The sequence below is a fragment of the Triticum aestivum genome, chromosome 4B (assembly GCF_018294505.1).
Source record: "Triticum aestivum cultivar Chinese Spring chromosome 4B, IWGSC CS RefSeq v2.1, whole genome shotgun sequence".
Classification (NCBI taxonomy): domain Eukaryota; kingdom Viridiplantae; phylum Streptophyta; class Magnoliopsida; order Poales; family Poaceae; genus Triticum; species Triticum aestivum.
Window position 1 is genome coordinate 560,204,059 of NC_057804.1, and position 144,179 is coordinate 560,348,237.

The following is a 144,179-nucleotide window of genomic DNA, read 5'->3' on the forward strand; positions in this document are numbered from 1 at the left end:
GCCGTATTTTCTTTCTTGCACCCTGGCCGCTGTACATACGTGTACATGTGACGTGCGCGCCTCTACTACGACACGTGCACGCCTCTACATCCACCAGTATATATGTATGTACACGTTCGCGACCAAAATGACAACGCTATGTACGCTTCGACCAGGTGGGTCCCGACTGTCAGGCACTTCCTTGCGTGCGAAGATGTAGCTGGTGGGTCCCAGCAGTCAGGGGGGCGAATCATTTTGTTTTTTTGCCCAGACGCACTTCCTTGCATGCGAAGGTGTAGCTGGTGGGTCCCAGCAGTCAGGGGGAAAATGTTTTTTTCGTGAAATACAATGGCCTGTCTGGTGGGTCCCTGCTGTTAGGTGGAGGAATAATTATTTTGCACGTAATAAGGAGGCACTTCCTTGCTGTGACCGTGGACCCAGCTGTCAGTGTCTCCATGCATAGTACTCTTCCGATGGAAGTCGGTCGTTGACAACATTGACCACGCCACGCCGAGAGCAACACAATGGTGGACGACGGCAAGGCCTAGGAAGGGGACGACATGGGGCCAGGGAAGACACAGCAGTTGATGCCCACACGAAGAGGAGTACCACTACAAGAAATATGTCAACTTGTGACCTTGACTATTGGTCACTGAAAGGTCATGGTTTTTCATTTGCGACCTTTTTGTGACAAAAAAGAGAAGGTCAAAAGCTGGCGGTCATTAACTGACTATAGCGACCTTCTCTGTGAGAAGGTCGTAGACGTTTACGACCAAAATATGCCTACTGTTTCGTTTTGGTCACTAGCAACCTCCGCAGGCCACGTATGCATCTAGAGTGGCAAGCTGATGTGGCACAAGATTCAACCCAGTCCGATTTGGCGTTTTAATGGGCCGAGCCCAACAATTCGGCCTTTTTATATATTTTTTCTGTCAATTTTTTATCGGCTTCATGGGCCAGCCCCAACAATTCAGCCTTGTTAGTTTTTGAGGCCCTCAAGCTTTTTGCAGTCCATTTCTTTCTTCTGTAAGACTTTTCATTTCATTTTTGAAATTGTTCGATGCTTGTTGGTATGTGGCCTGTTTCAGCCCAATTATTTGTCCTATTTCGCCCAAGCAGACTTTAGCCCAATCACACACATACATCCAACATTATTTCATTCAAATTAGGAAAACTCCCAGGTTTACATAACACAAAAAAATATCTCCCAGGTTTACATAACACAAAAAATCATCTCAGGAATACATTTCCTTACACAGGAATATACAATAAGAAAATGATGGCACATCTGCTACTATCATAAGAACACAATGTACTTTTTTTAACGGAATAGTACAATGGATTTCATTGCTCTCTCTTATGCGACATGCTCCAACTGCCACAATTTTCCATCCTACAATGAGAGAGATATAACATTAGTGGAGCAAACTGTTGTCCAGGCACGTTAGTTTTATGAGAAAACTGATCCATGGAGCAAGACCAGAACACATTCTGCGCAACTTTGGATAACACAATTTGGATTAAACAACAGATTATGCTTAGCTAACTTAGAAACAAGTACTGCCTATGATGCATGTCTATCTATGTGCATTGCATTTTACTTTGTTCAAAAGTAGAAGCTACATGTCCATTTTTCCAGGTCTGAAGCTACAAATCTAAAAGATAAAGTATAAGTTAACTGAATTGTGTTTTTTAGATAATAACTGAATAGTGTGCAGTAGAATGAATAGGGAGCTGTAAATTACTAAATGTTGCCACACTAGAATGTTATCCAGAAAGAATGATACGAGGCAGGCGGTGTCCATTACCGACGATCTTGCCGAGGTGCATGGAGATGGAGTTGAGCTGGGCCAGAGGTCTTCCAGGCATATGTTGTTCACCTGATCACCACCTCCCTGCATGCCACACACACACACACTGCAAGTTAGATTACATACAGACAGATTGTGTTTCTAATGCCCAGCCGCCATAGGCCGTTGTTAGTCAGCAACTAACACAACATAATTAACAGCCAACTAAAGTTTAATACAAGATCTTTTCATAGTTGGCATGCATCAATACAGGAATCTACAATGTTGGATAAGGTGATAAAGAAAAACAGAAATAGTGGAGTTGGAAACATATGCAGCATAATGACTATACAGCAGTGGGTATGCAGAAAAAATGGGTATGTAGCTGGTTCATCAGCTCATCATATACTTGTACAAAACAAATATGGATACAACTATACAGCAGTTGGGGGCACATACTTGTATGAAATCAAACAGTAGCTTTTTAACAACAATGATTACCATTTAAAATGAGATGTCATAGGTTCTGGCTCAAGGTTTGTAACATGTCAGGTTGATGCATTAATCTAGCATAAGCACATTAGAAACCACACTTATAATGCAGATTATACAATACAACCTAACACGATATGGAACAAACTACAACCTAGGAAAATTAAAGCCATAACATTGTCTAATCTGTCTATCTTATTTCTACTACCACATCAGGAATAAAGCAGATCAACATATCAATACTGTTATCTACAAACACAATTATTGTGCAGTGCAGGCGACATCAACACCAAGTGGAACTCACTTGAGGCGCACATGGCATCTAGCACCAATTTACAGCAAGCACGTACCTTTGCGGGAAGCTCCCTAGTAGCCGCGAGCAGAAGGAGAAGGCTTGGTGCCTTAGCGTGGTCGTAGTCATAGGCGTCCCTGCCACCGCAAGCCCCTCCGCCGCCTGCTCGCCCTCCTGTCGGCGCCGACGCCACCAGCCCGTTCACCGCTGGGAGGCAGAACGCTGCCGACTGCCCAGACCCTGCCCACGGAGACGCCATCTGACCCCGCATCAGCGACGGGTGGCGCGGCAGCGGAGGAAGCAGGTGGTACCCGTCGCGCACCACGCTCACCTCCACCGGAATGCCATGCTTTTGCAGCCCGCGTCCTCGGTCCTGGATGTCGACTCCCGTGGACGCATCGCGGACCGCGCCGACCGTCGGCGCCAGCTTCGGGTCGCCACCGTGGGGCGGAGGAGTGGCGCTGACAGAGAGAGAGCAGCCGGAGCGACACCCAGCAGTCCGCTCTCTGGGCGCCGAGTCACCACCCCGCGATCTGGACCACAACATCTCTGCTGCTACCCTAAACCCACCCTGGAACTCTCTGTGGGTGGTTGGTTGGTTCAGAGTGGATAAGGCTAGGGGAGAACGGGAGGGAGGGAGGAGCTCGATCTCGTCTATGGTGAGGGTCGTTGATGGTGGGCGGCGGCGGATCGAGATCTGAGGGAGGGAGAGGGTGACTTGGAGATGGGGATCTGGGATCGAGGGGTGCGGGAGAGGGTGGAGCAGCGGCGCTTGGGGGGTGGGGGCCGAGCTCCACCGGAGGGAGGTGGGGATGGAGGCCGGGGGCTCTGACTTGGATTGGATCTGGGCGGCGCCGACGATTGGGAGAAGGGGGCTAGGGTTTTGTGGTGGACGAGGATGAGAGGGATACGGGGTGATTCGGGAGGGGGTGAGAGTGACGAGGGGGGTGTGGGCTGCCGTTGGATCCGGGCGCATCCGACGGTGCTTAAGCCATGATCCGCGTGAGCTGATTTTAGACCAATCAGAACAGAGTATCCCCTTTGATGATGTTAAGACCATTTAAATTGGTCATAATCGACTGAAAATAAGATTTTGAATCATGTCTGTTATTTGACTACCTAAGGAATTTATAAAAATATGGAAATAAAAAACCTTCTCATTGTGTCACCAAATGTGAACTACTTTTCAGTAAAAATAACAGACTTGGAATATTGTTAATATCATTAAAAAAGTGTTCTAAGATATGAGTTTTTTGTAAGAGAATCATTTTTCGAGTGTCCAAAATGATATTTTTATAAAGAACCTAGCAAATATTTGTTGCAAATTTGGAGCACATCAATTTTATAATTCACAATCATAGCACATGTGGAGCACATCAAATACTTTTTCAAGCTTATATAGTTTTGTTTTTCTATTTGTTTCTCTTGTGTTTTCGCACAAGGGTGCATTTTGGAATGGCATAGTTTGTTCAAATGATCTCATATTGTGCAAAAGGGTGCATCTTGGAATGACAAACAATATTGCCTAAGGAAATTTTCATTTTCTTTGGACGAAAAATCAATTTTCCATTTTTCGAGTGCCCAAAAGGAGGTTTTTTTGTGACGGACCTCCCAAATAATTGTTGCAAAATTGGACCAAATTATTTTTATAAAATACTAGGCCATAATTAATGCACAATTGACCAAATGGTTCGGTGAAAAAAGTTTCGATCCACCTCTGGTGAAAAAGACAAATTGCCGTCGATTCAGTTGAAAACGGGTCAAATTTGAACTGTAGTTGCCTTGTAGTTTGCTCTTTATTTTTTCCAAAAATCTTTTCTATGTACAAAAGTATCTATTTAATAAGAGAAACACTAAAAAATCCAAGATTCAACCACTAGCTAGGAACGGTCATACCCGTCGTTTTGACCGCATTTTGAAACGGGTATAAAAAAATAAAATAAAAATCAAAAAATTGGAAAACCTTCGCATTGTGTCATTATATGTGACCAAGTTTCCAGGAAAAATAACAAACTTGTAATACGGTAATTATTTTAAAAAAGTGTTCTCAGAAATGAGCTATCATGCGTGAAGATTCATGGCTTTCAAGCCAAATGATCAATCTTATGGCCACATTCATGGCATAGTTTGTTCAAATGATCTCATATTGTGCACGAGGGTGCATCTTGGAATTCCAAACAATGTTGCCTAAGGAAGTTTTCATTTTCTTTGCACGGAAAATTCATTTTTCATTTTCCGAGTGCCCAAAAGGAGGGTTTTTTGTGAAGGACCTCCCAAATAATTGTTGCAAAATTGGACCTAATCAATTTTATAGAATACTAGGCCATATATAATGCACAATTGACCAAATGGTTGGGTGAAAAAAGTTTCGATCCACCTCTGGTGAAAAAGACAAATTGCTGTCGATTCAGTTGGAAACGGGTCAAATTTGAACTGTAGCTGCCTCATAGTTTGCTCTTTATTTTTTCCAAAAATAATTTCAAGGTACATAAGTATCTATTTAATCATGGAAATGCCAAAAAATTTCCAAGATTCAACAACTAGCTAGGAATGGTCAAGCCCGCCGTTTTGACCACATTTTGAAACGGGCATAAAAAATTCAAAACAAATAAAAAATTGGAAAACCTTCGCATTGTGTCATTATATGTGACCAAGTTTCCAGGAAAAATAATAAACTTGTAATACAGTAATTATTTTAAAAAAGTGAACTCAGAAATGAGCTATCATGCGTGAAGATTCATGGCTTTCAAGCCAAATGATCAATCTTATGGCCACATTCATGGCATAGTTTGTTCAAATGATCTCATATTGTGCACGAGGGTGCATCTTAGAATTCCAAACAATGTTGCCTAAGGAAATTTTCATTTTCTTTGCACGGAAAATTCATTTTTCATTTTCCGAGTGCCCAAAAGGAGGTTTTTTTGTGAAGGACCTCCCAAATAATTGTTGCAAAATTGGACCTAATCAATTTTATAAAATACTAGGCCATATATAATGCACAATTGACCAAATGGTTGGGTGAAAAAAGTTTTGATCCACCTCTGGTGAAAAAGACAAATTGCCGTCGATTTAGTTGGAAACGGGTCAAATTTGAACTGTAGCTGCCTCATAGTTTGCTCTTTATTTTTTCCAAAAATCATTTCTAGGTACATAAGTATCTATTTAATCATAGAAACACCAAAAAAATTCCAAGATTCAACCACTAGCTAGGAATGGTCAAGCCCGCCGTTTTGACCGCATTTTGAAATGGGCATAAAAAAATCAAAAAAATAAAAAAATTGGAAAACCTTCGCATTGTGTCATTATATGTGACCAAGTTTCCAGGAAAAATAATAAAATTGTAATACGGTAATTATTTTAAAAAAGTGTTCTCAGAAATGAGCTATCATGCGTGAAGATTCATGGCTTTCAAGCCAAATGATCAATCTTATGGCCACATTCATGGCATAGTTTGTTCAAATGATCTCATATTGTGCACGAGGGTGCATCTTGGAATTCCAAACAATGTTGCCTAAGGAAGTTTTCATTTTCTTTGCACGGAAAATTCATTTTTCATTTTCCGAGTGCCCAAAAGGAGGGTTTTTTGTGAAGGAACTACCAAATAATTGTTGCAAAATTGGACCTAATCAATTTTATAAAATACTAGGCCATATATAATGCACAATTGAAAAAATGGTTGGGTGTCAAATTTTTTGATCCACCTCTGGTGAAAAAGACAAATTCCCGTCGATTCAGTTGGAAGCGGGTCAAATTTGAACTGCAGCTGCCTCATAGTTTGCTCTTTATTTTTTCCAAAAATCATTTCTAGGTAAATAAGTATCTATTTAATCAGAAATACATGGTTTGATGGCGAGACATCGAGGTTTGGACGGTGGCAGAGGGCCCCAACTCTAGAGCGCGTAAGCTCGCATGCCCATCGCGTGGTCACCGTGTGACCGTGGCGTTGCCATGTGTTCTGGACGGCCTAGGCATGTCTAGTGGGTTGGGCACACCCCAGGTAGGTGCTAAGAAGAAAATCACAACATAAGATTCTCACGAGGAGACCGATCGATGCTCAAACATGAATAAGCAGCCAAGTGTTTGATTTGCGGTACGGGAAATGCACATGGCTAATAGGCGCGAGTTTTGGCTGAGGATGATCAGTTACTAGGAAGACCGTCTTCACAAATTTTCACCTCAAAAGGAGGAGCCTAGGTGGTACTTGCTTTACAAAGTACCACACTGGACATAAATACGAATGTTGAAGTTGGGCTCAAAATAATGAATGGATTGAGCTGGCATTTGGCAGAGGATGGTTATTTGGGCATAGGAAAGCACTGTAGAAAATGGATACCATTTGGACATGCCAAAGTGGTACTTCCTTCACAAAGTGCTGCTCTGAACAAAATAGGAAAATGAATATTTTCGAATTATTTTTGAACTAGGCAAGGAATGTTTTTGACATATTTGATGAAGATATGATCCAAAACATTTATGAGAATTTTTTGGGAATTTTTGGAATAACAGAAATATAGGTTGCTTCACAACCTAGGGCAAAAACTACCACATGGACATGACACATAGGCAAAACTGATGAGATGGCGCCTAGTCATCACAGCCCACCACAATCAACAAGGCTATGACCATCTATATTGGTCATTAACAACTGGAAATAAGGCAGCGAACTAGCACTGTTTGCTTTGTGACCATTTCGTGTAAGGAAATTATGACCTTTCTGACCAAAATGGTCGCAATGGTTTAGGGTTTGGAGCCCCCCAAACAGCTTTTGACCAATTGGTCTGAAATGGTCATAGATCTATGACCAATTCTTCCAGGGTCACTGACAGAAGGTCACTAGTTGACATATTTCTTGTAGTGCATGATGGTTCACTAGTTCGGCTGCGGTGTGAGACTGCTGTCGCCGCAGAATAACAGGGGGTGTGGGTGAGTAGAGGGATGGCCTGGCTAGCGGTGGGAGTAGTAGGGGGTGGTGAGGCCTCCGCGGCATCACAACCGGCCATGGGAGGCAGGAGCACGCGGCACGACCGGCGCTGGTTTGGGCGGCTGGAGCAAGAAGACCAGAGGTTGAAGAAGCACTACGGCCATTGGATGAACATCGTACGGTAACAGGAGCTAGAATCGTTCATATTGACTAAATTGACAAAGCCCTCCGTCCCCTTCAACTTGGTAGGCCCACAAGTCAGCCTCCCACTATGCTGGGTTCCAGCTGGCAGGGGGGTGTTCATTTTTTTTGTGGGTAATAAGGAGGCACATCCTTGCGTGCGAAGATAGCTGGTGGGTCCGACATGTCAGCGGGGGGCACGTTTTTTTTGCGAAATACAGAGGCCCTTCCGGTCGGTCCCAGATGTCAGGTGGAGGAATCATTATTTTGCGTGTAATAAGGAGGCATTTCCTTGTGTGCGACCGTGGACCCAACTGTCAGCGTTTCCACGCACAGTCTACTTTCGATGGTGTCGTTCATTGACCACGTTGACCACGCCGTGCCGAGCGCATCTAAGGTGGTGGACGACGGCGAGGCCCCGGACAACAACGAGCCGGAGATGGGAAGACGCGGGAGTAGAGTCGCAGATGGAGAGGTGTACGAGGGTTAACTGGTTCTAGTGCGGTGTGGTTCGGTAGTCGGTGGAGAAGAACAGGAGGTGTGGAGGGGTGGAGGGATGGCCTGGCCAATGGTGGAGTAGCGCTTCATAGTGAAGCGTGCTAAGCAGAGCTGCTAGCAGCAGGAGGCGAGAGGTGGTCCCGGCGGTGCCGGAGGAAGAAGACGAGAGATTGAAGATGGATGCCAGTCGTTGGATGTAAATCCAACGGCTAACATGTCAGAATCTTTTGTTGACTAAATTGACAACGACTTGCGTTGGCTTCGACCTATTGGCCCACATTTCAGCCTCCAAAAATGTGGCACGTATTCAACCCATTTTTTCAGAATTTACAGTGTTTTTTTGCGCGATAGAATTTACAGTCAATTTGATCTTTTTTTGAATTACAGTCATTAGCTGGGCTGGGTGAACAAATAAGGTAGCGTCCATGCGGCCCATTTATTTTATTTCCTATAAAATTACAGGCCATTTGCACGTTCTCGAAATACACGATTTTGTTGGGCTGATTCTAATTATAATGTTGTGTTGGGCTAGCAATGTTATCAAAAAATAAAAAGGGGTTGAGCATTATGTTATAAATATATTTATATAATAAGTGATATTATTACATTCGTCCTTAAATCTTACCAAGCTTTTGTACACAATCACTAGGATTTTCGTGCCAAAACAATCCAAGATTTTATTTGTTAAGAAATTATTTTTATAAGTTAATAAGATGTGGGATATTGTTTTCTTACATATATAAGTATCTGTTAAATATATAATGACAATAAAAATAATATATAATAACATATAAAATAATTTAAATATATATAATATAGATAGAAGGGAAACATAAGTTGGACCTGGCGTTCCTATTCTTATATAGAAAAATAGAACAGACCTCTGCGTTTTCTTCAAAAAAATACATAAATTGGGCTGCCAAAAATAAAACCTCGGATGGGAGGTCCATAGGCCGGTCGATACATGACGGCCCTAAGAAAATACAAACAGGCCTATGGACCTCCCATCCGAGGTCGTGGGCTGCGCATGTTAAAAATGAAGCCTAGACGGGGCAACCCAAAACCACGTCCAACACTTGCCAAAACTTCGTCCCTCGTTTTCTCTGTGTTTCGCACACTCAACATTGTGTGGGCATTTTGATTGTGCATCATATGAAGATGTGCTATGCATGAATGTTGATCAACATGATGTTAACTGGCTGGTAGTTCCATTTTCAACCATGAATAAAACTTCCAACATGATGTTAACCCTGTTTGAAAAGGCCGTGTTAATATAAATGCTCTGCCTCTGAAAGTTGCAGTTTCTTATCTGAAACTGAACTTGCAGTTTCTTATCTAAAACTAAAACTTGCAGTTTCTTCTCTGAGAATCGCATTGTCTGCACTTTTATACTCCTATGAAACTACATTTTTTAAGTGCTAAAAATAGATCTCTAGAATTCATAAAATACTTCATATGCTCAATACTGCAAATCTGAAATTCAAAAGACATTCATATCGGAAAGTACTCTCAAAATACACAACACAAAACACAATTCCCAACCTGCAAATACTGACAACCCTAAGCTCCTCCTGACAATCCACAACCTGCCCGACTATTGGGCTGGGGGGGGGCAGCCCCCTCCTATTCCTCGGCGGCAGACAGCCGCCCTGTGAGACGATGTGAACGGCGAGGGAGACGATGGCGGGGAAGCGTTGTCGGGCCAACTGCTTTTCTCCTCTTGCAATTGGGTTCGGTCGACGAAGACTCCATTGGCTCGCTCTGGAAGGACACCCTCACAAACGGCACCCTGTAGATGCTCGATCCTTCAATCTATGGTGGATGCTCCATCTGGGATTGATACTCCCACCACCGCTCCCTCACGATCGGATTCGGTGAATCTGTTTGCTCCATGGCCCAGAGGAGCAGCTCTATGTACTCTGACGTGACTCCCTCCGGGAGTATCGCCGCCTTTTTGCTCTGTTGCAGATATTTGGCATGGATGTCGCCGTCGCCACTAGTTGGTCCTTGTTGTCAAACCAAGACTGTATCTCCAACATCCTAGCTAGCTTCACAGGGTCGCCGTATGCAATCCTCACGTATCGGTTGTACTCCTCCATCGATCTACTTCTCCACAGCACCTTCACTCGCCGGCGGTGGTTTTTGAATGGAAGAGGAGAGGAGCAGCGCTAGTTTTGGATTAGAACGGGAGAGGAGCGATGCTGGTTTTGGACTGGAACAGGAGAGGAGGGGCAGTGGCTTTGAAATGGAAGAGGGGAGGAGAGGCGCTGGATTTAGATTGGAACAGGAGAGGAGCAGCGGTGGTTTAAGAGGAGAAGAGCGGAAGAGCGACGCTAGTCTTGGAAGTATTTTTTTGTTGTTTTGCGTATTTTGTGTCAAAATTTGACCACGTACTGTATTTGACAAGCAAAATGTGACTGCATGTCACCAAAAATTGTATCTTTTTGGTTCGTATCTGAATTTACTTTCAAATTATATTATTTTTGCAACATATAACATATATTTTATGTGCGAAAATCATGGTCAATTATGACCTAGAATAAAAGGGAGACTAGTTAATGTGGGGTCGCTTTCTTAATTGAAGGGTAAATTGATTTTGATTTTGATCCAGTCACAGCGCGCCGGCCCTCTCGTCAAATCCTAAATCGCTGCCGCACGCTCCTCTCCCTCTTCTCCATTGCAAAACCACCTCCTCTACTCTCCCTCTTCTCCATTGCAAAACCACCTCCTCTCCTCTCCTCTCCATCATCTCCATTCCAAAACCACCATCTCGCCTCTCCCTCTTCTGATCTTCTCCATTGCAAAACCACCTCCTCTCCTCTCCATCATCTCCATTCCAAAACCACCGTCTCGCCTCTCCCTCTTCTGATCTTCTCCATTGCAAAACCACCTCCTCTCCTCTCCATCATCTCCATTCCAAAACCACCGTCTCGCCTCTCCCTCTTCTCTATTTCAAGACAACCGTCTCTCCTCCCATCTTCCAAAGCTAGCACCGGAGCACTCAGAAGGACATCTATGGAGAGGATGCAGCAGCGAATCAGGTAGATCACCGGCGGTGACCAGGCAAAGTTAGCCAGGTTGAAGGAGATCCTTAGTTGGTTTGACAATGAGTGGGAGATTTCAAGGACGGTGCGGGCCATGTGGCAATGTATGCGAAAGAGCGAGACGACGGCGATGAGGGCGGCGATGTACATGTACTCCTCGGCGACAGTTATGCCGCATTCCTCTGAGTTCATCGAGTATCTCCTCTGGGCGATGGAGCAGACATATTCGCCCGAGGCGATAGTCAGGCGGAGGTGGTGGGCGTACAGGTCAAAGGTCGAGCACCCAAAGGATAACGAATCGATCGAGTATGGTGTGCCGTTCGTGAGGGTGCAAAGCCAGCCGGAGCCACAGGAGTATTCGTTCTCCCACCGCAAGAGGAGGCCGGATGGCGCGACGTCGCTTCCCCGCCATTCTTCATGGTTCCCTCGACGCTCGCCTCTTTTCAACGGTGGCGGTAGGGTTTAAGGTAAGCTTCGCACTAACCTAATCTTCCACCTGCTCATGCTTACAATCAGTGTGACAGCTAATGAAAATCATGCTTACAATCAGTCTCCGAGTACTACGCCAATCACCCTAAAATAGCTCTGGACCTTTGGGTCAAAGTTGTGACATAGTGTACAAATAAAGAAAAATAGATTGGTGCTTCTTTCAGAAAAGAGTACTCCCTAGAAAACTGCCAATATAAGCTACTAGTATTTGGTTAGAGGATTTGCTACCAAGAAAGATCCGTCCACAGAGAGCGCCACACATCCCACTGGTGGTGGTGGATGCCAATGCGTGCATGCAGCAAGGTTGGTGTCGGTAATTTTTACTTGGCACACCTTGCACTCTGCATATATGCCGGTTCCATACGTACATTTGCGCAGTTCCACCAAAATGCAGTTGAATAACCCTGTTTGCACAGATAATGAAAAAGCGTGATTACATTATAGTGGCACTAGTTGATGAAACACACAAAATAAATAGAAGAAAATATTGCAATAGTATCATAGTATGCCATGCTGCGAGGGCGAGATGGGCCCTGCCACGCCTCATACGGAACGCCTCATACTGGACATCGTCCCAAGTCTCCCAGATACACCTTCTGCCAGTGATGAACATCAGTGTACAATGGTAGTACAAGGAGGCGCCTTGAGACATTCAAATCTCTATTTTTGTACATATCAACTAAAATTAAGCACCCCAGTTTGCAGAAACGCTTAAACATTAACAATGGGACTAGTTGATGAAACATACATTAACAAAGAGAAGCACTTTCTTTATCTACATTGGAAATGAAATGATAGAGATGACATTCGCTCTATTACTGTATTATTACTTCATTTTATCAATGACACTAGGGTCGAGCAGGTGGCAAACGAGGTGTATCGTGCGTCGCAAGGATGGAGGCCGGGGGTGCTTAGACTGGGATGCTGAAGGTGGCTCTTTCAGTCACCAACATGGATGATTCAATTCATGGGATCTTTTGGTGCAGTTCACCTAAAATGAAGCAATGTCCCGTGATCTAGCAACTTCTTCTTCAATTTTGTTAAGAAAAGGGTTCCATCCCCGGTTCCATTTCCATCAGAAAATGAAACCCACAGAGCTTCTTCTTCATTAGTTGCAATAAAATTGAGCAACATCAAGGTTGGTTGTGAAGCTCCTGGAATGCTCAACTATAATTTGGATATCATTTGTGCAGTTTGTGCAGTTCAACTAAGATCGAGCGTGAAATGTATATCTCTGTTTGCACAAAAAAGGTGGAAAGGAGGGTGACTAATAAGGGATGAAACATGCATCAAATGAAAAGAAGCATGTTCCTTATCTGATGGCAATCCTACAAGGATAGTAGCAATTTCTAAAGCAGTGGCATTGCTAGATATTAGTGTGGGCATTAGGATTAACTATGACAACCATTAAATACGACATTACTTTGGGCACGGGAGAGTAGGCGGACCAGGACAGTTGCATTTCTAACGAAAAGAACCAACTTATCTTAATGGGAAATTTTAGCAAGACATGTAAAGAAGTGCCATTGATTCATATTACTGGAGGCATTACATTGAAAACAACATTGGTTTAAAGTGTCCTTACTTTTAACAGTGCGACTGCTACATTTTACCAGTGTCATTACATAAGAGTGGCTCGGGGCAACAAACATCAGAACAGGATATCTGGGTTGGTCCCATTTTTGTTCGGTATAGCCACCTTATACTGTGTGAGGCTAGCAAATCTAGTGCTGGACTTACTCTGTTGACTTGTCCCTCAGTCCCCACTTTCTTTCCTTTTCAACCAATAGATCGGGTTTATATTGAGTTTGTACTACGTTTCCCTTTATTTCCCTATTAGACCTAGATACAGTTGGATAGACAGTCTCTGCTACTTTTTGCCCCCATTATTTCCTCTTTCGACCAAGTCCTAGATTCAGGTAACAAATCCTCCCCCACCCCCACCCCCTTTCTTCCTTGTTTGAACCAAGTAGTACTAGATTCGAGTGCATGAACTAGTTTTACCTCTTAAACGTAAAAAAATTAGGTGGTTTTCGAACAACCGATCGATCCTATCTACGAGGGGGCCTGAGAAATAGTAAAATATAAAAATGCAGCGACGTCAGGAGCTCGGGAAGTAGAGCAAGGCCGGTTTCGAAGGAAGTTATACCTAATGGTCGCCGGGATGTCGCTAGGTGGGCGGCGGGAGGCCGGATCTGCCCACACTATGGTAGCGAGGAAGAAGGGGTCGGAGGCCCTCCCTCGCCAGTGGTGCTTGGGAGAGAACAGCAAGGCAGGCTGATCGGGACATGCCCAGCAGTGGGTAAGAGCCGTCATCGAGGACGACCGCGTGAATGTTGCACCTTCTCACCTTCCCCGACGGAGAGGATCCGACTGGATCTGTGACCAGCGGTGAGCAGAGAGAGAGAGAGAGAGAGTGTGTGGCCACCGCTGTCGTGTTTAGATCTAGAGACACTACTAGGGAAAAGCCTAGCAGCAGCGTGGGTTTTGGGCCTCTCAGTAGTGCGGGTATCGGCGCTACTAATAAGGCGCTACAGCTAACGCATAGCAGTAGCGCCTGTTGTCCCATGCTACTGCTATACATGAATAGCTGTAGCGCTCTTTGGAAAAGGGCACTATTGATATTATCTGCAACACTTTTTACAGGGAAGCGCTACTGGTAAGGCGGCGCTACTGCTAAATTTCCCCCCTCGCTACTACTAGCTTTATTATTTTTTCCTGCATATTTGTTTTGTATTTGTTTTGTATTTGAATAGGCTTTATACAATAATATTTAGCATATCATACACATACAAATGTAATCATAGCATATACATACAATTAGTCTCATCAAATCATGTCATCATCATAATCATCATCCAACACAAAGTGGTCTCTCGTCATCAATCTTGAAAATAGCGATACAAGTCTCGATTACTTGCAAATACATCGTCATCCATCTAAACAATGATATACGCGAGAAGAGCTATCACTTTGAGTACATGAGTTCGTATCCCTCTCTCGCATTAGCGTGAACCTAAACTAACTACTGCCTGTCGCTCGGAAACCAGAAACCGGTACACCTGGCCCTGACACTCTGGCCACTTGTCGTATATATACTCCTGGCGTAGCACTTCTTCGCCATCTATGATCTATGCACCTGCATCGTCACATGAGTCGATGATATGCAACATATATAGTTGAGCAACAGAAAGAGACAGACTTGGCAAAAATAGAAACAACATATCATAAGCATAAATAACAAAGTTCATCGTACCCAAAATGCCCTAACTAGAGTGAATTTCCCTAGTCGAGGAGGAGGACGGTTTAATTACATCACAAATAAAATTTCACCGTGCATAACTCAAAGTTTTGTCATACAGAAAGTATGGACTAAACGGACACATTGTCATATATCGACAATCACTCCATCATGTCATGCCATCCATCCATGTCAGGGAGATAGTCCTCGAGCTTAGTGAAAGGCTTCATGTCGAGACGCTGAGAGGCTATCCATGTTCGGACGTCTTCCCGTGACATTTGTCCTTCTCCGTAGAACATCCCTGTTTTTCTGACGACCTCGTTCATGATGATTTGGGCAAGTTCGCGCTGGATGTTATAGAACTCAGCTCGAAGTCGATGATCCTCGATATCTCCTATGTCCTTTGCCCATTGCAGAATATGGGCATCGCCAGATCTAGGTGACATGTGAAGGTTCTGGTGATCCCTTCTGTACTCCAGCATGTGGTGTAGGACATAGAATCCATCATTAAGAGAATCATTCAGTGCTGGATGCAACAGAAGTCGGTCTTATGGATGAAGGCAGCCCTGCCGCCCCTTCTCTTCTTGTCCCTAACCTCTCCACCCCTTGCTTGGTAGTAAAACATAGCACTGTCGAGAACATATTTGATGTGGTTGTAATCCTTTTTGTGAATGTTCTTCTACGAGTCCAAGTAAAGAGCGTGGGAGAATCAAGGGTAGAGGATGATGAGGACGGCGCGCCTGCCGCTGCGCAAAATAAGTACACCTCAAATTAATTAGCCTCCACCGTGCAAATGAATTATTGAAATCGAAGGAAGGATAGCAGCGTGGATGACTTACACGGGATGATAAGGCACGAGAATCGCCTCCTTGTCCTTATTGGCGAGCATGAAACTGACGATGTAATCCCTCGTGTATTCACGCTGCTCTGGACAGACTCCCAAGAAGCCCTCGTGCATCTAGTACGGGTCAGCGACACAGATATGACGTATCTGCTCAACCCCAATGATGTAGTTCATGTGCAAGGCATAAAGGCAGACAAACGTAAAATCCAGCTTCTTCACGTGAAACATGTCGAATATGTAATCGAATCGGACGAAGAACTTATCCGCGGGGAAGCTGTCGACGTACGACATTTGCCGCGGAATGTTAACCACGTAGAGTTGGTATCCTTGATCTTTCGAGGCGATGATGCCTTTCTCTACCCACAACACATCATCATGAAGTCTCCTTAGATAGCCGAATCTGGCCCGTAGCGCTGTTGCAGGTAGGATTGGTTGACCGGGGATATGCCATTTATCCGCATCGGGGATATCTATACGGTCCTGAAGCCGAGGCTGCTGAGGCGGCTGGATCATAGAATCAGCTTTTTTGCCTTTCCTCGCTCTCTTCCTAGACTTCTTTACTACCAGAAGGTCGTCAATAATACGTTGAGACAGTAATTCAGGCACCAACTCCTGACGCTCAAACCTTGAGGAGGCGCCAGTATAGACATACTGTTCAGCGCCATCGTCATCCTCATCCTCATCCATGGCGACGTCATCAGCGACTAATGGAGCCTCCTCCTTACCCCGTCCGCTATCACCCAACCCGACACCCAATGCTAATTGGGTAGGTGGGGTGTTGATGTTCATACCTTGCTGAGGCTGTGTGCTCATGGGTGTGCTCCCGGCCGCCTCCAGACGAAGCAGACTCTTTGGCCACAACAGGACCCAGCCATTGCAACAATCACCAAGCCTCCGCGGGGTCTCGTCGTCATCCCCCACTAGTATTAGAGGAGGCAAATTCTCGTGGCCCGGTTTTGACAGTGGCCACGGAAACCTTGAAGACGTTCGGGGGGATCGGTCGGCTGTGGAACAATGGTTCCTTCGGCTCCATTATCGTCGCCTTCCCCACGTCCACCTTCTGTTCGCCAATGGTGTACAATATGGTGCACGGGGTTTCGTCGGCCTGCAAAGAAAATTCTGCGACGTGAGACATCCGAAAGGCAATGAAAACGGGAGATTATACATTTATATTGAAGGGGGCCGGTGCGACAGATACCGTGAGGGCGTCGAGCTCAGCCAAAGAGGAGGCACCACTGAGCACGTCCGGTGCGGGAGCCGGTGCGGGAGCCGGTGCAGGAGCAGGTGCGGGAGCCGGTGCGGGAGCAGGTACGGGAGCCGGTGCGGGAGCAGGTGCTCCCAAGAAGTCAGCAAGGGGAAAGTCCTCAGCATTCTTTTCTAGATTTTGCCTTGTCCAAGTGAAAACGCCCGTCACCAAGGAAGTAAACATATCTGCAATCGCCTGTTTTGCGGCAGCTACCGCTGTTGCGACTGTCTGAGATGATTTCTTCTCAACCGCAATCTCAACCTTCTTGTTGATGTTTTCTTCAGTTAACCTCCGTCTTTCCTTTCTCTCCTCCATGGTCTCACGGTAGTACTTCTTCCACGTGGCGCCGTCTCCGACACCATGCACGCGTCCATACGACGGTCGAGTATCCACCGGTTGTCGTTTCAATATGTTCAATGCCCGGTTGAATGGAGTGTCCCACTTGGGCCTCTCCAATGCCTCAGACGGCGAGTCGCTTTCGGCCGCAATCCGGTGCTGCTCTCTCTACAAAAGGCACAAGGATCGTTTACAAATATGACCAACGTGTGCAGTCGAATTGATCAGAAACTAAAATTACCAGCAGTCTCATGAACTCCATAATGACCGATGTTGTCTCGTAAACCTTCTTCACTGGGTCCCAATGGTGCCGGGCCCTCAGGACGTCATGCTCCTGCGGGACGGTGAAATCCGCCAAGGGGTCTGGGATGCCCAGACTCGCAGCTTCCGCGTCCTCCTTGGCCCATTTGGACCTCTTTCCGCCGTAACCACGGCTTCCGAGGTGGTGGCTCCCAATGTTCCTCTTTTGAAGCCCCTTCATGTACTTAGACTTTTTTTTGGCAGCTTCGGCCTCGCAAGCCTCCTTGAATATTTGAAACTGCTCTTCCGTGATTGTTGGATTATCCTTTACAATCTCGAAGTAGGGTTCCCCATCGTTGATCTTTGCTTTCACTCGATTTTTCCACGCGGCCAACGCGTCGCTAAACTTGGTCATGGCGTGTTTGTTTATCTTCTTCATTGACGGGTGCTCGTCTGGATCTTCATAATTCTTCTCATTCCGGCCCGGGAACAAGAATATCTGGTGAAACTTCTTTAGGAGAGAGCTCCTCATATTTTCTATCTTCTGTAGTTTCTCATCGTTGATGGTGGAGGTTGTCCGTACGATGTAGCCTATTTGATTGCCGTAGCACGACGCGCTTCCTCGGGCGCCTTTGGCTCAAAATTGCCGTCGTCCACCTCCGTGACCACCAGTCTAGTAGTCCTGAGTTTGTTAGGAACCCGTTGCCTCTTTGCTTTCGGTTCTACACCGGCTCCGCTCCCCGAGGCAGCACCAGTCTCAGCGCCGGTCTCCATGCCGGTCTGAATCTCGGCGCCGGTCTCAGTCTCAGCACCGGTCTGCGTGTCAGTCTTAGTCCCCGATGCCACCGGTGGGCCCAGCAACAACATCGGTTGATCATCGGTAAGGCTAAAAAAATTGTCTGCCGCCCGGTAGACGTCGTCGCAATCACCAGAACCCTGTCCTTCATTGTTGCTAGCCATGTTTCCTATGATTAAATCTAGTCAATTAATTCTAGACCTAATAAAATGAATAATGACATAAAAAAGGACTATTGTTTTGCAGGAATGTTGACTCCTTCCTGGTGCGGCAAATCCCGGGCACTCGATATGTCCTAGTTTGTAGCACAAGTCATGCCGAAATTCACGGAAAATTTTGGCATGACCTTTGCTAAAAAGTGGACAAATCGAGAACCTGAAATTTGCCGGAACAGAAATGAATCAACATTCCGACAAAACATAGGCCACTCATCATCATTCCCTGGAAACAACAAAGCCACTTGGGCACAATCGAACAACTTCAATGAAAAGATATAACATGACCACTTCAATGAAAAATAAAATTTGCCTAAATTCTTTTCCTTAAAAATAGTGGTCTTTTCAAAAATCAAAAACCTTTGCAAAATGACCTCACTAAACACTTCTCTGCCTAGGACAGAACCCAAATTATGTTGATCTAGCTATTCCTCTCTCTCACACAAACACACATTATTATCTCTAACCCTACTCTACCTAGGACAGAACCCAATTAAATTGCAAAGGAACTCCATTTCTCTAACCCTTCTGACCTAATGCTCTAAAATAAAATTTTCCTCAAACCTAGCCAGCCTACTTAACCTAGCTTGTTAATCCAATGAACCTAATTAACCTACCTATTTAACCTAGTTAGTTAAACTAGTTTACCTAGATAATTAACCCTAATTAAACTAGTTAACGCAGCTAGTTCTCTGTCAAAGCCCAAAATAAATTTTTGCACTAATTAACCTAGATAATTAACCTAATTAAACTAGTTAACGTGACTAGTTCTCTGTCAAAGCCCTAACTAAATTTTTGCACTAACCTAGATAATTAACCTAATTAAACTAGTTAACCTAACTACTTCTCTGTCAAAGCCCTAACTAAATTTTTTCCCTAACCTAGATAATTAACCTAATTAAACTAGCTAACCTATGCATGAGAGAGAGAGGAGGGGTGGGGGCTTACAGAGGATGGCTCCGGTGGTGGCGATGGAGGCAGTGGTGGCGAGGGAGGCAGGGGCATCTTCGGTGACGGCGAGGGAGGCAGGGGCGTCTCCGGTGACGGCGAGGGAGGCAGTTGTGGCAAGGAAGGATCTAGTGGCGTCAACGGCGGCTCTGGTGGTGTTGACGAGGCCGCGTGGCTCCGTGGCATTGGGGGCGGCTCTGGTGGCGTCGACGGCGCATGGCTCTGGTGGTGTCGACGTCGGCAGGAGACGGCGGCGAAGTGGGGCGACGGTGAATCGGGGAGACGGCGGCGCGCGGGGTGGGTTGTGGGATTTGGGGGAAGTGGTGGGCGGGGGGAAAAAGTTTTTTGGTTAAGTCAAACTTAGCGGTAGCGCGCTTGGTGAAACGCGCTATAGCTAAGATAGCTATAGCGGTTTTTACAAAACGCGCTGCTGCTATAGCTATGTAATTTTCTTCCATTTTTTAATTTCCTTTTCTGTTTCTATAGCGGGGGTCTAGGACACGCGCTGCAACAATGTTAGCTACAACGCCTCTTACAAACACACGCTGCTACTATGCCTTCCTCCGTTTTTTCGCTTTTTTGTTTATTTTGCTTTACATTTTATTTTTTCCTTTCTCCCTTTTCTATTTCTTTCATTTTCATTTACTTTTCTATTTGTTTTTCATCTTATTTTATTTCCGTTAGTAGTAGCGCTCTTCTTAGGAAACGCGCTGCTACTTATGCCCTAGCGGTAGCGCGTTTCTTCCAAGCCCGCTACTGCTATGCGTAGCCTATCATTCTAGCAATGAATATTAATAGTAGCACTTTTGCCACTACACGCGCTACTGCTAAGATTGTATCTGTAGTGCGGTTTTTCTTCAATCGCTACTGCTATCTAGCACTAGCGCCCTTTTTTGACCCGCGCTTTTGCTAAATTTCTATGTATAAAGATTTCCCTAGTAGTGAGAGATTGCGGACAGTGTGAAGAGAGCAACACTAGCAAGCAAGCGCGGAGGCTCCTACCTATATAGTGGAGTAGTACTAGTTTTATTTTGTCTACTGGAGCCGGCTTGACCTTGTCAATGACTGTCGAGAAGTCTTCATGCACGTGGCCCGGAGGCACAGTTGTTGTCATTTTGATCTGAAGCACCGGATTATAACATATAACACGAAAAAATGCCACACGACAAGAAATCATAACCTCACTGCCCAAAGGAGACAACATGAATCCCGACGGACAAACTAGTCGAGGAACAAAGCTCAAATTAAAGATAAACTCGTAGAAAAGGGGTCCGTCGATAGATGTCCTAATTAACATAGCCGGCTTGACCTAGATGGCAGCCGAGTTGTCACTGTTCGTGCATGTGCCCCCAATGACTAGCCCAACTCAGTAACCCTCGCAGTGATCCGAAGCACATGACACCTAATTTTGCGAGATGACAAGAAACCTTTTTTTAGATTTCTCACCACAACTACAGCCATGTACAACACAGCCTGCACGATATGTAGACGATAGCCAATCTAGGCGTGTCAGTTGGAGTCTGGTCACATGCATGGACGAACTGATCTTCCATGTCTTGTAGGGATCGTCCAGGCACCAACGTAGTACAACACTTCTCTAGTACTATCGCTCGTCTCCCTCTTCTATTAAGTCACCCGACTTGCGGGGCCGGGGAGTGTGCCTATGGTCGGTTCTCAATTGCCGTCCCACATGTGTGTGCAAACGCAATATGACGCACATTCCATTTGGAGAGCAGCGTGCCAGACCGACTGACCGTCTGGGGTGCGACGCGAACGCGATGGGCGTGCTGTATACTCCGTACATGTGTACCGCCGTTTTCTAGACGCTTTGCTCCATGGCGCGGGCGCAATCCATGGATACAAAACCAGTGTAATATATACTATTTAAAAGTCGAGGGCGGGGCTTTTCCTGCACGGTAGGCGGCGGGGCAGTTCCTCCTAGACGGTTCGACAAAGACGCGAGAAGACGAGGGAGTAGGCTGCTGCAAACGTAGGGCTGTGTGATTTGACAGCGAGTTACTGCTGGACAGGTGGGGCCCCGTGTTTTGACTTGCCATTATCATTTTAACTGTGGCGCTACGACCGGCGTGAGTCTCCTGATTCCTGACCACCTCCATACAGGTGCCTCTCCCAATGCTCCACCATGTAGTAGAGGCTGGCTCTTGCATGAGAGCCCACTTCTCCACTTTTTCCTTGCCTCTCTTTCCTCCACATATGCAAAAATGCCATGTAACGCGCACTATTGTACTTACTTGCTCCTAGAGGTGCTTAAGCTTGCCACATAGGCATAAAGTCTAATGTGGCAAGTTAATCAAGAAGAGAGAGACTAGTTTGGTGACCCAAGGAAGAAATGGTGCTAAGCTCGTGTACCTAGGTGAAAAGACAATTTTGAGTCTATAGCTAATAAATGAAGCAAACTTAGCAACACCATTTCATTGGAAGAGGTCACTCCTTGGCAAATGCAATAAATACTAGTACTCCCTGTGTCCCATAATATAAGAACGTTTTTGGCACTACACTAGTGTCAAAAACGTTCTTATATTATGGGACGGGGGAGTATGAAGAAAGAGATAGAGAGAAGTACAAAAAATAAATACACTTATAGCCAACCTTATAGCCAACCTTGTTGTAGTATGAGTGACTAAGTGATGACTATGTATGACATGCCAACATCAGATAGCCTAACGCACCGTATTAAATCTCCAAGGGCACGACCGCGCGAGCTACGCGACGGTCGTGGTAGGCGCGACCATGATACGGGCTGCTGGCAGCCCTTGGATCTGAGATCAAATGGTCGCATGCTAAGTTGCTGAAAATTTGCAGAATAACCCTCCAGGATAGGATATTCACCCATAGGTCTAGAATCACGCCATGCAACCGTTCGATCTCAGATCCAAGGGCTCTCCGAAGCCCGTACCATGGGAGAATGGAAATCCACTACCCTGCCGTTCGCACGCTGGCAGTTCGCTCCTACTCATCCCCGCATGTCCTTCAATACTACGGCGGTCCGCTCCTAGTCGTCCCGTCCATTCACAATACGGCAGTTCCACTAATCCTAACCCTCCTCCCAAATCCATGGCGTCCCAAATCTCCACGATCGACAGTGAGTTCAAGGTTAGAACCATCACCGGTGATGAGTTCGACGTCATCTACACCCGTTCTTCCGCAACGGTGAAAGGATGCCTTTTTCACTTCAGACGCATGTTCGAAGACTCAGATGATGAGTGGGTCGCTGGGCTAGATGTTGAGTACACCGCAGTCCTGGGACGAGAGAAGGATCTAAAGGACGAAGAGAGGAAGAAGCCCGCTGTGATCCAGGTTTGCGTGCATGACTTATGCTTGGTCTACCACATATGCCATGCCGATGTTGAGTGCCAGGATTTGAAGGACTTCCTCAAGAGAAACCTAGTAAAATTCGTTACTATAGACTTTGGTAACTACAAAGAAGTCCTGTGCCGGATAGGCCTCGTTGTAGGCAACACCTTCGACCTCCAAAAGAATCGGCTGGTGTCCTCTCGTTAGCCTTCAATGCTGACCCTGGCAGGAGCCATGGTTCATCCTTCGTACAGTAAACTGGAGAAACCTCCATACACGTTTCATCGTCATGCATGGCAGCGGAATGTACTAGATATAGACCACATCCACTACGCTGCAATGGATGGCTACCTTTGCTTCATTATCTACAAGGGTTGGATGAAGAGCAACAGCCAAGTGTGCGGTTCAAGCAAAGAAGTATCGGTCAAGAGGAAGAGGGACAAGGACGAGGTCGAGGACGTGGACAAGGACTCCGAGTAAGGTGGCAGTGTCGTTGTCACTTTATGGTTAATGAAGGCATTGTTTTGGGGCATAAAATTTCTGAAAGAGGTATTGAAGTTGATAAAGCTAAAGTTGATGCTATTGAAAAGATGTTGTGTCCCAACGACATTAAAGGTATAAGAAGCTTCCTTGGTCATGCCGGTTTTTATAGGAGGTTCATTAAGGACTTTTCTAAAATTGTTAGGACCCCGACTCAATGCCACACCGATCTAGCATGTAACACCTCATATCACTTTGCGGCCTCACGCACGGTATTCCCACGGGTGACGCCTTACATTGCCCGGGACCATTTGCGCCTTTTGGAACACATATATGATAGTGTCGCTAGCATCCATATGACAAGGAGCCCGGGCTGACATGGCTAGTGGCGAACCCAAAGTGGCACTAACTTACAGGGACAGGCATACGTGACCTAGCAATGAACGTGTCGGTCATCAGCGAGTGATTCCGGGATGTAGCAACTGGGCTAGCAGGACTCCGGTAAACCGGGCTGTAGCAGGCTAACAGGACTCCAGTAGTTATCGCGTGACATTTCCCCGTAGAGACAGACACTGGAACGAAGAAGGACACATGCCGGCCAGCCTAAGTGTTCCGGAGCAGTAGCAAGCTACCAGGTGTCGGTGTCAAAACCGGCGGATCTCGGGTAGGGGCTCCCGAATTGTGCGTCTAAGGCTAATGGTAGCAGGAGGCAGGGGACACGATGTTTTACCCAGGTTCGGGCCCTCTCGATGGAGGTAATACCCTACTTCCTGCTTGATTGATCTTGATGATATGAGTATTACAAGAGTTGATCTACCACGAGATCGTAGAGGCTAAACCCTAGAAGCTAGCCTATGATTATGATTGTTGTTGTCCTACTGACTAAACCCTCCGTTTATATAGATACCGAAGGGGGATAGGGTTACACAGAGTCGGTAATAGAGAAGGAAATCTACACATCCGAATATCCAAGCTGCCTTCCATGCAAAGGAGAGTCCCATCCGGACAAGGGACGAAGTCTTCAATATTGTATCTTCATAGTCCAACAGTCCAGCATAAGCATATAGTCCGGCTGTCCGAGGACCCCCTAATCCAGGACTCCCTCAGTAGCCCCTGAACCAGGCTTCAATGACGATGAGTCCGGCGTGCATATTGTCTTCGGCATTGCAAGGCGGGTTCCTTCTCCGAATACTCCATAAGAGATTTAGAACACAAGGATCGTGTCCGGCTCTGCAAAACAAATCCCTCATTCCACTGTAGAGAGAATAATATTCCACAAATCTGATCCGCTGACATCTTTTTGTAGCATGACATCACGCCATGGTTCGGTCATTATTCGAACCGTTTTTCACAACCTGCCACCGCATGTAATGCAAGGCGGTTTTCCTGACACGTGTTGTCGAAGCAGAGATCATGTCCCCTTATTACGGGATTCTCATCAATATGGGTATGGGTAATCCAACCGCGCCATCAATCGTGGCGCTTGAGAAATAAGCGATCTTAACGGGCAAGTGGGGAGGCGCATAGTTTCTACCGCCTTTATAAAGAGATAAGGATTCTCCTCTTCCACCCACGCCTCCTTCCTTCTCGCTCATCCATTCTTGCACGCTCGAGTTCCAGCGCCCTAGTTCTCGCCTTCTCGGCACAGCCAAACATGTCCGGAGCAGGAGGCAAGTGTGTGGCCTCCTCCGTCAAGGAGGAGGACATTACGAAGCTCCGGGCGGCCGGATACTTGGCCGCAGATATTGCGCACCGGCTCCCGGACGCAGGGCAGATCATTCCGACTCCGGGACCCCATGAGAGGTTCCTGTTCCTAGGCCACTTCGTCCGTGGACTGGGATCCCCCCTTCACCCATTTGTCCGCGGGCTCTTGTTCTACTATGGGCTGGATTTTCACAATCTAGCCCCTAACTTCATCCTCAACATCTCGGCGTTTATCGTCATGTGCGAGGCTTTTCTCCGCATCAGGCCCCACTTTGGCATGTGGCTAAAGATCTTCAACGTAAAGCCGAAGATAGTGGTCGGCCAGCAGGCGGAGTGTGGTGACGCCATGGTGGGCAAGATGCCCGGCGTCACCTGGCTCAAAGGCTCCTTTGCGAAGACCGTGAAGGGGTGGCAATCGGGGTGGTTCTACACCACCGAGCCACGCGACGCCAATTGGGTGGCGGCCCCTGAATTCCGATCTGGCATCCCTGTGCGGCTCACTTCCTGGAAGAGGAAGGGCCTAGCCTGGGGCGCATCCGCGGAGCTAACCGGACTCCAGAACTGTGTCAAAATCATGATAACCAAGAATATCAAGCTGGTCAATGTGGTCCAGGTCATGCTATTTCGCCGGATTCTCCCGTGTCAGAGACGGGCATTCAACCTGTGGGAGTTCGACGCGGCCCAACACCAGACACTACAAGAGCTCTTTGACACGACACACAAGGACGTCTGGAAGGTGTTGTTCAAGGCCAGCAAACTTCCTCCTCCTACCTCTGAGGACCGCGGACTCAGCGACAGGCGCCAGGCCAATGCGGTAAGCATTATACATTTCGCAAGATGTGCCTTTCCTAAGTATATTCGCGGAAGAAACTTAGGCCACTGTGCCGATTTAACAGGAATATGTTGTGACGGCGGAGCGGATCGACTGTCCGGTTCCGTTGCCTGAAGACCCAGCAGGCGAACTCCTGACGGAGATGCTGGTTCCGGCACCCTATGAGGTGCCGGAGAAGAAGGCCAAGAAGAAGGCCACGGAGACCAGAAGAAGTTCCCGGCGCAACGTGGTGCCGGACTCATCATTCGAAGACACCGGGGCGCACTCCTCCGACGACAACGAGGAGGAGGAGGAGGAGGAGAAAAACCCTCCCCCCCAAAACGACGGGGAGAAGAAGAGGAAGGCCACCCCTTCTGGGGAGGCCGAAGGGTCCAAGAAGAGACGGACCCTCCCTCCGGACCACTCCACAACCGCCGCCTATAGCGAGGAGGAGTGGCTACCTAGGGCCAAGCCCCTGGCGAAGTCATAAGTATTCATATGCCAGGATACTTCTTACATATTTTAGCTTCATGGCTTCTTATTATGTCAAGATTTGTTTGTGCAGTCCGCCCAAAGCCCATATCGACTTGCCCTCCTCGGATGGGTCCTCGAGCTCGTCGGAGATGAATAGCTATTCGCTCCGGATGGCTTCCACTCCCCGGCCCACGGATGACACCGAGGTGTTATCTCAGAGGATGTCGGGCCAGGAGGAGGTAGTCTTGGAGACGCCTCAAGGTGAGACTCCCGATGGCAGGCTCATGGGGGGAAAGATCCCCATGGATTCGAATGAGGGGGGCCGCAGCATGCTTGGCCCCCAGCCGAATACTGCAGCGGAACCTCCAATGGTTTCGGACTCAGGCAGGCAGCCACCCGCCAAGGGGGGCGAGCTGTCTGTGCCGATCACCTCTGTCCATCCAGAGGCATCGGATAACCTGGTGGAAGCACTCTAGAGCGCTTCCCTTGGTGAAGGACACCGTACTCTTATGAGTACAATGATTGTGAAGGTTCAGTCCGCCAAGAGCGGATTAACCGAGGCCTGCGCCAGCCTCCTGACAGGCTTTGAGGTAAGTAATTTAAATTATGAGAAAGTATCATGGTGTAGACAGTAGCCCTTGATGCTCTGTTTGGTGTTCGGCAAGAGAAGCCGAACAGAGGATCAAATATTATTCCCATGAGTCTAATCATATTACATCTATGTGAATAAATAGGCGTCGCTGCTGGCCGCCGCTGCCGCCACTGCGGAGGTCTCCGGACTGAGGCAGAGCCTGGGGCAGGCCGAAGAAGAGCTCGGCCTCGTGAAGAGGCAGCTCGAGGAGAACAAAGGTAAGCAATACCCCGTCTGAATATTATATATGAAGGAAAAAAATCATGTATGCTAATAGAAGCATGATAAATTTTGCTAGGGGCCACGACCGAGGTGGCGGCCCTTAAGTAGGCGTTGTCCGAGGCTGAAAACAAAGCGGCTGAGGAGCGCACTGAGCGCGAAAAACAAGAGGCGCGAGTTGATGAGGTCCAGCAAGAGCTTTGGGACTTTGTCAAAAAATTCGAGTCCTTGGAGCGTGACTCCAAGACGCAAGAGTCGGAGCTTGCGAAGGCCCGTTAGAGTGCACTAGACGCTAAGGCCGAAGCCCAGAAGGCCCTCCAGGAAATTGAGGTGCCCAAGAAAATAGCTGAGGGTAAGGCTTTCATTATGCAAAGCAAGCATGTGGAGGAGACTTTCCTTTTACTTACCTGAATTCGGAGCTCTCCAGGAGCATTCGCAGATCTGCCGCGCAGCATCTCTGATGCCACAGAGTACTACCGGGCCGAGGAGGGGAGCTCGACGGAGAAGCTGTTTTGGTCCCAGTATATTGGGGCCGAACATCCGATGCTCTTGAGAGACTAGCTAAAGCAACTGGTCGAACTTCACAAGGCGTCCGAACTGGCCATGAAGGGCTTCATAGTCCGGTTGTGGCCTGGTGAGCCCCTGCCCAGCAGCTATTTCGGCTTGGTCAAGCGGGTGGTGAATGCCTGTCCACGGCTTGAAGTCGTCAAGAAGTCCGTCTGCATTGAGGGTGCACGTAGGGCCTTGGCCCATGCGAAGGTGCACTAGGGGAAGATGGACGCCGAGAAGCTGGTGACAGAGGGGCCGCCGAAAGGCAAGGAGCATCGCCACCCCGAACAGTATTATGAAAATGTCATGAAGGGTGCCCGCCTTGTGGCGGATGAATGTACCAAGGACGTAATATTTGAATGAATGTACTCATGTCATCCTATATTATGAAAACTAGTTCATTTGCGCTATGTAATGCTTGTTAATTTAAAATATTACCTTCTGTGCGGCCGTTTTAAAAAATCTTGAGAGTTGGCCAGTCGTCGGCTTCCGCCCCCACGTAACTAGTATTGGGGTGTTCGGTATAAATATGAACAGTCTTTATCCAAGTTTTTGGTCCTTTTAAGGAGGTGTTCAGTGCCACGAACGAGGCAATCGGACTATACGGCTTTATCACCCTCACTTAGCCATAGAAGTCTACAATTTTAAATTTTGGCGAAGCCCCTAGTATCCGGAAAGCCAGACTTGGGGCGCTATACACACCTAAATTGAATGAGGCCGATTCCTCACCTGAAGCGGAAAAAATCTTTAAGGATTTGAGACCTCTCGAACAGCGACCAACTCTTGCCTTATCCTGACAGTCAGTTTTCGGCTTTCTCTACTGAGGTGCTCATCCGTAAGAATCGGGACACAATCATAGTAGTTCTCCCTGCGCTACCTTAGCCGATATAGCAGAACGTAAGGTACCGAAACAAGGGAGCCGGGCAAACCCAACTATTGACCCAAGACATGATTCGGAGCTGATGCATATAGTGATATAAGTTCGGGGTGCTGCACTGTCGAAAGTGTTCGGCCTTGTCTTGCCAGGTTATGGGGTACTAAAGCCCCCTAGCAAACTGGTCGTGCCTAAATGCACGGGTATAATTAATAAGCAGTAAAGAAAAAGGGGCAAATAAACTTAATAGAAAGCTGACGCTGTTGTAGGATCGAGAGTATGTCTAGAGGGGGGGGGGCGGGTGATTAGACTACTTGACCAAATAAAAACTTATCCTTTTCCCAATTTTAGTCTTTGGCAGATTTTAGCTATCTTAGCACAAGTCAAGCAATCATAACACAATTCAAGAAAGCATGCAAAGAGTTTATGAGCAGCAGAAAATAAAGCATGAAACTTGCAAGAATGTAAAGCGAAGGGTTTGGAGAATTCAAACGCAACTGGAGACACGGATGTTTTTGTCGTGGTTCCGATAGGTGGTGCTATCGTACATCCACATTGATGGAGACTTCAACCCACGAAGGGTAACGGTTGCGCGAGTCCACGGAGGGCTCCACCCACGAAGGGTCCACGAAGAAGCAACCTTGTCTATCCCACCATGGCCGTCGCCCACGAAGGACTTGCCTCACTAGCGGTAGATCTTCACAAAGTAGGCGATCTCCTTGCCCTTACAAACTCCTTGGTTCAACTCCACAATCTTGTCGGAGGCTCCCAAGTAACACCTAGCCATTCTAGGAGACACCACTCTCCAAGAAGTAACAAATGGTGTGTTGATGATGAACTCCTTGCTCTTGTGCTTCAAATGATAGTCTCCCCAAAACTTAACTCTCTCTCACAGGATTTGGATTTGGTGGAAAGAATATTTGAGTGGAAAGCAACTTGGGGAAGGCTAGAGATCAAGATTCATATGGTAGGAATGGAATATCTTGGCCTCAACACATGAGTAGGTGGTTCTCTCTTAGAAATAGCAAGTTGGAAGTGTAGGTTCGTTCTGATGGCTCTCTCCACGAATGAAGAGGAGGAGGAGCGGTATATATAGCCTCCACACAAAATCTAACCGTTACACACAACTTACCAAACTCGGTGGGACCGAATTGAGAAACTCGGTCAGACCGATTCAGCAAATCTAGTGACCGTTAGGATTTTTAGTGGGACCGACATGCAACTCGGTAGGACCGATACGGTTAGGGTTAGGGCATAACATAATCTCGGTGAGACCGATTACACAAACTCGGTGGGATCAATTTTGGTAATAAGCTAACCAAAGAGCTGGTCAGGTAAACTCGGTGGGACCGGTTCACTCAATTCGGTGGGACCGAAATGTTACGAAAAGGAAACAGGGAGGTTACATTGCAATCTCGATGGGACCGATCGCTCATCTCGGTGGTACCGAAACGTTACAAAGGGAAACAGAGATTTTACAATCCCATCTCGATGAGACCGAGATCCCTAGTGATGAGACCGATTTGCCTAGGGTTTGTGGTAGTGGCAACGACATCTGAACTCGGTGGCGCCGGATAGAAAGAATCGGTAGGGCCAAGTTTGACTTTTGGTTTAGGTCATATGTGGATGTGGGAAAGTAGTTGAGGGTTTTGGAGCATATCACTAAGCACTATGGAGCAAGAACCTCATTAAGCAACACCTCATCCCTCCTTGATAGTATTGGCTTTTCCTATAGACTCAATGTGATCTTGGATCACTAAAATATAAAATGTAGAGTCTTGAGCTTTGAGCTTGAGCCAATCCTTTTGTCCTTAGTATTTTGAGGGGTCCACTTTTCTCATCCATGCCATGCCAATCATTGAGCTTTTCCTGAAATATTCATCTTGGAATAATGTTAGCTCAATGAGCTATATGTTGTTAGGAATTACCAAAACCACCTAGGGATAGTTGCACTTTCAATCTCCCCCTTTTTGGTAATTGATGATAACATATAGATCAAAGCTTCGACAAATGATAATAGGAGTGAAAAACATTATCGCTTTGAGAAGTATGTGATAAGCAAGAGCTCCCCCTAAATTTGTGCATAGTTTAAGAATTGCTTTGGACTGCAAATGCACAAAGAGTTAGGCTCATGGGTTACTCTTCCATGTCACATACATCTTGGTGGAGCGCTCAAAATGATAATAATTGAATACATGCACTCATCACCAAGCAAAGTGAATGATCATATAGAGATAAAAGGATAATGTCATCCAACAAGCATTAATGTAGCATATGATCAAACACATGATCATCCAAGTATCACACAGACATAAAGTATCTCAAACAAGCAAATAAAGTTCAACCGCCAAAGCAAGAGAGAATAAAAAAGCAATGCTCTCTCTCGAAGCCTATGATCTATACATTTTTCTCCCCCTTTGGCAACAAGTTACCAAAAAGTTCATAGAAAAAGCATAGCACTAAATCGTCTCTCAGGCTTGATCTTCAGGTGGTGGTGTAGAGATGGCTCCTTGGACGAAGACTTTAGTAGATGTGGATGGAGCTGGAGGAGTAGGTGCTGGAGCTGGTTGCACGGGGCTGTAGCTGGTGCAGATGAAGTGGCTCTGGTGTCTGACACTAGCACTGCAGCTGATCTCTGAGCTCTAGGCACTCTGGCAAATGCCTCAGTGGTTGTCTTGCCCTTCCTCTCCTGCATATCATCCTGAAGTTGCTCAACAACAGACTGGATCTCAGTTACCTTCACATCCAAGTCATAGAACTTCTGCTCCATGATCCTCTCCAGGCTCTCCTGGTTTTGAGTCAAGGTGGCCAGCCCCTTCTCAATCCTCAGAGTGGATGCAATCAAGTAGCCAAGCTGATCCTGTTTGCTCTTCAAAAAGTACTGAGATGCCTCTTCCATTGTTGGCATCTTGGTAGCCTTCTCAGTCCTTGCCTTCTCCTTCTTTGCTTGTGCTTGCACAGAAGATGGTTCATCTTCATCCATAACCACTTGGTTGTCCTCAAAGTCTGGATAGATAGGCATGTGATCCTTATCCAACAAGTATGTGCCTGTGCCCATCTTGGAGTTAATCAGCTCCTGGATCTGTGGGGCATACCCACAACTTCTCTTTTGGTCAGCAGCTGTCCTCTTGATAGTTTCAACTATAAGGCTCATGACCAGGATAGTGTTCTGCATTCTCCTTCATGTAGGTCCAGTCCACCCACCTCATGTCACACACTATTGGCTTCTTGTCCAGCAGCACTATCTCATAGAAATCCTGCTGTTCCTTTGTATGGAACCTGTAGTCAACAACAGTTCTCCTGCTGACTGCATAAGGATCAGTCAACCTCCACTGTCTGAGTCCTGCATCCTTTCTCAGCTTCATGTTCTCAGCCACAGGATGGGCATCATTATGATCTGGAATTTTTGGCTTCAATTTTCTCAAGACATGCTCTTCGTCATCTTCCTTTTTAGCAACAGTTTCAGGCGCTGGGGCCTTGTTCTTCTCAGCAGCTACTATGTTCCTGGTATTCCTCTTAGCTGCAGTCTTGGGCTTGGAAGCAGCCTTGGGTGCTTCTTTGGGCTTTGATGAAGCAGCCCCTGACCTGATAGCATCACCCATAAGCTTCTGAGCTTTGGGTGCTTGTGCAGCAACCTCTTCTTCTTCTTCCTCTTCAGAGTCTCTCCTCATAGAGGGATTTCAGAGAACCTTGGCAGTGGTGGTTCTGACTCTCTTTTTCTTCTTGTCCTGGCCAACAACTTCATCTTCTGAATCAATGGTAAACTTCATGGTTTCCCCTGTGGCAACCTTCCTAGGTTTGGAAGTGGGAATCCTTCTTGCAGCTGCCTCTTTGGGTTCAGATTCCAAAGGTACTTGAGTATAGGCTCTGGCTTTAGACATGGGAGTTCTCTTTGCAGGTGCTTTGGTCTTCATACCAGGCTTAGTGGCTGCAGCTGAGCCATATTCTTTCTTGAGCACCTTCTTCTTGGAAGTGGCCTCATCCTTAGTAGCCACATAGTCTTGATCCTCAGATTCTGAGGTTCTCTTCTTTCTGGCCCTGGTGGCAGCTTTGGGTAAATTGCTTGGGGTGCTCCCGCTACCCTCATCAGAGCTGCTAGAGGGACTAGTGCCCTCACTCACTTGAACCTGCTCCTCTGACTTGTTCTGGCTGTCACTCTGATCAGACATATTGCAAACACTGACAACAAACTCTGTGAATAGATATAGATGAGATAGAGTGGATGAGCATCACAAAACACAGAGGCTTTTGCAAAAGAATGAGTCAAGAACTTAATTTTAGTTTTCCACAGAAAGCATTTCGGATCTACCGATTTGTAAACTCGGTGATACCGAAACAGCTTTTGGAACCTAAACTAGTGAACTCGGTCAGACCGAGTCATAGTTCGGTGGCACCGAGACTGCTAGGGTTTCACAAAGTCCTGAACTCGGTCACACCGATTTGCAGTTCTCGGTCAGACCGAGAATCTCATGTGCAATGGCCTTAGCCAAATCGGTGGAACCGAGTTCTACAACTCGGTGGGTCCGAGATGGTTTCGGCGGAAACCTAACCCTAAATTTTCAATTCATCTCTAATCTACGGAGTGTTTTGACTAGATAGGATAGTTTCAATCATGGTAAGATTGATGGCGAACACAATGTGCTAGGAATCAGATGGGGATAGCACAGTGATCGAGTCCATACCCTTGTTCGGCGGTGAACTTGCTACGGCGGCAACGGCGGGGATGATTTCCGTTGACGGCAGTGGAGACCAGCGACTGGAGGCAGCTGGCGACGAGGAGGACGATCCGGAGACCCTAGAGAGGCAGAGTGGGCTAAGCGCGGGCGAAAGAGTTCGGAGAAAATTTCCAAAGTTTTGCCCGTGGGTATATATAGCTCGAGATTCAAAACCTGGATCGACTTAGTGATCTCGGTATGACCGAAATGGAAGAATCGGTCAGACCGAAACGCACACATAAGTTTTTGAAGTTTAAGTCTATGATGAATCGGGGACTCCGAGTGCTCCTCACACAGAGTGGTTCGAATCTGACTTGATCAAATTTTGTGATGTAGCATGAATAGAGTTTGAGATAAGAAAAGCATAGATAGCTAGAGAAGGTTCTTAGGCATTCTTGTCCATCCACTTGGCAAATGGAAAAAGAAAACAATCAATCAAAACAACAAGTTGATGTCCTCGAATGAGTAATATATGCAACCTACATGCGCACACAATAAAATGGCAAATCAAATATGTGGCAAAGCATGCACAACAAATTCTAGCATCTATCAAGCAATTGGCGATGACTAGGTCATCTATATATGAGTATATTGACTTAGGAGACAAATGAGAACATTTGATCATAGGTCATACTCATCGTTTAAGCTCAAGTGGGGTTACCACTTCTACATAATGCATTGATGTGTTCACACCATTAGAGTTGCTTTGACTCAATTCTTAGAGTAAAGCTCCCCCTAGATGTGAGATCCCCCCTAAGAGGGATGAACTAACCTTGGGTTTTGTCGATGATGACTTCATGTAGGTGTTGAAGATGTGGATGCTCAATGTTGATGTAGATCATTTGGAGAAATCCTTTGGAGTGAGTTGCACTTTCAATACCTACACGGATTAGTCCCACAAGGAACAGACAAGGATATCCATAGACATAGAGTGATGCACACACAAGATGATGTCTATGAGAGCATTAGGTTACCTTGTCCCTGTCTTACCAACAAGTAAGGATGGCAATTTTATCCATGGACATGGATATCCATGGATATTCGACCCAAATTGATAGGGTTTGGATATGCTTTTGTGTCCATGGGCGGCACCCAAACCCAACCCGATTGTTCGTGGGTAGAGCATGGATATAATCATGTACCCATGGATATACCCAAACCCGACCCGATAGTATGACTTAATGGGGATAAAATCTGCTATCCCTGCCCCACGTTTACATGTCCCACTGCAATTTTACACTTTTTTAATCTAAAACATGCCTAAGAAATTACACAACCCCCATCGTAACTTTTATAAGTTGATAGTCAATCCCCTCTGTAACATACTCCAACACCCCTTCCCTTATTTTTATCTCCTTCTTAAATGACTCGTCATTCTCATCTGTTAGAAAAGTACTAAATGATCTTAGGTTGTTACTGGATGTTGATTTACCATAAGTGAAGTCTAGCCTGCCATGAGCTGAAGAATGGAAGAGATTATATTAATATTGTCTTAAGTCTTATTTATATGTCTCGAGAGAACCCAATGGATATCCAGTGGATATTCATATCCATCGGATTTGGATATGGACACAATTTTTCACCCATGGATTTTTTCATGGGTGGGCAAAGACCTTCTTCATGGATATGGATATGGATTTGATATTGTTCAACCCGATCCAAACCTGACCCATTGCCATCCTTACCAACAAGAGGGTTTCTGACTCCTTGAACTAGTGCAAGATGTGGAAGTTGATTGCACTTGTTATTGCCAAAATGATATGAGTGAAATATTTTGCCGGAGTCACCCTCAAGAACTCTCTAGTTCTTCTTCTTTGGGATCCACATCATCTTGATGGGAATCCTTGGAGTTGTAGTCATACTTGATGAAGTAGAACTTGACGAAGTCTTGGGAACCCACTTGACCAAGGCCTTAGGAGCTTCTTCAAGTGCATCAATCTCCTCTTGAAGCTTATCCTTGCCTTTTTGCTTGCCGTCTTGTGGTGGAAGATCATCTTGAGCTTGTGTCCCTTTGAAGGAAGTAGGATCATACTTCTCTTGTTGAGGAACAAACTTCATCTTGGGGTATTGATCTTCTTCCCACTCAACTCCATTTGCATTGAACTTTCGTTCAAAACCAACACCTTGGTTCTTCCGGTGCCTTCCTTGCTTGCCTACAATTTCCTCAAATTGCTTACTCCCGGCAAGGCACTTGTATACACCTTTCTCTATAATTCCCTTCAATAGGCTATTTTCTTGCTCAAGTGTAACTTGGCTAAGAGAATCATTAGTGGAATCAAGAGAACTACTAGAAGCAACAACATTGGATTTAGCATGATTATTGTCACTACTAGAGGAAGAATCCTTCTTGTTCTTGTTAATAGACTTGACTTGAGGCTTGTAAGTAGATAAGAGTAAATGCTTGGCAATGTAAGAAGAACTTTTCTTACGAAGATCATCATTGATTGCCTTTAAGAACTCATGCTCTTGCTCAAGGTTGAGCTTTTGAAAGCGTAGCTTCTCATGAGACCTTAAAAGTTCTCGATGATCTTCTAAGATAGTTTCATGAGCTAACTTAAGAGTGTTTAGTTCTTTAGTTAGGAGCTCAATCTTCTCCTTATCATTGTCATTCGTTTTATCTTGATTAGCATGATTAATTGACGTTTCATCATAGTATTCATCACTAGAGTTGTCAACAAGTAAATCATCATCACCTAAGAAGTCATCTTCATCACTATTGAAATCAACATACTCGGGGTGTGTTACCTTTGGGCCTTTAGCCATGAAGCATCTTCCAAGTCCTTCATTTGGTGAATCAAATATGCCGTAGGAGTTGGTTGACACAAGTGCTAGATCGGCAACTCCTTCATCTTGAGTATATTCGGAGTCGGAGTGATAGCTTCTCTCAGAGTGATTCTCGGAGTTGGAGCCGGATACCCATTCACCAACATGAGCTTGATGTCTTCATTTTGTGTAGCTCCTTGATGATTTGTCCTTCCTTTCCGAATCCTTGCTTCTCTGGGATGTTCTTCGTTCATAAGGATCATCTCTACTCCTCCTCTCTCTTGGTGGTGATTCTTCTCTTCTACTTCTCCTCTTGGGTGATTCTTCTCTTCTTTTGTAGGGTGTCGTACACTCATTGGAATAGTGTCCGGTTCTTCCACAATTGTAGCAATTGCGCCCTTGACTAGAAGATCTTTTGTCATTGTAGGACCTTGACTTGGAGCATCTCTCTTTGCTTCTACTCTTGTAGAACTTGTTGAAGTTCTTCACTATTAAGCTCAATTCTTCATTGAAGGTTTGTTTCTCACTTGATGATGTAGGGGCTTCACATGAGGCTTTGTAAGCACCACTTAACTTGTTGTGAAGTTCCTCCTTATCCTTGAGTGACATCTCATGAGGAACAATTCTTCCAATGACTTCCGTTGGATTGAGATCTTTGTAATTGGGCATCATTTGGATCAATGTGCACACGTTATCATATTTTCCATCCAAAGCTCTTAGGATCTTCTTGATGATGAATTTGTTGGTCATCTCTTCACTTCCTAAGCCGGCAATCTCATTTGTGATAAGAGCAAGTGTCGGCGTCAAAACCGGCGGATCTCGGGTAGGGGGTCCCGAACTGTGCGTCTAGGCGGATGGTAACAGGAGACGAGGGACATGATGTTTTTACCCAGGTTCGGGCCCTCTTGATGGAGGTAAAACCCTACGTCCTACTTGATTAATATTGATGATGTGGGTTACAAGAGTAGATGTACCACGAGATGAAGGAGGCTAAACCCTAGAAGCTAGCCTATGGTATGATTGTTGTTCGTCCTATGGACTAAGGCCATCCGGTTTATATAGACACCGGAGAGGGCTAGGGTTACACAGAGTCGGTTACAAAGGTAGGAGATCTACATATCTGTATCGCCAAGCTTGCCTTCCACGCCAAGGAAAGTCCCATCCGGACACGGGACGAAGTCTTCAATCTTGTATCTTCATAGTCTTGGAGTCCGGCCGATGATGATAGTTCGGCTATCCGGACACCCCCTAGTCCGGAACTCCCTCAGTAGCCCCTGAACCAGGCTTCAATGACGACGAGTGCGGCGCACATATTGTCTTCGGCATTGCAAGGTGGGTTCCTCCTCCGAATAATTTATAGAAGATTGTGAACACCAGGATAGTGTCCGGCTCTGCAAAATAATTTCCACATTCCACCGTAGAGAGAATAATATTCACACAAGTTCAATCTGCTGACGTATTTTGTGGCGTAACATCACACCACTACCAAGCCTTCAAATCGTTTTTATTGTACCACTTCAGCGCATTTAGCGAGGTGGTTTCCTTGGGACGTCTTGTCAAAGCAGAGATCGTGTTCCCCTTATTCCGGGATTCCCATCAAGACGGACGTGGGTAACCCAACCGCGCCATTGATTGCGGCGCTTGGGAGATAAGCGAGTTTTATCAGGCCGGTGGGGACGCATGTTTCCGTCCGCCCATATAAGGGGATAAAGATCCAATCCTTTTACCTGTGCCTTCTTCCTCCTTGGCTTATCCATCTCTGCGAACTCGAGCTCTAGCGCCCATGCCCGCACATCTCACCTCAACCTTCTCCAAATATGTCCGGAGCGGGAGGCAAGTGGATGGCCTCCTTCGTCACGGAGGGGCATATCCAGAAGCTGCGCAGCACCGGATACTTGTCCAGCGACATCGCGCATCGGCTCCCCGAAGAGGGAGAGCTCACCCCCACCCCTAGGCCCCATGAGAGGGTAGTATTCCTTCCCCATTTCCTCCGCGGACTGGGCTTCCCACTTCATCCCTTTGTCCGGGGGCTCATGTTCTACTACGGCCTAGATTTCCATGATCTGGCCCCGAATTTTATTCTCAACATCTCGGCGTTTATCGTCGTGTGCGAGGCCTTCCTCTGCATCCAACCCCACTTCGGCTTGTGGCTCAAGACCTTCAGTGTCAAGCCGAAGGTTGTGAAGGGCAGCCAAGTGGAGTGCGGAGGCGCCATGGTGGGCAGGATGTCCCACATTACGTGGCTGGAGGGCACCTTTGTGGAAACCATCAAGGGGTGGCAATCGGGGTGGTTCTACATCACCGAGTCGCGTGATCCCAAATGGGCAGCGGCCCCCGAATTCAGATCCGGCATCCCCACACGGCTCACCTCCTGGAAAGAGAGCGGACGGATTTGGGGCGATCTGGAGGAGCTGACCGGACTCCAAGCCTGCGTCCAAAAGCTGGTGGACAAGAAGCTCAAGCTTGTCAACGTAGTCCAGGTCATGCTCATCCGCCAGATTCTCCCGTGCCAACGACAGGGCTTCAACATGTGGGAGTTCGATCTGGCACAGCACCAGACTTTGAATGGGCTCTTCGACACTACGTACGAAGAGGTCTGGAAGGTGCTGTTCAAGGGCGCCGAGGCTCCCGCATCCGCTACCGAAGATCGCGGATTCAGCTCGCAGCGTCCAGCTGACGAGGTAAGTGATATTGTCCTTTACGGGACGCTTGTTATTCATAGTTTGACTCTATGCGGGATCTAAACTCCCTTTCCTTTGACAGGACTGGCTGAAGAAGGCCGCACAGGCTATCTGGCCGGCCCCATTGCTAGAGGACCCAGCTGACGCCCGCCTAACGGGGCTGCTGGCTCCGGCATCCCATGTGGTGCCGGAGAAGAAGGCCAAGAAGAAGGCCACAGGGACTCGGAAGAGTTCCCGTTTTCAGGTGCTATCGGACGATGAATCCGAGGCCGACTCCTCCCACCAAGGCGAGGAGGAGAAGAAGAAAGCCTCTCCCCCAGCGGGGGGAAGGGAAGAAAACGAAGGCCTCCCCAACAAGGGAGGCCGAAAGGTCCAAGAGGGGAAAGATTCTTCCCCCGGACTGTTCCGCCAATGCCAGTGACGATGACGAGGACTGACCTCCAAGGGCCAAGCCTCTGGCGAGATCGTAAGTATCCAGACTCCCGAATAACTTCAAGGTTTTCGTTTTCCGCCACATTATGTCTTTCTAATGCCGCATACAACCCTGCAGTCCGCCTAAGGATGATCTCCCCACTTCGTCGAGCGGGTCCTTAGGGGCGTCGGATATGGATTCTCTCCCGACTGCCTCCACCCCCCGTGATGCGGACGATGCCGAGGTGGGATCCCAGGAAGGGACCCACCAGGAGGAGAGGGCCCCGGAGGTGTCGCAGGACAACCTCCCGGACTTTGCACCGGACTCAGCCCCGGAACCCATAGTGGCTCCGGAGTCCGGCGGGCGACCCCTTCGTAATAAGGGCAAGACCGCGACGCCGGCTGCCTCCGTCCAACCGGAGGTGCCGGATAATTTGCTGGAGGCGCTCAATGGCACCTCCATCGAAGAGGAACACCGCACTGTTATGAGTGCGGTGATTCAAAAGGTTCAGCTCGCCAAGAGCGGGCTGACCGAAGCCTGCAGCAGCCTTCTAACAGGCTTTGAGGTAAGAATTTCAATATATGTAAAATGGTACCGCATAGACAGTAGCCCCTGATGCTCGGTTCGGTGTTCAGAAAGAAAAGCCGGACTGAGGATCTTTAGAAAGATAAACACAGGAGTCATGAAAATATGTCAATATGGGATTGCAGGCTGTGCTGCTGACCTCTGCCTCACTGACTGCGGAGGTCAAAACTTTGAAGGAAAACCTCGAGCGGTCCGAGAACGAGCTCGGCCATGCCAAGAAGCAGCTCGAGGAAAAAGAAGGTGAGTAATACCTTATGAAAATTGTACCTTACAGAAAAGGATTTGGTTGCAAGAAAAATGACAAGGATAACTGGGGTATTGCAAGGGCCACTAACGAGGTGGCGACCCTGAAGGAGGCGGTGGCCGCGGCTAAACGCAATGTGGCTGCGGAGCGCACCGAGCGAGAGAAACAGGAGGCGCGGGTGGCGGAGGTACAGCAAGAGCTCCAGGATCTCGTGAGGAAACATGAGAGCCTTGAGCGTGACTCGAAGACTCGAGAGTCTGAGCTTGCAACAGCTCTTGAGAGTGCCAAAGCCGCTAAGGCCGAAGCCTACAAGGCCCTCCAGGAGATAGAGGCGGTGAAGAAAATAGCAGCGGGTAAGTTATTTTTCATGCAAAGTAAGCATGTGAGTGTTAATTACCTATCGCTTACCCGAATTCGGAGCTCTCTAGGAGCGTTCGCAGATCTTCCCCGCAGCGTGTCCGATGCTGCCGCATTCTACCGGGCCGAGGAGGGGAGCTCAACGGAGAAGGTCTTCTGGTCTCAGTATGCTGAGGCCGGACATTCGGTGCCCCTTAGCGACCAGCTAAAGCAGCTGGTCGAGCTCCACAAGGCGGCTGAACATGCCATGAAGGGCCTCATAGTTCGGCTGTGGCCTAAGGAGGCCATGCCTGGGAGCTACTTTGGCCTGGTGCGGCGGCTGGTGGACGCATGCCCGTGGGTTGAAGTTATCAAGCACTCCGCCTGTATCGAGGGTGCGCGTCGGGCCCTTGCCCGCGCAAAAGTGCACTGGGGCAAGATGGATGCCCAGAAGCTTGTGACGGACCCCCCACCAGAGGGAAAGGAGCATCGCATGCCCGAGATGTATTATAGGAGTGTGTTGAAGGGCACCCGCACTATTGCGGGTGAGTGCTCCAAAGATGTAATATTTGAGTAGACTCGCATTTTGTTATCCTGTGCGCTGAAAACTTGGTTCATATGCGCTAAGCAACGCTTGTTAATTTAAAATATTACCTTCTGTGCGGCTGTTTATCAAATCTGAGAGATGGCAAGTCGTCAGCTTCAGCCCCCATGCCACGAGTGCTGGGGTGTTCGGGATAAACTCGAGCGCTCTTGTTCCCATTTTTGGGTCCATCGAGGGAGGCGCTGAACACAACGAACAAGGCAACCGGACTTATAATGCTTGAACACTCTCACTTAGCCATAGAATTCTATAATTTTAAATTTCGGCGAAGCCCCTAGTTTTCGGAAGGCCGAATTTGGGGCGCTATCCACGCCTTGGCCGGACAGAATCTGGCTCCCCGTTCGAAGCGGCATAAGTCTTTAGGGACTCGCAAAAAACCTCTCGAACAACGACCAGCTCTCGCCTCATCATGATGGTCAGTTTTAGCTTTCTCCACTGAGGCGTTAACCCAGCTCAACTGGGGTGCAATCGCAGTGGTTCTCCCAGTGCTACCTTAGCCGATAAAACGGAACGTAAGGTACCAAAACATGGGAGCCGGGCAAACCCAACTATTGACCCAAGAACATGATTCGGAGCCGATGCATATAATGCTATAAGTTCGGGGTGCCGCACTTGTGAAAGTGTTCGGACTTATCACACCATAACGCGGGAAACATAAGCCCCTGGTGTATTTAGCCGTACCAAAACGTACGGATGCAACATGTCATAGATGAACATATGTGTAAGAAAGAAATGCAATTAGAAGCAAAAATGTGCTGCACTGCTTTATTCAAATAAAAACTGCTGTAAGTGCAGGACGATACAAGTGGTGCGGTAAGCAAGGGATGGGACTGTTTAACATGTCCCCCTCCAGGGGTAGGCTACGGAATAATGCATAAAACAGATTTAATGCTCAAGATGGAGACCACCTGGATTTTCGTTGTAGCCTTTCTCCTTCCCTGGCTGTTGCATCATGGGTTCGGCATGTCTACTACCAGACAGGGCCTCTGACGAGCGGAGTCCTGTAGGTAAAAAATAAAAGGAAAGGAAAAAGAAACGACACACTTAAGAGCCCCTAGTGCGGTTGAGCCGCAGTCTGGGCTTATCGTGGTCGAGCCCCTTGCCCCGTGCCCATGGTATCTTCAGAGCATAATGGAGTACGTGAAGGGTCTGTCTTAATGTTTTACAGGGGCTGGGGTTGGGGCCGCACTGCTACGCGTGCTCGGAATGTGCCAGGTGGTTGTGTTGTAGGTTACTCCGGGCACGCTTAGCTGTGTCCGGCCGCTTGGCAGCCGGACTCGAGAATTGCCTTAAAAGGCTGCTTTGTACTTCTGCCGCGAGAGCCGCTGTATGTTCCTCCGTTCGGAGGGAGCGTTCAGTGTTTCCGTTGACCGTGATGACTCCTCTAGGGCCTGGCATCTTGAGCTTGAGGTATGCGTAGTGCGGCACCGTGTTGAACTTTGCGAACGCGGTACGTCCGAGCAAGGCATGATAGCCGCTACGGAACGGGACTATGTCGAAGATTAACTCCTCGCTTCGGAAGTTATCCGGGGATCCGAAGACCACTTCCAGTGTAACTGAGCCTGTACAATTGGCTTCTACACCAGGTATGACGCCTTTAAAGGTCGTCTTGGTAGGTTTAATCCTTGAGGGGTCTATGCCCATTTTGCGCACCGTGTCCTGATAAAGCAGGTTTAGGCTGCTACCGCCGTCCATCAGGACTCTGGTGAGATGAAATCCATCGACGATTGTGTCTAGAACCAATGCGGCGAACCCACCATGGCGAATGCTGGTGGGGTGGTCCCTTCAGTCAAAGGTGATCAGGCAAGAGGACCATGGATTGAACTTCGGGGCAACTGGCTCCATCGCGTATACATCCCTGAGTGCACGCTTCCGCTCCCTTTTGGGTATGTGCGTGGCATATATCATGTTCACCGTCCGCACCTGTGGGGGGAAACCCTTCTGTCCTCTATTGTTCGGCGGTCGGGTTTCTTCCTCGTCGTCGCTATGTAGCCCCTTGTCGCTGTTTTCGGCAATTAACTTGCATGCCTGCTTGAACACCAAACAGTCCCTATTGGTGTGGTTAGCTGGCTTTTCAGGGGTGCCATGTATCTGGCACAAGCGGTCGAGAATTCGGTCCAAATTGGACGGACCCTGAGTTGTTCTTTTGAATGGCTTTTTCCGTTGACCAGGTTTAGAGCCTCTGAATCCGGCATTGACTGCCGTATCCTCACTGTTATCGCCGTTAATGCGGCGTTTGTTTTTGTAGCGACGCGACCTGCCACTATGGTCCTTGATATCCGGACTGCCAGAATTTTTGTTGAGGTTGTTGCTGCGTGCTAGCCAGCTGTCCTCACCCGCACAGAAGCGGGTCATGAGTGATGTAAGGGCTGCCATGGATTTCGGCTTTTCCGGTCCCAGGTGCCGGGCAAGCCACTCGTCGCAGATGTTATGCTTGAAGGCCGCGAGGGCCTCGGCATCCGGACAGTCGACGATTTGGTTTTTCTTGGTTAAGAACCGTGTCCAGAATTGTCTGGCTGATTCATATGGCTGCTGAATTATTGTCTGGCTTAGGTCATCTGCATCTGGTGGTCGCACGTACGTGCCTTGGAAGTTATCGAGGAATGCGGCTTCCAGGTCCTCCCAACTCCCGATTGACTCTGCTGGCAAGCTGTTAAGCCAGTGCTGGGCTGGTCCTTTAAGTTTGAGTGGGAGATATTTGATGGCGTGGAGATCGTCTCCGCGGGCCATGTGGATGCGGAGGAGATAATCCTCGATCCAGACCGCGGGGTCTGTTGTGCCATCATAAGATTCAATATTGACGGGTTTAAACCCTTCTGGGATTTGATGATCCATTACCTCATCTGTGAAGCACAGTGGGTGTGCGGCGCCTCTGTACTGGGCGATATCGCGACGGAGCTCAAAAGAGCTTTGTCTGTTGTGTTCGACTGGCCGGACTTACTGTGTCCGGGGTGACGGTGATCGTCATGTATCGTGGGGCGCCCACGTGATCCATAGATCTTTCTTGATTGTCTTGCCTTATCCTCCAATATGTCTCGCAGGTCCGGAGTGTTCCCCTGTGGCCTTGTGCTTTTCGAGCGATGCCGGGGTACGGGTCTAGTGAAGGGTCTTGAGGCCTCTTTGTCGCGACCACGGGGTGGTCAATCAGCCGTATTGTCTCCTGGTGAAGCGGGATCATATGCCTCCACCTCTAATCGGGGGAGCAACTTACATTTGGTGTAGCTTTTGGAGGGGCGTTCGAGTTCATGCTCTTCGGCCATGGGGACTTCGGTCCATCTGTCGGCTAGCAGATCTTGATCAGCTCTAAGCTGCTGCTGCTTTTTCTTGAGGCTGTTTGCCGTGGCCATAAGCCTGCGTTTGAAACGCTCCTGTTCGACGGGATCCTCAGGCACGACGAATTTGTCATCATCGAGGCTTGCCTCGTCTCCGGAGGGAGGCATATAGTCCTCTACCTCTTCTTCGGCCGCTCTCTCATGAGGGCTGGCGTCCCCCTCCTCCTGTGCTGGATCTTGCTGGAGTGGGTTGTCTTCGGCGCTATCCGGTGTAATATTGTCTCGGGTGCCGGAATCTTCATTCTTGCTATGGCGGGATTTAGAGCGGCGCCGCTGACGCCGGCGCTTGGGCTGTTTCTTGGAGGGGTCATCCTCCGCTATTCCTTCGCTGTTCCCATCCTTTGGGATATCCACCATGTATATGTCGTATGAAGAGGTGGCTTTCCAGTGCCCGGTGGGCGCTGGTTCTTGGTCGTCTCCGGCATCGTCGTCCATACCGTCGATGTCCTCAGAGTCGTAATCTAGCATGTCGGTTAGATCGTCGACAGTGGCTACCAAGTGGGTGGTGGGTGGGCTCTGAACTTCTTCGTCGTTCGCATCCCAACCGTCCTGGCCGCAGTCCGGCCAGGCCTCTCCTGATAACGAGAAGTACTATAGCAAACTCAAGATGTCGCCAAAAGGTGAGTGTTGAAAGATGTCCGCCGCGGTGAACTCCATGATCGGCGCCCAATCGGATTCGACTGGAGGGGGCGCGAGAGGTCCGGAGTCCGACACCCCCTAGTCCGGAACTCCCTCAGCAAGCCTAGAGTACATTTCAGCGACACCTTCACCATCCTTCATTTTGAACTTGTCAAGCTGACTTTGAAGCACATCCAACTTGGATTCCTTGACGGAGTCGGTACCTTCATGCATATAAATCAAAGTATCCCAAATTTCTTTTGCATTCTAAAGACGGCTGATTTTTTTGAATTCTTTGGGGCACAATCCATTCAAGAGGATATCACAAGCTTGAGTGTTGTATTGCAACATCTTCAACTCTTCCGAGCTAGCTTCACGGTTCGGTACTCTCCCATCAAAGAATTCACCTTGCAAGCCAATACACACAATAGCCCAATCGGCGGGGTTATTTCTAAGAATATGCATTTTCATCTTATGCTTCCAACTAGCAAAATTAGTACCATCAAAGTAAGGACCTCTACGGTGATAATTTCCCTCGCTAGACGCCATACTCTCCTAGGTTGTGAAACCAAGGCTATGACCACCAAAAGCTATGGAAATGAAAGCAAATGGAGACCAAAGCTCTGATACCACTTGTAGGATCGGAAGTATGTCTGGAGGGGGGGTGATTAGACTACTTGACCAAATAAAAACTTATCCTTTTCCCAATTTTAGTCTTTCGCTGATTTTAGCTACCTTAGCACAAGTCAAGCAATCATAACACAATTCAAGCAAGCATGCAAAGAGTTTATGAGCACCGGAAAGTAAAGCATGTAACTTGCAAGAATGTAAAGGGAAGGGTTTGAAGAATTCAACCGCAATTGGAGACACGGATGTTTTTGTCGTTGTTCCGATAGGTGGTGCTATCGTACATCCACGTTGATGGAGACTTCAAACCACGAAGGGTAACGGTTGCGCGAGTCCACGGAGGGCTCCACCCACGAAGGGTCCACGAAGAAGCAACCTTGTCTATCCCACCATGGCCGTCACCCACGAAAGACTTGCCTCACTAGCGGTAGAACTTCATGAAGTAGGCGATCTCCTTGCCCTTACAAAGTCCTTGGTTCAACTCCACAATCTTGTCGGAGGCTCCCAAGTGACACCTAGCCAATCTAGGAGACACCACTCTCCAAGAAGTAACAAATGGTGTGTTGATGATGAACTCCATGCTCTTGTGCTTCAAATTATAGTCTCCCCAACACTCAACTCTCTCTCACAGGATTTGGATTTGGTGGAAAGAAGATTTGAGTGGAAAGCAACTTGGAGAAGACTAGAGATCAAGATTCATATGGTAGGAATGGAATATCTTGGCCTCAACACATGAGTAGGTGGTTGTCTCTCAGAACTAGTAAGTTGGAAGTGTAGGTTTGTTCTGATGGCTCTCTCCACGAATGAAGAGGAGGTGGAGGGGTATATATAGCCTCTACACAAAATCTAACCGTTACACACAACTTACCAAACTCAGTGGGACTGAATTGAGAAACTCGGTCAGACCGATTCAGCAAATCTAGTGACCGTTAGGATTTTCGGTGGGACCGACATGCAACTCGGTAGGACCGATACGGTTAGGGTTAGGGCATAACATAATCTCGGTGAGACCGATTACACAAACTCGGTGGGACCGATTTTGGTAATAAGCTAACCAGAGAGTTGGTCAGGTAAACTCGATGGGACGGGTTCACTCATTTTGGTGGGACCGAAATGTTACGAAAAGGAAATAGGGAGTTTACATTGCAATCTCGGTGGGACCGATCGCTCATATCAGTGGTACCGAAATGTTACGTAGGGAAACAGAGAGATTACAATCCCATCTTGGTGAGGCCGAGATCCCTATCGGTGAGACCGATTTGCCTAGGGTTTGTGGCAGTGGCTATGACATCTGAACTCAGTGGCGCCGGATAGAAAGAATCGGTAGGGCCGAGTTTGACTTTTGGTTTAGGTCATATGTGGATGTGGGAAAGTAGTTGAGGGTTTTGGAGCATATAGCACTATGGAGCAAGAACCTCATTAAGAAACACCTCATCCCTCCTTGATAGTATTGGCTTTTCCTATAGACTCAATGTGATCTTGGATCACTAAAATATAAAATGTAGAGTCTTGAGCTTTGAGCTTGAGCCAATCCTTTTGTCCTTAGTATTTTGAGGGGTCCACTTTTCTCATCCATGCCATGCCAATCATTGAGCTTTTCCTGAAATATTCATCTTGGAATAATGTTAGCTCAATGAGCTATATGTTGTTAGGAATTACCAAAACCACCTAGGGATAGTTGCACTTTCAATCTCCCCCTTTTTGGTAATTGATGACAACATATAGATCAAAGCTTCGACAAATGATAATAGGAGTGAAAAACATTGTCGCTTTGAGAAGTATGTGATAAGCAAGAGCTCCCCCTAAATTTGTGCATAGTTTAATAATTGCTTTGGACTGCAAATGTACAAAGAGTTAGGCTCATGGGTTACTCTTCCATGTCACATACATCTTCGTGGAGCGCTCAAAATGATAATAATTGAAATCATGCACTCATCACCAAGCAAAGTGAATGATCATATAGAGATAAAAGGATAATGTCATCCAATAAGCATTAATGTAGCATATGATCAAACACATGATCATCCAAGTATCACACAGACATAAAGTATCTCAAACAAGCAAATAAAGTTCAACCACCAAAGCAAGAGAGAATAAAAAGCAACACTCTCTCTCGAAGCCTATGATCTATACATTTTTCTCCCCCTTTGGCAACAAGTTACCAAAAAGTTCATAGAAAATGCATAGCACTAAATCGTCTCTGAGGCTTTATCTTTAGGTGGTGGTGTGGAGATGGCTCCTTGGACGAAGACTTCAGTAGATGTGGATGGAGCTGGAGGAGTAGGTTCTGGAGCTGGTTGCACTGGCGCTGTAGCTGGTGCAAATGAAGTGGCTCTGGTGTCTGTCACTAGCACTGCAGCTGATCTTTGATCTCTAGGCACTCTGGAAAATGCCTCAGTGGTTGTCTTGCCCTTCCTCTCCTGCATATCATCCTGAAGGTTCTCAACAACAGACTGGATCTCAGTTACTTCACATCCAAGTCATAGAACTTCTGCTCCATGATCCTCTCCAAGCTCTCCTGGTTTTGAGTCAAGGTGGCCAACCCCTTCTCAATCCTCAGAGTGGATGCAATCAAGTAGCCAAGCTGATCTTGTTTGCTCTTCAAAAAGTACTGAGATGCCTCTTCCATTGTTGGCATTTGGTAGCCTTCTCAGTCCTTGCCTTCTCCTTCTTTGCTTGTGCTTGCATAGAAGATGGTTCATCTTCATCCATAACTACTTGGTTGTCCTCAAAGTGTAGATAGATAGGCATGTGATCCTTGTCCAACAAGTATGTGCCTGTGCCCATCTTGGAGTTAATCAGCTCCTGGATCTGTGGGGCATACCCACAACTTCTCTTTTGGTCAGCAGTTGTCCTCTTGATAGTTTCAACTATAAGGCTCATGACCTTGAACTTTTGTGGCACATCAAATATGTGTAACAGATTTATTGCATGTCCTCTGATCATGTTGTGATCACCTGAGTTGGGCAATAGAGTGTGCCTGAGGATCCAGTTGATGGTTGGCAGTCCTGACAGAAGCTAATGTACTGATCCAAACTTGTGAGTTTCAACAACAACATGTAGGATCTCCTTGTACATATGTGCCATAGTGTTGTGATCCATCTTCTTCTTGGCATAGACATCCAAGTCATCCTCTTTCTCCTTAGGTGCATTGATCAGATTATCCCATTCTTGAATTGATGATTGGTACCTAGTACCTTCAGACATCCATACTATCCTGCCATCTGGATAGAAGTGTGCTATGGAGTAGAATTGCATTATGAGCTCATCATTCCATTTTGTGAGCTTCTGCCCAACAAAGTCTGCCACTCCACAAGCACTGAAGCTGTCATACACACCAGGATAGTGTTCTTCATTCTCCTTCATGTAGGTCCAGTCCACCCACCTCATGTCACACACTATTGGCTTCTTGTCCAGCAGCACTGTCTCATAGAAATCCTGTTGTTCCTTTGTATGGAACTTGTAGTCAACAATAGTTCTCCTCCTGACTGCATAAGGATCAGTCAACCTCCACTGTCTGAGTCCTGCATCCTTTCTCAGCTTCATGTTCTCAGCCACAGGATGGGCATCATTATGATCTGGAATTTTTGGCTTCAATTTTCTCAACACATGCTCTTCATCATCTTCCACTTTAGCAACAGTTTCAGGCGCTGGGGCCTTGTTCTTCTCAGCAGCTGATATGTTCCTGGTATTCCTCATAGGTGCAGTCTTGGGCTTGGAAGCAGCTTTGGGTGCTTTTTTGGGCTTTGATGAAGCAGCCCCTGACCTGATAGCATCACCCATAAGCTTCTGAGCTTTGGGTGTTGGTGTAGCAACCTCTTCTTCTTCTTCCTCTTCAGAGTCTCTCCTCATAGAGGGATTTCCAAGAACGTTGGCAGTAGTGGTTCTGACTCTCTTTTTCTTCTTGTCCTGGCCAACAACTTCATCTTCTGACTCAATGGTAAACTTCATGGTTTCCCTTGTGGCAACCTTCCTAGGTTTGGAAGTGGGAATCCTTCTTGCAGGTGCCTCTTTTGCTTCAGATTCCAAAGGTACTTGAGTATAGGCTCTGGCTTTAGACATGGGAGTTCTCTTTGCAGGTGCTTTGGTCTTCATACCAGGCTTAGTGGCTGCAGCTGAGCCATATTCTTTCTTGAGCACCTTCTTCTTGGAAGTGGCCTCATCCTCAGTAGCCACATAGTCTTCATCCTCAGATTCTGAGGTTCTCTTCTTTCTGGCCCTGGTGGCAGCTTTGGGTAAGTTGCTTGGGGTGCTCCTGCTACCCTCATCAGAGCCGTGTGACGCCCCCGATTTAATCATACACTAATCATACACGCAAACGTGTACGATCAAGATCAGGGACTCACGAGAAGATATCACAACACAACTCTAAAAATAAAATAAGTCATACAAGCATCATAATACCAGCCAGGGGCCTCGAGGGCTTGAATACAAGTGCTCGATCATAGACGAGTCAGCGGAAGCAACAATATCCGAGTACAGACATAAGTTAAACAAGTTTGCCATAAGATGGCTAGCACAAACTGGGATACAATCAAAAGAGGCGAAGGCCTCCTGCCTGGGATCCTCCTAACTACTCCTAGTCGTCGTCAGCGGGCTGCACGTAGTAGTAGGCACCTCCAGGTAGTAGGAGTCGTCGTCGAAGGTGGCGTCTGGCTCCTGGGCTCCAGCATTTGGTTGTAGCAACCAGGTAGAAGGGAAAGGGGGAAAAGGGGGAGAAAAGCAACCGTGAGTACTCATCCAAAGTACTCGCGAGCAAGGAGCTACACTACATATGCATGGGTATATGTGTAAAGGGCCATATCAATGGACTGAACTACAGAATGCCAGAATAAGAGGGGGATAACTAATCCTGTCGAAGACTACGCTTCTGGCAGCCTCCGTCTTGCAGCATGTAGAAGAGAGTAGATTGAAGTCCTCCAAGTAGCATCGCATAGCATAATCCTACCCGGCGATCCTCTCCTTGTCGCCCTGTTAGAGAGCGATCACCGGGTTGTATCTGGCACTTGGAAGGGTGTGTTTTATTAAGTATCCGGTTCTAGTTGTCATAAGGTCAAGGTACAACTCCAAGCCGTCCTGTTACCGAAGATCACGACTATTCGAATAGATTAACTTCCCTGCAGGGGTGCACCACATAACCCAACACGCTCGATCCCATTTGGCTGGACACACTTTCCTGGGTCATGCCCGACCTCGTAAGATCAACATGTCGCAGCCCCACCTAGGCCTAACAGAGAGGTCAGCACGCCGGTCTAACTCCTATGGCGCAGGGGTCTGGGCCCATCGCCCATTGCACACCTGCACGTTGCATGGGCGGCCGAAAGCAGAACTAGCCCCCTTAATACAAGAGCAGGCTTACGTTCCAATCCGGCGCGCACCGCTCATTCGCTGACGTCTAGAAGGCTTCGGCTGATACCACGACGTCGAGTGCCCATATCTTTCCCACGTAGTTGGTTAGTGCGTATAGGCCAGTGGCCAGACTCAGATCAAATACCAAGATCTCGTTAAGCGTGTTATTATGAAGCAACCGCGAATGCCGACCAGGGCCAGGCCCACCTCTCGCCTAGGTGGTCTCAACCTGCCCTGTAGCTCCGCCACATAGTAACAGTCGGGGGCCGTCGGGAACCCAGGCCCAGCTCTACCGAGATGGAGCCACCTGTCCTTTCAGCCCCCTTATCTGAATCACTTGCGGGTACTCAACGAGCTGACCCGACTTTAGTCACCATCTGTAGTATGTATATATGTATAGTATATACCCGTGATCACCTCCCGAGTGATCACGGCCCAATAGTATAGCAAGGCAGACTGACAAGAATGTAGGGCCAATGATGATAAACTAGCATCCTATACTAAACATTTAGGATTGCGGGTAAGGTGTCAATGACTGTAGCAACAATGACAGGCTATGCATCAGAATAGGATTAACGAGAAGCAGTAACATGCTACACTACTCTAATGCAAGAAGTATAGAGAAGAGCAGGCGATATCTGGTGATCAAGGGGGGGGGGGCTTGCCTGGTTGCTCTGGCAAGAAGGAGGGGTCGTCAACTCCATAGTCGAACTGGGCAGCAGCAGCGTCGGTCTCGTAGTCTACCGGAGAGAAGAGGGGGAAGAAACAATGAATACAATGCAAACAGATGCATAACGATGCATGACAAAGCAATGCGTGATGCTAGGCGTGCCCTAACGCGGTAGTAGGTGGTACCGGCAAAGGGGGGAAACATCCGGGAAAGTATCCTCGGTGTTTCGCGTTTTCGGACAAAGGAACCGGAGGGGGAAAGTTGCGAGTTCGATAGGTTAGGAGTGTGTGGCGGACGAACGGGCTGCGTATCCGGATTTGTCTCGTCGTTCTGAGCAACTTTCATGTAGAAAGTATTTTCATCCGAGTTACAGATTAAAAGATTTGATTTTCTAAAGATTTAAATCATTTTCTGATTTTAATTAGTTATTTAATTCTAACATTATCCAGAATAGTTTCTGCTCATGTCATCATGATGCAATGCTGAGCTCATCGGTCAACAGTGCGGTTGACTGGGTCAAAACTGACCTGTGGGTCCAGTCGGACCCACCTGTCATTGAGACAGAGGTGAAATAGGATTTGTTTTAAACTAATTTGGATTAGTTAAGTGTGGGCCCCATTATTCAGTACCTAATTGGCTCAGATTAATTAGATTAACTAATTTAATTAGCTAAAAAAAAGGGGGGCCACTGGTCAGCTACTGGGACCAGCCCAGTCAGCAAGTTGACCACGGTCAACAGGTCAAAGGGGGCCCTGGGCCCACCAGTCAGTGGCCCAGGCGGTGCCACGTGGACGCCACGTCGGACACCGGCCGGAGACGCGCCGGAGCTGACTCCGGCGAGCCAAACACGGCGGGGCGGCTTGGGAGGGATGCGGGTTTCGCGCCCAGGGGTTCTACTGGGCTGTGGCCGGGCGCGTTCGATGCGGCTCGACGTCGCGCATCGAGTGGTGGTGGCCAGAGGGGTTGGAATGGGCGGAGGCGAGCACTACGAGCTCACCGGCGGCGAGGTGCTCCGGGCGAGCGACAACAATGATGATATGGGGCGGTTTTGGGCAAACCGGAGAGCGGGGCGAGGCCTATGCGGCGTGGGGAATGCAACGGGGTTGAGCCCATGACCAAAAGGTCACCGGAGCCTTGCCGGCGGCGAGCTCCGCGGTGAAGCGTTCAGGCGCTCGTCGGGGACAGCGTTAGGAGGCACGAGGGGGTGTACTGGAGGGTGCTATGTGTCGCGGTGGTGCAGTGAGCATGGTTACGCGGTCGGACGAGAGCCGCACGTGCGGTGACCGCGACGGCGAGCTTGACGGCGGAGCCGTAGCCCAGCAATGGTGATGCGTTGCGCACGACTAGCTATGGCATGGAAATGAAGTAAGGACGGGGAGAAGAAGGGGGTGGAGCTCACAGAGTGGCACACGAAAGGCCCGAGGTGAACGTGAGCGCAGAGACGAGGCGGAATTCGACGCGGTGGAGCTCAGTGTTCGTAGGTTGAAGACGACCTCGTCCACGATGCTGCGACGGTGCGGAGCTCGAATCGACGGTAGGGGACGATGAGGCGGGCGACGAGGGAGCCCGATGACGCGTGGGCGCGGTGCGGGGAGGACGGTGGCCACGGCTACGTGACGGCCATGGCCATGGGAGCGAGCGTGCTCGGGATCGGGCGAGAGGAGAGGGGAGAGGTGGATCTGGGGGAGGGGAGGCGCAGGCACCGAGAGAGAGAGCGGGGTGAGTGGGAGGTGGGATCGAGGAGGCGGGGGTGTGGCAATCTTATCCCCTCCTCGACGCCGGCGAGGGGGTCCGGCGGAAGCACGCCCCTGTTCCGACCCTGGTCGGGGGAACAGAAAAGGGGGAGAGCGACCGGGGGAACGGGCCGGGTCGGCCGGATGGCCAGGTGGGCCGGCCTGGCTGCGAGCTGGGCCGTCTGGTCCAGGGGGGGCCTTTTTTCTGTTTCTATTTTGTATTTTCTTTTATTTATTGCTTTTTCCTTTTCTGTTTTATTTAATTTAGGGCATTTAGGTATTTTATAAAATTGCGTCTTCTACACCATAATTACCTGTGCCATTTTTGGCACAGCCCGAACATTTTTGTTTTAACTTTTGAAAACTTTTATTGTTGACATTAATTTGAATTTGAACCTTGAAAGGGTTTCGAATCATCACGAGTTTAACAACAGTAACCGTGGTGACGTGGCATCATTAGCGTGGGATTACTGTAGCTTAATTATCCGGGCGTCACAATTCTCCTCCACTACAAGAAATCTCGTCTCGAGATTTAGGAGCGGTTATAAGGGGGAAGGGATCTGGTTACGAAATTCTAACGATTCTTCCCGGTGATAGTTGCTCTTCTCGAAGAGGTCATTCCATTACATTCATGTCTCCAGTCCTCTGCTTCAGGTCATCATGATGAAGTCATCGTCCTTCCTTCAGGATCTTCACCGTACTTACAAAAGGGTAAGAAGGGAAAATTCTATATGGATGGATTCTAACAAGATCGAGCATCAGACGGTTAACTCGGGGAAGAAGCACAATTATCGCTCGATTTGAAACTTAATAAGATATCAAGAGCAAAGTAAGAGGGTACCATGAGAAGTTTCAAATGTATAGGCAATCGTTCGATGCCTAATTAGAAGGTGAAAGGGTTTTAGGGCAACGAGAATAGGTATTGCGCCTCATACCAGAATAGATCACTAGATAGGTGGTCCGTGAATTACATACAAAGTCAAGCGCGAGGAACAACCTTGGGAACAGGTGGTGCACAGGAGAGTCAGGTTTCGATCCTGTAGAACTGTAGGTTATGGGCCCACCATGTGGGATAAAAGTAGGAGGAGTGGTGACATCTTGCATGGTCATGATAGCAAGGCATGTCATAGGGTAGCCTGTCGATTATGTCGGCAACAACGTCAGTACCAAGGGCGAGGGACGAAGAGAACCATTTTCCTGCTTGTTGAACGAGGCGGGCCATTAGGCAAAGTTCTCGTCCATCGGTGGCTACCAGAATAGCATCAACAATAGTAACAAGGTCTTGCTGACAGAATTGTACACCGAGGTGTTCACATAAGCAGGAGAATATTACTGCTTAGATCATATAGATCACAAGAAACATTAAACCAACCAATGGAAAGGAAAATATGATTATCAGATTAAACAGAACAATGGAAAGAAAATGTGTTTAAACACATATTTCAGGGGTATATCCTTTCCAAGGACAAACAGAACATGATATCCATGACAGGATACAAAGTAGAAAATCAATTAGGTAAGGGGGAATCTCATGATATTAGCCATACAATGGTGTTTGGATAATTGTTAAAGAAAATTTAGCATGGTGCTTTAAATGTTCTTATTGAAGATCGGAGTACCACAGACATGCTTCGAGATAGCATTGACATGGTCTTCAAGCAAAGGTCGGACTTTGGATACACAAAGGATCCATCAGGATAAACTTATTAAACAAGGCATTCAATTTCCTCATGGAAAAATGGTTAACCTTGTTAAAAAGGAAACTATAACACTAGGTCCTTCGGCCATGTGTGCTAGGAATGACATCACCTTACCGGGTCATAAAAGACCAATGTTATAATTCTTGGAAATATGTTCCAACCATCATATCTGACCGAGGTTCAGATCCGATTGGTGTCAGGATACCTTAGACTCAGGATGCCTGAGAAGAAAAGGTGCAACACAATTGACGAAATGACATTATAAGATTCTCGGGCAATGAACTATGGAAGCGAGTTTCGAAACAAGAGTTCATCATTAATTCAAGGAGAGGTGAGGAGGTGCCTGATTGACTCAGCGACAATTCATTGAGATTATCAAAAGATGGATTTCTACACTTATGTGAACAAGGAGATAACATTTGTCAGATCAAATGATATAAAGAGGTATGCTCGAGGAAAACATACTTAGTTAAACATTGGTTGAAAGGTGCGCTCGAAATATGGGTTGGGTTGCACGACCAATGTTAGAATGGTGATTCAATAATCAATAGTCCAAGAATGAATGGCCGACCATTAACTTCAAAGCAATAGGATTGCTAGAAGGGCAGAATTCAAACAACACCGTTCACTTGTGGGTACCCCAGTTGGAATCAACACGAGGACCGTGAAAGAATGGTGATGGTGAGAAGTATCACTATACCAAGAATTCTCAAGAGGTGGTGAAATTCTCACTACATTCTTGACATAAAAGATGGTAATACTCCAAGGTGAAGAAGAGCAATTGCTGGATAGCAAGGAACTCAAGGTATAACACAAAACACAAACAAGTTGTGTTGGTGGGAAGGCAATAAAGTGGTTGATGATAATAAAATTCATCGAGGGCAAGGATGGTATTTCTCATCATGAATTCAATTGATATCCTAGAAGAGCTCATAAGGTTGATGATGATCACGACACATTTGTCGAGAGATTTCATGAAGATGTAATCAATCAGCGACGACATCAAGTCAAAGGAATGATGAAGTGAAAGGTTATTGGAACCACAGGTATGGCACAAACACGGAATCAAGCTTGCTGTTCAAGGCGTAATGATATGACGAGGAATATCGACGTAAGCTTAGCTCATCGTCGAAAATTGTGCTCCGGGAAGGACCAGGTAGCACGGTTAAAATTTAGCACGATAATGATATAGCCAATCAGGCTAGGAATGACTTGAAGGATTATTAAACTCATAAGCAACGGAAATTACTTAGAGTTATCGTATCGAAGGTCGGAGCGCGGAATCAATTCACTTATCGACGTTCTCGGTTGACGACAACCCAGAACTCGTGGAGTGACTCTGATAGGGAAAGGTATTACTCCAGCACAAATTCATAAGATGTAGTTCAATGGCATGATATCCTCGAGATACCAGGGGAAATACTCGACGACAGACCAAAGTAGTGGTTGGACTGGGGTATTGCTTTGCAGAGGACAAGTGCTTAAACTTGCCCAAGAAATGGGATCAAGGAAGAACATATGGTCGAAACCACGGTTGCAAAAGGCCAGATCCCAGATATAAGATGAACTTATACCAAGGGAATAATTAATTTAGGAGAAGCTTTTAATGATAAGATCTACATCGTGTCCATGGGCATGAACACAAGGTTCAAGGTCGACTCCCACTTCTTCAATGTATAATCTTTCATTCACTTCTCATGTTCGATGAAGCTGTAGCGTTGAAATTTTATCTGGCAAAATACCAGAAGAGTATGACTCGTGAAAACTTTCGAGTTCACACATATTAAGGAAGGCATAGGTTCAACCCATCGGGGCATCATGGAAACATATACCACAAGCTTCAATAGTAAATATCACCAGCTTGAAAGCAGAGCATGGTTGGCCACATCAAGGGATAGGATTTACCAATGGCATTATGTATCAGGGAAAGAACTTCCAAAGTGATTGAACATGAAGGATGTTGTCAGTTAAAATCCAACAAGGATCTGATGGTCCATAACAAAGCTCATGTGAGCACCAGCATTATCAAAGGAAGAAACAATGCAAAGGCATTGGATTATAGAAACAACTGCCTAATTCAAAGCTCAATTGCAAAGGAATTACGATTTCAAATTCAAGGGATCAGAAGCAACGCTCTGATTAAGGATGGATAAGTTGAACAGACTTAGGGTTACAATCGGCGGCAATTTGATTGGTCGAAAACAAGCCCATGTTCAAAATGACGTCTGGGCCAGAAAGATAATTTAAAAGGATCAACTGATGATTGCGTGCATTCGCACTTATGTTGAATCAATAGGATCAAAATGACGGTGTCTAAGGATACTAACGAATATTGCCAGACATATGGAAAGCATCCATAATGCAAGCAGACAAGTATTGCAGAGCAATAAGCTACTGAGGAATTTTGGAGGATAGAATAGTATTTCAATGACCATTGTGAAACACATGAACAACTGGGGATGAGTGGATACTCGATAAGAGCGAGAAATTATCCGTAGGGGTATTCGGGTGGAAAGGAACTGCAAGGCAGTAGGCACAAAGTATTCTCGGATCAATAGAGAGAATTTCAGGGTATCTTCCAATGACAAGATCAACTGGGAACAAAAGTAAGAACGACAAATGTATGTATTTATCCATAGGGATATTTCCGTGGTAGGGAATTGCAAAAGCAATGGACACAAAGTCTCGAGTGAACATCGAAGAGTATCTTCGAAATCTTCTAGTGTAGCCGGCGATCATCTGGACTGAAGGGGCTCTCCGGGAGAAAGTATTATCGAGAACCTAGAGTCCGAGTTAATAAAATCGTTTAACCTGAATAGAAGAGATGTGAGAGTCCCAGAGTATAGGTCGAGGAATAAAAGATCCTACTACCACCGAACGGCGACGTGTGCTCGTAAGACACACAACCATGTTAGTAAAAGTTTTTGCAACGTCTAGACTCGACTTCGACCAAGGAGTTGCAAAGGGGGCTACCTACAGGCAGTTGGCTCTGATACCAACTTGTGACGCCCCCGATTTAATCGTACACTAATCATACACGCAAACATGTACGATCAAGATCAGGGACTCACAGAAAGATATCACAACACAACTCTAAAAATAAAATAAGTCATACAGGCATCATAATACAAGCCAGGGGCCTCGAGGACTCGAATACAAGTGCTCGATCATAGACGAGTCAGCGGAAGCAACAATATCTGAGTACAGACATAAGTTAAACAAGTTTGCCATAAGATGGCTAGCACAAACTGGGATACAATCGAAAGAGGCGCATGCCTCCTGCCTGGGATCCTCCTAACTACTCCTGGTCGTCGTCAGCGGGCTGCACATAGTAGTAGGCACCTCTAGGTAGTAGGAGTCATTGGCGAAGGTGGCGTCTGGCTCGTGGGCTCCAGCATCTGGTTGTGGCAACCAGGTAGAAGGGAAAGGGGGAAAAGGGGGAGAAAAGCAACCGTGAGTACTCATCCAAAGTACTCGCAAGCAAGGAGCTACACTACATATGCATGGGTATACGTGTAAAGGGCCATATCAGTGGACTGAACTGCAGAATGCCAGAATAAGAGGGGGATAACTAATCCTGTCGAAGACTACGCTTCTGGCAGCCTCCGTCTTGCAGCATGTAGAAGAGAGTAGATTGAAGTCCTCCAAGTAGCATCACATAGCATAATCCTACCCGGCGATCCTCTCCTCGTCGCCCTATTAGAGAGCGATCACTGGGTTGTATCTGACACTTAGAAGGGTGTGTTTTATTAAGTATCTGGTTCTAGTTGTTATAAGATCAAGGTACAACTCCAAGCCGTCCTGTTATCGAAGATCACGGCTATTTGAATAGATTAACTTCCCTGCAGGGGTGCACCACATAACCCAACACGCTCGATCCCATTTGGCCGGACACACTTTCCTGGGTCATGCCCGGCCTCGGAAGATCAACACGTCGCAGCCCCACCTAGGCCTAACAGAGAGGTCCGCACGCCGGTCTAACTCCTAAGGCGCAGGGGTCTGGGCCCATCGCCCATTGCACACCTGCATGTTGCGTGGGCGGCCGAAAGCAGAACTAGCCCCCTTAATACAAGAGCAGGCTTACATTCCAATCCAGCGCGCGCCGCTTAGTCGCTGACGTCTAGAAGGCTTTGGCTGATACCACGACATCGAGTGCCCATATCTTTCCCACATAGTTGGTTAGTGCGTATAGGCCAGTGGCCAGACTTAGATCAAATACCAAGATCTCATTAAGTGTGCTATTATGAAGCAACCGTGAACGCCGACCAGGGCCAGGCCCACCTCTCACCTAGGTGGTCTCAACCTGCCCTGTCGCTCCGCCACATAGTAACAGTCGGGGGCCGTCGGGAACCCAGGCCCACCTCTACCGGGATGGAGCCACCTGTCCTTTCAGCCCCCTTATCCGAATCACTTGCGGGTACTCAATGAGCTGACCCGACTTTAGTCACCATCTGTAGTATGTATATATGTATAGTATATACCCGTGATCACCTCCCGAGTGATCACGGCACAATAGTATAGCAAGGCAGACTGACAAGAATGTAGGGCCAATTATGATAAACTAGCATCCTATACTAAGCATTTAGGATTGCGAGTAAGGTATCAATGACTGTAGCAATAATGACAGGCTATACATCAGAATAGGATTAACGGAAAGCAGTAACATGCTACACTACTCTAATGCAAGCAGTATAGAGAAGAATAGGCGATATCTGGTGATCAAGGGGGGGGGGGCTTGCCTGGTTGCTCTGGCAAGAAGGAGGGGTCGTTAACTCCATAGTCGAGCTGGGCGGCAGCAGCGTCGGTCTCGTAGTCTACCGGAGAGAAGAGGGGGAAGAAACAATGAATACAATGCAAACAGATGCATAACGATGCATGACAAAGCAATGCGTGATGCTAGGCGTGCCCTAACGCGGTAGTAGGTGGTACCGGCGAAGGGGGGAAACATCCGGGAAAGTATCCCCAGTGTTTCGCGTTTTTGGACAGAGGAACCGGAGGGGGAAAGTTGCGAGTTAGATATGTTAGGAGTGTGTGGCGGACGAACGGTCCGCGAATCCGGATTCGTCTCGTCGTTCTGAGTAACTTTCATGTAGAAAGTATTTTCATCCGAGTTACGGATTAAAAGATATGATTTTCTAAAGATTTAAATCATTTTCTGATTTTAATTAGTTATTTAATTCTAACATTATCCAGAATAGTGTCTGCTGATGTCAGCATGATGCAATGCTGAGGTCATCGGTCAACAATGCGGTTGACTGGGTCAAAACTGACCTGTGGGTCCAGTGGGACCCACCTGTCATTGAGACAGAGGTGAAATAGGATTTGTTTTAAACTAATTAGGATTAGTTAAGTGTGGGCCCCATTATTCAGTGCCTAATTGGCTCAGATTAATTAGATTAACTAATTTAATTAGCTAAAAAAAGGGGGGCCACTGGTCAGCTGCTGGGACCAGCCCAGTCAGCAAGTTGACCACGGTCAACAGGTCAAAGGGGGCCCTGGGCCGACCAGTCAGTGGCCCAGGCGGTGCCACGTGGATGCCACGTCGGACACTGGCCGGAGATGCGCCAGAGCTGACTCCGGCGAGCCAAACGCGGCGGCGCGGCTTGGGAGGGACGCGGGTTTCGCGCCCAGGGGGTCTGCTGGGCTGTGGCCGGGCATGTTCGACGCGGCTCGGCGTCGCGCGTCGAGCGGTGATGGCCAAAGGGGTTGGAACGGACGGAGGCGAGCGCTACGAGCTCGCCGGCGGCGAGGTGCTCCGGGGGAGCGACAACAACGATGATATGGGGCGATTTTGGGCAAACCGGAGAGTAGGGCGAGGCCTACGCGGCGTGGGGAATGCAACGGGGTTGAGCCCGTGACCAAAAGGTCACTGGAGCCTTGCCGGCGGCGAGCTCCGCGGTGAAGCGTTCGTGCGCTCGTCGGGGGCGGCGTTAGGAGGCACGAGGGGGTGTACTGGAGGGTGCTACGGTGTCGCGGTGGTGCAGTGAGCACGGTTACGCGGTCGGACGAGAGCCGCGTGTGCGGTGACCGCGACGGCGAGCTTGACGGCGGAGCCATAGCGCGGCAATGGTGGTGCGTCGCAGACGACTAGCTATGGCATGGAAATGAAGTAAGGACGGGGAGAAGAAGGGGGTGGAGCTCATAGAGTGGCACACAAAAGGCCCGCGGTGAACGGGAGCACAGAGACGAGGCGGAATCCGACGCGGTGGAGCTCGGTGTTCATAGGTTGAAGATGACCTCGTCCACGACGCTACGACGGCGCGGAGCTCGAATCAATGGTAGGGGACGATGAGGCGGGCGATGAGGGAGCCCGATGATGCGTGGGCGCGGTGCGGGGAGGACGGTGGCCACGGCTACGTGACGGCCACGGCCATGGGAGTGAGCGCGCTCGGGATCGGGCGAGAGGAGAGGGGAGAGGTGGATCTGGGGGAGGCGAGGCGCAGACACCGAGAGAGAGAGCGGGGTGAGTGGGAGGCGGGATCGAGGAGGTGGGGGCGTGGCAATCTTATCCCCTCCTCGACGCCGGCGAGGAGGTCCGGCGGAAGCACGCCCCTGTTCTGACCCTGGTCGGGGGAACAGAAAAGGGGGAGAGCGACCGGGGGAACGGGCCGGGTCGGCCTGATGGCCAGCTAGGCCGGCCTGGCTGCGAGTTGGGCCGTCTGGTCGAGTGGGGGGGGCCTTTTTTCTGTTTCTTTTTTGTATTTTCTTTTATTTATTTCCTTTTCCTTTTCTGTTTTATTTAATTTAGGGCATTTAGGTATTTTATAAAATTGCGTCTTCTACACCATAATTACCTGTGCCATTTTTGGCACTGCCCGGACATTTTTGTTTTAACTTTCGAAAACTTTTATTGTTGACATTAATTTGAATTTGAACCTTGAAAGGGTTTTGAATCATCACGAGTTTAACAACAGTAGCCGTGGTGACGTGGCATCATTAGCGTGGGATTACTGTAGCTTAATTATCCGGGCGTCACAAGCTGCTACAGGGACTAGTGACCTCACTCACTTGAACCTGCTCCTCTGTCTTGTTCTGGCTGTCACTCTGATCAGACATATTGCAAGCACTGACAGCAGACCCTGTGAATAGATATAGGTGAGATAGAGTGGATGAGCATCACAAAATACAGAGGTTTTTTGCAAAAGAATGAGTCAAAAACTTAGTTTTAGTTTTTCACAGAAAGCATTTCGGATCTACCGATTTGTAAACTCGGTGATACCGAAACGGCTTTTGTAACCTAAACTAGTGAACTCGGTCAGACCGAGTCACAGTTCAGTGGCACCGAGACTGCTAGGGTTTCACAAATTCCTGAACTCGGTCACACCGATTTGCAATTCTCGGTCAGACCGAGAATCACATGTGCAATGGCCTTAGCCGAATATGTGGAACCGAGTTCTACAACTCGGTGGGTCCGAGATGGTTTCTGCGGAAACCTAACCCTAAATTTTCAATTCATCTTTAATCTACGGAGTGTTTTGACAAGATAGGATAGTTTCAATCGTGGCAAGATTCATGGCAAACACAATGTGCTACGAATCTGATGGGGATAGCACAGTGATCAAGTTCATACCCTAGTTCGTTGATGGACTCGCTACGACGTCAACGGTGGGGATGATTACCGTTGACGGTGGCGGAGACCAGCGACTGGAGGCAGCTGGTGACGAGGAGGACGATCCGGAGACCCTGGAGGCAGAGCGGGCTAAGAGCGAGCGAAAGAGTTCGGAAAAAATTTCCAAAGTTTTGCCCGTGGGTATATATAGCCCGAGATTGAAAACCTAGATCGACTTAGTGATCTAGGTATGACCGAAATCGAAGAATGGACAGAACCGAAACGCACACAAAAGTTTTGGAAGTTTAAGTGTATGATGAATCGGGGACTCCGAGTGCTCCTCACACATAGTGGTTCGAATCTGACTTGATCAAATTTTGTGATGTAGCATGAATAGAGTTTGAGACAAGAAAAGCATATATAGCTAGAGAAGGTTCTTAGGCATTCTTGTCCATCCACTTGGCAAATGGAAAAAGAAACCAATCAATCAAAACAACAAGTGGATGTCCTCGAATGAGTAACATATGGAACCAACATGCTCACACAATAAAATGGCAAATGAAATATGTGGCAAAGCATGCACAACCAATTCTAGCATCTATCAAGCAATTGGCGATGACTAGGTCATCTATATATGAGTATATTGACTTAGGAGTCAAATGAGAACATTTGATCATAGGTCATACTCATCGTTTAAGCTCAAGTGGGGTTACCACTTTTACATAATGCATTGATGTGTTCACACCATTAGAGTTGCTTTGACTCAATTCTTAGAGTAAAGCTCCCCTAGATGTGAGATCCCCCCTAAGAGGGATGAACTAACCTTGGGTTTTGTCGATGATGACTTCATGTAGGTGTTGAAGATGTGGATGCTCAATGTTGACGTAGATCATTTGTAGAAATCCTTTGGAGTGAGTTGCACTTTCAATACCTACATGGGTTAGTCCCACAAGGAACAGACAAGGATATGCATAGACATAGAGTGATGCACACACAAGATGATATCTATGAGAGCATTAGGTTACCTTGTCCCTGTCTTTCCAATAAGAGGGTTTGTGACTCCTTGAACTAGTGCAAGATGTGGCAGTTGATTGCACTTGTTATTGCCAAAATGATATGAGTGAAATATGTTGGCGGAGTCACCCTCAAGAACTCTCTAGTTCTTCTTTGGGATCCACATCATCTTGATGGGAATCCGTGGAGTTGTAGTCGTACTTGATGAAGTAGAACTTGACGTAGTCTTGGGAACCCACTTGACCAAGGCCTTAGGAGCTTCTTCAAGTGCATCAATCTCCTCTTGAAGCTTATCCTTGCCTTTTTGCTTGTGGTCTTGTGGTGGAAGATCATCTTGAGCTTGTGTCCCTTTGAAGGAAGTAGGATCATACTCTTTTGTTGAGTGAGGGAGTCCCGGACTAGGGGGTGTCCGGATAGCCGAACTATCATCTTCGGCCGGACTCCTGGACTATGAAGATACAAGATTGAAGATTTTGTCACGTGTCCGGATGGAACTTTCCTTAGCGTGGAAGGCAAGCTTGGCGATAGGGATATGTAGATCTCCTACCATTGTAACCGACTCTGTGTAACCCTAACCCTCTTCGGTGCCTATATAAACCGGAGGGTTTTAGTCCGTAGGACGAACAACAATCATACCATAGGCTAGCTTCTAGGGTTTAGCCTCTCTGATCTCGTGGTAGATCTATTCTTGTACTACCCATATCATCAATATCAATCAAGCAGGAGTAGGGTTTTACCTCCATCGAGAGGGCCCGAACCTGGGTAAAAACATCGTGTCCCTTGTCTCCTTTTACCATCCGCCTAGATGCACAGTTCGGGACCCCCTACCCGAGATCCGCCGGTTTTGACACCGACATTGGTGCTTTCATTGAGAGTTCCTCTATGTCGTCATCTTTAGGCCCGATGGCTCCCTCGATCATGAACAACGATGTGGTCCTGGGTGAGACTTTTCTCCCCGGACAGATCTTCGTATTCGGCGGCTTTGCACTGCGGGCCAATTCGCTTGGCCATCTGGAGCAGATTGAAAGCTACACCCCTGGCCATCAAGTCAGATTTGGAAGTTTGAACTACACTACTGACGTCCATTGAGACTTGATCTTCGACGGGTTCGAGCCACAGTCAAGCACGCCGCACTGTCACGATGGGCATGACCTAGCTCTGCCGCCGAACAGTGCCATGGAGGCCGCACTAGTGTCCGCTCTGACCCTTAGCTAAGAGCCGACTGCGCCGATCGAGGATGGGTGGCTGGACACCGCCTCGGGGGCTGCGATCCTTGCGGCGATTGAGCCGAACACCAACCCTGTCCTTTGCGAAGCTCATGACTCCAAGGTGCCGGACTCCTCTTCGGACTCCGAACCCCCCGCGCCCCTGCCAATCGAATCCGATTGGGCGCCGGTCATGGAGTTCACTGCCGCGGACATCTTTCAGCACTCGCCCTTTGGCGACATCCTGAATTCGCTAAAGTTTCTCTCTTTATCAGGAGAGCCCTGGCCGGATTATGGTCAGGAAGGTTGGGATGTGGACGACTAAGAAATTCAAAGCCCACCCACCACCCACTTCGTAGCCACTATCGATGATTTAACCGACATGCTCGACTTGGACTCCGAAGACATCGACGGTATGGACGACGATGCAGGAGACGACAAAGAACCAGTGCCTGCAGGGCACTGGAAGGCCACCTCGTCATACGACATATACATGGTGGACATCCCAAACGATGGGAATGGCGATGGAACAACAGAGGATGACCCCTCCAAGAAACAGCCTAAGCACCGGCTTCAGCGGCGCCGCTCTAAATCCCGCCACAGTAAAAACGGCGATTCCGGCACCAGAGACAATAACACCCCGGACAGTACCGAATACAATCCCCTCCCACAGGATTCAGCATAGGAGGATGGAGAAGCCAGCCCTCAGGAGAGAGCGGCAGGCAGAGAGGTAGAGGACGATAATTACATGCCTCCCTCCAAAGACGAGGCAAGCCTAGACGGCGACGAATTTGTCGTGCCTGAGGATCCCGTTGAACAAGAGCGTTTCAAACGCAGGCTTATGGCCACGGCAAGTAGCCTCAAGAAAAAGCAGCAACAACTTAGAGCTGACCAAGACTTGCTAGCTGACAAATGGACTGAAGTCCTTGCGGCCGAAGAGTATGAACTCGAACGCCCCTCCAAGAGCTACCCAAAACGCAGGCTGCTACCCCGATTAGAGGAGGAAGCACCTAAACCTACATCACCAGCGCATAATACGGCCGACCGGCCACCTCGTGGCCGCGACAGAGAGGCCTCTTGGCCCTACACTCAAGCCGCACCCCGGCGCCGCTCAAAAAATACCAAGGCGCAGGAAAATGCACCAGACCTGCGTGATATACTTGAGGACAAGGCAAGGCAAACAAGATCGATCTATGGATCGCGTGGGCGCCCCACGATACGTGATGATAACCATCACGCCGGATATGGCAATTACGGCCGGGCCGAACACAGTAGACAAAGCTCATTTGAGCTACGTCATGATATAGCCCAATACAGAGGTGCCGCACACCCACTATGCTTCATAGACGAAGTAATGGATCATCAAATCCCTGAGGGTTTCAAACCCGTAAACATTGAATCAGACGATGGCACAACAAATCCTGCGGTCTGGATCGAGGACTATCTCCTTCATATCCACATGGCCCGTGGTGATGATCTACACGCCATCAAATACCTCCCACTCAAGCTTAAAGGACCAGCTCGGCATTGGCTTAACAGCTTGCCAGCAGAGTCAATTGATTGTTGGGAAGACCTGGAAGCCGCATTCCTCGACAACTTCCAGGGCACCTATGTGCGACCACCAGACGCCGATGACCTAAGCCACATAATTCAGCAGCCAGAAGAATCGGCCACACAATTCCGGACACGGTTACTAACCAAGAAAAATTAAATCATCGACTGTCCGGATGCAGAGGCCCTCGCAGCCTTCAAGCATAACATCCGCGACGAGTGGCTTGCCCGGCACCTAGGACAAGAAAAGCTGAAATCCATGGCAGCCCTCACAACACTCATGACCCGCTTCTGCGCGGGAGAGGATAGCTGGCTAGCTCGTAGTAACAACATGACCAAGAGCCCTGGTAATTCAGATACCAAGGACAACAACGGCAGGTCACGTTGCAACAAGCACAAGCGCCGCATTAATGGCGATAATACTGAGGATACGGCAGTCAATGCCAGATTTAGAGGCTCTAAACCCGGTCAGCAGAAAAATCCATTCAAAAGAAATACTCCGGGCCCGTCCAATTGGGACCAAATACTCGATCACTCGTGCCAGATACACGGCACCCCCAAAAACCCAGCCAATCACACCAACAGGGATTGTTGGGTGTTCAAGCAGGCAGGCAACTTAACTGCTGAAAACAATGACAAGGGGCTGCATAGCGATGACGAGGAGGAGACCCGGCCGCCGAACAATAGAGGACAGAAGGGTTCCCCCCCCCACAAGTGCGGACGGTGAACATGATATACGCAACCCACATACCCAAAAGGGAGTGGAAGCATGCACTAAGGGACGTATATGCGATGGAGCCAGTCGCCCCAAAGTTCAATCCGTGGTCCTCCTGTCCGATCACTTTTGATTGAAGGGACCAGCCCACTAGCATCCGCCATGGTGGATTCGCCGCATTGGTTCTAGACCCAATCGTTGATGGATTTCACCTCACTAGAGTCCTGATGGACGGTAGCAGCAGCCTGAACCTGCTTTATCAGGATAGAGTGCGCAAGATGGGCATAGACCCCTCAAGGATTAAACCCACAAAGACGACCTTCAAAGGCGTCATACCAGGTGTAGAGGCCAACTGTACAGGCTCAGTTACACTTGAAGTGGTCTTAGGATCCCCGGATAACTTCCGAAGCGAGGAGTTAATCTCCGACATAGTCCCTTTCCGCAGCGGCTATCACGCACTGCTCGGACGAACCGCATTTGCAAAGTTCTATGCGGTGCCGCACTACACATACCTCAAGCTCAAGATGCCAGGCCCTGGAGGAGTCATTACGGTCTACGGAAACACCGAACGCTTTCTCCGAACGGAGGAGCATACAGCGGCTCTCGCGGCGGAAGCATAGAGCAGCCTCTCAAGGCAATTCTCGAGTCCGCTGTTAAGCGGCCGGACACTGTCAAGCGCGCCCGGAGTAACCTACAGCAAGACTGCCTGGCACGTTCCGAGCACGCGTAGCAATGCGGCCCCAACCCCAGCCCTCGCGAAATTGCGAAACCAGTACTACGCGTACATAATTACGCTCTGGAGATACCATGGGCATAGGGGGAGGAGCACGACCACGGTAGGCCCAAAATGCGACTCAACCGCACCAGGGGCTCCCAATTGTGTCATTCTTCTTTTTTCCTCTTACTTTCAAGACTCCTTTTTCAAGAAGCCCTGTCCGGCAGTAGAATTGCCGAACACACGATGCAACAGCCAGGGAAGCAGAAAGCTATGTCGAGTGTACAGGTGGTCTCTATAACGAGCAGTATACTTGTTTTACATATCATCCCGCAGCATGCACCTGGAGGGCGACATGTCAAATAGTCCCGTCCCTTGCTTATCGCACTATTTGTATCATTCTGCTTTTACCGCAGCTTTTTTAATAAAAATGCACAACTTTTGCCTATTATTGCATTCCTTTTTATTATCTATATATGTTCACTTATGACATGTTGCATCCGTACGCTTTTGGTACGACCAAATACACCAGGGGCTTAAGTACCCCAAAATATGGTGTGATAAGTCCGAACACTTTCACAAGTGCGGCACCTCGGACTTATAGCATTATATGCATCGGCTCCGAGTCATGTCTTGGGTCAATAGTTGGGTTTGCCCGGCTCCCATGTTTTGGTACCTTACATTCCGTTATATTGGCTAAGGTAGCGCTGGGAGAACCACTGCGATTGTGCCCCGGTTGAGCTGGGTTAAGCACCTCAGTGGAGAAAGGTAAAACTGACCGTCATGATAGGGCGAGAGCCGGTCGCTGTTCGAGGGGTTTCTTCGAGTCCCTAAAGACTTATGCCGCTTAGAGCGAGGAGTCGGCTTTGTCCGGCCTAGGCGTGGATAGCGCCCCGAACTCGGTCTTCCGAATACTAGGGGCTTCGCCGAAATTTAAAATCATAGAATTCTATGGCTAAGTGAGAGTGTTCAAGCATTATAGTCTGGTTTCCTTGTTCGTTGCATTGAGCGCCTCCCTCAAAGGACCCAAGAATGGGAAAAAGAGAGCTCAAGTTTATCCCGAACACCCCAGCACTCGTGGCATGGGAGCAGAACCCGATGACTCGCCATCTCTCAAATTTAATAAACGGCCGCACAGAAGGTAATATTTTAAATTCACAAGCATTGCTTAGCGCATATGAACAAGTTTTCAACCGTACAGGATAACAAATGCGAGTTTACTCAAAAATTACATCTTTGGAGCATTCACCCGCTATAAGGCGGGCACCCTTCAGGACACCATGATAATACATCTCGGGCTTGCGATACTCCCTGCCCGGCGGTGGAGCGTCCGTCACAAGCTTCTCAGCGTCCATCTTGCCCCAGTGCACTTTAGCACGGGCAAGGGCCCTACGGGCACCTTCGATGCAGACGGAGCGCTTGACGACTTCAATCCATGGACAAGCGTCCACCAGCCGCCTCACCAACCCGAAGTAGCTCTCAGGCGTGGCTTCCTTAGGCCACAACCGAGCTATGAGGCCCTTCATGGCCTGTTCGGCCACCTTATGGAGCTCGACCAGCTGCTTCAGCTGGTCGCTCAAGGGCACCGGGTGTCCGGCCTCAGCATACTGAGACCAGAACACCTTCTCCATTGAGCTCCCCTCCTCGGCCCGGTAGAAGGCGGCAACATCGGACACACTGCCGGGCAGATCTGCGAATGCTCCTGGAGAGCTCCGGATTCGGGTAAGTAACAAGTAATTCACTTTCACGTGCTTGCTTTGCATGAAGAATGCCTTACCCGCCGCTATCTTCTTTATTGCCTCAATTTCCTGGCGGGCTTTTTGGGCTTCGGCCTTAGCGGCTTTGGCGCTCTCAAGAGCCAAGGCGAGCTCGAACTCTCGAGTCTTCGAGTCACGCTCCAAACTCTCGTGTTTTTCCACGAGAGCCTGGAGCTCTTGCCGCACCTCCGCCACCCGCGCCTCCTACTTCTCTCGCTCGGTGCGTTCCGCGGCCGCATTACTTTCGGCCTTGGACACTGCTTCCTTCAGGGTCGCCACCTCATTCGTGGCCCCTGCAATTCTCACATTATTCCTGTAATTTTTTGCAATCACATCTTTTATATACTTCCATAAGGTATTACTTACCTTCCTTGTCCTCGAGCTGCTTCTTGGCAAGGCCGAGCTCGTTCTCGGACCGCTTGAGGTTCTGCTTCAATGCATTGACCTCCGCAGTCAGTGCAGCAGAGGTCAGCAGCACAGCCTGCATTCCCATATTGACATGCTTATGTTAGACTCCTGCATATATCTTTTTAGATCCTCAGTTCGGCTTTTCTTTCCGAACACCAAACTGAGCATCAGGGGCTACTTTCTATGCGGTAATATTTTTACATATATTAATTACATACCTCAAAGCCTGTTAGAAGGCTAGCACAGGCTTCAGTCAGCCCGCTCTTGGCGGACTGAACTTTCTGGATCACCGCAGTCATAACAGTGCGGTGCTCCTCGTTGATGGAGGCGCTGTTAAGCGCCTCCAGCAAATTATCTGGTGCCTCCAGTTGGACAGAGGTCACCGGTGTCGCAGTATCACCCTTCTTACGAAGGGGCCGCCCGCCAGACTCCGGAATCACTAAAGGTTCCGGTGCGGAGTCTGGCCCAGGGCCAAACTCAGAACCCTTTGGGGGTTGATCCCCCTCGTGGCCAAAGTCCGGGAGGTTGCCTTGTGGCACCTCCGGGACCTCCTCCTCCTGGCTGGGCCCCTTTTGGGACCCCACCTTGGAATCATCCGCAGCGCGAGGAGAGGAGGCGGCCGGAAGTGAAGTGCTATTCATGTCCAACGAAGCCAGGGAGCCGCTCGTTGAAGTGTCGAACCCGTCCTTGGGCGGGCTGCAGGGTTATATTCGGCGTTAGGAGATTCTATGCGACAAACCAAACGCCATGAGTTATTCTGGTGTCCGGGCACTTACGAAGTCGCCAGGGGCTTAGCCCTCGGTGGCCACTCCTCTTCGCCGTCGTCGGCGTTGGTGGAGTAGTCCGGATGAAGGATCCTTCCCTTCTTGAACCCTCCGGCCTCCCTAATTAGGGAGGCCTTCCTTTTATTCTCTCCCCCCGCTGGGGGAGAAGCCTCTTTTTCCTCCTCCTCGCCTTCGCGGGAGGAGTCCGCCGCGGAGTCGTCAGACGATGAGTCCGACAACACCTGGCGCCGGGAACTCTTTCGAGTTTCCGTGGATTTCTTCTTGGCCTTCTTTCCCGGCACCACGTAAGGTGCCGGAACCAGCAGCCCCGTCAATCAGGCATCTGCTAGGTCTTCTGGCAAGGGGGCCAAATAGTTAACCTGCCCGGACTTCTTCTGCCAGGCCTGTCAAAGGTAAGGGAGTTTAGATCCCACATAGAGTCAAACTATGAAAAATAAGTGTCCTGTAAAGGGTAAAATAGCTTACCTCGCCGGCTTGACGCTGCGAGCTGAATCCGCGATCTTCGGCAGCGGATGCGGGAGCCTCGGTGCCCTTGAACAACACCTTCCAGGCATCTTCGTACGTAGTGTCGAAGAGCCTGCTCAAGGTTTGGTGCTGTGCCGGATCAAACTCCCACAAGCTGGAGGCCCGTTGTTGGCACGGGAGGATCCGGCGGATGAGCATGACCTGGACTACGTTGAAAAGCTTGATCTTCTTGTTCACAAGGTTTTGGACGCAGGTTTGGAGTCCGGTCAGCTCCTCTGAATTTCCCCATGTCAGGCCCTTCTCTTTCCAGGAGGTGAGCTGTGTGGGGATGCCAGATCGAAACTCGGGGGCCGCTGCCCATTCAGGGTCACGCGGCTCGGTGATGTAGAACCACCCCGATTGCCACCCTTTGATGGTTTCCATGAAGGAGCCCTCGAGCCATGTAATGTTGGGCATCTTGCCCACCATGGTGCCTCCACACTCCGCCTACTGAACCCCCACTACCTTCGGCTTGACATTGAAGGTCTTCAGCCATAAGCCGAAGTGGGGCTTGATGCGGAGGAAGGCCTCGCATACGATGATGAATGCCGAGATGTTGAGGACGAAATCGGGGCCAGACATGGAAATCCAGGCCGTAGTAGAACACGAGCCCCCGGACAAATGGGTGCAGTGGAAAACCTAGTCCGCGGAGGAAGTGGGTGAGGAACACCACCCTCTCATGGGGCCCGGGGGTGGGGATGAGCTGCCCCTTGTCGGGGAGCCGATGCGCGATGTCGCTGGACAAGTATCCGGCCTTTCGCAACCTCTTGATGTGCCCCTCCGTGACGGAGGAGGCCATCCACTTGCCTCCCGCTCCGGACATGGCTGGGGAAGGTTGAGGCGAGATGTGCGAACTTGGGCGCTGGAGCTCGAGTGCGTGGAAATGGATAAGAAAAGGAGGAAGAAGGCGTAGGTAAAAAGGTGGATCCTTATCCCCTTATATGGACGGACGAAACTATGCGTCCCCACCAGCCTGGTAAAACTCGCTTATCTCCTAAGCGTCGTAATCAATGGCGCGGTTGGGTTACCCACGCCCATATTGATGAGAATCCCGGAATAAGGGGACACAATCTCTGCTTTGACAAGACGTGCCAAGGAAACCGCCTCGCTAAACGCGCTGAGGTGGAACAGTAAAAATGATTCAAATAAAGGCTTGGCCGTGGTGTGATGTCACGCTATGGAATACGTCAGCAGATTGAACTTGTGTAAATATTATTCTCTCTATAGTGGTATGTGGAACTTATTTTGTAGAGCCAGACACTATCCTTTTGTTCAAAATCTTCTATGAAGTATTTGGAGGAGGAACCCGCCTTGCAATGCCGAAGACAATATGCGCGCCGGACTCGTCGTCATTGAAGCCTGGTTCAGGGGCTACTGAGGGAGTCCCGGACTAGGGGGTGTCCAGATAGCCGAACTATCATCTTTGGCCGGACTCCTGGACTATGGAGATACAATATTGAAGACTTCGTCCCGTGTCCGGATGGGACTTTCCTTAGCGTGGAAGGCAAGCTTGGCGATACGGATATGTAGATCTCCTACCATTGTAACCGACTCTGTGTAACCCTAACCCTCTTCGGTGCCTATATAAACCAGAGGGTTTTAGTCCGTAGGACGAACAACAATCATACCATAGGCTTGCTTCTAGGGTTTAGCCTCTCTGATCTCATGGTAGATCTACTCTTGTACTACCCATATCATCAATATCAATCAAGAAGGAGTAGGGTTTTACCCCCATTGAGAGGGCCCGAACCTGGGTAAAAACATCGTGTCCCCTGTCTCCTGTTACCATCCGCCTAGACGCACAGTTCGGGACCCCCTATCCGAGATCCGCCGGTTTTGACACCAACATTGAGGAACAAACTTCGTCTTGGGGTATTGATCTTCTTCCCACTCAACTCCATTTGCATTGAACTTTCGTTCAAAACCAACACCTTGGTTCTTCCGGTGCCTTCCTTGCTTGCGTACAATTTACTCAAATTGCTTACTCCCAGCAATGCTCTTGTAAACACCTTTCTCTATAATTCCCTTCAATAAGCTATTTTCTTGCTCAAGTGTAACTTGGCTAAGAGAATCATTAGTGGAATCAAGAGAACTACTAGAAGCAACAACATTGGATTTAGTATGATTATTGTCACTACTAGAGGAAGAATCCTTCTTGTTCTTGTTAATATACTTGACTTGAGGCATGTAAGTAGATAAGAGTAAACGCTTGGCAATGTAAGAAGAACTTTTCTTACGAAGATCATCATTGATTGCCTTTAAGAACTCATGCTCTTGCTCAAGGTTGAGCTTTTCCGAGCGTAACTTATCATGAGTCCTTAAAAGTTCTCGATGATCTTCTAAGATAGTTTCATGAGCTAACTTAAGAGTGTTTAGTTCTTTAGTTAGGAGCCCAATCTTCTCCTTATCATTGTCATTTGTTTTATCTTGATTAACATGATTAATTGATGTTTCATCATAGTATTCATCACTAGAGTTGTCAACAAGTAAATCATCACCATCTAACAAGTCATCTTCATCACTATTGAAATCAACATACTCGGGGTGTGTTACCTTTGGGCCTTTAGCCATGAAGCATCTTCCAAGTCCTTCATTTGGTGAATCAAATATGTCGTAGGAGTTGGTTGACACAAGTGCTAGACCGGGAACTCCTTCATATTGAGTATATTCAGAGTCGGAGTGATAGCTTCTCTCGGAGTGATTGTAGGAGTCGGAGCCGGATACCCATTCACCAACATGAGCTTGATGTCTTTGTTTTGTGTAGCTCCTTGATGATTTGTCCTTCCTTTCCGAATCCTTGCTTCTCCGGGATGTTCTTCGTTCATAATGATCATCTCTACTCCTCCTCTCTCTTGGTGGTGATTCTTCTCTTCTACTTCTCCTCTTGGGTGATTCTTCTCTTCTTTTGTAGGGTGCCGTACACTCATTGGAATAGTGTCCGGGTCTTCCACAATTGCACTCTCGACTAGAAGAACTTTTGTCATTGTAGGACCTTGACTTGGAGCTTCTCTCTTTGCTTCTACTCTTGTAGAACTTGTTGAAGTTCTTCAGCATTAAGCTCAAATCTTCCTTGAAGGTTTGTTTCTCACTTGATGATGTGGGGGATTCACATGAGGCTTTATAAGCACCACTTGACTTGTTGTGAAGTTCCTCCTTATCCTTGAGTGACATCTCATGAGCAACAATTCTTCCAGTGACTTCTGTTGGCTTGAGATCTTTGTAATTGGGCATCATTTGGATCAATGTGCACATGGTATCATATTTTCCGTCCAAAGCTCTTAGGATCTTCTTGATGATGAACTTGTTGGTCATCTCTTCACTTCCTAAGCCGGCAATCTCATTTGTGATAAGAGCAAGCCTAGAGTACATTTCAGCGACACCTTCACCATCCTTCATTTTGAACTTGTCAAGCTGACTTTGAAGCACATCCAACTTAGATTCCTTGACGGAGTTAGTACCTTCATGCATATCAATCAAAGTATCCCAAATTTCCTTTGCATTCTCAAGACGGCTGATTTTGTTGAATTCTTCGGGGCACAATCTATTGAAGAGGATATCACAAGCTTGAGCGTTGTATTGCAACATCTTCAACTCTTCTGAGCTAGCTTCACGGTTCTGTTCTCTCCCATCAAAGAATTCACCTTGCAAGCCAATGCACACAATAGCCCAAACGGCGGGGTTATGTACAAGAATATGCATTTTCATCTTATGCTTCCAACTAGCAAAATTAGTACCATCAAAGTAAGGACCTCTACGGTGATAATTTCCCTCGTTAGATGCCATACTCTCCTAGGTTGTAAAACCAAGGCTATGACCACCAAAACCTATGGAAATCAAAGCAAATGGAGACCAAAGCTCTGATACCACTTGTAGGATCAAAAGTATGGCTAGAGGGGGGGGGTGATTAGACTACTTGACCAGATAAAAACTTATCCTTTTCCCAATTTTAGTCTTTGGCAGATTTTAGCTATCTTAGCACAAGTCAAGCAATCATAACACAATTCAAGCAAGCATGCAAAGAGTTTATGAGCAGCGGAAAGTAAAGCATGCAACTTGCTAGAATGTAAAGCGAAGGGTTTGGAGAATTCAGACGCAATTGGAGACACGGATGTTTTTGTCGTGGTTCCGATAGGTGGTGCTATCAGACATCCACGTTGATGGAGACTTCAACCCACGAAGGATAACGGTTGTGCGAGTCCACGAAGGGCTCAACCCACGAAGGATCCATGAAGAAGCAACCTTGTCTATCCCACCATGGCCGTCGCCCACAAAGGACTTGCCTCACTAGCGGTAGATCTTCACGAAGTAGGCGATCTCCTTGCCCTTACAAACTCCTTGGTTCAACTCCACAATCTTGTTGGAGGCTCCCAAGTGACACCTAGACAATCTAGGAGACACCACTCTCCAAGAAGTAACAAATGGTGTGTTGATGATGAACTCCCCAACACTCAACTCTCTTTCACAGGATTTGGATTTGGTGGAAAGAAGATTTGAGTGGTAAGCAACTTGGGGAAGGCTAGAGATCAAGATTCATATGGTAGGAATGGAATATCTTGGCCTCAACACATGAGTAGGTGGTCCTCTCTCAGAAATAGCAAGTTGGAAGTGTAGGTTCGTTCTGATGGCTCTCTCCATGAATGAAGAGGAGATGGTGGGTATATATAGCCTCGACACAAAATCTAACCATTACACACAACTTACCAAACTCGGTTGGACCGAATTGAGAAACTCGGTCAGACCGATTCAGCAAATCTAGTGACCGTTAGGATTTTTGGTGGGACCGACATGCAACTCGGTAGGACCGATACGGTTAGGGTTAGGGCATAACGTAATCTCAGTGAAACCGATTACACAAACTCGGTGGGACCAATTTTGGTAATAAGCTAACCAGAGAGTTGGTCAGGTAAACTCTATGGGACCGGTTCGCTCATTTCAGTGGGACCGAAATGTTATGAAAAGGAAACAAGGAGTTTACATTGCAATCTCGGTGGGACCAACCACTCATCTCGGTGGTACCGAAATGTTACGAAGGGAAACAGAGAGATTACAATCCCATCTCGGTAAGACTGAGATCCCTATCGGTGAGACCGATTTTCCTAGGGTTTGTGGCAGTGGCTATGACATCTGAACTCAGTGGCGCCGGATAGAAAGAATCGGTAGGGCCGAGTTTGACTTCCGGTTTAGGTCATATGTGGATGTGGGAAAGTAGTTGAGGGTTTTGGAGCATATCACTAAGCACTATGGAGCAAGAACCTCGTTAAGCAACACCTCATCCCTCCTTGATAGTATTGGCTTTTCCTATAGACTCAATGTGATCTTGGATCACTAAAATATAAAATGTAGAGTCTTGAGCTTTGAGCTTGAGCCAATCCTTTTGTCCTTAGTATTTTAAGGGGTCCACTTTTCTCATCCATGCCATGCCAATCATTGAGCTTTTCCTGAAATATTCATCTTGGAATAATGTTAGCCCAATGAGCTATATGTTGTTAGGAATTACCAAAACCACCTAGGGATAGTTGCACTTTAAGTTGTATATTATTTTCCCTTGTTATTCAAATGATATGTCAAAGATACATGTACGAGTAGTGCGATAAGCAGGATAGGACTGTTTTACACATCCTAACCAGGAGCGGGCTGGATGCGGGTATGTAAAAACATGTATAATGATCGTTATCAGAGACCACCTGAGGATTCCCTCGTACGCCAAAGCTTATTGTCCTCCTGGTGTGTCTGTCCCGCTATGTGTCCGATAGGCGGTCTTTTGGAAGAGCCTACTGAAGATAGGGACCTGAAAGAACAGGGCGTGCCAAAATGTGCGTGTCCTAGGGCGGTCGAACCGCATTGAGGACCGTGTCGTGGTCGTGCCTCCGCCTATGCCCATTGTAAGTGCGTAGTTGTGTAAGCGCGGCATAAATGTCACCGCTTGGTTGGGACTAGGGCGAAGGCCGAATTGCTAGTCGAGCTCTGGTCGTGCTGGACGATCCTGTAGCGGAGTACTCCGGACTTGCTTGGCGGTATCCGGGTTCTTTATCTCCAAATTCGTTGTTTGCCTAAGAAGGCTGTTTTGAACTTCCGCCGCTAGGGCCGCAGTGGGTGCTCCTCCGAATGAAGCGAGCGCTCTGTGTTTCCATTAACTGTAATAACCCTGCGAGGTCCCGGCATTTTGAGCTTGAGATATGCATAATGCGGTACCACATTGAATTTGGCAAATGCGGTTCGTCCGAGCAGTGCATGATAGCCGATGTAGAAGGGGACGATGTCGAAGATTAATTCCTCGCTCCGGAAATTGTCCGGAGATCCGAAGACCACTTCTAGTGTGATTGAGCCCGTGCAACAGGCCTCTACACCAGGTATGACACCCTTGAAAGTGGTTTTTGTGGGCTTTATCCTTGAGGGGTCAATGCCCATTTTGCGCACTGTGTCCTGATATAGCAGGTTCACGCTGCTGCTGCGTCCATGAGGACTCGTGTGAGATGGAATCCATTGCTGATAGGGTCAAGGACTAATGCGGCTGAACCGCCATGACGGATACTGGTAGGGTGGTCCCTGTGATCGGAAGTGATCGAATGATATGTCTCCAACGTATCTATAATTTTTGATTGCTCCATGCTACTTTATCTACTGTTTTGGAATATATTGGGCTTTATTTTCCACTTTTATATTATTTTTGGGACTAACCTATTAACCGGAGGCCCAACCCAGAATTGTTGTTTTTGCCTATTTCAGTGTTCTGAAGAAACGGAATATCAACCGGAGTCCAAACGGAATGAAACCTTCAGGAACATGATTTTCTCACCGAACGTGATCCAGGAGACTTGGACTATACTACAAGAAGTAACAGAGGCGGTCACGAGGGTGGGGGGCGCGCCCCCTGCCTCGTGGCCCCCCTGTTGCTCCACCGACGTACTCCTTCCTCCTATATATACCTATGTATCCCCAAACGATCAGTGGAGGATCCAAAAACCTAATTCCACCACCGCAACCTTCTGTATCCATGAGATCCCATCTTGGGGCCTATTCTGGAGCTCCGCCGGAGGGGGCATCCATCACGGAGGGCTTCTACATCAACACCATAGCCCTTCCGATGAAGTCTGAGTAGTTTACTTCAGAACTTCGGGTCCATAGCTAGTAGCTAGATGGATTCTTCTCTCTTTTTGGATCTCAATACAATGTTCTCCCCCTCTCTCGTGGAGATCTATTCGATGTAATCGTCTTTTTACGGTGTGTTTGTTGAGACCGATGAATTGTGGGTTTATGATCCAACTTATCTATGAATAATATTTGAATCTTCTCTGAATTCTTTTATGTATGATTGAGTTATCTTTGCAAGTCTCTTCGAATTATCCTTTTGGTCTGGCCAACTAGATTGGTAGTTCTTGCAATGGAAGAAGTGCTTAGCTCTGGGTTCAATCTTGCGGTGTCCTTTCCCAGTGACAGAAGGGGCAGTAAGGCACGTATTGTATTGTTGCCATCGAGGATAACAAGATGGTTTTTTTTATCATATTGCATGAATTTATCCCTCTACATGATGTCATCTTGCTTAAGGCGTTACTCTGTTTTTAACTTAATACTCTAGATGCATGCTGGATAGCGGTCGATGAGTGGAGTAATAGTAGTAGATGCAGAATCGTTTGGATCTACTTGTCTTGGACGTGATGCCTATATACATGATCATACCTAGATATACTCATAACTATGCTCAATTCTGTCAATTGCTCAGCAGTAATTTGTTCACCCACCGTAGAATATCTATGCTCTTGAGAGAAGCCTCTAGTGAAACCTATGGCCCCCGGGTCTATTCTCATCATATCAATCTCTATCACTTTATTACTTGCTTTGTTTTTACTTTGCCTTTTATTTTTCACTTTGCATCTACATACTGAAAATACCAAAAATATTATTTATCATCTCTATCAGATCTCACTCTCGTAAGTGACCTGAAGGGATTGACAACCCCTAATCGCGTTGGTGGCGAGGGGCTATCGTTTTGTGTAGGTACGAGGGAGTTGTGCGTGGTCTCCTACTGGATCGTTACCTTGGTTCTCAAAAACTAAGGGAAATACTTACGCTATTTGCTGCATCATCCTCTCCTCTTCGGGGAAATCCAACGCAGTGCTCAAGAGGTAGCAAGAAGAATTTCTGGCGCCGTTGCCGGGGAGGTCTTCGCTCAAGTCAAGACATACCAAGTACCCATCACAAATCCATCTCCCTCGCATTTACATTATTTGCCATTTGCCTCTCGTTTTCCTCTCCCCCACTTCACCCTTGTCGTTTTATTCGCCCTCTCTTTCCCAATCTCCTCCTTTCTTTTTTCTTGCCCTTTCGTTTTCTCGTTTGGTTGGAATAGATGCTTATTTATTGCTAAACAGAGAACCTAAGATCTATGGATCCTCATCCGCTTGCTAATCTTTTTAAGAGATGCAATTATGATGAACACATTGCTAGTGAGTTTTGTGCACTAGATTATCTTTATGATGTTTTGCTTGAAATTTGTGAATCTGAAAATTGTGATGAAGAAATTTATGAAGAGATTCACGATGGCTCCTTGAATAAAAAGCATGATTGCAATGATTTTACAATAAATTCTCTTGATGTCAATTGTGCTAATAATATGCAAAACCCTAAGCTTGGGGATGCTAGTTTTGCTATGTCTACTACTTGTTGCCATGATCATGATTAGGGTGACTCTTCTTATGATTTTGAAAATTTATTTAAGCCCCATGATGAATATGAGATTGATAATAGTGTTTGCAATAATATTGAAAGTGGGTTTGGAAGAGTGCCAACTTTAGATCCCACATATTTGGAGAATGTTCAATCTTATGATATTTTTGATAAAAGTGGGTTTGGAGAGGTCATGACTTTAGTTAATGATAATCCCACTATTTTGCAAGAGTGTCAACTTTACATGCATGTGGATCGTGTTGAGAATATGTTATGTGATAGCTATTTTGTTGAATTTTCTTATGATCCTACATGTAATTATCATGATAAAGGAAATTATGGTTGTAGAAGTTTTCATGTTACTAAATTACCTCTCTTCATGTTGAGATTGGTATCATCTCTTTGTTCTTCCTTGCATATGCTAGTTTTTGCTTGCCTTGATAATTTGTTTGCTTACAAGATGCCTATGCATAGGAAGTATGTTAGACTTAGATGTGTTCGTCACATGTTTCATGATGCTCTCTTTGTGCTTCAATTTTTATCTTTCATGTGATCATCATTAAAATTATCAATGCCTAGCTACAAGGCTTTAAAGAAAAGCGCTTGTTAGGAGACAACCCAATATTTTTCCTTGCTGTTATTTAATATCTTGCATCTACCTTCTGTTTAGATGTGGTTTTATCTTTTAATTAGTGTTTGTGCCAAGTAGAACCTATAGGATAACCTACGATGATAGTTGATTTGATTCTGCTGAAAAACAGAAACTTTGAGCGCACGAATATAATTTTGTTAACTCACAGAAATGTGCTTTTGCATTGATTCTTTTTGCTGATGTTCAATAAATTGTTTTTCCAGGACTTCCTATTTTGGTAGAATTTTTAGAGTTCCAGAAGTTTGCGTTTGTTACAGATTACTACAGACTGTTCTGTTTTTGACAGATTCTGTTTTGCGTGTGTTGTTTGCTTATTTTGATGACTCTATGGCTAGTAAAATAGTTTATAATCCATAGAGAAGTTGGAATACAGTAGGTTTAACACAAATATAAATAAAGAATGAGTTCATTACAGTAATTTGAAGTAGTCTTTTGTTTTCTTTCTCTAACGGAGCTCACGAGATTTCTATTGAGTTTTGTGTTGTGAAGTTTTCAAGTTTTGGGTGAATTCTTTTGATGGATTATGGAAAAAGGAGTGGAAAGAGACTAAGATTGGGGATGCCCATGGCACCCCCAAGATAATCCAAGGACACCAAAAATTCAAAGCTTGGGGATGCCCCAGAAGGCATCCCCTCCTTCGTCTACTTCCATCGGTAATTTACTTGGAGATATATTTTTATTCACCACATGATATGTGTTTTGCTTGGAGCGTCTTGTATCATTTGCGTATTTTTATTGTTAGTTTATCACAATCATCCTTTCTGTACACACCTTTTGAGAGAGCCATACATGAATTGGAATTTGCTAGAATACTCTATGTGCTTCACTTATATCTTTTGAGCTTGATAGTTTTGCTCATAGTGCTTCACTTATATCTTTTGAGCGTGATAATTTTTGCTCTAGTGCTTCACTTAGATCTTTTAGAGCACGGTGGTGGATTTGTTTTAAAGAAACTATTGATCTCTCATGCTTCACTTAGATTATTTTGAGAGTCGTTAATAGCATGGTAATTTGCTTAATATTAATATACTTGGTATTGAAGATATGTGAAACTTTCTTTTGAGTGCGTCGAATACTAAGATAAGTTTGATGCTTAATAATTATTTTGAGATATGAAGATGGTAATATTAGAGTCATGCTAGTTGAGTAGTTGTGAATTTAAAGAATACTTGTGTTGAAGTTTGTGATTCCCGTAGCATGCACGTATGGTTAAAGTTGTGTAGGAAATTTGAAACATGAAGTGTACCTGGCTTGTGCATCCTTATGAGTGGCGGTCGGGGACGAGCGATGGTCTTTTCCTACCAATCTATCCCCCTAGGAGCATGCGCGTAGTACTCGATTTTTGATGACTTCTAAATTTTTGCAATAAGTATATGAGTTCTTTTGACTAATGTTGAGTCCATGGATTATACGCACTCTCACCTTTCCGCCTTTCCTAGCCTCTTCGGTACTGTGCATTGCCCTTTCTCACCTTGAGAGTTGGTGCAAACTTCGCCGGTGCATCCAAACCCTGTGATACGATACGCTCTATCACACATAAACCTCCTTATATCTTCCTCAAAACAGCCACCATACCTACCTATCATGGCATTTCCATAGCCATTCCGAGATATATTGCCATGCAACTTCCATCATCATCATCATGACATACATTACTTTTTTCATATTGCCATTGCATGATCATGTAGTTGACATCGTATTTGTGGCAAAGCCACCATGCATTATTTTTCATACATGTCACTCTTGATTCATTGCACCATCTCGGTATACCGCCGGAGGCATTCATATAGAGTCATATCTTGTTCTAAGTTTCGAGTTGTAATCCTTATGTTGTAATCAATAGAAGTGTGATGATCATCATTATTAGAGCATTGCCCAAACAAAAAAAAGAGAAAGGCCAAAAAAAAAAAAAAGGCCCAAAAAAAGAGGGGCAATGCTACTATCTCTTTTTTCCACACTTGTGCTTCAAAGTAGCACCATGTTCTTCATGTAGTGAGTCTCATATATTGTGCTTCAAAGTAGCACCTTGTTCTTCATGTAGTGAGTCTCATAAGTTGTCTTTTTATACTAGTGGGAATTTTTTTCATTATAGAACTTGGCTTGTATATTCCTACAATGGGCTTCCTCAAATGCCCTAGGTCTTCATGAGCAAGCGAGTTGGATGCACACCCACTAGTTTTCTTTTGTTGAGCGTTCATAGCTCTAGTGCATCCATTGCATGGCAATCCCTACTCCTCATGTTGACATCAATTAATGGGCATCTCCATAGCCCGGTTATTATCCTTTTCAATGTGAGACTTTCTCCTTTGTTGTCTTCTCCACACAATCGCCATCATCATATTCTATTCCACCCGTAGTGTTATATCCATGGCTCACGCTCATATATTGCGTGAAGGTTGAAAAAGTTTGAGATTATTTAAGTATGAAACAATTGCTTGGCTTGTCATCGGGGGTATAGAAGTTGGGAACATCTTTGTGTGACGAAAATGAAGCATAGCCTAACTATATGATTTTGTAGGGATGAACTTTCTTTTGCCATGCTATTTTGAGAAGACATGATTGCTTTGATTAGTATGCTTGAAGTATTATTATTTTTGTGTCAATATGAACTTTGTCTTGAATCTTTCGGATCTGAATATTCATGTCACAATTAAGAAGATTTACATTGAAATTATGCCAAAGTATCACTCCGCATCAAAAATTCTTTTTTATCATTTACCTACTCGAGGACGAGCAGGAATTAAGTTTGGGGATGCCTGATACATCTCCAATGTATCTATAATTTTTGATTGCTCCATGCTACTTTATCTACTGTTTTGGACTATATTGGGCTTTATTTTCCACTTTTATATTATTTTTGGACTAACCTATTAACCAGAGGCCCAACCCAGAATTGTTGTTCTTTTTGCCTATTTCAGTGTTTCGAAGAAACGGAATATCAAACGGAGTCCAAGCGGAATGAAACCTTCGGGAACGTGATTTTCTCACCGAACGTGATCCAGGAGACTTGGACCCTACTCCAAGAAGTAACAGAGGCGGTCATGAGGGTGGGGGGTGCGCCCCCCTAGGGCGCGCCCCCCTGCCTCGTGGCCCCCCTGTTGCTCCACCGACATACTCCTTCCTCCTATATATACCTATGTATCCCCAAACGATCATTGGAGGAGCCAAAAACCTAATTCCACCGCTGCAACCTTCTGTATCCACGAGATCCCATCTTGGGGCCTGTTCCGGAGCTCCACCGGAGGGGGCATCCATCACGGAGGGCTTCTACGTCAACACCATAGCCCCTCCGATGAAGTGTGAGTAGTTTACTTCAGACCTTTGGGTCCATAGCTAGTAGCTAGATGGCTTCTTCTCTCTTTTTGGATCTCAATACAATGTTCTCCCCCTCTCTCGTGGAGATATATTCGATGTAATCTTCTTTTTGCGGTGTGTTTGTTGAGACCGATGAATTCTGGGTTTATGATCCAACTTATCTATGAATAATATTTGAATCTTCTCTGAATTCTTTTATGTATGATTGAGTTATCTTTGCAAGTCTCTTCGAATTATCCTTTTGGTTTGGCCGACTAGGTTGGTAGTTCTTGCAATGGGAGAAGTGCTTAGCTCTGGGTTCAATCTTCTGGTGTCCTTTCCCAGTGACAGAAGGGGCAGCAAGGCACGTATTGTATTGTTGCCATCGAGGATAACAAGATGGGGTTTTTATCATATTGCATGAATTTATCACTCTACATCATGTCATCTTGCTTAAGGTGTTACTCTGTTTTTAACTTAATACTCTAGATGCATGCTGGATAGCGGTCGATGAGTGGAGTAATAGTAGTAGATGCAGAATCGTTTCGATCTACTTGTCTTGGACTTGATGCCTATATACATGATCATACCTAGATATACTCATAACTATGCTCAATTCTGTCAATTGCTCAACAGTAATTTGTCCACCCACCGTAGAATATCTATGCTCTTGAGAGAAGCCTCTAGTGAAACCTATGGCCCCCGGGTCTATTCTCATCATATCAATCTCTATCACTTTATTACTTGCTTTGTTTTTACTTTGCCTTTTACTTTTCACTTTACATCTATATACCAAAAATACCAAAAATATTATTTATCATCTCTATCAGATCTCACTCTCGTAAGTGACCGTGAAGGGATTGACAACCACTAATCGCGTTGGTTGCAAGGAGCTATCGTTTTGTGTAGGTACGAGGGACTTGTGCGTGGTCTCCTACTGGATTGATACCTTGGTTCTCAAAAACTGAGGGAAATACTTACGCTACTTTGCTGCATCACCCTCTCCTCTTTGGGGAAATCCAACGCAGTGCTCAAGATGTAGCATCAGACAAGAGGACCATGGGTTAAATTTTGGGGCGGCTGGCTCCATCGCGTAGACGTCCCTTAGTGCACGCTTCCGTTCCCGCTTGGGGATATGGGTTGCGTATATCATATTCACTATTTTCACCTGGGGAGGGAATTTCTTCTGTCCTCCCGTGTTTGGCGGTCGGGGCTCCTTGTCGTCATCGCTATGCAGCCCCTTTTCCTTGTTCTCAGCATTCAACTTGCCATCCTGTTTAAACACCCAACATTCCCTGTTGGTGTGGTTGACTGGTTTATCAGGGGTGCCGTGAATTTGACATCAGCGATCGAGTATGCGGTCCAAACTGGACGAGCCCGGACTGTTTCTCTTGAATGGCTTTTTCTGCTGTACGGATTTAGAGCCTCTAAATCCGGCATTGACTATTGTGTCTTCGGCGTTGTCGCCATTATTGCGACGTTTGTGTCTATTCCATCGCGGCTTGCTGTTGCTATCCCTGGCGTCTGAATCGCCTGAGTTTTTGGGTGTGATGTTGCTGCGAGCCAGCCAACTGTCCTCGCCCGTGCAGAAGCAGCCATGAGTGTCGTGAGGGCTGCCATGGACTTTGGCTTCTCTTGGCCGAGGTGTCGGGCGAGCCATTCGTCTCGGATGTTATGCTTGAAGGCCGCTAAGGCTTTGACGTCCGGACAGTCGACAATTTGGTTCTTTTTAGTTAGGAACCGAGTCCAGAATTTCCTGGCTGACTCTCCGGGCTGCTGGGTTATGTGACTTGAGTCATCAGCATTCGGTGGTCGTACGTAAGTGCCCTAGGAGTTATCGAGAAATGCGTCTTCCAGATCCTCCCAACTGCCGATGGAGCTTGCTGGCACACTATTAAGCCAATGCCTAGTCGGTCCTTTGAGCTTAAGTGGTAGGTACTTTATGGCATGTAAGTCATCACCGCGAGCCATGTGGATGTGGAGAAGGAAGTCTTCGATCCATACCGCGGGGTCTGTTATGCCATCGTATGATTCAATATTTACGGGTTTAAACCCTTCTGGGAATTCGCGATCCATAACTTCATCGGTGAAACATAGGGAGTGTGTGGTGCCTCTATGCCGGGCTACATCCCGGCGTAGTTCAAATGAGTCTGGTCTATTGTATTCGGCCCGACCGAACTTTAGATTATTGTATCCGGCGTGGTGGTCATCATCACGTCTTGTGGCGCGCCCCCGTGATCCGTAGATCGATCTTGACTGTCCTGCTTTGTTTTCTAGTACTTCTCGCAGGTCCTTTGTGTAGCCCCGGGCCTTGGTATTATCGTTTGATTGGCGGCGGGGTGCGGTCTAGACTTCGAACTGGTACGCCGTTTTGTCTCGACCGCGGGGCGGCCGGTCAGCCGCATCATGCGCTGGTAGTGTGGGCTTTAAAGCCTCCTCCTCGAGTTGAGGTAGCAGCCTGCGCTTTGGGTAGCTTTTGCTAGGGCGTTCGAGTCCGTATTCCTCGGCAGCTAGGACATCAGTCCATCTGTCAGTTAGCAGATCATGATCAGCTTGAAGCTGTTGCTGCTTTTTCTTCAGGCTTTTTGCAGTGGCTATAAGCCGGCATTTGAAGCGCTCCTGCTCGACGGGATCCTCCGGCATGATGAATTCTTTGTTGCTAAGGCTCACTTCATCTTTGAAGAGAGGCATGTAATTATCATCCTCTGATTCTCCATCAGTTGCCTGTTCTTTAGGGCTAGCTTGCCCATCCTCTTGCTCGGCCTGCTCGAAGCCTAGCTGGGCAGGATTGTCTTCGTCTTCGGCACCATCTCGATTGTTATCTCCTATGCTAGCATTGCTATTTTTGCTATGGCGGGGCTTGGAGCGGCGCCGATGACGCCGGTGTCTGGATTGCTTCCCCAAGGGGTTATCTTCCGTTGCCTCATCACCATTGTTTTCTTTGGGGGTGTCCACCATAGAAATATCATATGATGAGGTGGCGGTCCAGCGCCCTGTAGGTGGTGGTTCCTGTTCTTCTCCTGCATCGTCGTCCATGCCGTTGATGTCTTCGGAGTCGAAGTCAAGCACGTCGGTTAAATCATCAAAAGTGGCTATAAAGTGGGTGGTGGGTGGGGGACGAATTTCTTTGTCGTCCGCTCCCCACTCGAGCCGGACATAGTTCGGCCAAGAATCTCCTGATAAGGACAGAGACCTTAATGAGTTCAACAAGTCACCAAGGGGTGAGTGGTGAAAGAAATCCGCCGTAGTGAATTCCATGACGTGTGCCCAATCTGGTTCGATAGGCACGGACGCACGCGGTTCGGATCCTGCAGCCGGAGAAGAGTCCAGGGGTCCGATAACGCCACTCTCACAAGAGGTGGGATCAGTGTTCGGCTCTGACCCCGATGAGTGTGTGGCCTCCGTGGCGGGGTCCATCCACCCGTCCTCGGAAGGCACGATCTGCTCCGGATTGATTCACGGCGCCAACGCGGGTGCGATCTTCCGAATACTATCCGACGGCAGATCAAAGTCATGCCCGTCGTGACTGTTCGGCGCACCCGTCATGGGCTCGAATCCGTCGAAGATCAAGTCTCCGTAGATGTCGGTAGTATAGTTTAAGATTCCAAACCTAACCTGATGGCCAGGGGCGTAGCTGTCGATCTGCTCCAGATGGCCAAGCGAGTTGGCCGGCAGTACGAAGACGCCGAATACGAAGATCTGTCCCGAAAGGAAAACCTCCCCCTGGACCGCATCGTTGAAGATGATCGAGGGAGCCATCAAGCCTTATCGTGACGGCATAGTGGAATTCTCAATGAAAGCACCAATGTCGGTGTCAAAACCGACGGATCTCGGGTAGGTGGTCCTGAACTATGCGTCTAAGGCTAATGGTAATAGGAGGCAGGGGACACGATGTTTTACCCAGGTTCAGGCCATCTCGATGGAGGTAATACCCTACTTCCTGCTTGATTGATCTTGATGATATGATTATTACAAGAGTTGATCTACCACGAGATCGTAGATGCTAAACCCTAGAAGCTAGCCTATGATTATGATTTTTGTTGTCCTATGGACTAAACCCTCCGGTTTATATAGACACCGGAGGGGGCTAGGGTTACACATAGTCGGTTACAGAGAAGGAAATCTACACATCCGAATATCCAAGCTTGCCTTCCACGCAAAGGAGAGTCCCATCCAAACATGGGACGAAGTCTTCAATCTTGTATCTTCATAGTCCAACAGTCCGGCTGTCCGAGGACCCCCTAATCCAGGACTCCCTCACCAATGCTCAGTGGAAGCACTAGGAGACATTTCCCGGTAAGAGAGGCTACCAAGGATAAACAACTAGAAAGTTAGATCCCACACATACCAAGCATTTCAATCCTACACACAATATGCTCAATATGTGCAAATACAACATGGCATCACATCATGACTCTACAACTCAAGTACTTTATTTAAAGGCTCAGAGAGCCATACATATCATACACACAAGTATGGGTCACACAACCCAGCATTCAAGACATACAAACATACAAGCTAACAGCGGAAGTAACATGTCTGAGTACAGACTACTAGAAAATAAAAGATGCTTGAGAAAGCCTGGCTATAATACACGGTCCATCGTGAGCTCAGGATCACCACCTAGGTTTTAGCCTACTCGTCGATATCGACGTCTATGAAGAACCCATCAGAAGGGGTTGCAGCGTCTTCTGTAAAACGTAAATTGAGCAGACATGAGTACAAAAGTACTGAGCAAGAGTTACATCAGATCTACATACATGCACATTATCAAGAAGGGATGGTGGGGTTATTGTAGCAAGCCAGCTTTGACTCTTGGCTAAACCATCTTATGAGACACGAACTTGAAATTGTTTTGTGCACTCGAGTCCAGTACACACCACTTCAATACACTACCGGAGATCCACGTCCGTCATCCTACGGAAGAGCCATCCTCGGCACTCACGCTTATCTTGAGGCTTTTAGTAGTATCCATTTACTTGTCTATGAACTGTATAGGCAACCAAGTAGTCCTTTACCGTGGACGCGGCTATTCAAATAGATGATGTTAACCCTACAGGGGTGTACTACTTCATACATGTTTCCACCGCTTAGCCTCTGCACATGACATATGCTCGGCAGACTTCAAGCGAAAGCCGACGTGGGTGTAGACCACGACCTACCTAAACACCTAAGTCTCTAGTCCAGGTTTATTGCCTATTCAGGTTCCATCAGCAGGGAGTCCGGCCGAGGTTTCCACATACGGCCCCAAACAATGTGTACAGGGTTCTGAGACACCTAACGGGTGCCCGGCATGCCCGTCCACGTACCTACCGCATCATAGCCCACCCAGAGGGTCAGCGCTGCCCACGGCCTCCAGTAGGCTACAAACACGAGAAACTACTTGCAACTCCTGGGCAGAGGAATAGGGTGGATAAAGAGTCGAGCGGGGTCCTATTTCAGCGCCCAATGCATGGTAGTAGCTGAATCTTAAATCACACATACAGATCTCAGTGCTTAAGGACGGTTCCAATGAAACAACCCACCATGTACTCCTACATGGCCTCTCATTGATACCTTTACCAATACGTGTTGAACTCATCACTCTCATTACAGACATGATCATTTCAGTCTAGCCCATCACCCAGATGAACCAGACTTTACACGACTCTAACAAAAGCAGGCATAGCAAGGTAGGAAACACATACACATGGCTCAATCAACTCCTACACATGCTAGTGGTTTTCAACTAGTTACTGTGGCAATGAGAGGTCATGCAGAGGAACTAGGTTCAACTACCGTAGCACGCAGCAGTTTGAAACGAGTTGTCTTAAATGCAGTAAAATAGAGCAGAAGCGAGAACATGGGATTGTATTGATATGATCAATTGGTTGGTTGCTTGCCTTATGGGTCCGTCGACTCATATTGCTCCTCGTTTGGATACTCGCAATACTCTTCGGGGGCGGAACCTGCCGCAGAGAGCACCGACATACAATCAACACCAAACAATGTGCAACAATATGATGCATGCATGAGACATGGAAAAATGAGTGTTTTGGGCTAATGCAACTATGAACAGATGAGTTTGAGCCATTTTGAACCAAAGATTCAAATCGCAAACCCATGTATGATCTTAAATAGTGCTTTATCATGTTTTGCACTAAACATCAAGTTAACTTGTTTAAACATGCATGAAACCAGTACCGATGGATAGATTGGATTTTTCTGATCATTTTTCATATATAACACTTTGCATTTGGAGCTACAGATTAATTTCTATGAATTTTTGAAGTTTGTAACAATTTCTGGAATTTTCTAAATAAATTTAAATCCAGGAAATTCTTCACTACGTCAGCATTGCATCACTATGACGTCACCAGTCAACGGGGACGGTCCAGGTCAAACCACACCAGTGGGTCCCGCGTGTCAGTGTCATTAGACTAACCAATTTTAGTTAGTCCTAATCCTAGGTAATTAGCAGGGCGGGCCCCACCTGTCATAGACCCACGGGGTCAAACTGGGGTCAAACCGGGTCAAACTCGCCGGAGTTGACCAGGGGCTCGTCATCGGCAAGGCCAGGGATGGCGAAGAGGTGCGGGTTTCCTCCTCCGGCGACCAAATGGACGGCGGAGGGCATCCACGAGCAGCTGGGAACAAGCCGCGTCGATTGGTGGTGGAGGTGGAGCTCGGGGTCGCCGGAAATGACGCCGGTGATGACCTTGGCGGACGCTGGAGCTCGGGCGAGCTTGGGCTTGTCGCTAAGGGGAACGGCGAGGTGCAGGGAGTGGTGCTACGACATCCTGGGAGTGCGGTGAGGCTAACGGGCAGGGTGGCGAGGCCGTTGCGTGGCTGGAGTCACGTCGGCGAAGAGCTCGATGGCGGCGCGTGTGGTTGAGCTTCATGCGGTCACTATGGTGCTCGAGAGCAAGAACGGAGAGGATGGGGTGGTAGCTGAGCTCACAGCGGTCACGGCGGAGCAGACGGCGAGGTCGGGGACGAGCCACTGCAGCGGTGACAGCGAAGGGGATCTCCGGTGGTGATCGATGAAGACGAGGTCGATGGAGGCGGTGCAGAGCGTGTAGGCACTCGAGGCTCGACTAGCTCAGCATAGCGGACGATGGCGAAGCTCAGGGGCACGGCGGGGTGGCGCGAGGATGACTTTGGGTGCGTCTACGTCGATTGTGCAGCGACAGCTGCGTCGGCCATGGCAGGAGAGGGCGAGGGAGAGGAGCAGGGGGCGAATTAGTGTCGGAGGAGTCGGGGCGACACCGAGGAGGCGTTTCGAGGCATCGTTGTGCTGTCCTGGCGATGTAGACAAGCAGGGAGCTGCGTGGAGAGCTCGGCGGTGTCACGGTGTCCCTCCTCTGCCTACTGGCAGAGGTGGGTGGTGACTGGCACATGCCAGGTGGGCCGGCCCAGCCAGGTAAGTGGCGTCTGGCCTTTCTCTCTCTCTCTCTTTTCCATTTAAGTTGTTTTTTTCTGTATCTGTGTGGCTTTTTTAAAAATAGCTAGGCATTTCCAAAAATCCTGAAAATAATTAGGGGCTTTGTTTAGAATATTTCCAACAACCCACACTTATTTCCAGAATTATTTGAGCATTTGAAATATTTTATAGCATTAGATGCCCAAATGCAAATAAGTAATGATTTAATCCAGTGACCTTATATGTCCTAGAAAAATGTGAACCAATTTGGGCAGAGGTTCTAACCCAAGAAAAAAATGGTGGGCATTTTAGAAGGGCATTTTAGGTTCATTGAAAATGATTTTAGTAAACCCTAGTTGTTTTTGGGGGGTGCTGGGGGTTCTGTCATCCCCATTTCATGTTCCTGATGAAAAATAATCATGATGCAACACTCTAATGCATGAACTAGCTAGGGTGTGACAACTCACCCCCACTCAGAAAAATCTCGTCCTGAGATTTAGGATCCTCCGGAAAGAAGGCGGGATACTCGAGTCGAAGACGATCCTCCCTTTCCCAAGTTGCTTCTTTCTCAGAATGGTGCGACCATTGAACCTTGAGAAAATTGATATTATGGCGTCGAGTGGTACGCTCGTTTTGATCGAGGATACGAACGGGGTACTCTCGATACGTGAGATTATCTTGAAGATCAAGTGTTTCATGGTCCACTCCACGGATAGGATCCGAGAAGCAATGCCTAAGTTGACAAACGTGGAAGACATCGTGGACTCTGGAGAGATGCAGAGGTAGTTCCAATTGGTAGGCAACTTTTCCTCGTTTGGCAAGAATGCGAAAGGTTCCAATATAGCGGGGAGCCAATTTGCCATTGATACCAAAGCGATGGGTTCCCTTCAGAGGAGTAACCCGAAGGTAGGCTTCTCGTCAACCTCAAAAGTCATAGCCTTATGCTTGCAATCATATTGGCTCTTCTGACGAGATTGGGCTGTTTTCAATTTCTCATGAACGATGTGAACTTGCTCTTCTGCTTCCTGGATCATATTCGGGCCAAAGAATTGTCTTTCCCCAGTTTCTGATCAGTTAAGAGGCGTTCGACACCTTCATCCATAGAGAACTTCAAAAGGGGCTTTTCCCAAGCTAGATTGATAGCTATTGTTATAAGCAAATTCGGCAAATGGAAGGCATTTCTCCCAGTCCATTCCGAATGAGATAATAGAAGCTCGAAGCATGTCTTCTAGAATTTCATTGACACGTTCTACTTGACCACTTGACTGAGGGTGAAAGGCGGTGCTAAAGGAAAGACGGGTTCCCATAGCATTTTGGAAACTTTCCCAAAATCGAGAGGTGAAGAGACTTCCTCGATCCGAATTCATTTCCAATGGAACACCATGGAGAGACACTATTCGGGAGATATACAAGTCTGCTAGCTAGCTAGCGGTTATACTCTCACGAACAGGCAAAAAATGGGCCACTTTGGAAAGACGATCAATGACAACGAAGATAGCGCTATTCCCTCTTTTGGTCCTCGAAAAACCGGTGATGAAATCCATACCAATTTTATCCCATTTCCATTTAGGAATTGCTAGAGGTTGAAGGGTGCCAGCAGGCCGTTGATGCTCTGCTTTTACACGACGACAGACATCGCAATTAGCAACAAATTGAGCAATTTCTCTCTTCATCCTAGTCCACCAGAACCTCTGGCGTAGGTCTTGATACATCTTAGTACTTCCGAGATGAATGGTGAGAGGAGATTCATGAGCCTCCTTAAGGATCAACTGCCGTAGATGCTGGTTCTTGGGAACCACTAGACAGTTCTCAAAGTACATAACACCATGATCATTTGCATAGAAACATTTAGCATCTCCGCTAGCAATGTTCTCCTTGATCCGGGATATCCCTTTATCTCACTTTTGGGCAGCGATGATTTGATCTGTAAGAGTATGTTTTGCCACCAAGGTGGAAAGGAATCCTTGAGGAACAATGTGAAGGTTAAGCTTTCGAAATTCCTCATGGAGAATTGGTTGACTTTGTTGTAACATCAGGTTGTTACAATAAGATTTACGACTTAGTGCATCACCCATGACATTGGCTTTTCCTGGGGTGTAAGTTATCCCTAAGTCGAAATCTGTGATCAACTCCACCAAATGTCTTTGCCTGAGATTCAAATCCGGGTGGGTGAATATATACTTCAGACTTTGGTGATCGGTGAAGACTTCGCAACGATTACCGAGGAAGTAATGTCACCAGGTTTTGAGTGCATGGACTACAGCTGCAAGCTCTAGATCATGTGTAGGATAATTTTCCTCATGTGGGTGCAATTGCGGTGAAGCATAAGCAATTACGTGATGATATTTCATGTGAATGCAACCTAGTCCTTGTCGCGAGGCGTCGCAATAGATAACAAAGTCCTTGGAGAAATCTAGTGGTACTAGTACGGGAGCAGATGTTAGGCGTCTTTTCAGTCCCTGAAAACTGTGCTCGCACTGTGGGGTCCACTCAAACTTTTTATCTTTCTTGAGGAGTTCAGTTAGAGGTTTAGCAACTTTGGAGAACTTCTCGACAAAGCGGCGACAATAACTCGCTAAGCCTAGGAAACTCCGAACTTGCTTGACCGACTCAGGTGGAGTCCAATTAAGAACGGCTTGAACTCGCTCGGGATTGACAGCAATACCCTTACCAGAGATTACATGGCCTAGATAGGTCACTTCTGGCAACCAAAATTCACATTTAGAGAATTTGGCATAAAGGCGATGCTCTCAAAGTTTCATCAACACTAGCCTTAGATGCTCGGCATGATCTTCCTCATTCTTGGAGTAGATGAGTATATCATCGAGGTAAACCATGACGAATTTATCCAAATACTCCATGAAGATTGAGTTCATTAACCGAGAGAAAGTGGCTGGGGCGTTGGTTAAACCGAAGGACATGACGGTGTACTCGTATTGGCCATAACGAGTAACGAAGGCCGTTTTGGGAATGTCCCCGTTCTTGATTTTGATTTGATGGTAGCCCAACCTCAAATCCATCTTAGAAAAGACTGAGTATCCAGCGAGCTGATCATACAGATCGTTGATCCTGGGGAGCTGATACTTGTTCTTTATTGTGACCAGGTTGACGGGTTGATAATCTACAACCATCCGATCCGTACCATCCTTCTTCTTGATGAAGAGGACGGGACAAGCCCATGGAGATGAACTAGGACGGATGAAACCCTTTTTCAAGGACTCATCGAGTTGTTTCTTAAGCTCGGCTAGTTCTAGTGGTGCCATCTTATAGGGTCTTCTAGAGATTGGGACAGTTCCTGAGATAAGGTCTATCACGAACTCGACATCTCGTTCAGGTGGAACACCTGGAAATTCTTCTGGAAAGACATCCGGAAAGTCACGGACTACCGGAACGTCTTCGAGGTCTGGCAAAGGACTGACATTGAGAGAATATAGTTGTTGCTTAGCTACTCGGCTCAAAACATTGACTACCTCTCCCGTTGGATGTGTAAGTTGAACAGTCTAGAGAAACAATCGATCTTAGCATGATGGGCTGACATCCGGTCCATACCAAGATGGTATTAATGTCCTAGGATTTGAGAGATATCAAATATGCAAGGAAAACAAGTCTGTCGACCTGAATTTCATTCCTATGGCTTACTCTAGAAGTTTGCCATCTAGAGCCAGGAGTACAAATTTCCATGGTGGAAGGCATGTCACAGAATGCGGTGTTATGCAAACGAGCATAGTTTTCAGATATGAATGAATGAGATGCTCCAGTATCGAAAAGAACAAATGTCGGATGGCAATTAATAAGGAGCATACCGAGAACGATGTTACGATCCTCCCGAGCCTCTTCAGCTGAGACACAGTTCACATGGCCACGTGCAGCGGTGGCCGACTTGGCGTAGTACACCTTCCCTGTTGGCTTGCCACGGCCAAAAGCCTTTCCAGACTGGTTGGGGTTGGGGTTGGCTGGGGACACTCTCACATATAGTGGCTTGGTTCTCCACACTTGAAACACGTCACAGTGTTGGTGCATGGAGGAGCATTGCTGGCTGATCCACCATAGGACTTGGCTGGTGCATATTGGTGAGTTGGACGAGGCGCCTAATAGGATGGCCTCGGGGTTAACCTGGGTGGCAGGGCAGTGTTAGGCACCCACAACCGACGCTTCTGAGACCCATAACCGGATGAGGAACCAGTGTCACGGCCGTGCTTGCGTGTTGCTTAGAAATCAGTATGACCTGTCTTAGCACTGATGGCTTTGTTCACAAGCTTCTGAAAGGAAGTGCACTCGTGCAGATGGAGATCACGGCAAAGCTCGGGGCTAAGTCCCTTGCGGAACCTTGCCTGCTTCTTGGCATCGGTGGAAACTTCCTTAGTTGTATAACATGCTAGGTTTCCGAACTCCCTGCTGTATGCATCCATAGTGAGTCTACCTTGGGTGAAACTGCAGAACTCCTCATGCTTGCGATCCATAAGACCTTCCGGGATGTGATGTTCACGGAAAGCCTCATTGAACTCTGCCCAAGTAGTGACCTGGCCAGCTGGGCGCATGGCCTCGTAGTTCTCCCACCAGAGACTAGCGGGGCCTTCAAGATGGTAGGCAGCAAAGTTGACCTTGTCAACTTTGGCTACGAGTGTAGAATGTAGCTTGTGGGTAACGCTGCAAAGCCAATCATTGGCGTCGAGGGGCTCGACGGAGTGATGGAAGGTGGGTGGATGTAACTTGATGAAGTCGCTGAGAGACACCAAGTTGTTCCTCTGGTGCAGTGTTGTGTTCTGCTCAATGCGTTCCAACAAACGGTTGGTCTCCCATTTGTTCCTCTCAGCCTCCAGCATGACCTCAACCAGAGAAGGAGGATGACGTAGGTTCGCATCTCTAGCCCCACTGCCTTCAGCCTGCTCCGGGGGAGTAGGGTTGTTGCGGGTGTTGACCATCCTAGGAAAACAAGACAATGGTTTAGACAAGGATGACAAAAGCCTAACATAGAAGTGCAGAATGTAAGGAATATCTCGGAATGCAAGATGATCATCCGTATGACATGGTAAATACAGAAACTGCTACATTTATTTCATCATCATACACACCATACAAGGTTTAGTACAAGACCAAACTGAGTACAACTGTGGTGAAAGGAAGATTACATCTCAGCGGAGGCATCCCAAGCTCCTATACTTTATTTTTCCGCACCTCCGGATATTGGTACACACTAAGTCATATCCCACGAGTCACGCAGGACTGTGGATGATATAGTTGTTACAAAACTAGTGGTGCTACCATCAGCTCAGACATCTCCGTAGTAATCTTCATAGAGATTACCCCCATGTCCTGGAAGCTGGACGTGATCATCTGGAAACAGTCGATCCTGTGGAGCTTGCGGTCCATAAGGACTCGGATGTGGCCTTGGTCCAACAAACGGCGGCAGACGAGGTCCACGGGGAGGAGTGATGCCCCCTACATCACGCTAATCCATACGATCCGGCAGACCAGACTGCACGGGGTACTGATCCCGCATATCCATATACCCAGCCTGCACAGCAGGTGCAAACCGTGTCAGAGTGGCCCAGTGATCAGATCGTGTTGAAAAGCTCCAATCGCAAGGCTCAATTCTTGCGGTCCTTATCCTCAAACAACTCTGTGGTAGTGTGGAGTAGCAAATCCTCATGAGCAGAGTCGGTGTAAAGAGCCGTGTAGTAACCTTCTGCCCCAGGGAGTGATTGGCACAGAACTCAGTGTTCCGAAGCAAAGCAATCCTAGCCCGCATAATAGTCGTCATCGAGTAAGCAGCGTCCTGCACGGACATCTCGATGGTAACCCCAAGACCATATGAGCAGTGGAGGGGTTCAGTGGCTCCAGGATATGAAGGGTATATCCTGACTGTGCAAAGGTATTGGCTCTGATTGAAATCTCGATACTGCTCCTCAACGGTATACTCAGCATACCATGGATAGCCAGCTTTGATCGTCACGTGGACCAGCATGGCAGTATGACCAGGTACATCAAGGCACCAAGTCAAATGTACCACTTGATTCTGGGTGCGGGATGCCATCTGAAACACGATGTAATGCAAACGCATTAGAATTTCTAGCGGAAATTGGACAGCATAACGGTTGTAAATGCTCAAAAAAGATTTTGAGACACTTTGCAAAGGATTGCATAGACACTCAACAACATCATATCAAGGTTTTGGGTCCATCTTATCAACATAATGGGGTAGTAGAACTGAACTAGGCTTGTATCCATCAACCCTATAAGGTACTACTGATTAGTAACACGTGAACCTGATAGAGAGAAGTAACCCCAGGTGGAAAGACTGAACTGACTGAGATCAGAATGCCATGAGGTAAAGGAGTAAAAAGAGCCTTATGTTCAATCCCACAATCAATTCCCCTACATATAACTAAAGCATTTCTAGACTCAACATCGACCAGTTTGGCTTGGAGAACCTACTAGCAGTCCGGCTCTAATGCCAACACTGTTAGGACCCCGACTCAATGCCACACTGATCTAGCATTTAACACCTCATATCACTTTGCGGCCTCACGCACGGTATTCCCATGGGTGACGCCTTAACTTGCCCGGGACCGTTTGCGCCTTTTGGCACACGTATATGATAGTGTCGCTAGCATCCAGATGACAAGGAGCCCGGGCTGACATGGCTAGTCGTGAACCCAAAGTGGCTCTAACTTACAGGGACAAGCATACGTGACCCAGCAATGAACGTGTCGGTCATTAGTGAGTGATTCTGGGCTGTAGCAACTGGGCTAGCAGGACTCCGGTAAAAACGGGCTGTAGCAGGCAAACAGGACTCCGGTAGTCATCGCGTGACATTTCCCCGTAGGGACAAACATTAGAACGAAGAAGAACACATGCCGGCCAGCCTAAGTGTTCTGGAGCAGTAGCAAGCTACAAGGGCTCAGTGGAAGCACTAGGTGACATTTCCCGGTAAGTGCGGCTACCAAGGATAAACAACTAGATAGTCAAATCCCACACATACCAAGCATTTCAATCATACACACAATATGCTCAATATGTGCAAATACAACATGGCATCACAACATGACTCTAAAACTCAAGTACTTTATTTAAAGGCTCAGAGAGCCATACATATCATACACACAAGTACGTTTCACACGACCCAACATTCAAGTCATACAAACATACAAGCCAACAGCGGAAGTAACATGTCTGAGTACAGACAACTAGAAAATAAAAGAGGCTTGAGAAAGCCTGGCCATACTACACGGTCCATCGTGAGCTCAGGATCACCACATGGGCTTCACCCTACTCATCGACATCGACGTCTATGAAGAACCCATCAGAAGGGGTTGCAGCGTCTTCTATAAAACCTAAATTGAGCAAACATGAGTACAAAGGTCCTCAGCAAGACTTACATCAGATCCTACATACATGCACATTATCAAGAAGGGATGGTGGGGTTATTGCAGCAAGCCAGCTTTGACTCTTGGCTAAACCATCTTATGAGACACCAACTTGAAATTGCTTTGTGCACTCAAGTCCACTACACACCACTTCAATACACTACCGGGGATCCACCTCCGTCATCCTACGAAAGAGCCATCCTCGGCACTCACGCTTATCTTGAGGCTTTTAGTAGTATCCATTTACTTGTCTATAAACTGTATAGGCAACCAAGTAGTCCTTTACCACGGACACGGCTATTCGAATAGATCATGTTAACCCTGCAGGGGTGTACTACTTCATACATGTTTCCACCACTTAGCGTCTGCACACGACATATGCTCGGCAGACATCAAGCGAAAGCCGACGTGGGTGTAGACCACGACCTACCTAAACACCTAAGTCTCTAGTCCAGGTTTATCGCCTATTCAGGTTCCATCCGTAGGGAGTCCGGCCGAGGTTTCCACATACGGCCCCGAACGATGTGTACAGGGTTCCGAGACACCTAACTGGTGCCCAGCATACCCGGCCATGTACCTACCGTATCACAGCCCACCCCGAGGGTCAGCGCTGCCCACGGCCTCTAGTAGGCTACAAACACCAGAAACTACTTGCAACTCCTGGACAGAGGACTAGGGTGGATAAGAAGTCAAGCGGGGTCATATTTCAGGGCCCAATGCATGGTAGTAGCTGAATATTAAATCACACATATAGATCTCAGTGCTTAAGGACGGTTCCAATGAAACAACCCACCATGTACTCCTACATGGCCTCTCATCGATACCTTTACCAAAACGTGTTGAACACATCACTCACATTACCGACATGATCATTTCACTCTAGCCCATCACCCAGATGAACAAGACCTGACACGACTCTAAGCATAGCAGGCATAGCAAGGTAGGAAACACACACACACACACACATGGCTCAATCAACTCCTACACATGCTAGTGTGTTTCAACTAGTTACTGTGTCAATGACAGGTCATGCAGAGGAAATGGGTTCAACTACCATAGCACACAGCAGTTTGAAACGAGTTGTCTTAAATGCAGTAAAAGAGAGCATAAGCGAGAACATGGGATTGTATCGATAAGATCAATTGGTTGGTTGCTTGCCTTGTGGATTCGTGGACTGGTATTGCTCCTCGTTTGGATACTCGCGATACTCTTCGGGGGCAGAACCTGCCGCAGAGAGCACCGATATGCAACCAACACCAAACAATGTGCAACAATATGATGCATGGATGAGACATGGAAAAATGAGTGTTTTGGGTAATGCAACTATGACCAGATGAGTTTGAGCCATTTTGAAGCAAAGATTCAAATTGCAAACCCATGTATGATCTTAAATAGTGCTTTACCATGTTTTGTGCTAAACAGCAAGTTAACTTGTTTAAACATGCATGAAACCAGTACAGATGGATAGATTGCATTTTTCTGATCATTTTTCATATATAACACTTTGCATTTGGAGCTACAGATTAATTTCTATGAATTTTTGAAGTTTGTAACAATTTCTGGAATTTTCTGAATAAATTTAAATCCAGGAAATTCTTTACTGCGTTAGCATTGCCTCACTATGATGTCACCAGTCAACGGGGACGGTCCAGGTCAAACCTGACCAGTGGGTCCCGTGTGTCAGTGTCATCCGACTAACTAATTTTAGTTAGTCCTAATCCTAGGTTAATTAGCAGGGCGGGCCCCACCTGTCATAGACCCAAGGGGTCAAACTGGGGTCAAACCGGGTCAACTCGCCGGAGTTGACCCGGAGCTCATTGCCGGCAAGGCCAGGGACGGCGGAGAGGTGCGGGTTTCCTCCTTCGGTAACCAAATGGACGACGGAAGGCATCTACGAGTAGCTGTGAACAAGCCGCGTTGATTGGTGGTGGAGGTCGAGCTCGGGGTCGCCGGAAACGACGCCGACAACGACCTTGGTGGACGCCGGAGCTCGGGCGAGCTTGCGCTCATCGCTAGGGGGCACGGCGAGGTGCTGGGAGTGGTTCTACGGCATGCTGGGAATGTGGTGAGGCTAACGGGCAGGGTGGCGAGGCCGTTGCATGGCCGGAGTCACGTCAGCGACGAGCTCGGCGGCGGCGCGTGCGGTTGAGCTTGATGCAGTCACTATGGTGCTCGAGAGCAAGAACGGAGAGTATGGGGAGGTAGCTGAGCTCACGGCGAGGTCGGGGACGAGCGGCTGCAGTAGTGACGACAAAGGGGATCTCCGATGGTTATCGATGAAGACGAGGTCGATTGAGCTGGTGCAGAGTGTGCGGGCGCTCGGGGCTCGGCTAGCTTAGTGTAGCAGACGATGGAGAAGCTCAGGGGCACGGCGGGGAGGCGCGAGGACGACAGTGGGCGCGTCTACGTCGACGGTGCAGTGGCAGCTGCGTCGGCCATGGCGGGAGAGGGCGAGTGAGAGGAGCAGGGGGCAAATGAGGTGTTGGAGGAGTCGGGGCGGCACCAAGGAGGCATTTCGAGGCATCACCGCGCTGTCCAGGCGACGCAGACGAGCAGGGAGCTGCGTGGCGAGCTCGGTGGTGTGGCGATGTCCCTCCTCTACCTACTGGCAGAGGTGGGCGGTGACTGGCATGGGCCAGGTGGGCCGGCCCAGCCAGGTAAGTGGCTGCTGGCCTTTCTCTCTCTCTCTCTTTTCCATTTAAGTTGTTTTTCTATTTTTTCTGTAATTGTGTGGCTTTATTAAAAATAGCTAGGCATTTCCAAAAATCCTGAAATTAATTAGGGGCTTTGTTAAGAATATTTCCAACAGCCCACACTTATTTACAGAATTATTTGAGCATTTAAAATATTTTATAGCATTTAAATGCCCAAATGCAAATAAGTAATGATTTAACCCAGTGATCTTATGTGTCCTAGAAAAATGTGAACCAATTTTGGCAGAGGTTCTAACCCAAGACAAAAATTGTGGACATTTTAGAAGGGCATTTCAGGTTCATTGAAAATGATTTTAGTAAACCCTAGTTCTTTTAGGGGGGGTGCTGGGGTTCTGTCATCCCCATTTCAGGTTCCTGATGAAAAATAATCATGATGCAACACTCTAATGCATGAACTAGCTAGGGTGTGACAAAAATCTCTAGGCCTCTGACTAATCTATTGCAAAAAGATATTCCTTTTGTATTTCATGATGATTGTGTAGAAGCATTTGAAATACTTAAGAAAGCTTTGATAACTGCACCTATTGTTCACCCACCTGATTGGAATTTACCATTTGAAATTATGTGTGATGCTAGTGATTATGCCATAGGTGCTGTTCTAGGGCAAAGAGTTGATAAGAACCTAAATGTTATTCAATATGCTAGTAAAACTCTTGACACTGCCCAGAGAAATTATGCTACTACTGAAGAGGAATTCTTAGCAGTTGTATTTGCATGTGATAAGTTTAGACCTTATATTGTTGATTCTAAAGTAACTATTCACACTGATCATGCTGCTATTAAATATCTTATGGAAAAGAAAGATGCTAAGCCTAGACTTATTAGATGGGTTCTCTTGCTCCAAGAATTTGATTTGCATATTATTGATAGAAAGGGAGGTTAGAACCCCGCTGCAGACAACTTGTCTAGGTTAGAGAATGTTCTTGATGACCCACTACCTATAGATGATAGCTTTCCTGATGAACAATTAGCTGTCATTAATGCTTCTCGTACTGCTCCATGGTATGCTGATTATGCTAATTACATTGTTGCCAAATTTATACCACCTAGTTTCACATACCAACAAAAGAAAAAGTTCTTTTATGATTTCAGACATTACTTCTGGGATGACCCACACCTTTATAAAGAAGGAGTGGATGGTGTTATTAGACGTTGTGTACCTGAGCATGAACAGGAACAGATCCTACACAAGTGTCACTCCGAGCCATATGGAGGACACCACGCTGGAGATAGAACTGCACATAAGGTATTGCAATTCAGTATTTATTGGCCTACTCTCTTCAAAGATGCCTGTAAGTTTGTTTTGTCTTATGATGAATGTCATAGAATTGGTAATATTAGTAGACGTCCAGAAATGCCGATGAACTATTCTCTTGTTATTAAACCATTTGATGTTTGGGGCTTTGATTATATGGGACCTTTTCCTGCCTCTAATGGATATACACATATTTTAGTTGTTGTTGATTACGTTACTAAGTGGGTAGAAGCTATTCCAACTAGTAGTGCTGATCATAACACCTCTATTAAGATGCTTAAAGAAGTTATTTTTCCGAGGTTTGGAGTCCCTAGATATTTAATGACTGATGGTGGTTCACATTTTATTCATGGTGCGTTTCGTAATATGCTTGCTAAGTATGATGTTAATCATAGAATTGCATCTCCTTATCACCCACAGTCTAGTGGTCAAGTAGAGTTGAGTAATAGAGAGCTCAAATTAATTTTGCAAAAGACTGCTAATAGATCTAGAAAGAATTGGTCCAAGAAACTTGATGATGTATTATGGGCCTATAGAACTGCATATAAAAATCCTATGGGTATGTCTCCGTATAAGATGGTTTATGGAAAAGCATGTCACTTACATCTTGAACTTGAACATAAGGTATATTGGGCTATTAAAGAGCTCAACTATGATTTCAAACTTGCCGGTGAGAAGAGGCTATTTGACATTAGCTCACTTGATGAATGGAGAACCCAGGCCAATGAAAATGCCAAGCTGTTTAAAGAAAAAGTCAAAAGATGTCATGACAAAAGGATACAAAAGCGTGAGTTTAACGTAGGTGATTATGTGTTGCTATTCAACTCTCGTTTAAGATTTTTTGCAGGAAAACTTCTCTCTAAGTGGGAAGGTCCTTACGTTATCGAGGAGGTCTATCGTTCCGGTGCCATAAAAATCAACAACTTCGAAGGCACAAATCCGAAGGTGGTGAACGGTCAAAGAATCAAACATTACATCTCAGGTAATCCTATAAATGTTGAAACTAATATTATTGAGACTGTAACCCCGGAGGAATACATAAGGGACACTTTCTAGAATGTTTCAGACTCCGAAAAGGAATAGGTATGTGGTAAGGTAAGTAAACCGACTCCAAAACAGTTCTAATGGAAATTTTTCTCTGTTTTGGAATATTTAAGAATTTAGGGAAATAAGAAGTAGTCCAGGTAGGACACGAGGCCTCCACGAGGGTGGAGTGAGCGCCCACCCCTACTGGGCACGCCCCCTGCCTCATGGGCACCTCGTGTGCTCTCCAGACTCCGTTTTCTTGGACGTTACTTCTTTTGATCGGTAAAAATTCATTATATAATCTCTCGAAGGTTTTGACCACCGTATCACGCAAAAATCTTCTGTTTTTGTTTCGAGCTGTTTTTCTGACAGATCTAGAGCATCATGACATCGCCCTTCTTCAACAATGAAGACAAGGATGCTTGGCTATTGAAGATAGAGCTGAAAAGAGAAGAACCTGAGGAGATCAACAAGGATGAAGGGATCAAGAAGGCCATGGAGGTCGGTGGAGGAAGAAAGCATCCCTCAACCTCTACCTAACCTCTTTACCCCACCTGAGATTGAAGCTTTCAAGATGATTGAGCTAGCTCACATACAAAACAAGTATCTCACACAGGAAAATATTTTGGTGAAGGATCATATCGTCACACTCAAGGGCATTATCCGCAAGTTGGAGGAGCTTCTATGCTCAATCTGCGATTATCCACCATCATCATCACCACCTTCATCACCTCCGAGGACATCACTACTAGGGAAAAGCCTAGCAGCAGCGCGGGTTTTGGCCCTCTCAGTAGCGCGGGTACCGGCACTACTAATAAGGCGCTACAGCTAACGTATAGCAGTAGCGCCTGTTGACCCGCGCTACTGCTACACATGAATAGCTGCAGCACTCTTTAGAAAAGGGCGCTACTGATATTATCTGCAGCGCTGTTTACAGGGAAGCGCTACTGGTAAGGCGGCGCTACTGCTAAATTTCCCCCCTCGCTACTACTAGTTTTATTAGTTTTTTCCTGCATATTTGTTTTTTATTTGTTTTGTATTTGAATAGGCTTTATAGAATAACCTTTAGCATATCATCCACATACAAATGTAATCATAGCATATACATACAATTAGTCTCATCAAATCATGTCATCATCATAATCATCATCCAACACAAAGTGGTCTCTCGTCATCAATCTCCAAAATAGCGATACAAGTCTCGATTACTTGCAAATACATCGTCATCCATCTAAACAATGATATACGCGAGAATAGCTATCACTTTGAGTACATGAGTTTGTATCCCTCTCTCGCATCAGCGTGAACCTAAACTAACTACTGCGTGTCGCTCGGAAACCGAAAACCGGTACACCTGGGTCTGACACTCCGGCCACTTATCGTATATATACTCCTGGCGTAGCACTTCTTCGCCATCTATGATCTATGCACCTGCATCGTCACATGAGTCGATGATATGCAACATATATAGTTGAGCAACAGAAAGAGACAGACCTGGCAAAAATAGAAACAACATATCATAAGCATAAATAACAAAGTTCATCGTACCCAAAATGCCCTAACTAGAGTGATTTTTGCTAGTCGAGGAGGAGGACGGTTTAATTACATCACAAATAAAGTTTCACCATGCATAACTCAAAGTTTTGTCATAAAAGAAAGTATGGACTAAACGGACACATTGTCATATATCGACAATCACTCCATCATGTCGTGCCATCCATCCATGTCAGGGAGATAGTCCTCGAGCTTAGTGAAAGGCTTCATGTCGAGATGCTGAGTGGCTATCCATGTTCGGACGTCTTCCCGCGACATTTGTCCTTCTGCGTAGAACATCCTTGTTTTTCCGACGACCTCATTCATGATGATTTGGGCAAGTTCGCGCTGGATGTTATAGAACTCAGCTCGAAGTCGATGATCCTCGATATCACATATGTCCTTTGCCCATTGCAGAATATGGGCATCGCCAGATCTAGGTGACATGTGAAGGTTCTGGTGATCCCGTCTGTACTCCAGCATGTGGTGTAGGACATAGAATCCATCATTAAGAGAATCGTTCGGTTGCTGGATGCAGCAGAAGTCGGTCTTATGGCTGAAAGCGGCCCTGCCGCCCCTTCTCTTCTTGTCCCTAACCTCTCCACCCCTTGCTTGGTAGTAAAACATAGCACTGTGGAGAACATCTTTGATGTGGGTGTAATCCTTTTTGTGAATGTTCTTCGACGAGTCCAAGTAAAGAGCGTGGGAGAATCGGGGGTAGAGGATGATGAGGACGGCGCGCCCGCCACTGCGCAAAATAAGTACACCTCAAATTAATTAGCCTCCACCATGCAAATGAATTATTGAAATCGAAGGAAGGATAGCAGCGCGGATGACTTACACGGGATGATAAGGCACGAGAATCGCCTCCTTGTCCTTATTGGCGAGCAAGAAACTGACGATGTAATCCCTCGCGTATTCACGCTGCTCTGCACAGACTCCCAAGAAGCCCTCATGCATGTAGTACGGGTCAGCGACACAGATATGACGTATCTGCTCAACCCCAATGATGTAGTTCATGTGCAAGGCGTAAAGGCGGAAAAACGTAAAATCCAGCTTCTTCACGTGAAACATGTCGAATATGTAATCGAATCGGAGGAAGCTGTTTTAGGTAGGATTGGTTGACCGGGGATATGCCATTTATCCGCATCGGGGATATCTACACGATACTGAAGCCGAGGTTGCTGAGGCGGCTAGATCATAGAATCAGCTTTTTTGCTTTTCCTCGCTCTCTTCCTAGACCTCTTTACTACCGGAAGGTCGTCAATAATACGTTGAGACGGTAATTCAGGCACCGACTCATGACGCTCAAACCCTAAGGAGGCGCCAGTATAGACATACTGTTCAGCGCCATCGTCATCCTCATCCTCATCCATGGCGACGTCATCAGCGACTAATGGAGCCACCTGCTTACCCCGTCCGCTATCACCCAACCCGACACCCGATGCTAATTGGGTAGGTGGGGTGTTGATGTTCATACCTTGCTGAGGCTGCGAGCTCGTGGTGGGTGTGCTCCTGGCCGCCTCCAGACGAAGAAGACTCTTTGGCCACAACAGGACCCACCCATTGCAACAATCACCAAGCCGCCGCGGGGTCTCGTTGTCATCCCCCACTAGTACTAGAGGATGCAAATTCTCGTGGCCCGATTTGACACTGGCCATGGAAACCTTGAAGACGTTCGGGGGGATCGGCCGGCTGTGGAACAATGGTTCCTTCGGCTCCATTATCGTCACCTTCCCCATGTCCACCTTCTGTTCGCCGATGGTGTACAATATGGTGCACGGGGTTTCATCGGCCTGCAAAGAAAAGTCTGCGACGTGAGACATCCGAAAGGCAATGAAAACGGGAGATTATACATTTATATTGAAGGGGGCCGGTGTGATAGATACCGTGAGGGCATCGAGCTCAGCCAAAGAGGAGGCACCACCGAGCACCTCCGGTGCGGGAGCCGGTGCGGGAGCAGGTGCGGGAGCCGGTGCAGGAGCAGGTACGGGAGCCGGTGCGGGAGCAGGTGCTCCCAAGAAGTCAGCAAGGGGAAAGTCCTCTGCATTTTTTCTGGATTTTGCCTTGTCCAAGTGAAAACGCCCGTCACCAAGGAAGTAGATATATCTGCAATCGCCTGTTTTGCCGGAGCTACCGCGGTTGCGACTGTCTGAGATGATTTCTTCTCAACCGCAATCTCAACCTTCTTATCGATGTTTTCTTCAGTTAACCTCCGTCTTTCCTTTCTCTCCTCTGTGGTCTCATGGTAGTACTTCTTCCACGTGGCGCCGTCTCCGACACCGTGCACGCGTCCATACGACGGTCGAGTATCCACCGGTTGTTGTTTCAATATGTTCAACACTCGGTTGAATGGAGTGTCCCACTTGGGCCTCGCCAATGCCTCAGACGGCGAGTCGCTTTCGGCCGCAATCCGGTGCTGCTCTCTCTGCAAAAGGCACAAGGATCGTTTACAAATATGACTAACGTGTGCAGTCGAATTGATCAGAAACTAAAATTACCAGCAGTCTCATGAACTCCGTAATGACCGGTGTTGTCTCGTAAACCTTCTTCACTGGGTCCCAATGGTGCCGGGCCCTCAGGACGTCACGCTCCTGCGGGACGGTGAAATCCACCAAGGGGTCTGGGATGCCCAGACTCGCGGCTCCCGCGTCCTCCTTGGCCCATTTGGACCTCACTCCGCCGTAACCACGGCTTCCGAGGTGGTGGCTCCCAATGTTCCTCTTTTGAAGCCCCTTCATGTACTTAGACTTTTTTTTGGCAGCTTCGGCCTCGCAAGCCTCCTTGAATATTTGAAACTTCTCTTCCGTGATTGTCGGATTATCCTTTACAATCTCGGAGTAGGGTTCCCCGTCGTTGATATTTGCTTTCACTCAAATTTTCCAGGTGGCCAACGGGTCGCTAAACTTGGTCATGGCGTGTTTGTTTATCTTCTTCATTGCCGGGTCCTCGTCTGGATCTTCATAATCCTTCTCATTCCTGCTCGGGAACAAGAATATCTGGTGAAACTTCTTTAGGAGGGAGCTCCTCATATTTTCTATCTTCTTTAGTTTCTCATCATTGATGGTGGTGGTTGTCCGTACGATGCAGCCTATTTGATTGTCGTAGCACGCGCATACTGCCTTGGGCGCCTTTGGCTCAAAATTGCCGTCGTCCACCTCCGTGACCACCAGTCTAGTAGTCCTGAGTTTGTTAGGAACCCGTTGCCTCTTTGCTTTCGGTTCTACACCGGCTCCGCTCCCCGAGGCAGCACTGGTCTCAGCGCCGGTCTCAGAGCCGGTCTCGATGCCGGTCTCAATCCCAGCACCGGTCTGCGTGTCGGTCTCAGTCCCCGATGCCACCGGTGGGCCCAGCAACAACATCGGTTGATCGTCGGTAAGGCTAAAAAATTCGTCTGCCGCCCGGTAGACGTCGTCGCAATCACCAGAACCATGTCCTTCATCGTTGCTAGCCATGTTTCCTATGATTAAATCTATTCAATTAATTCTAGACCTAATAAAATGAATAATGACATAAAAAAGGACTATTGTTTTGCAAGAATGTTGACTCCTTCCTGGTGTGGCAAATCCCGGGCACTCGATATGTCCTAGTTTGTAGCACAAGTCATGCCGAAATTCACGGAAAATTTTGGCATGACCTTTGCTAAAAAGTGGACAAATCGAGAACCTGAAATTTGCCGAAATAGAAATGAATCAACATTCCGGCAAAACATAGGTCACTCAGCATCATTCCCTGGAAACAACAAAGCCACTTGGGCACAATCGAACAACTTCAATGAAAAGATATAACTTGGCCACTTAAATTTTTGCACTAATTAACCTAGTTAACGCAGCTAGTTCTCTTTCAAAGCCCAAAATAAATTTTTGCACTAATTAACCTAGATAATTAACCTAATTAAACTAGTTAACCTAACTAGTTATCTGTCAAAGCCCTAACTAAATTTTTGCACTAACCTAGATAATTAACCTCATTAAACTAGTTAACCTAACTACTTCTCTGTCAAAGCCCTAACTAAATTTTTGCCCTAACCTAGATAATTAACCTAATTAAACTAGCTAACCTATGCATTAGAGAGAGAGGAGGGGTGGGGGCTTACAGAGGATGGTTCCGGTGGTGGCGATGGAGGCAGTGGTGGCGAGGGAGGCAGGGCGTCTCCGGTGACGGCGAGGGAGGCAGGGGCATCTCCGGTGACGGCGAGGAAGGCAGTTGTGGCAAGGAAGGATCTAGTGGTGTCGACGGCGGTTCCGGTGGCGTTGACGAGGCCGCGCGGCTCCGTGGCGTTGGGGGCGGCTCCGGTGGCGTCGACGGCGCACGGCTCTAGTGGCGTCGACGTCGGGATGAGACGGCGATGAAGTGGGGCGACGGTGAATCGGGGAGACGGCGGCGCACGGGATGGGTTGTGGGATTTGGGGGAGAAGTGGTGGCCGGGGGGAAACCGTTTTTTGGTTAAGTCAAACTTAGCGGTAGTGCATTTGGTAAAACGGGCTATAGCTAAGATAGCTATAGCGGTTTTAGCAAAACGCGCTGCTGCTATAGCTATGTAATTTTCTTCCATTTTTAATTTCCTTTTCTGTTTCTATAGCGGGGGTCTAGGACAGGCGCTGCAGCTACGTTAGCTATAGCGCCTCTTACAAACACACGCTGCAGCTATGCCTTCCTCCGTTTTTTCGCTTTTTCATGTATTTTGCTTTACATTTAATTTTTTTCCTTTGTCCTTTTCTATTTCTTTCATTTTAATTTACTTTTCTATTTGTTTTCCATCTTATTTTATTTCCGTTAGTAGTAGCGCTCTTCTTAGGAAACGCGCTGCTACTTATGACGTAGCGGCAGCGCGTTTCCTCCAAGCCCGCTACTGCTATGCGTACCCTATCATTCTAGCAATGGGAATATTAGTAGTAGCGCTTTTGTCACTACACGCGCTACTGCTAAAGTTGTATCTGTAGCGCGGTTTTCCGCCAATAGCTACTGCTATTTAGCACCAGCGCTCTTTTTTGACCCGTGCTGTTGCTAAATTTCTGTGTATAAGGTTTTCCCTAGTAGTGCATAATCACATGGGTATGGGCACTCCCCTTGGCAACTGCCAAGCTTGGGGGAGGGGCCCCGGTATCGTATCACCATCACACTCCTATCTTTACCGTTTTACTTAGTTCGATCCTTTTAGTAATATCATGATCTAGTAGAATAAAGTTTTGGTATGAATTAGTTTTGAGTTTTTCTTTGTGATCTCTCTATGTAATCGAGTCCGTGAGCTATATATAACAAAGATTAGTGTTGAGTCAAGGGCTTTTTCTATCTTGCTATGATCTTGAGAAAATAGAAAGAATAAAAAGAATAAAATAGTTCATATTGATCTTATGGATAGTAATGACTTCACACACAAAGAGTATGAGGCTTAAAAGTTGCTGAGAGTTGACAAACATAGCTTTGGTCATTGTTGCAATTAATAGGAAGTAATAAAGAAAGATAGGTTTTCACATATAAATATACTGTCTTGGACATCTTTTATGATTGTGAGCACTCATTAAGTATGACATGCTAAAGAGTTGATGTTGGACATGGAGGACAACGTAATGGGTTATGTTTTCTCACATCTTAGTTAGAGTATATTGTCATGGATCATCCAACATGTTGAGCTTGCCTTTGCCCCTCATGCTAGCAAATATTCCTTGCACCAAGTAGAGATACTACTTGTGCTTCCAAATATCCTTAAACCCAGTTTTGCCGTGAGAGTCCACCATACCTACCTATGGATTGAGTAAGATCCTTCAAGTAAGTTGTCGTGTTGCAAGCGATAAAAAATGCTCTAAATATGTATGACTTATTAGTGCAGAGAAAATAAGCTTTATACGATCATGTGATATGGAAGTAGTAAAAGCGACGAACTGCATAATAAAGGTTCATATCACAAGTGGCAATATAAAGTGACATTCTTTTGCATTAAGATTTTGTGCATCCAACCCTAAAAGCACATGACAACCTCTGCTTCCCTCTGCAAAGGGCCTATCTTTTACTTTATGTCTTTTACTTTATGCAAGAGTCAAGGTGATCTTCACCTTTCCCTTTTTCATTTTATCCTTTGGCAAGCACCTCATGTTGGAAAGATCCTGATATATATATATCCAATTGGATGTAAGTTAGCTTGAACTATTATTGTTGACATCACCCAAAGGTGAATACGTTGGGAGGCAACATTATAAGCCCCTATCTTTCTCAGTGTCCGATTAAAACTCCATAACCATAAGTATTGCGTGAGTGTTAGCAATTGTAGAAGACTATATGATAATTGAGTATGTGGACTTGCTGAAAAGCTCTATTCTTGACTCTTTCCGATGTTATGATAAATTGCAATTGCTTCAATGACTCAGATTACAGTTTGTTAGTTATCAATGAAGTTTCTGAACTAGACTTGACATTGTGAATAGATTGTTACTTGAGCATAAGAAATCATATGACAAAATCTATATATGTTGTTGTCATAAGAATGATCATGATGCCCTCATGTCTGTATTTTATTTTTATCGACACCTCTATCTCTAAACATGTGGACATATTTTTCGATATCGGCTTCCGCTTGAGGACAAGCGAGGTCTAAGCTTGGGGGAGTTGATACGTCCATTTTGCATCATGCTTTTGTATCAATATTTATTGCATTATGGCCAGTTATACACGTTATGTCACAATACTTATGGCTATTCTCTCTTATTTTACAAGGTTTATCATAAGGAGGGAGAATGCCGGCAGCTGGAATTCTGGGCTGGAAAAGGAGCAAATATTGGAAACCTATTCTGCAGAGCTCCAAAAGTCCTAAAACTCCATGAAAGTCATTTTTGGAATTAATAAGAATTATTGAGCAAAGAAAGTACCATAGGGGGCCCACACCCTGGCCATGAGGGTGGGGCGCCCATCTTCTGCTATATGAAGCCTCTTACCCTGGAAAAAATCATAGCAAGCTTGCGGGACGAAACTCCGCAGCCACAAGGCGGAACCTTGGCGGAACCAATCTAGGGGTCCGGCGGAGCTTTTCTGCCTGGGAAACATCCCCTCGGGAGGGGGAAATCATAACCATCATCATCACCAACGATCCTCTCATCGGGAGGGGGTCAATCTCCATCAACATCTTCACCAGCACCATCTCCTCTCAAACCCTAGTTCATCTCTTGTATCCAATCTTGTATCAAAACCACAAATTGGTACCTGTGGGTTTTTAGTAGTGTTGATTACTCCTTGTAGTTGATGCTAATTGGTTTATTTGGTGGAAGATCATGTGTTTAGATCCTTAATGCATATTAATACTCCTCTGATCATGAACATGAATATGCTTTGTGAGTAGTTGCATTTGTTCCTCAGGACATGGGTGAAGTCTTGCTATTAGTAGTCACGTGAATTTGGTATTCGTTCGATATTTTGATGAGATGTATGTTGTCTCTCCTCTAGTGGTGTTATGTGAACGTCGACTACATGACACTTCGCCATTATTTAGGCCTAGAGGAAGGCATTGGGAAGTAATAAGTAGATGATGGGTTGCTAGAGTGACAGAAGCTTAAACCCTAGTTTATGCGTTGCTTCGTAAGGGGCTTATTTGGATCCGCTAGTTTCATGCTATGGTTAGGTTTACATTAATACTTCTTTTGTAGTTGTGGATGCTTGCAATAGGGGTTAATCATAAGTGGGATGCTTGCCCAAGAAAGGGAAGTACCCAAGCATCGGTCCACCCACATATCAAAATATCAAAGTACCGAACGCGAATCATATGAGCATGATGAAAACTAGCTTGATGATAATTCCAATGTGTCCTCGGGAGAGCTTTTCTCATTATTAGAAATTGTCCAGGCTTGTCCTTTGCTACAAAAAGGATTGGGCCACCTTGCTGCACTTTATTTACTTTCATTGCTTGTTACCCGTTACAAATTATCTTATCACAAAACTATCTGTTACCTACAATTTTAGTGCTTGCAGAGAATACCTTACCGAAAACCGCTTATCATTTCCTTCTGCTCCTCGTTGGGTTAGACACTCTTACTTATCGAAAGGACTATGATAGATCCCCTATACTTTCGGGTCATCAGGGGGTCCATCGGTGTGCCTTCGGATTCTTCTCCAGTCTCACCGTCCGTGTCGCTACCATTGTGACTGCGGGGAATGTTGAGTATATTGATTAGATTGGAAACATATGTTAGACTCGGAAATATTCTGGCTTACCTTGTACTCCAAGTAGATCATGTACTACTATATATATGCCAACGAGGCTCAAGCAATACAATGAACTATTCCACCAAACCCCTCTTTCCATTCTAACATAGTCGACGAGAAGGTCTTCTCCTACTGAACGCGTATCGCCAGAAATCTTAAAATAAATCTAGGATAAATGCGATCATCAGGACTTAAATTCTGATGGGCTGAGGATATCACTGTCCAACTAACCATCCAACGATGGATTGATTTGCAACAGTATTTCGACTTGGTTGGTTGATTCACCTGGAGTTCTATATACGAGTAGATGAGTATATCACTTATGGGAAAAGCAAAGGAGCAAGAACCCCACGTACGAATCTACACGACCTAGACGGCCGCCACCACCCAAAAAGCTAGGGTTCTCCGCCTCCCGTCGGCGCAGGTTCGTCCCGTCTCAAGTGGCCTTAGGGCCATGGAGGCAGAGAGGATCTTGGCCCTTGCCGGTGGGAGGCTCCGGTTTTGGAGCTTTTTTTTGAGTTTTGCTAATATTGGTAGACGTCAGGAAATGTCTATGAATTATTCACTTAATATTGAAAATTTTGATGTTTGGGGTTTTGATTATATGGGACCTTTTCCTTCCTCTAATGGATATACTCATATTTTAGGTGTTGTTGATTATGTTACTAAATGGATAGAAGCTATTTCAACTAGTAGTTGTGATCATAACACTTCTATTAGAATGCTTAAAGAAGTTATTGTCCCGAGGTTTGGAGTCCCTAGATATTTAATGACTGGTGTTGGTTCACATTTATTCAAGGTGCATTCCATAAACTTCTTGCTAAATATGATGTCAACCATAGAATTGCATCACCTTATCATCCTCAGTCTAGTGGCCAAGTTGAATTGAGCAACAGAGAAATAAAATTGATTTTGCAAAAGACTGTTAATAGATACATAAAGAATTGGCCTAAGAAACTTGATGATGCATTATGGGCTTACAGAATTGCTTATAAAAATCCTACGAGTATGTCTCCATATAAAATGGTCTATGGAAAAGCGTGTCATTTACCTCTTGAGTTAGAACAAAAAGCTTATTGGGAAAATTAAAGAACATAATTATGATTTCAAACTTGCCGGTGAAAAGAGGTTATTTGATATTGGCTCTTTAGATGAATGGAGAACACAAGCTTGTGAAAATGCCAAGTTGTTTAAAGAAAAAGTTAAAATATTGCATGACAAAAGAATCCAAAAGCGGGAATTTCAAGTAGGTGATAAAGTTCTTTTGTACAATTCTTGTTTCAGATTCTTTGCACAAAACTTCTCTCTAAATGGGAAGGACCATATATGATCGAAGAAGTTTATCGCTTCTGTGCTATTAAGATCAACAATGCCGAAGGGACTAATTCGAGAGTGGTTAATGGAAAAAGGATTAAACATTATATATCAGGTATGCCCATTAATGTTGGAACTAATATTATTCAAGCTATGACACTAGAGGAACACATAAGTGAGACCTTCTGGAACACTCCAGAACCCTGAAAAGGAGTAGGTATGTGATATGGTAAGTAAACCGGCTCCAAAAATTCCATAAAAATTATTCTGTCCGTTTTGGAATATTAGAAAAAAAAATATGAACTAGCCGAGGGGACCCATGAGGAGGTCACAAGGCAACAGGGTGCGCCCTACCGCCTTGGGTGCATCTGGTTGCCTTTGTGGGCACCTCGTGTGCCTTCCCAACTCCATTTTGTTCCAGAATACTTGGTTTGGAAAATAAAAATTCTTTATATATACTCCCATATGTTTGGACCACCATATCACAAGTTTCTCCTATGTTCTTGTTTCGGGTTATTTTTTTGACAAATCTAGATCGCCAAGGCACTACCAAGTTCATGCAAGGACAAGTTCTTCGAGAAGGTCGTCAACCCCTACCTTCCGGAGTTGATGAAACACCCTCAAGCCATTGAGATGCATGAGGGGGTGCTTCACATCCGGAACGATCAAGGACCAAAGAGGGAGGGAAGCGAGAAGGCCAAGCTTGAAGCGGTGGAGCAAGAATGTTGGAAATATGCCCTAGAGGCAATAATAAATTGATTATTATTATATTTCCTTGTTCATGATAATCGTTTATTATCCATGCTAGAATTGTATTGATAGGAAACTCAGATACATGTGTGGATACATAGACAACACCATGTCCCTAGTAAGCCTCTAGTTGACTAGCTCGTTAATCAATAGATGGTTACGGTTTCCTGACCATGGACATTGGATGTCGTTGATAACGGGATCACATCATTAGGAGAATGATGTGATGGACAAGACCCAATCCTAAGCCTAGCACAAGATCATGTAGTTCGTATGCTAAAGCTTTTCTAATGTCAAGTATCATTTCCTTAGACCATGAGATTGTGCAACTCCCGGATACCGTAGGAGTGCTTTGGGTGTGCCAAACGTCACAACGTAACTGGGTGGCTATAAAGGTACACTACGGGTATCTCTGAAAGTGTCTGTTGGGTTGGCACGAATCGAGATTGGGATTTTGTCACTCCGTGTAAACGGAGAGGTATCTCTGGGCCCACTCGGTAGGACATCATCATAATGTGCACAATGTGACCAAGGGGTTGATCACGGGATGATGTGTTACGGAACGAGTAAAGAGACTTGCCGGTAACGAGATTGAACAAGGTATCGGTATACCGACGATCGAATCTCGGGCAAGTACCATACCGCTAGACAAAGGGAATTGTATACGGGATTCGATTGAGTCCTTGACATCGTGGTTCATCCGATGAGATCATCGTGGAACATGTGGGAGCCAACATGGGTATCCAGATCCCGCTGTTGGTTATTGACCGGAGAACGTCTCGGTCATGTCTGCATGTCTCCCGAACCCGTAGGGTCTACACACTTAAGGTTCGATGACGCTAGGGTTATAAAGGAAGTTTGTATGTGGTTACCGAATGTTGTTCGGAGTCCCGGATGAGATCCCGGACGTCACGAGGAGTTCCGGAATGGTCCGGAGGTAAAGATTTATATATAGGAAGTCCTGTTTCGGCCATCGGGACAAGTTTCGGGGTCATCGGTATTGTACCGGGACCACCGGAAGGGTCCCGGGGGCCCACCGGGTGGGGCCACCTGCCCCGGAGGGCCACATGGGCTGTAGGGGGTGCGCCTTGGCCTACATGGGCCAAGGGCACCAGCCCCTAGAGGCCCATGCGCCAAGATATAGGAAAAGGGGAGAGTCCTAAAGGGGGAAGGCACCTCCGAGGTGCCTTGGGGAGGATGGACTCCTCCCCCCCTCTTAGCCGCACCCCTTCCTTGGAGGAAGGGGCAAGGCTGCGCCTCCCCCCTCTCCCCTGCCCCTATATATAGTGGAGGGGAGGGAGGGCATCCATACCTGAGCCCTTGGCGCCTCCCTCCCTCCCGTGACACCTCCTCCTCTCCCGTAGGTGCTTGGCGAAGCCCTGCAGGATTGCCACGCTCCTCCATCACCACCACGCCGTTGTGCTGCTGCTGGATGGAGTCTTCCTCAACCTCTCCCTCTCTCCTTGCTGGATCAAGGCGTGGGAGACATCGTCGAGCTGTACGTGTGTTGAACGCGGAGGTGCCGTCCGTTCGGCACTAGGATCATCGGTGATCTGAATCACGACGAGTACGACTCCATCAACCCCGTTCACTTGAACGCTTCCGCTTAGCGATCTACAAGGGTATGTAGATGCACTCTCCTTCCCCTCGTTGCTAGTCTCTCCATAGATAGATCTTGGTGACACGTAGGAAAATTTTGAATTTCTGCTACGTTCCCCAACAGTGGCATCATGAGCTAGGTCTATTGCGTAGATTCTTTGCACGAGTAGAACACAAAGTAGTTGTGGGCGTCGATATTGTTCAATATGCTTGCCGTTACTAGTCTTATCTTGATTCGGCGGCATCGTGGGATGAAGCGGCCCGGACCAACCTTACACGTACGCTTACGTGAGACCGGTTCCACCGACAAACATGCACTAGTTGCATAAGGTGGCTGGCGGGTGTCTGTCTCTCCCACTTTAGTCGGATCGGATTCGATGAAAAGGGTCCTTATGAAGGGTAAATAGCAATTGGCATATCACGTTGTGGTTCATGCGTAGGTAAGAAACGTTCTTGCTAGAAACCCATAGCAGCCACGTAAAACATGCAAACAACAATTAGAGGACGTCTAACTTGTTTTTGCAGGGTATGCTATGTGATGTGATATGGCCAAAAAGGATGTGATGAATGATATATGTGATGTATGAGATTGATCATGTTCTTGTAATAGGAATCACGACTTGCATGTCGATGAGTATGACAACCGGCAGGAGCCATAGGAGTTGTCTTTATTTATTTGTGACCTGCGTGTCAACTTAAACGTCATGTAATTACTTTACTTTATTGCTAACCGTTAGCCATAGTAGTAGAAGTAATAGTTGGCGAGGCAACTTCATGAAGACACGATGATGGAGATCATGATGATGGAGATCATGGTGTCATGCCGGTGACGATGATGATCATGGAGCCCCGAAGATGGAGATCAAAAGGAGCAAAGTGATGATGGCCATATCATGTCACTATTTGATTGCATGTGATGTTTATCATGTTTATACATCTTATTTGCTTAGAACGACGGTAGTAAATAAGATGATCCCTTACAACAATTTCAAGAAGTGTTCTCCCCTAACTGTGCACCGTTGCGACAGTTCGTGTTTCGAAGCACCACGTGATGATCGGGTGTTAGATTCTAACGTTCACATACAACGGGTGTAAGACAGATTTACACACGCGAAACACTTAGGGTTAACTTGACGAGCCTAGCATGTACAGACATGGCCTCGGAACACGGAGACCGAAAGGTCGAACATGAGTCGTATAGAAGATACGATCAACATGAAGATGTTCACCGATGATGACTAGTCCGTCTCACGTGATGATCGGACACGGCCTAGTTTGACTCGGATCATGTAATCACTTAGATGACTAGAGGGATGTCTATCTGAGTGGGAGTTCATAAGATGAACTTAATTATCCTGAACATAGTCAAAAGGTTTTTGCAAATTATGTCGTAGCTCACGCTATAGTTCTACTGTTTAGATATGTTCCTAGAGAAAAATTAGTTGAAAGTTGATAGTAGCAATTATGCGGACTAGGTCCGTAAACTGAGGATTGTCCTCATTGCTTCATAGAAGGCTTATGTCCTTAATGCACCGCTCAGTGTGCTGAACCTCGAACGTTGTCTGTGGTTGTTGCGAACATCTGACATACACGTTTTGATAACTACGTGATAGTTCAGTTAAACGGTTTAGAGTTGAGGCACCAAAGACGTTTTTGAAACATCGCGAAACATATGAGATGTTTTGAGGGCTGAAATTGGGATTTCAGGCTCGTGCCCATGTCAAGAGGTATAAGACCTCCGATGACTTTCTTAACCTGCAAACTAAGGAGAAAAGCTCAATTGTTGAGCTTGTGCTCAGATTGTCTGAGTACAACAATCATTTGAATCGAGTGGGAGTTGATCTTCCAGATAAGACAGTGATGGTTCTCCAAAGTCATTGCCACCAAGCTGTTAGAGCTTCGTGATGAACTATAACATATCAGGGATAGATATGATGATCCTTGAGGTATTCGCGATGTTTGACACCGCGAAAGTAGAAATCAAGAAGGAGCATCAATTGTTGATGGTTGGTGAAACCACTAGTTTCAAGAAGGGCAAGGGCAAGAAGGGATACTTCATGAAACGGCAAATCAGCTGCTGCTCTAGTGAAGAAACCCAAGGTAAAACCCAAACCCGAGACTAAGTGCTTCTGTAATAAGGGGAACAACCACTAGAGCAGAATTACCCTAGATACTTGGTAGATAAGAAGGCTGGCAAGGTCGATAGAAGTATATTGGATATACATTGTGTTAATGTGTACTTTGCTAGTACTCCTAGTAGCACCAGGGTATTAGATACCGGTTCGGTTGCTAAGTGTTAGTAACTCGAAACAAAAGGCTACGGAATAAACGGAGACTAGCTAAAGGTGAGCTGACGATATGTGTTGGAAGTTTTTCCAAGCTTGATATGATCAAGCATCGCACGCTCCCTCTACCAAAGAGATTGGTGTTAAACCTAAATAATTGTTATTTGGTGTTTGCGTTGAGCATAGACATGATTGGATTACGTCTATCGCAATACGGTTATTCATTTAAGGAGAATAATGGTTACTCTGTTTATTTGAATAATACCTTCAATGGTCTTACACCTAAATGAATGGTTTATTAAATCTCGATCGTAGTGATACACATGTTCATGCCAAAAGATAGTAATGATAGTACCACCTACTTGTGGCACTGCCACGTAAGTCATATCGGTATAAAACGCATGAAGAAGCTCCATATTGATGGATCTTTGGGCTCACTCGTTTTTGAAAAGTTTGAGACATGCGAACCATGTCTATTGGTGTATATGCATGAAGAAACTCCATGCAAATGGACCGTTTTGACTCACTTGATTTTGAATCACTTGGGACATGCAAATCATACCACATGGGCAAGATGACTGAAAAGCCTCGTTTTCAGTAAGATGGAACAAGATAGCAACTTGTTGGAAGTAACACATTTTGATGTGTGCAGTCCAATGAGTGCTGAGGCATGCAGTGAATATCGTTATGTTCTTACTTCACAGATGATTCGAGTAGATGTTGAGTATATTTACTTGATGAATCACGAGTCTGAATTATTGAAAGGTTCAAGTAATTTCAGTGTGAAGTTGAAAGATCGTCGTGACAAGAGGATAAAAGATCTATGATATGATCATAGAGATGAATATCTGAATCACGAGTTTGGCACAGAATTAAGACATTGTGGAAATTGTTTCACAACTGATACAGCCTGGAACACCATAGTGTGATGGTGTGTCCAAACGTCATAGTTGCACCCTATTGGATATGGTGCATACCATGATGTCTCTTATCGAGTTACCACTATCGTTCATGGGTTAGGCATTAGAGACAACCACATTCACTTTAAATAGGGCACCACATAATTTCGTTGAGACGACACCGTATGAACTATGGTTTGGAGAAACCTAAGTTGCCGTTTCTTGAAAGTTTGGGGCTGCGACGCTTATGTGAAAAGGTTTCAGGTTGATAAGCTCGAACCCAAAGCAGATAAAATGCATCTTCATAGGACACCCAAAAACAGTTGGGTATACCTCCTAATTCAGATCCGAAAGCAATAGGGATTGTTTCTTGAATCGGGTCCTTTTTCGAGGAAAGGTTTCTCTCGAAAAGTTGAGTGGGAGGATGGTGGAGACTTGATGAGGTTATTGAACCGTCACTTCAACAAGTGTGTAGCAGGGCACAGGAAGTTGTTCCTGTGGCACGTACACCAACTGAAGTGGAAGCTTATGATAGTGATCATGAAACTTCAGATCGAGTCACTACCAAACCTCGTGGGATGACAAGGATGCGTACTACTTCAGAGTGGTACGTAATCCTGTCTTGGAAGTCATGTTGCTAGACAACAATGAACCTACGAGCTATGGAGAAGCGATGGTGGGCCCGGATTCCGATAAATGGCTCAAGGCCATAAAACCTGAGAGAGGATCCATGTATGAAAACAAAGTGTAGACTTTGGAAGAACTACTTGATGGTCGTAAGGCTGTTAGGTACATATGGATTTTGAAAGGAAGACAGACAATGATGGTAAGTGTCACCATTGAGAAAGCTCGACTTGTCGTTAAGATGTTTTTCGACAAGTTCAAGGAGTTGACTACGATGAGACTTTCTCACTCGTAGCGATGCTAAGAGTCTGTTGGAATTATATTAGCAATTACTGCATTATTTATGAAATCTTGCAGATAGGATGTCAAAACATTGTTTCCTCGACGATTCTTGAGGAAAGGTTGTATGTGATACAACCGGAAGGTTTTGTCTATCCTGAAATATGCTAATAAGTATGCAAAGCTCCAGCAATCCTTCTGAGGACTGGAGTGAGCATCTCGGAGTTGGAATGTATGCTTTGATGATGATCAAAGATTTTGGGTGTATACAAAGTTTATGAGAAACTTGTATTTCCAAAGAAGTGAGTGGGAGCACTATAGAATTTCTGATGAGTATATGTTGTTGACATATTAATGATCAGAAATGACGTAGAATTTCTGGAAAGCATATAGGGTTATTTGGAAAGTGTTTTCAATGGAAAACCTGGATTAAGCTACTTGAACATTGAGCATCAAGATCTATAAGGATAGATCAAAACGCTTAATAGTACTTTCAAATGAGCACATGCCTTGACGTGATCTTGAAGGTGTTCAAGATGGATCAGTCAAAGAAGGAGTTCTTGCCTGAGTTGTAAGGTATGAAGTTAAGACTTAAAGCTCGACCATGGCAGAATAGAGAGAAAGGAACGAAGGTCGTCCCCTATGCTTAAGACATAGGCTCTACAGTATGCTATGCTGTGTACCGCACCTGAAGTGTGCTTTACCATGAGTCAGTCAAGGGGTACAAGAGTGATCCAAGAATGGATCACAGGACAGCGGTCAAAGTTATCCTTAGTAACTAGTGGACTAAGGAATTTTCTCAATTATGGAGGTGGTAAAAGAGTTCGTCGTAAAGGGTTACGTCGATGCAAGCTTAACACCTATCCGGATAGCTCTGAGTAGAGATACCGGATACGTATAATGGAGCAACAATTTAGAATAGCTCCAAGTAGAACAGTTATTTGGAATAGCTCCAAATAGAACGTGGTAGCTGCATCTAGGAGATGACATAGAGATTTGTAAAGCACACACGGATCTGAAAGGTTCAGACCCGTTGACTATAACCTCTCTCACAAGCATAACATGATCAAACCCAGAACTCATCGAGTGTTAATCACATGGTAAATGTGAACTAGATTATTGACTCTAGTAAACTCTTTGGGTGTTAGTCACATGGGGATGTGACCTTGAGTGTTAATCACATATCGATGTGAACTAGATTATTGACTCTAGTGCAAGTGGGAGACTGTTGGAAATATGCCCTAGAGGCAATAATAAATTGATTATTATTATATTTCCTTGTTCATGATAATCGTTTATTATCCATGCTAGAATTGTATTGATAGGAAACTCAGATACATGTGTGGATACATAGACAACACCATGTCCCTAGTAAGCCTCTAGTTGACTAGCTCGTTAATCAATAGATGGTTACGGTTTCCTGACCATGGACATTGGATGTCGTTGATAACGGGATCACATCATTAGGAGAATGATGTGATGGACAAGACCCAATCCTAAGCCTAGCACAAGATCATGTAGTTCGTATGCTAAAGCTTTTCTAATGTCAAGTATCATTTCCTTAGACCATGAGATTGTGCAACTCCCGGATACCGTAGGAGTGCTTTGGGTGTGCCAAACGTCACAACGTAACTGGGTGGCTATAAAGGTACACTACGGGTATCTCTGAAAGTGTCTGTTGGGTTGGCACGAATCGAGATTGGGATTTTGTCACTCCGTGTAAACGGAGAGGTATCTCTGGGCCCACTCGGTAGGACATCATCATAATGTGCACAATGTGACCAAGGGGTTGATCACGGGATGATGTGTTACGGAACGAGTAAAGAGACTTGCCGGTAGCGAGATTGAACAAGGTATCGGTATACCGACGATCGAATCTCGGGCAAGTACCATACCGCTAGACAAAGGGAATTGTATACGGGATTGATTGAGTCCTTGACATCGTGGTTCATCCGATGAGATCATCGTGGAACATGTGGGAGCCAACATGGGTATCCAGATCCCGCTGTTGGTTATTGACCGGAGAACGTCTCGGTCATGTCTGCATGTCTCCCGAACCCGTAGGGTCTACACACTTAAGGTTCGATGATGCTAGGGTTATAAAGGAAGTTTGTATGTGGTTACCGAATGTTGTTCGGAGTCCCGGATGAGATCCCGGATGTCACGAGGAGTTCCGGAATGGTCCGGAGGTAAATATTTATATATAGGAAGTCCTGTTTCGGCCATCGGAACAAGTTTCGGGGTCATCGATATTGTACCGGGACCACTAGAAGGGTCCCGGGGGCCCACCGGGTGGGGCCACCTGCCCCGGGGGGCCACATGGGCTGTAGGGGGTGCGCCTTGGCCTACATGGGCCAAGGGCACCAGCCCCTAGAGGCCCATGCGCCAAGATATAGGAAAAGGGGAGAGTCCTAAAGGGGGAAGGCACCTCCGAGGTGCCTTGGGGAGGATGGACTCCTCCCCCCCTCTTAGCCGCACCCCTTCCTTGGAGGAAGGGGCAAGGCTGCGCCTCCCCCCTCTCCCCTGGCCCTATATATAGTGGAGGGGAGGGAGGGCATCCATACCTGAGCCCTTGGCACCTCCCTCCCTCCCGTGACACCTCCTCCTCTCCCGTAGGTGCTTGGCGAAGCCCTGCAGGATTGCCACGCTCCTCCATCACCACCACGCCGTGGTGCTGCTGCTGGATGGAGTCTTCCTCAACCTCTCCCTCTCTCCTTGCTGGATCAAGGCGTGGGAGACATCGTCGAGCTGTACGTGTGTTGAACGCGGAGGTGCCGTCCGTTCGGCACTAGGATCATCGGTGATCTGAATCACGACGAGTACGACTCCATCAACCCCGTTCACTTGAACGCTTCCGCTTAGCGATCTACAAGGGTATGTAGATGCACTCTCCTTCCCCTCGTTGCCAGTCTCTCCATAGATAGATCTTGGTGACACGTAGGAAAATTTTGAATTTCTGCTACGTTCCCCAACAAAGAAATCTTCAAGTTCCAAGGGATGGTGCAGCGCGGACTCAGTGCTAACAACTCCATGATCACGGAATTCGTCTATAAACACAAGGACCCCAGAGACACGTTCATCTTTTTATGATGGGGGCCTGTGCCTTGGAAGACATAGGACAAGCCTACCACCTTATCACCACCATCATCGAAGAAAGACACTTGAGTTCATGGGTATGGGCACCACCCTTAGCTTGTTCCAAGCTTGGGGGAGGTGCCCCGGTATCATATCATCATCACCTTTTACCATTGTTATCTATCTTAGTTCAATCATTAGCTATTTCATGATTTAGAAGAATAAAAGTTTAGTAAAAGTTTTTGCTTTGAGTGCTTGCTTTATGTCTTATCTATGTAATCAAGTGTGAGATTTATATAATAAAGAGTAGTTTGAGTTTTGTTTCTTTATTTTCTTGTTTCAATATCAATAATAAAAAGAGATAAAAGATCATATGCTAATCTCGTGGAGAGTAATGACTTCACATAGAAAGAGTATGGTTGATAAAACTTATTGGAAACTAACAAACATAGTATTGGTCATGGATGCAATTCATGCAAAATTATGATTGTCTAGAACCTCTTGCAAAGGGAGAGGAGATTCACATATAAATGTACAATCTTGGACATCTTTTATGATTGTGAGTCCGCATCAAATAGTTTCTGCATGTTCAAATAGTTGATGTTGGACAAGGAAGACAACGTAATGGGTTATTTTTGTTGACATTCACATAGAAGCTATATTGTCATGGATCCTCTAACATGTGGTGCTTGTCTAGAACCTCTTGCTAGCCAAAAATTTCACTAAGTAGAGATACTACTTGTGCATTCAAAACACCTAAACCCAGTTTATTTTCTTGAGAGTCCACCATATCTACCTATGGATTGAATAAGATGCACTAAGTAGAGATACTATTTGTGCATTCAAAACACCTAAACCCAGTTTCTTTTCTTGAGAGTCCACCATATCTACCTATGGATTGAATAAGATCCTTCAAGTAAGTTGTCATCAGTGCATAAAGCAATTAAAAATTCTCCTAAATATGTATGATCCTTTATTGTAAGGGAAAATAAGCTTTGTACGATATTGTGATGGCAATGAAATAAAACTGATGGACAACATAATAAAAGGTTGCTATCATAAGGGGCAATATAAAGTGACATTCCTTTACATTAAGAGCTTGCACATCCAAAAATAAGAAGTGCATGACAACCTCTGCTTCCCTCTATGAAGGGCCTATCTTTTACTTTTCTGTATTTACTTTTATGCAAGAGTCAATAATGTTCATCCCTATTCCACTCTATTTATTCTCTGTTGGCAAGCATCATGTGGTGGGGAAAGATCCGGATACATATATCCAGTTAGATGTAGGTGATCATGAGTTATTATTGTTTACATTATCCTTGTGGTAAACAAGTTGGGAGGCGAAAACAATAAGCTTCTATCTTCCTATGTGTCTAATGGAAACGCTTGTTCCCAAAAATTGCATTGAGTGACTAAATGATGGTTGAGTATGTGAACTTGCTAAAACAAAAGCTCTTACATAGACTATTCCTGGAAATATGATGAATTGTGATTGTTTCTATGATTGAGAACATAGTCTGTTTGTTTTCAAGAAAGTTTATGCTTCATACTTTAAGGTTGTGAATGAATTGTTAGTTGTTTATGAGAAGCTATATGACAACTACTTGATGCTATGTTAATGATCATGATGCTATCATGTTCGTATTTTGTTTTTCTCGACACCTATCTCTCTAAACATGTGGTCATGATTATCGAGTTTGGCTTTCGCTTGAGGACAAGCGAGGTCTAAGCTTGGGGGAGTTTATATGCCCATTTTGCATCATGATTTCCTACCGTTATTTATATTGTTTTTGGTCATTATTCCAATTTACGATGCAATTATAATGCCTTTTCTCTCTTAATTTGCAAGATTTACATGGAGAGGGAGATTACCGGCAGGTGGAATTCTGGACTTGAAAAACCTAAAGCAGATATACCTATTCTACAGAGTTCCAAATGACCTGTAACTTCACAGTGATTTTTTATTGAATATATAAAAAATACTAGAGCAAAGAAATACCATAGGGGGACACCAAATGCTCACAAGGCAACAGGGCGCGGCCACACCCCTAGGCACGCCCTGATGCCTTGTGGGTCCCACAGCTAGCCTCCGGTGCCCATCTTTTTCTATATAAGGGGTTTTGACCTAGAAAAAAAAATAAGAAGAAGACTTTCGGGATGAAGCGCCGCCGTCTCGAGGTGGAACCTGGGCAGGAGCACTTTTGCTCTTCGGTGGAGCGATTCTGCCGGGGATACTTCCCTCCAAGAGGGGAAAATCAAAGCCATTAATATCACCAATGATCCTCTCATCGTCGGAGGACCAATCTTCATCAACATCTTCACCATCTCATCTCAAACCCTAGTTCATCTCTTATATTCAATCTTTGTCCCAAAACCTCATTGCATGGGAGAAGTCTTGTCGTAAGTAATCATGTGATGTTGGCATTCGTTTGATATTTTGATGATATGTATGTGAAGGAAATATGCCCTAGAGGCAATAATAAAGTTTTTATTTTATGTTTCCTTATTCTTTTTTCGCGAATACGCAGAGGATGCGTATCTTTTCATTGATAGGAGAAGAGTTGTAAAGCATGAGGTTACAAGAGCTCATTAAGCCATGTACACAGGAAGGCATGGAAGCAAGCTAGGAGCAGAACAGACATGGGGTTGCTCAGCCCCAGAAACCTATAGTGCTATCTCTCGGGAATGATGTTGTGCAGTTTGTTAGTGCCGGCCTTGGCCCAGATGCGCGCCGTCTTTGATGATGTCGGATAGCCGGGTGATGGAGGGCTGCTCGTCTTCGAAGATGCAAGCGTTCTGGTGCTTCCAGAGCCACCAGGCAGTGAGAATAATAAGGGAGGCCAAACCTTTGCACGTAGGGGGTGGTGAACGCTTGCAGGACGTCTCCCACCATGAATATTTCCTTATTCATGGTAAAGGTTTATAATTCATTCTAGAGTTGTATTAATTGAAAACTTAAATACATGTGCGAATACATAAACGAATACTGTGTCCCTAGTAAGCCTCTACTAGTCTAGCTCGTTGATCAAAGATGGTTAAGGTTTCCTAACCATGGACATGTGTTGTCATTTTATAATAGGATCAGATCATTAGGAGAATTATGTGATGGACAAGACCCACCTGTTATCTTAGCATAATGATCGTTTAGTTTTATTGCTATTGCTTTCTTCATGTCAAATACATATTCCTTCGACTATGAGATTATGCAACTCCCGGATACCAGAGCAATACCTTGTGTGCTATCAAATGTCATAAAGTAACTGGGTGATCATAAAGATGCTCTACGGGTATCTCCAAAGGTGTTTGTTGAGTTGGTATATATCGAGATTAGGATTTGTCACTCCGAGTATCAGAGAGGTATCTCTGGGCCCTGTCAGTGATACACATCATAAGTTTGCAAGCAAATGACTAAGGAGTTGGCTGCAAGGTGATGTATTACGGAATGAGTAAAGAGACTTGCCGGTAATGACATTGAACTAGGTATAAAGATACCGATGATCGAATCTCGGGTAAGTAACATACCGATGGACAAAGGAAATTACGTATGTTGTCATAGCAGTTTGACCCATAAAGATCTTCGTAGAATATGTAAAAGCCAATATGGGGATCTAGGTTCTGCTATTGGTTATTGACCAGAGAGGTGTCTCGGTCATGTCTACATAGTTCTCGAAACCGTAGGGTCCGCACGCTTAACATTTGTTGATGTATAGTATTATATGAGTTATGTGATTTGGTGACCGAATGTTGTTCGGAGTCCCGGATGAGATCACAGACATGAAGAGGAGTCTCGAAATGGTCGAGGGGTAAAGATTGATATATAGTATGATGGCATTCGGACATCGGAAGTGTTTCGGGGGGTACCGGGTACTTATCGGGTCGCTGGAAGGGGTTCTGGGCACCCTCGGCAAAAGATATGGGCCTTATGGGCCAAGAGAGGGAACGCACCAGCCACAAGGGGCTGGTGCACCCCCCATAGCAAGCTGGCTTAGGAGGATAAGGAAATAAGGGAAGGGAAAGGAAAGTGTGGAGTAAGACTCCCCCTTCCTTCCCTCTCCCCCCTCTTTCCTTCCCCCTCGGTTATATGGGAGGGGGCACGGCTTGGGAGGGACTCCAAGTAGGATTCCTCCTACTTGGGTGCCTCCTATGGCTTCTCCTCCCTTCCACCTATATATACATGGGAGGGGGTCGCCTAGCACACACCAGACAATTGCCTAGCCGTGTGCGGCGTCCCCCTCCACCGTTTACACCCCCGGTCATATTTTCGTAATGCTTAGGCTAAGCCCTGTGGAGATAACTTCACCATCACCGTCACCATGCCATCATGCTGCCGGAACTCATCTACTACCTCGCCGTCTTCCTGGATCAACAAGTTCGACTACATCAATCGCGTTGTAAAACGCTTCCGCTTACGGTCTATGAGGATACGTAGGAATACTCTCCCCCTCTCGTTTCTATGCATCTCCTTGATAGATCTTGCGTGTGCATAGAAATTCTTTTTGTTTTCCATGCAACATTTCTGAATAGTGGCAGCATTCCAGCCAAGTCTATTCGTAGATGATATGCACGAGTAGAACACAAAGATTTGCAGGCGGTGATAGTCATACAGCTTACCACCAACGCCTTATTTTGATTCGGCGGTATTGCAGGATGAAGCGGCCCGGACCAACCTTACATGTCCACGCACATGAGACTGGTTCCACCGACTGCCATGCAACTAATTTTGCAAAAAGGTGGCTGGCGAGTGTCTGTTTCTCCTACTTCAGTTGAATCGAATTTGACTACGGCCGGTCCTTGAAGAAGGTTAAAACAACAAACTTGACGAAACACCGTTGTGGTTTTTTGCGTAGGTAAGAATGGTTCTTTCTAGAAGCCCGTAGTAGCCACCTGAAACTTGCAACAACAAAGTAGAGGACGTCTAACGTGTTTTTGCAGGGCATGTTGTGATGTGATATGGTCAGGACATGATGTGATATACGTTATTGTATGAGATGATCATGTTTTGTAAGATATCACGCAACCGGCAGGAGCCTTATGGTTGTCTCTTTATTGTTTGAAATGCAAACGCCATGTAATTGCTTTACTTTATCGCTATGTGTTAGCAATAGCTATAGAAGCAATAGTTGGTGAGACGACCACGACGCAACGATGGAGATCAAGGTGTCGAGCCAGTGATGATGGAGATCTTGATGATGCTTTGGAGATGGAGATCAAAAGCATGAGATGATGATGGCCATATCATGGCACATATTTTGATTGCATGTGATGTTTATCTTTTATGCATCTTATTTTGCTTAGAACGATGGTAACACTATAAGATGATCCCTTTACTAAATTTCAAGAAATAAGTGTTCTCCCTAAGTATGCACTGTTGTGAAAGTTTGTCGTTTTGAGACACCCCGTGATGGTCGGGTGTGATAGACTCTACATTCACATACAATGGGTGTAAGACAGTTTTGCACATGCAGAATACTTGAGTTAAACTTGATGAGCCTAGCATGTACAGACATGGCATCGGAACACTGGAGACCGAAAGGTCGAACGTGAGTCATATAGTAGATATGATCAACATAGAGATGTTCACCATTGATGACTACCCCATCTCACGTGATGATCGGACATGGGTTGGTTGATTTGGATTGTGTATCACTTAAATAACTTGAGGGGTGTTAATTTAAGTGGGAGTTCATTAGTAATTTGATTAATAGAACTTAAATTTATCATCAACTTAGTCTTAAGAGTTTTTGCATATCTATGTTGTAGATCAATAGCTCGCGATATAGCTCCCCTATTTTTGATATGTTCCTAGAGAAAAGTAAGTTGAAAGATGATAGTAGCAATAATGTGGACTGGGTCCATGATCTGAGAATTATCCTCATTGTTGCATAGAAGAATTATGTCCTTGATGCACCGCTAGGTGACAGACCTATTGCAGGAGCAGATGTGGACGTTATGAACGTTTGGCAAGCTTGATATGACGACTACTTAATAGTTTAGTTAACCATGCTTTACGGCTTAGAATCGGGACTTCAAAAATGTTGTGAACGCCACGGAACATATGAGATGTTCCAAGAGATGAAATTGGTATTTCAGACTCATGCCGGTGTCGGTAGGTATGAGACCTCTGACAAGTACTTTGCCTACAAGATGGAGGAGGATAGCTCAGCCAGTGAGCATGTGCTCAGAATGTCTGAGTACTTCAATCGCTTGAATCAAGTGGGAGTTAGTCTTCCAAATAAGATAGTGATTGACAGAATTCTCTAGTCACTATCACCAAGCTACTAGAACTTTGTGAGGAACTATTATATGCAAGGGATGACGAAAATGATTCCCGAGATCTTCGCGATGCTGAAATTGGTGAAGGTAGAAATCGAGAAAGAGCATCAAGTGTTGATGGTTAACAGGACCACTAGTTTCAAGAAAAAGGGCAAAGGGAAAGAAAGGGAAATTCAAGAAGAATGGCAAGCAAGTTGCCACTCCCGTGAAGAAGCAAATCTGGACCTAAGCCTGAAAGTGAGTGCTTCTACTACAAAGGGAATGGTCACTAGAAGCGGAACTACCCCAAATACTTGAAAGATAAGAAGGATGGCAAAGTGAACAAAGGTACATTTGATATACATGTTATTGATGTGTACTTTACTAGTGTTTGTAGTAACCCCTGGGTATTTGATACCGGTTCTGTTGCTAAGATTAGTAACTCGAAACAGGAGTTGCAGAATAAACAAAGACTAGTTAAGGGCGACGTGACGATGTGTGTTGGAAGTGATCCCAAGGTTGATACGGTCACCATCGCACACTCTCTCTACCTTAGGTATTAGTGTTGAACCTAAATAAATGTTATTTGGTGTTTGCCTCGAGCATGAATATGATTAGATCAAGATTATTGCAATACAGTTATTCATTTAAGCCAGAGATTAATTGTTGTTCTGTTTAAATGAATAAAACCTTCTATGGTCATACACCCAATGTGAATGGTTTATTGAATCTCGATCGTAGTGATACACATATTCATAATATTGATGCCAAAAGATGCAAAGTTAATAATGATAGTGCGGCATACTTGTGGCACTGCCGTTTAGGTCATATTGGTGTGAAACACATGAAGAAACTCCATACGGATGGACTTTTGGAATCACTTGATTATGAATCATTTGATACTTGCGAACCATGCCTCATGGGCAAGATGACTAAAACTCTGTTCTTCGGAACAATGGAGCAAGCTAATGACTTATTGGAAATAATACATACCGATGTATGAGGTTCGATGAGTGTTGAAGCATGCGATAGATATCATTATTTTTGGACCTTCACAGATGATTTGAGTAGGTATGGGGATATCTACTTGATGAAACACAAGTCTGAAACATTTGAAAAGTTCAAAGAATTTTAGAGTGAAGTATCATCGTAACAAGAAAATAAAGTTTCTATGATCTGATCATGGAAGCAAATATTTGAGTTACGAGTTTTGCCTTCATTCAAAACAATGTGGAATTGTTTCATCACTCACGCCACCTGGACACCACAGCGTTATGGTCTATTCAAATGTCGTAATCGTACTTTATTAGATATGGTGCATTCTATGATTTCTCTTACCGATTTACCACTATTGTTTTGGGTTTATGCATTAGAGATAGCCGCATTCACGTTAAATAGGGCACCATCTAAATATATTTAGATGACACCGTATGAATTATGGTTTGGCAAGAAACCTAAGTTGTAATTTCTTAAAGTTTGGGGTCGTGACACTTATGTCAAAAGGCTTTAGCCTCATAAGTTCGAACCCAAATTGGAGAAGTGCGTCTTCATAGGATACCCTAAGGAAACAATTGTGTACACCTTCTACCACAGATCCGAAGGCAAGATCTTTGTTGCTAAGAATGGATCCTTTCTAGAGAAGGAGTTTCTCTCGAAAGAAGTGAGTGGGAGGAAAGTAGAATCTGATGAGGTAATTGTACCTTCTCTTGAATTGGAGAGTAGCACATCAAAGAAATCCGTTCCCGTGATGCCTACACCAACTAGAGAGGAAGCTAATGATGATGCTCATGAAACTTCGGATCAAGTTACTACTAGACTACGTAGGTCGAATAAAGCACATTCTGCACCAGAGTGGTTTGGTAATCCTATCCGGGAGGTCATGTTATTAGACAATGGCGAACCTACAAACTATGAAGAAGCTATGATGAGCCCTGATTCCGACAGATGGCTTGAGGCCATGAAATCTGAGATGGTATCCATGTATGATAACAAAGTGTGGACTTTGGTGGACTTGCCTGATGGTCAGCAAGCCATTGAGATAAAATGGATCTTCAAGAGGAAGACAGATGCTGACGGTAATATGATTGTTTACAAAGCTTGACTTGTTACAAAAGGTTTTCGACAAGTTGAAGGAATTGACTATGATGAGACTTTTTCACCCGTAGCCATGCTTAAGTCTGTCTGAATCATGTTAGCAATTGCTGCATTTTATTATTATGAAATTTGGAAAATGGACGCCAAAGTTGCATTCCATAATGGATTTCTTAAAAGAACAGTTGTATATGATGCAACCAAAAGGTTTTGTCGATCCTAAAGATGCTAAAAAGGTGTGCAAGCTCCAGCGATCCATCTATGGACTGGTGCAATGATAACCCACAACTATAGGGGGTCTTTTGTAGCCTTCTTTGATAAATAATAATGTCGAACCCAACGAGGAGCTAAAGGCAGAACAAATATTCCCTCAAGTTCTATTGACCACCGATACAACTCTATGCGCACTTGACGTTTGCTTTACCGAGAACAAGTATGAAACTATTGTGCAACAATAGAATTACGAGTACCTTGCGAGAATAAAACTACGAATAAATTGCGAGGTAATAAAAGTGGATAGCTTTTGTCAATCAGAAAGTCATTTGTCCCTAGGCAATCGATAACAAGTACCAGTAATCATTCTTGCAATTTTATATGAGGGAGAGCCATGAGCTATCATACTTTCTCTACTTGGATCATATGGACTTATGATTGGAACTCTAGAAAGCATCCGCAACTACTAAAGATCATTAAGGTCTTGAAACCCAACCATAGCATTAAGTACCAAGTCCTCTTTACTCCCATACGCCATAACCCACTTATCCGCGTTTACGCTGTTGTCACCCTCGCAACACTAACAATAAGCAAACCATGAACATATTGCAACATCCTACAGCGGGGTTGAGGGAGTCCTGGATTAGGGGGTATCCGGACAGTTGGACTATATGCTTTGGCCCGACTGTTGGACCGTGAAGGTACAAGACTCAAGACTTTGTTCCGTGTCCAGATGGGACTCTCCTTTGCATGGAAGACAAGCTTGGCGATCCGGATATTAGATTTCCTTCTTTGTAACTGACTCTGTGTAAACCCTAGCCCCCTCCGGTGTCTATATAAACTGGAGGGTTTGGTCCGTAGAGGGACAATCATAATCATCATAGGCTAGCTTCTAGGGTTTAACCTCTACGATCTCGTGGTAGATCAACTCTTGTAATACTCATATCATCAAGATCAATCAAGCAGGAAATAGGGTTTTACCTCCATCGAGAGGGCCCGAACCTGGGTTAAACATCATGTCCCTTGCCTCCTGTTACCATTAGCCTTAGACGCACAGATCGGGACCCCCTACCCGAGATCTGCCGGTTTTGACATCGACATTGGTGCTTTCATTGAGAGTTCCTCTGTGTCGTCGCTGCAAGGCTCGATGGCTCGTCTTGTTGTCAAGGACAACATCACCTCCGCGGAGCGCTGGCGGTAGGCCAAACTCTCCGACTAGGCGGATTCGTCATGGACGCCAGATCGACTGCCGCGCCGACGATGACCTCTCGGGTCATCAAAAACAGCCTCCACGTCAATTCGGAATTCGCCGAACAGATGGATCCAATGGAGCTCTCCTCCCTTAATGAGCTCTTGGATCGCATCGCTGCTTTGGGAGTCGCTATAGACTATGATCGGATTGGGCTTAAACCCGACCAAAGGGATATTAAATCCCCGCCGGTCACCCACCAGATAGAGGTAGTGGAAGAGCCGCACTTGGATTATCCCTCTATTTTGAGGATGAACTATGTCTAGATTACCGAGCTCTCTGAGATGGATACACGTTCGTGGGAGGACATGACCCAGGCCTCAAACTTAGAATCGGGCAACGGGCCGGAAAAATCAGGCAGCACCCCTGAGCCCGAGTTGTCAAGCCCGGAAGCTCCTCTGCCCCTCGGCGTTAGATCGGATCAGAATCCAGATTCAGCAACACCCAACCACCAAGACTTGAGCCGTCTCTCCCATATTAGACAAGAGCCCCAAGAGACAGTACATCGCTACTGGGCCAGATTCCTCCTTGTGATAAACAAGGTCAAGGACTATCGCGAGGAAGACACAATCTCACTTTTCTGCAAAAAATGCACGAGCAAAGGGATCCTTAATGCTATAAGTCGCCTGACATAATACACTTTGCCGACTTAGAAGCCATAGTACAGAAGTACTGTGCGATGGAAAGTGCCTGGAAAACCCAAACAGACTTTTGGGACAGTCCGGCTCTCACTAAACCCTTCCTCCGAGCTAAAATGGCAAACTCTCGTAAGTTACCCGATCCAATTCCCAAAAAACCAAAGCCCGCTCCAGGGTGTGGAACCGTATTAGAAGAATGGCTCAATGGGCCATGCAAAATTCATAGCATGCCGGATACTATACCAACGCATAGCCTTAGAGCATGTTGGATTCTCCAGCAGCTAGCAAAAAGCGGCGAGGATCTTTTTGTAAACCATAAAGCAGAGCAACATCCCGCCCAAGACAACAATACGGTACTGACAGTCTTCGAGACTTTCGCCTCAAATAATAGGCGCAAGCGAGCTCATCGAAATTTTGCTGAAATCTGCCACGTGGCAAAAATAAATCCGTGGAACGACACTGCTATAACTTTTAGTGCCAGTGACGAACCTCAATTCCAGACAGTCCGGGCACCAGCCGCTTTGGTCCTTAGCCCAATCGTGGACGGCTTTCGGCTCACTAAAGTACTCATTGACGGCGGAAGCGGATTAAACTTGATCTATGAAGAAACACTCAACAAGATGGAAATTGATAAAAGCCGCATTGAGCAAAGCGGTACGACCTTCATGGGAATCATCCCTAGTCGGGAGGCACGGTGTGCAGGAAAAATCACACTTGATGTGGTATTCGGCACCCCAGAGAATTACAGGTCCAAAGAAATCACATTCCAAGTGGCTCCTTTCAGCAGCGGATACCATGCGCTTTTAGGGCGGGACGCATTCACAAGCTTTCAAGCTATACCCCATTACGGGTACATGAAGCTTAAAATGCCCGGACCCAATGGAATCATCACTCTAGCTAGTGATCGGACGTCGCACTCCGTGCCGAAAATAAAACTGCAGCACTAGCCCTGGAAGCATTATCCGAAGCCCTAGCGGCTGAAGAACTAACAACGCTGCGCGCCACAATGGATAGGGACGACGTGATACTCGACAAACGACCCAAGTCCACCTAATTCAAACCCGCAGACGAGATAGTCAAATTCCAGGTCCATCCAACGGACCCCACAAAGATAGCTTCCATCGGAACACAGTTGAACCCCGCAACGGACGCCGCACTACGACAATTCCTACGCGAGAATTGGGACATTTTCGCCTGGCATCCTTCAGACATGCGGGCATCCCACGCAGGCTGGCCGAACACAGCCTCAATATACTGAAAGCAAACAAGCTAGTCAAACAGACTATTAGGCGCTTCTCAGAGCCTAAATGGCAAGCCATGGGAGAAGAGCTAGCCAAGCTACTTGAGGCCGGATTCATCAGAGATATCAAGCATCCGGATTGGCTGGCAAACCTTGTAATGGTACCAAAGAAGGACAAATCCTGGCACCTATACGTCGATTTCAAAGACCTCAACAAGGCTTGCCCCAAGGATCCCTTCCCCCTCCCTCGCATTGACCAAATCATCGGCACCACCGCAGGACACGACTCACTATGTTTCCTCGACGCATACTCTTGATACCATCAAATAAAGATGGCAGAGTCCAACCAAGCCGCAACGGCCTTCATAACACCATATGGTCCCTTCTGCTTCAACACTATGCCCTTTGGGCTCAAAAATGCCGGTGCAACCTATCAACGCATGATTCAAACATGCCTGGAGAAGCAAATCGGTAAAACAGTGGAGGCGTGTGTGCACGATGTGGTCATAAAAACAAGACACATCGAAACCTTAATAGATGACTTGAGACTTACGTTCGATAACCTCCAGGAAAATGTGTTTTTGGCGTACCCTCCAGGAAGTTGCTCGGCTTCATCGTTTCCAATAGAAGAATCGAAGCAAATTCGGCGAAAATCCGAGCTCTGTCGTAGTTGGCTATCCCAACAGACCTCAAGCATATCCAGAAACTAGCTGGATGTGTGGCTGCCTTAAGCCACTTTATCTCCCGATTAGGAGAAAAGGCACTACCTCTTTACTGCCTTCTTCGATGCATCGAACACTTCGTGTGGACGGGCGTAGCCGCCGCCGGACTGGATGAAATAAAGACCCTATTGGCCAGTAATCCAGTCCTGACCGCGCCAAACATTGGCGAACCTATGCTACTGTACATAGCTGCAACACATCAAGTTGTAAGCGCAGTGCTCGTCGTCGAACGAGAAGCAGATGGATACAAATTCCCGCTCCAAAAGCCGATATATTACGTGTCCACTGTCCTCACCCCATGCAAATCCCGATACCCACACTATCAAAAGATAGCATACGTGGTCTTCATGGCATCCCGGAAGCTACGCCACTACTTCCAGGAGTGTTTGATTACGGTGGCCTCCGAAGTACCACTGAACAACATAATAAACAACCGCGACGCCACGGGACGGATTGCTAAATGGGCCATCGAACTCCTTCTGTTCGACATAACATACAAACCTCGACGGGCCATTAAGTCGCAAGTATTGGCTGACTTCGTCGCCGAATGTACAGAAGTCGAACTCCCTAAAGAGTAGGGCGCGTACTCCAATAGGATCATGCACTTGGACGGCTCTAAAATGCTGTCCGGATTGGGAGCGGGTGTAGTCCTGACATCCCCCACTGGAGACACGGTCCAATACGTACTCCAAATACTATACACAGACTCCAACAATGTAGCCGAATACAAGGCCCTGTTGCATGGTCTACGGATGGTAGTCTCTATGGGCATTCAACGCCTGGAAGTGCGCGGGGACTCAAACCTCGCAATATCACAGATAAACGGAGATTTTGACGCCAAGGATCCAAAAATGGCGGCATACCGCAATGCCGTCCTCAAAATGTCAGCTCGGTTTGAGAGGCTCGAATTCCACCATGTGGCTTGAGAAAACAATCAAGCGGCGGATATCCTTGCCCGCATCGGTGCTAAACACGACACTGTCCCACCTAACATATTCTTGGAAAGGCTGTTCAAGCCATCCGTGGTATGGGAAGGGGGTCCGGCAATACTAGCCCGACTCCGAATATAACCCCAGATTCCGAACCATCTGATGTCATTGGGGGCTCCGCCACCGAAATAACACCTTCGGCCCACGTAATCATGGCTGTAATCGCCTCGTGGACCGAGCCTTTCTTGGCCTACCTAAATAGGCAGGAGCTCCCCGAGGACCAAAACGAAGCACGTTGTATCGTGTGGCGTTCCAAGGCCTACAAAGTCCATGAGGGAGAACTCTATAAGAAAAGTGCCACCAGAGTGCTCCAAAGATGCATCTCCGAAGAGGAAGGGCAGCAGCTCTTGGCTGAAATCCATGCCGGACTCGGCGGGCACCACGCTGCGGCCCGGGCACTTGTCAGCAAAGCCTTCCGTACAGGGTTTTATTGGCCGACAGCCCGAGCAGATGCACAGGACCTTGTCCAACACTGCGTCGGTTGCCAGCTCTTTGTCAATCAGAGCCATATGCCCCCTACCGCTCTCCAAACAATCCCCATTACTTGGCCCTTCACGGTCTGGGGGCTGGATATGGTCGGACCCCTTAAAGGGGGAAGCCATAAGAAAAAAATACTTATTGGTCATGGTGGACAAGTTCACCAAATTGATAGAAGCCAAACCAGTTAAATTTGCCGAATCCGGACCAGTGATAGACTTCATATCAGGGGTTGTACACCATTACGGCGTCCCCCACAGCATCATCACAGACAATGGCTCAAACTTCACAGCCGATGATGTGAAAACTTGGTGTGGCAACATGGGCATTAAGCTCAATTACGCCTCCGTCTACCATCCCCAAACAAACGGCCAAGTCGAACGCGCAAACGGTCTCATCATGAGCGGCATCAAACCCAGACTAGTGCGGTCCTTGACAGAATCGGACACGCACTGGGTCGAGGAGCTCGACTCCGTACTTTGGGGGCTGCGGACCACGCCGAATCGCACCACCGGATACACACCATTTTTATGGTGTATGGCGCAGAAGCAGTACTAACCTACAACATAATCCACGACTCACCTTGCGTGCGCATGTACGAAGAGAAGGAAGCCGAGTTAGATCGGCAGGACAACTTAGATGCCCTGGAGGAGGAGCGCGACGTCACAAAAGCCCGTTCCTCATTCTATCAGCAGTAGGCTCGACGGTATCAACGCAGAGAAGTGAGGGCCAAAACCTATATTGTTGGCAAACTCATTCTATGCCTACCGGAGAAGAAGAAGGACAAGCTCAAGCCCAAGTGGGAGGGTCCCTTCATTATTGATAAAGTTCTCACCGGAGGAGCCTACTGCCTGCGGAATGCATCCGATAACAGACTCGAGCCGAACCCATGGAATGCGGCCAGACTCCGGAGATTCTACGCCTAGCGCCGAACTCAGTGTTCGTATCCTTACCCCCGCTCTTTTAATTATGTTCCTCCCCTTTTTACTTTCTCGCCCTTTTTCCCTTCTTCACACAAAGTATTCAATACAGTGCGGATGCTCGGATCACCCCGGCCACACCATGTGTGTAAACCATACCTGGGGGCTTCCTATACGGAAGCTAAATATAGTTACTTTCATGGCTTCTTGCCTATCACATATGCGTTCTTTTTCCATATGTGCCTTTTCTTCACCATTATATGCATCGATATGACTTAAGATGTGGCCATGCTGGGTTGCCTGGCTCTTGTGTTTATGCCCTACGTTCCCGTTAATTCGGCTAGGCATAAGGGGAGCACCTCTGCGATTGTTACTACCTGTTCAGCCGGATGTGTACCTCAGACTGGGTGAAGCCAAAAGCTAGCGTTCTTAAGGGAATATTCGGTCGGTGAACAAAAGATGTTTCTTTCGTTTATTACAACGTGAATCCCCAGAAGTTTTGTATCCTGTGTTTCTGTTCGCAGTCCGGACATGTACATCGATGCATGCGTACCCAGGGAAAGGAACCCCTAACGGAACTATTCTCCCTGGAAGATGTTTCTTACTACCCATGTAATATAACCTAACTAGTTGGGTACTTGTCTACTCAAGCACTTATGACCCCTACGCCTGGTTTCCACGCATACCCTGGTTCTGCATAACTGAGCGGGTATTCGGATACACCCCGGACTGTCGGATCCGGGGGCTGAAGCGAAAAGTTCCGCCATGACAAATGATTTTTAATCCGGCTAGGGACTACATATGTCCATTGAATTACATAGTCACTTGGACTGACTATATTCTTCCTCTATACCGTCCAACAGGCTATCTAGCTTGGAATCCTGTTGGGAATACTTTGCGGCTAACGCTACCTGGTCATACACCAGACTCACGGGAATTTCTTGCCCATCTGGCCCCGCCGGTCCGACCTCGGCCATATGGTTCTGGTCAAGCTTGGTGTAGCGCGTCTTCACCATGGCCCAGGCTTCCCTTGCACCATGTCGGTAGGCTGACATCTTCCACAACCGAAAGCGCTGTTGTGCTCCTTGGAGCATAACCACGAGCTCCCCCATGCCTCTTGGCAGGGAAGTGGATGGCTACAAGGCCTGGGAAATACCCTGCATCACCTGCCGAACTCGTTCGTGCAGCTGTGAGAGGTCTTGCAGTAAATCGCCTGCGGACCCGGGCATCTCATCTTCAGGACGGCCCGTCAACATACCTACAAATATAAAACTCTTTTAATATGCTTCCTCGCCGAGATGTACTGCAGTTCATCTAGGCACTTACCATAAATGCGCGACGAAGCCTTCTGTTCTCCTTAACGGAGTCCGCCAACTGAGCTCGAACATCTGATAATTCGACGCCCAGCTGGACATTGGCATCTTGGAGATTGTTTTTCTCCTGCCTAACCTGCGTAAGCACATGCTCGCCATCCTTCAGTTGTCTTTGGAGATGCGACTCGCTATCTCTTACGATCTCCGGATTCGCCCCGTGATTATCTGCCGAATTTTCTGTTATGCTTATGAAGCAAGCCAATTGCTAACTGGTATATTCCTTTAAGATTTCTCTATTGAGACAAATGTTACCAGATGAGGCCTTCTGGGATTCCTCTAGTTTGGCAACCGCGGCCCTCAGCTAGGTCTTGCACTCCTCCAGCTCTTGAGATAATTGGGTATTCTTCTCTACAAGAAATTGTGCATAAAATGATCCTTAAATCAGTTGTTCCAGCCGTTTCAAGTCTCAGGGGCTACTGTTATACATGCTTATCAAAATTTCTTACCTGTATATCTTTTGCATACTGGTCCGTCACTCGGGTGAGCCTGCCTTGAGAAGCTCGGATGTATGCATCTCCCGAATTGAAAGCATTAAATGCCTCTTCAGAAAAGATGCTATTGTGAAGTACGGCCCATCAGTGTCGGTGATTCATGGCACTCTCTACTTTGGAATTTGTGGCAGAAAGCATATCTGCATCCTTTGTCAGAGGAAAATTCGGCATCGGCTCCACATCAGCCTCCTCTCTCGAAGCCGGTTCTGGAATCCGGCTGGTGGGGGCGTTACCGGCAGGATCCCCGGAAATAGTCCGGTGACTCCTCTTTCTGCCAGAACACGAAGGACGTTGTTACATTTCAAACATGATAATCACAAAGCAGGTTTTTACCATACCTCTGTAACAGCGTGTCGACCCTAACCGCCTTCCTCTTAAGCCTGCCTGACCCGGACACGCTTTGCTGACGAGCCCCAGGGGCTCGGTGCCGCGTTCCGATGATCGTCTCTATAAAATATACAATATTTTATGCATAACGCATGGTATAAGAAAGGAGTCCTCTTCAGAGGATAAGGTTTCGGCTTTGCTTACATGCGACGCAGGTAGCAGTCAGGGATAGTCGGTGATAATAGCCACTGAGGCGCCATCGCAGCTGGCTTGATAAAATGTCCCATTGACGAGCTCCACAGATATATTCGGATCTTCTTCAAATCCAGGATCGAAGGCCCTTCCGGGGTTCTCTGGCTGCGGGGAGGGGTTGTTGAATCCTTCCATGACCCTCCTCAGTTCCTGCTCAGAAGCATCGAGGTAAATGATTGTGATAAAGAGCGCCAGAATGAGTAGAGTGGGGGAAAGAGTGACGACTTACCCAGCTTGGGGGTTGTACATGGAAAATCCATCCCGTGGTTTAATACGAAGGAATTCTTCTTCTTCTCCTTTATACAAATTGGACAATATTCTCGCCAGAGTAGTGGCGGAGTCCGGACCCTTTCGACCACAGCGGGTGGCATCATCTTCCCCATTGTAGTGCCACATGGGCTTCCCCCGATATTGAAGTGGCTGCACCCCCCGCGTTATGCATATTGCTAACCTCGACTATTGTCAGCCCTGATTTGGCCAGTGTCTTTATCCTGCTCATCAGGAAGTGTACTTCTCTAGTATCTTCCTCTTGGGGGCCCCGAGGGCGCCAACTTCGGTGTAGCATTATTGAACTCAGGGAGGCCCGTCCGGATTGGATCCGAAGGGGAACGTCATCAACATAAAACCACTCCGAGTGCCAGTTTTCAGATGCCTTCTTGGGAGTACCGGAAAGGTATCCGGTCTCGGAGACACGCCATATTTCGGCTCCGCCCACTTGACATATGGATTCCCCCTGGTTGCGAGGGACGAGGAAGAACAACTTCTTCCATAAGCCGAAGTGGGCCTTGCAGCCTAAGAATAATTCACAAAGGGCAACGTATCACGCGATGTGCAACACGGAGGCAGGGGTGAAGTTGTGCAACTGGAGGCCGTAGAACTCCAGGAGCCCGCGAAGGAAGGGGTGGGCTGGAAACCCGAAGCCTCTTAGCAGATACGGGATGAGGCATATTCGCTCCCCCGAGGATGGATTAGGATATCTCTCCGCTTGCTCCCCGCCATTATAGGTGGCTAGTCCGGCTCGGACGGGGACCTTGAATGCCGGTGGAAGAAACCCTTGGGTCTGCAACTCTATTAAACGACTTTGGGGAACAGAACATTCTTCCCAACCACCTGGCTTAGAGCTAAGGGAGCGAGAGGAGGAGCTGCGGCGACCGGCCATGTTGGAATGGTTTTTCCGGGCGCGCTTTGTTGGATGATCGCTCAAGGGGAGAAGGTGAGGTTTGGATCTAAGGATCCCCGTCCCTTCAAATAGACGGTTTGCCTGCGAGGCTGGGGTGGCAAATGCGAAAATGCTCTGGCTCCTCGTATTCGCTCGACACGTGGAGATGGCCATTATTGAAGCACCGAAGCCAAGGAGTACAACATTCATGGGATGCCGGACTCTGTTTGTTACAACAGGTACTTTGGACTATTCGGAGATGGAACCCGCCTTGAAATGCCGAAGACAATCTACGCGCCAGACTCATCGTCATTGAATCCTGGTTCAGGGGCTACTGAGGGAGTCCTGGATTAGGGGGTATCCGGACAGCCAGACTATATGCTTTGGCCGGACTATTGGACCGTGAAGGTACAAGACTCAAGACTTCGTCCCGTGTCCGGATGGGACTCTCCTTTGCATGGAAGACAAGCTTGGTGATCCGGATATTAGAATTCCTTCTTTGTAACCGACTCTGTGTAAACCCTAGCCCCCTCCGGTGTCTATATAAACCAGAGGGTTTGGTCCGTAGAGGGACAATCATAATCATCATAGGCTAGCTTCTAGGGTTTAGCCTCTATGACCTCGTGGTAGTTCAACTCTCGTAATACTCATATCATCAAGATCAATCAAGCAGGAAGTAGGGTTTTACCTCCATTGAGAGGGCCAGAACCTGGGTAAAACATCGTGTCCCTTGCCTCCTGTTACCATTAGCCTGAGACGCACAGGTCGGGACCCCCTGCCCAAGATCCGCCGGTTTTGACACCGACAGGGGGCCCCTCACGTTTGTGCGAGACAGAAGGCACCATAGGACAGCATCAAAAATAAAATATACAATCATACCAACCAAGATCACGATTAACCCATAGTACAAAAGGATCTACTCAAACATCATAGGATAACCAAATATCATTGGGAAATAATATATGGAGTTGAGCACCATATTGAAGAAGAGATTACAACGGGGATAAGGGGTGTTACACCGTTGCATAGAGGGGAAGAGAGTTGGTGTTGACTATAGCAAGATTGTTGATGAAGATCGTCGTCATGATCCTAGCCCCAGCGGTGTTCCGGCGCCACTGGTAGAGAGGTGGAGAGAGCCCCCCTCCTTCTTCTTCTTCTTCCTTGGCCTTCCCCCAAGATGGGAGGAGGGTTCCCCCTCTCTTCCATGGTCTCCATGGCGGCGGAGGGGCGCCACTGGTAGTGTCTCCTGTCAGCTTGTTGAATTTCAACCTCACATTGCATGGGACGATCTGTGTAAAAAAAGCAAAATGACACAATGCAGTAATGCCAACACTAAAAATAAAATAGTTGTTACATTTATATAATTTCTTACTGCCGCGTGACGAAAACTCGGCTGGAAGTAGATGCCGAACAGCTTGCCAGTTGCAAGGCCGCTGGCGCACCTTGAGTTGCACAATCGACATGGTGATGGTGGTGGTGGCGCCATTTTCCTAAAGCAATATGAGCAAAGGATTAACAATCCACTTCACACGAAAGAAAAACAATAGCATGTGATTTTTTGGTTCTTCTTCACTTATATTTTCATAGCTTAATAACACCTTCTAGAATAGAACCAACAGCCAAATGCCAAATCTTCCGTGAGAAGCAATTTGATGGAAAATTATAATCCTAAGATCTAGCT